The following is a 144,179-nucleotide window of genomic DNA, read 5'->3' on the forward strand; positions in this document are numbered from 1 at the left end:
GAATAAGGTATCTTATCCATTTCAACCTTTTGCTCATCTAAATTAACGATGTGCTCTTGGTTGAGTTTTGAATGGAGGCAATAAAATGCTCATATTCTTCCCCCTTTCCATATTGAAACGATCAAGTTTTTTCTTAAGGTATTTTTCCAATCTTCTTCCTTCTATGAGCAGATAAATAATTTTTTTGTATCTATCTTCCATAATCCTCATGTCAAGAATATGATTTGCATTACTCAAATCCTTCATATCGAAGTAACCTTATCTTCAGTGCATCCACATCCAATAAAAACTTCTTGACCATAAGCAAATCATCCATATAAAGAATCAAGATCCTAAGGCTACCATCCTAGCCTTATGTATGTAGAGACAATATTTTGTCACACTCCATTCATATCCTTAAGAGTGAGTTAAAGCATCAAACTTAGGGTACCACTTCCTTAGGGCTTACTTGAATCCATACAGAATTTTGTGGGACTTGCACACCAACTATTCTTTGCCCTACAAAACAAGCCTCTTTGGTTGTTGCATGCATGTATATGTCCTCATGTAAGTCATTATGCAAGAAAGCTAATTTAACATCCATCTAGAGAAGCTCCATATTCTCCTTAAAGACCAATGTAAGCACTACATGGAGAGGTCATGTTGACTACTAGTGAGAAGATCTCATCAAAATCTATCCCCTTCTCTTGCTTAAATCCCTTAGTTGCCAATCTTCCCTTATCCTTAGGAAATGCATTTTCAGCTTATAAACCCATTTTCATGGTAATGCATGCTTGCCTTTAAGCAAGGGAACCACCTTCCAAGTGATGTTTTTCAAAGAATCCATCTTTCATTGTGTAGCCTTATTCCACTTATGACTATCAACCCTAGACATAGAATCCTTATTATAACACGAAGGCTCTCCACATTCTATCACCATGACATAATCTAAAGATGGAGTATATCTCTTGAGGTTTAGAGACACTTGTGGATTGTACTCAACTTGAGCATTTTGATATCCCAAATGTCTATCCTATTGAATGCAAGGCTTTCACTTGAATGTGGTACATCTAGCTCAACATTTCTTGGTTGTTGTAGCTCTCTCTTAGCCCTGCATCATATGGAATGTCGTACATGCTACTCATATGATGGCTATCCATTTGTCTAAAATAACACTCTATGTATCTCAATGGTCTCAAAAGGTTGTCTATGCATCTTTAGTTCATTGGAGATGACATCATGGTTGCATACTATCTTTTTGGCTTGTGGATTCCATAATCATTATCCCATCTAAATAGCTTGGCCCAAAAACCATATGCAAGTCTTGCATTTGACAATATGCTTTGAATCCATTCTTTTGCGGTTCCATTAATATTCTTTCCAACCCTATTTTGAGTTGTGTCATTAGGGGTAGTCAACTCCCTCTTGATAACCACATTGCACAAAAGTTTTGAAAGACACAACAAGTATACTCCCACAATTATCAGTGCACAAGAATTTGAGTTACTTGTATGATTGATTCCTTATATAAGCTAATAACTTTTTCCATAGATCAAATGTATCACTTTTTTTGTGAGCAAGGTAAACCCATACCTTCCACATATCATCATCAATGAATGAAACAAAATATGATGGTCCTACCAATGATGCTATAGGCATAGGCGCACACACATCATTGTGAACTAATTCTAATGCTCATACATCTCAAAGTCTAAAATGTTAAAACAAAAAGCTATTGCAAATAAGAAAGAATGATCATTCCTATAATAAACATGTGACCCAAATAGTGATGCCAAAGAGATACAAATAGTTGCTCGGTCATCATAGCTACGATATGATCATTTACACCAAACACATACAAAGAGTACAAACTGCTAGACTCTGGCCCTTGTGCAACAATAAGGAACCCTTTGCAAATCTTCCAAGAGTGGCTACCAAAGACAACATGTTAGCCATAGTCATCCAATTGTCTAGTGCTAATAAATATTTCTTTAGGTCTTGTAATGCCATACATTTTTTAGCACAAAGAAAGGACCATTAGCAAATGATAGAGGCACATCGCCCACTTTAACAATTCTACATATAAGGTTGTTGCCCAAATGAACACATCATTTTGTCCATACACCATAAGCAGCAAACTAGTCCATGTGTAGAGTAACATGAAAGGATACCCATGAATCAATGATCCGATTCTATGACATACCATTGTTAGTACCAATAAGAAATGAGCCACCAAGAGTAGAGACATACAAGACATCATTATCATCACTTTTGCTACAAATAGTGTTTACTTCTTCCATCTTTGTCTTAGGTTTCTCTTCCTTTTTGCTATCATCATCACTCTTTTGCTTGCATTTCCTTTGTTGTTCCACTTGAAGCAATATTTTGTTATGTGACCATTCTTTCCATAGTAGAAATATTCTACTCCTTCCTTGTGGGAGACTTGCTTCTAGAGTTTCCTCTTTAGGAGATTTTCCCCTTGCAATTGATTTCTCTCTCTTGATAAGTGTACTATAACCTTTAATGCATGCATTTGCCTCTTCAATAAGGAAACTACTCTCAATATCTAATTTAGTCAAGCCCCTAGCAAGTGATGAGCTACTAATAGTAGTCCTAAAAGTATCCCAACTTCCAAGCAATATCACAAGAAAAACCATGGTTTTGAATAGATTTCACAAAAGCAATCTTTTGAGCTGACAACGAGCTAAAGATAGTGTTAAACTTATTCAAGTATTCAAGCGTAGATGCCCCCTCTTTCACCAGAAAATCAATGAGGTTCTTTAAGTAGTGATACATCAATTTGCTTTTCATAAATATTGCAAAGCTTCTACTCCATATGCACTACCACCTTTGTCAAATACAGAAAGTACATTGATTTATAAAGCATCAAAATGATAGTAGAGCACGCAAGCTCATCCATTTCATCCTAAACACCCCAATCCATGCCCAAATGGCCCATGCTTTCAAGCTTTACACCCATGGGCTTAACCTATTTATTTTGCACCAAAGTGTTATAAATCTATTCCTTGCAAAATAATTAATTAGTATCGTTCAACTTCTGAATGTTAAATACTGTATTTTTGGAATCAAACGATGAAGCCATGACCATTGCAATAGATGGAAATCAAGAAGCAACCATGCACCAAGATAAACAAAGCTACAAAACCAAGTACTCAAGATAATAGCCAACCAATGGCCAAAACAATGCTAAATTCTAATGCCCAGAAGTGGTCTAAGCACTCCTTAATACTTCCTTGTTTTTTGCAAATTTTCCAAGCAAAAAATAGGCCCTAAAAGATCGCATAGAAACAACCTTTTAAATCTTCTAAAAAATTGGTTATCTTCTCTAAAGTGTGAGAGTATATCAATTGAACCAATTCCCTAAATGACCACCTCAAAGGTTTCACATTATGAAAATATTTTTTTGTAAGTGGTCCAAAAATAACCAATTCAATATTTTATAACATGAACACAACTTCTTGCCTACGTTGTTTAAACTAAACTAGTTCATATACCTGGTAGTGTTAAGCTTACTTGCAACAAACTCATTCAAAGTCCTAGGTGTGAAGGCATCTTTAAAATATCCAATTCAAAATAGTTGCGAATGTGAAACCAGTTTTAGTTGAAGTAATTTACTTTGAACTAGTTCAAGCAAACCTAGTGCGAAAGGGGATATTGTTAGTAATGTTTAGCCATTGGATAAGGCTTTGTTAAGCCACATGAGTTGGATGAGGGCCACCTTCTTGTTTAAAAACAATGCAAATTGATGAGGATAAGAGTATGCATTTTTCAAGCTCAAATCGAATAGAGATACGATATTGATTATGAGGCGATTAGATGTGGGGCTTCAAGGCTATCTAATAAGCCATTTTCTCTTTGTCTAATAACAAGTAAGTCCTCTGCTCAATTCATAGGCAAGACCTGCACTAATTTTGGCAAATTTCCCTTGTGCTTATTGAATAAGTTGGCCCTTTTAATTTATCAACCCCCATGCTTGCACACATCAATACATAAACCAAATCTTTCTTTGTTGAGCAATCTAAAAATACACTAATTGGCCTTATTTCTAGCCTCTATTCGCCATCCAAATAGTTCAAATTTGGGCTATGATAGGCCGCAAACTAAGCTTCGATGGCTCACTTGGTTGAAGTACATGTTTGACTTAAATCAAAGGGCTTGATGATGAGATTTGTACCTTTTTCAGACTTGTGTTTGACTTAAAGTAGAGCTTGGTGCTAAAAGATGTTGTGGTAAACATTGACTCCTTACTTCAACCACAAGCTCCCACAAGTAATGCTTTGATATCAATCGGGAGGAAGTGTTAGGCGCTAGAGAGAGAGAGAGAGAGAGAGAGAGAGAGAGAGAGAGAGAGAGAGAGAGAGAGAGAGAGAGAGAGAGAGAGAGAGAGAGAGAGATCACGTAAAAAGTTTTAGGAGTACTTCATTCTACCCTTATTCTTCATTATCTTTAGATATATGAATATATAGTGTGTACACCACTTGGCCTTTGGCCTTTGGCCTTTACCTCAACATCTACTACATAAATTTACTCACTTACCAACTAGTCTACTAAAATAGATACTAATCTTCTAACCTACTAGCCTATTAATCCCTAGACCTATCACTAGTGACATATTTCAATAATACTCAAATAGTGGTAATATTTATATGACTATTAATATTATTATTGATTACCTGAATTACTCTTAACATAATTAATTAAGTAGTATCTTAATTAATTAATATATTGAGTACTAATCTAATTACTTTAATCACTATATTTTAATAACATTTTCAATTTATTTATTATTAATTATTTTGAACATACTAATATATGTAAGTGTTAACTATGTTAAATAATCTAAAGAACATCAACTATAATATTTAAAAAGAAGGAAATTAGAGAGCATACTTGGCTTAAGCTTGATCGATGCTCAAGCTTAAGGTGTGCATATATGCAACAACATCATTAGTGATTTCCTTTTGTACAACTCCTAAAAGGAACAACACAAAAACTTAATGATACTAATTAACACCATATAAAAGTAACTATCTACTAATTGACCACTAATTCTCTTTCTCTCTCTATATATATATATATATATATAATGAATTAAATGTTAATTAATTACTTTTTTATAAACATTATATGTAATTTAATCACAAGCACACACATTCACACACACACACACACACACTCTCTCTCTCTCTCTCTCTCTCTCTCTCTCTCTCTCTCTCTCTCTCTCTCTCTCTCTCTCTCTCTCTCTCTCTCTCTCTCTCTCTCTTCCCCTTTGAATAATGATTAATTAGCTCTCTCTAGGTTTTGCAAAAGGAAAGATAATTTCACATTGACTCATTTTTGTTTACAACCAATAAAAAGCATCACTATTATTGTCTCTAGGTAATACTAGTTTTTATGATACTCATATTAATGCTATTTGTACTAAATGTTTTGAAAAGTGTACTAAACATTTTCAAATCTAAAAAGTTTTTTTTTTAAGGTACTCCAAATTAAAGTTCATTTTATGATGCTTTTTTACTTCTTTTTTTGAATCACATTTTGTAGGTAAAGGGAGGAGCATTGGAAAGATTACCATCAATATCTCATCCACCTCTAGCAATAACTAATGAAAATCAATGTTCATTTAGTAGTTGAAAAGAATTAAGCATAAGTTAAAATCATGTGATGTATATAAATTTGGTAACCAAGATTTCAAAGCTCCTTAATAGTTCTAAAGGATGTAAAAAACATAAGTTATTCAAGTGGAAATTAGACTGTTTAGTAGTATTGTACTATTATGACAATGGCATGCAAGATATGTTTTGTTTTAAATGGGGCAAATCTAATTCCACATACAAGAGTAAGTTATGACATATTTATTTGAACATCTCCTCAAAAGTATGTAATAGAGTAGCTCTCACAATTTTATAGATAAATTAGGATATATTATGGCATGTTATAGGGTGTTGTTTCATTGGCATTTTTACCTTAGTAGCTCAATGATGCTTTGCAAAGATTTGTATACTAGAAGGTGTTAACCCTTAGAAGAACAAGGTGGAAAATTTGCAAAATCTAAAGCAGAAAACAAGGCTAAGGCAAAAGTGAAACGGAAGACGAAGGCGCACCGATAAAAATTTGGAAACACAAGAAGTGTAAAAAAGTCCTAAATCAAGGAGAGAGGCACACAAGAAAAGCACCACAGTCAATACTTTTGTAAAAGAGCGCAAGGCGCACCATGATTTATTTTGTAAAAGAGTGCTGTACTCTCACCCATGCATATTGTAAATGGTTAGAGGCACGGGTTGAGGCCATGCCAATAGGGAATGTGGGAGCCTTCGCTCAACCGCCAAGACCCACAGACCGCTTATTGTTTCAAGCATTCCAAGCGAGCTCTAATGGCTATCTCTCACCTAGTCGACGTGCCGTCGATCCTACGAGTGTAGTGAGCTTACCTTGATGCTCAATAGAGTACCCTCCTCTCTCTTGCACTCCGGTACCTCCACGATTCTTGATGCTAGCTCAAGCATCCTCAAGCCTCCTCCATCTCCAAGCTCCATCCTCCATTGCCGTGCGCGCAAGAGAAGAAAAGAGAAGAGAAGAGAAGAAGAGGAGAGGAGATGGTGAAGAGCTTCACCCTCTTGATCCCTCACTCTCACACACACTCACTCCCTCACACTCTCACACTCCCTCTCTCAAGAGCACACACAAGCAAGAAGGAGAGAAGAAGAGAGGAAGAAGAAGACTCTTTTTGCCACACACCAAAGAATGAGCTTCTCATTCACTTTTCAACTTAATATACAAAGCCCTAAATCCTTTTTGGGCGGTCATCCCCTTTTCCCTCTTTTACATGGCCGGCCATAGCCTAGGCCCTTTTTCCCATTTCCTACCATTCTAATTTATCCTATTCCCAACTAGTGCATAGACTTTGCATAGGAGTGAGCCTGGCACTCTTTTACAAAGATTCGGGGGCACTCCTACATTTTAATGGTGCGCCTTTTTTCTCTTTTGTTGTCTCGGGCCAACACCGAGGCTTTCTGAGGGTCGTGCTTGAACATTTAAATTTTTCAGGGACTAGTTACCAGTCAAGGTGCCTTTTTCTGCTTTTATCCTATGCCTTTTTTGCTATTTCCGTTTTTCCATTCTCTGCTCCTCTGTGCTGCGGGAAACACGATAGCATTACCCCCTCCTAGCCAAGTGCCAGTCCCATGGCACTACAGTGGGATGTAGTGGCTAGTTAGGTCGGTTGCTAGGTGGAGAAGGTAAGTGGCGGATACTGCTTCCAATGTGGTTGGGTAAATGATAAGTGATGGGGTTTAAGGACGATGACCAAGAAAGATTCCGACGTGCTTTAGGCTCCATGAAGATACTCGGCATCTTTCACACTGTTGTGGCGCCCGTTGTGTAGCTGGACGTCTTTTGAGTAACCAAAATGCTTGAAGCAATAAGCAATCCTTTAGGAGGGTGGTATTGGAGGGATTTATTCTGGAGAAACCCCCCGAACATTGTTTGCCTTGAAAACCCGTGGCCTTGATTGAAGATCCTTGTCTTTGAGTAGAAGGTCATCAGTTTTGAGTTGAAGGTCTTCAGGCTTGTGGAGTCAATAAGCGATTCGTAGATCTTGAGGCGTTGGGCATGGATCATTGGGCGATGAGGTTCCAAGATCTATGCCAATGGCAGTTCTATCTTGACTTGGTTTAATCAGGGTAGCCATCAGCAGGCAGATGGCCGGATGCTGATACAAGAAAAGAAGTTTTGATCATTAAAGGATGCCGTGGGTGATCCTCTTCTGCGGGTAGCCATGTCTTGAAGCGCGAACATAACCTACAAGAAAAGTTGTGCACTCCCTAAGGGGTGTATTTGTCCTGCCATGTAGTGTGTGGTGCTCGTGGCAGTGGAACTAGGAGATGGGTCTAACCTTGGGCAAGCCCTTGGTAACGTCCCACACTTGAGGACCCAGTTTGTGCTTTGTTGGAGGTGCGGTGCAAGTCTTAGGGTGACAGGTCTGAAAGTCCTGCCCTTGATGCGCCCTAAGTGTGAAGTGGGGAGGGGGGCTAGGGAGAACCCTAGGTGCGGTGATTGTGGTGCTTCTTTCTTCTTCTTATTCTTATTCTTCTTCTTCTTCTTCTTCTTTTCTCTTTTTTGCTTTTTTTTTTTGTTATAAAATATAATAGCATAAGGAGGCGTATACATGGAGACAAGCGATACAAGGGCATGACGGGAGTTTACTCCTCGTCATCTGAATGGCAGGTAGGGGATGGCGGAGGGCGGGGGGCCTTGTTAAGAAATCTTCGACTCAACAAGTAGCCCTTGAGGTTGAGGCAGGTTTTGAGGGTGGTGGTAGAATGGAAGGGGTGGTTGCACTGGGTGAATTTGCTGTCGCTCATATCTTCGAGCAGTGTAACACAGAAAGATGGCAAAAGATAAGCACGCATCATGAGGCGAGTCATGGTGCTGCTGTCTATGGCGTTGGGGTCAAAATAGAGGGGTGGGAGGTGGCGTTCTTGGGGTGCGGGCTCTTGGTGGACTAGGATCCTAATTAGCTTAAGATAATTACAAGTGGTAATGAATGCGGGGTCAGGATACGAGGTGAACTCGCTAAGAAATCTATCTATAAAGCTATACAAATCACGGAGGGTGAAGAGAAAGGCGTCCCTATGGGAGGTGCTATTGGTGTTATAGATAATGGGAAAGTCGAACCTGCCGTGGATGGACGGATTGAAGTCTACCCCTACCCTTCGAGGATATGGCATAAAAGTAGGGTCGTTTCTCTCAGAAGGGAGGGTGTTGCAAAATGCCATCCACGCGTCAAGGTTGACATAAAAAATGTGTCTCCTCCAAGTGGGTCGGCAATTATAGCCTTCCACTGATCTAGGCACTTGGAGGACTTTATCCTGCCAAAATTCGCGGTCCTTGGCTCCCCAAGCAGATGGATGGGCCTCACGCTCCGCTAACCACTTGGCTTTGAGCCTTGCACCCATAGCGATGACGTCCTCTACAAGTTGAATGGGCAGTACTCTGTTCAAGGTAATGGGAAACTCAAAGCGCAAGTCGAAGGGGTCGCGATTATATTCCTGTTGTTCCCAGATAATCAATTCGGCACGAAATTCAATAGGGGGATCTTGAGTGCGCGGTAAGAGAGGGGCAGGCTATCTTGGAATGGGTCTATTATTCAGCTTTCTCCTTGCCTTCTCTACCATCTCTTTCCTGTGGTTGGCTTGGGCTGCTCTTCTCTCCACAGATGTATCAGGGGGCTGCACTTCTGCTTGTTGTGGCTGAGGGGGTGGTGGGACGTATTCCTTCTCTTGAAGTCCCAGATCGAACTCCGGTTCACCCCCTTCTGCTTGCTTATCTTCTTGTGCTTTTGCCTCTGTGAAATTGAGGTCATCTATTTCCTGCGCTGTCAGGCCTACCTGTGCAAGATATCTTCTCTGCTCCTCTAGGCTCTGCGGCGGGCCTCCTAGCTGCAGCGGCACGTGCAGGCTTGCTGTGAGCGCTCTGTGTGCAATGGTTAGTTTCTTTTGTAGCTGATCATTGGCTTCATCTCCTTCCGGTCTGGTGGAGTGGAGCATCCTCTGTTAAGAGGGGATCAAGATAGGGATGCCCCATGATATGCTCGTCCATGGGTCGACCCCGAAGAGTGGTTAACATTCTATATGAGGTAGGCGCGATGTTGGTGGGATCATACTTTGCCATTTTGATGGCTCGGCGTTGTTCGGCATTGGTCATTATGCGACATCCGTCAACCTCCCATTGCAACCTAAGAGCATACCACTGCCTTTAGAAGGGTGATCAAGTATTAGCAAGGTGCGATAACCTTGCGATCTCTTGGTCAGTGATAGAAGACATTGTCTGTGGATCATATGATGTGATGAGGCATTGCTTAATGGCTTGCTCTTTGAAGACCTCGCTAGCGAGCAACTCAGCAGCAGAGCGAGAAGCCTGTGCAAAGGCGAATTCAAAAGTCTCCCAAGAGCAAGGCATATTGCGCACTTTTGTTGCAAAGGGTTCCGTTGATAGACCCAAGTCCAAGCGGTCATAGCTGAGGGCCAGCGATACAAAGGTGGCATCGAGCCGTTTGATACAGTCCACTACATCATCTCCGGTGTCCTTTGCAAGGTCAGCGACCAGCGCCAGAAATGACTTCCATTCATAGGAGGGCGTAAGGTTGACGGGTGGTTAAGGTTTGCTAGAACTAGAGGTCCTGACAGTACATAGTTGCGGTTGGGAGTCCCCTTGAGCCTGCAACCAGGCTGTTTGCAAGGGGGGTGGGTTAGGGTCGGTCACAGCAGTTGGGTTGCTGCAGTCAGCTTTGCTGCGAAGAGTCGGGTTGACTTGGTCGAATGATGCCACCTGTGGCGGTGGCCGTTGCTTGGGCCGATAGGTTTCTGTGACTCTCTTGGGCCGAAGCGTAGAGGATTCAGATGGCTGGGGCTCTGGAGAGCACTGCGGCCTATGGTCTTGAGGTGTTGGGGGACGTGGGCTGAGCAGGCTTGAGGGTGGCGTAGGACTAGTGCCTTTGGCTGTAGGGGCCTTAGGGATCCACAGTGAGGCATTTTCTTCATAGTAGCCTTGCACACGTGGGAGGGTTTTAGGGGCCCATATTTGCTTAATCACGTGGCGCTTCCGGTGATTGCATCTTGGTTTCCTAGATTTAGAGTTGTAGGTCTTATGCGGACAGGCGCATCTAGTCCTAGGCGGTTCTCGAGGCTGTTTAGGCACCCATTGGAAGCGAGGCTATTGGGCCCTTACTTTGGTTGCTGCGGTCTGCGGTTTATGGGAATCGGGGAGTGGCAGACGCGCACTACCCCCCTCCTTAGTCTTACCTACGGACATTTCTATCGGTGGCCCTGTGGACGGTGACGGTGTTACGCAGCCCTTGCTAAAGGCTGTGCCAATGCGCACATTGCCGATTGCTAGGTGGATGCGCTGCAACTCATAATCAACATTGCAGTGAGTCTGCTTTCTGAGGGTTCACTCAAGCAATGACTCCATGCCGGCGCCCGTAGCACTCGACAACAAGTAAAACAGCATTGGAATAGTCTCAGGCTCGATAGAAACGACAACTCTACACTTGCCGAGAAGTGTGTAAGATTGAGCCCCATATGGGCTTAATTTGGCAGTTGTGGGTTAAAGTAGTGGTTTGCCAAGTTGGATCCAATACTTGTGCGTTAAGACATTGAAATCTGCTCCCTCATCAATCAAGGCGTTGAAGAAGCATATTTGCTTGGCAGTGACCATGACACGGAGGTAGGCGGGTTCTATAGCTTCCTTCTCATTCTCATAGATTTGAGTGATTGTGGCTACTCGTATTTTGACCAACGGTTCTAACATTGGTGGCTCATGCAAAGGATGAGTGGGAGGGTAGTACTTCTTGACATAGCTGCCATTGAAGAAGCCTATTCCTTCATCGTCCAGGGTCTCAAGCTCGACATTACCGGTTCGGCTGATTGCCCGAACCTTGAAGAGTTCAAGACCTCTGAATTTCATCTTTTGTTTATGTCCTTTAACTGAGTAGAGGAGCACTAAGTCACCCTGCTCAAACTCGCACTGCTTGACATGCTTGTCAAACCAGCTCTTGCATCGGGCTTTCTCGTAGATAAGTGCATGGGTGGCTAGAAGACGAGTTTCTGACAGCAGGCGTTCTAGCTCGACCAAGTGTTACGTCAATGCTTCCTTCTCTTCCCATTGTTCTTGGAGTGCTATTCTCAGGCTAGAGACGAAGAATTCTACTGGTAGAATTGCTTTAGTTCCATAGGTCAGCCTAAAGGGGGTTTGGCCCGCCGATGACCGTTTTATAAGCTGTGCGGTAGGCCCACAAGGCTGCCATCAACTTGTTGTCCCACTCGCTTCGTGAGGCTGAGAATACTTTAGTCAAGACGTTGATGAGAATTTTGTTAGTTGATTCCGCCTGGCCATTAGCCTAAGGGTAGTATGGTGAGGATTTGCGATGGATGATAAGAAAGGTGGATAGGAGATGTGCTATCACTTCGTTGATGAAGTGTGTGCCTTGGTCGCTAACCAGTTCGATGAGGCAACCGAAGCGCGAGATCACTTGCTCCCATAAGAACTTGGCAGTCGTCCTAGCGTCGTTTTTTCGTGTGGCTCTCGCCTCTTCCCATTTCGTGAAGTAATCCATGGCCACCACGATGTACTTGGCTTGTGAGTACTATGCCGCGGGGCTGATGGGTCCTATAAAGTCAATTACCCATTTTTCGAAGGGTTGGCGATAACTGGGGTTAACTCCATTTGATCCTTACGAATTCGGACTTTTGTGCGTTGGCACTCGTCACAATGCTTGACGAATCGCTTAGCGTCGTGGAAAAGTGTGGGCCACCATAGTTGGGACTGCAGCACTTTCCGTGTTGTCGTGTCTCCGCTAAAGTGTCCTCATGCAATGCCATTGTGCGCCTTTGAGAGCACATCGTGCATCTCATGCTCACATACGCACCTACGCAGCAATCCGTCTTGCCCCAGCCTATAGAGTTGGCCTGCAATCAGCTGGTAGGGCTGGATCTTCAGGATCAAGCGCCTAAGTCGTGCCTTTTCCATTAGTCGCTCAAGTAGTCCGTGCTCGAGCACTTGGACTATGTCATCTACCCAGTATGGCGTCAAATCAGCCTTAAATAGATCTCTCTCGCTGGACAGGTGGAATAAGTGGGCGTCAGGTAACTTGTCAATGATGCCCTATCCAGCGGCTTCTCCTGTGGGTATACGGGATATGTGATCAGTCATGTAATGTTGTTATTCCTTTCGTACCACCACGGAGAAATAGAACTCTAGGAGCAGGAGGAGCCATTGAGCTATGCGTCCTGTAGCACAAGGTTTGTTCACTAAATAGAGCAGGGCTTGATGGTCCACGAAAAAGATGAAAGGGGTGGCCAACAAGTAATGTCGGAACTTCTTCACGACGAACACCATGGCTAATCCCTCTCTTTCTGTTGTCAAATAATTCATCTCCGTCTCAATGAGTTGCCTGCTAGCAAAGCTCATTGGGTAATCTAGGTTATGCTCACCAGGTTGGCACAATACTACCCCCACGGCAAACTTAGAAGCATCGATGTGTACGTGGAAGGTAATGGTCTAGTCTGGGGCTCGTAGAATCGGTGCTATTGTCAGAGCCTTTTTCAATTCTTCGTATGTCCGTTGGCATGCCTCGATCCACTCGAAGACAACCAGCAGCTTGTACAATGGCCTGACGATCAGTGCATAGTTCAGCACAAACCGCCGATAGTATCCTGTGTGACCTAAGAAGCATTGAACTCCCTTGTAATTAATTGGGGGTGGAAGGTCAACGATAACCCTGACCTTCGAGAAGTCAGTGGCAATGCCATTCTTCGACACCACGTGTCCTAAGATGCATCCGTGCTTCACCCAAAACTGACATTTCAAGGGGTTCAAGGAGAGACGGTACAAGCGGCACCGTTCAAAGACTGCGCGGAGTTTGTCTAGGTGTTCGATCCAGGTCGAATGGACACACAAATCATCGACAAAGACCTCTAACTCCTTACGAAGCATGTCTTTGAAGATAGTGCACATGAGGCATTGGAAGGTGGCAGGGGCATTGGTCAACCTGAAGGGCATGACTATGTATGCAAAGACACCCTACTTAGTGGCAAAGGCGGTCTTGTGCTTGTCTGCAGGATGCACCTACACCTGGTTGTACCTTGAGAAGCCATCCAGGAAGCTGTAGGCTTCCTTGCCTGCCACCCTCTCAAGCATGTGCTCGGTGTATGGCAAGGGATAGTTGTCTCTCTTTGTAGCAGCGTTCACCTTCTTGTAATTGATGCACACTCGAATTTTTCCGTTCTTCTTCATCACAATGACTATAGGTGATACCCAGTCTGCGTGCTCAATTTCATAAATGAATCCAACTCTCATCAACTTGTCAATTTCCTCTTTGACAGCATGAGCGTGTTTTGGATTCATGGGATACGCTCGCTGCTTGATCGGCATTGCATCTGACGTCATGGGTATGTTGTGAGTCACAACACTCGGATCTACCCCCCGTAGCTCTTCTAAGGACCAGGAAAATACATCTATGTACTCCCGCAAGAGAGCGATAAGACTCAACTCTTCTTCACCAGTCAAGTCATCGGCAATGAACACTAGTCAGGGTATCTCCCCTTCCAAGGCTAGGTTTACCTCCTTGACCTTGGCTGGTCCTTCGATTAGTTTGCTCATTTGCCCTTGACACTTGGCACCTAGTAGAACCACTACCCTATCCCCTTTTTTGAATTTAGTGAAGCGTTTAGGAAGGTCCTGCAGCTTTTGTTGTTCTTCTGATTGTGCATCCTTAGGGTGCTTTGCCCTATCGTGCCTTGACCATCTGTGTCTCAGGTGGATGGGTAAGTCCCCCTTGGTGTGTCTGGTCATGGGCAGCCTAGGGATCTCTAGGTCACTGTCCGAAGTAACTTCCAATTCAAAGTCAAACCCTCCATCTTCGCTAGAAGAGGTGGTCTCCCTTGGTGGCCGCAATTCGGATGGCGATTCAATCCTAACTATTGATGTCGTTCCTAATTGGGCTAGGCCTGCTTGCTCAAGGTCTATGGCCCCTATACATTCCAACCACGCACGATCACATTTCATGCGCATGACTCCTTGCTCCAGTCTAAGGGCCTGCTTTTTTTGCAGCTTGGCGTCTACTCGTATCTGCTCAATTTCTCGTAATTCAGTGTCGTACTCTATGGTATCCACTTCACCCTCGCTCTCATCACTGAAGGATTGGCAGTCTTCGTATTCATCGCAGGAATCTTTGTCATTTGACTGCCCATCGTCTCCTAGGGCTTGGTATGCCCCATGTCGTTGGTCTGAAACCAGGGCCCCAGTTATACATGAGGTTCAGCTTATGCACCCTGGTCCATTGCCACTTAGAATCCTCTAAGAGATCCTGGAGCGGTTTGAAGTTGGTAGTTGGGTTGCCCGCTAGCTGGTCCATTAGGTATTCTAATACCCCCTGGAGTTCCCTTTTGTTGGATGGCACTTGGAAGGTAACAGGCTTAGGCCTTCCATGGAGGCTTGCTGCCATCATGTAGACTGGTGTAGAGAGTGCTTCGTTTGTCTTGCCGATTGTTTTGATGGTCTGCTCAAATGCCTCATGGTCTGAGAATGGCAGGTCAATTATAGCGAGAACGTGCATCCAATCCCGCTCATCCTCTGGGCATGGGATATACTTAGTCAAGGACCCATAGGGCTCCCTGACCTAAGTGTTCCCTTTGAGCATAGCAGAGATGGCATCTAGGTTGACTGGTGAGGTCTTCCAAGTATCCATCTCTATTCTTACGACGTCAATTCTATTGCCAAGGAAGATCAAGCCGTTACCCCAATCTTCGATGACTCTAGTGTTGCACATCCAGGGTCGGCCTAATAGGACATCATAGTCCACTCCCTTCATGACTATAAAGTCGACAGAGAATTGGACACCTGCGATCTTCACTGGCCAATTCTTCAAGACCCCGAATGGCTTCACTCTCATACCGTTTGCTAGCGTGACGTTAAACCTAGCAGCTTCGACAAGCGGGTTTCCCCAAGTCTACAGCACTGCATGGCTAAGCACACTAACCCCGTCTCCCGTGTCTACGATTCCCTTCCTTGTTGTGTCACCTAGGGCTAGGACCGGCAGGACTGCGTGCATCTCAGAGCCTTCCCAAAAGGCGTTGACGTGCAAAGATTTAGACACGGAGTGCAGCGTCAAACTTGGCAATTGTGTTTCTGCATCCTGGTCTCGAGGGTCTGCCGTGACCTGCTCTTGTGATCCCTCGACCCACTGCTTAAGGTCTTGCCATAGGCCGGGGTGCTGCTTAAGCAGATCTCCCAGGCTAAGTGTTACAGGGTGGTCACTAGCATGGTCAAGAGATCATTGAATACTCGTCCTTCCTTTAGCCTCGACTGTCCAGGCCAATGGCTACGGCTGATTTACGGCTCTGTTACGTCTAGGCTTGGTCTCAGCGGCACTGTTTGTGGCACAGCGGCTTCGGCCAACTTAGGTTGAGGCAGTGACATCGGCGTGCTTATGCTGGAGAGATCATCGATCTCATCCTCTATGATGGGTTCAGCATCTTTGAGATGCTGTTGAGCCTCCCTCACCCATTCCTTCACCTTTTCTATGGCCTCTAATTGTCGCTTTGGATGCAGGTATTCCCCTATCTCAACGCTTCCCTTTTTGGCCGTCTTAGGGGCTGAAGTCTCTGCCTCCGTGTCTAAGACTTTCTTCCTATCAGGTAAGGTCATAGCACTCTCGGTCTTTAATGCGACCTTAGCTTCCGATCTCTTCTTTTTCCACCTGTGGCTTTTCTTTCCTATTGAGGTGGCGTCAAGATTGTAGGTCCTGGCAGAGAGATGTTGGCCTGCTTCGTTTGGGCTCGGGTCATAACTCGCAAGGGAATAGCTGTGGCCTCCCCATCGGGATTTTCGACACCAAACAACCCCAATGGGACGGATAGCAAATTAGCTGAGCTAGAGGACGGCTTCCGCTTTGGGCAGTCTATGAAAAGATGGGTGATTCCACACTCTGCGTACCTTTGGTCAGCCTTGTCCCTATTTTGCTGCTCTCTTTCAAGGCAGCCTGATGAGACATGGCCGGGGTGTCCGCAAGTCCAACAAGTGACCGGATCCTGTGGCTGCCCTCCTAGGCCTCTACCCCGTCCTCGTCCTAACGCCATCATCGGCACAAATCAATAATCCATGAGGACCGTGTTGCCCTCGTCGTCAAGCGAGACATAAGGGTATATGTAGGTCTCTTCGTCATTCGGCTCCTCCACATAGTGTACTGGAGCGTCGCTCGGTGGGTGGGTGGGTCACATAAGGACCAGGCAGTCTAGGAATGCCTGTAGGATTTATGTCCATTCTAGGGACAGCTGGTTTCATATCGTTAGGCGTGGGTAGAACCAATGGGGCTCCCCTTCAGAAGAATGGCTGCGGCCTGTTAGCTAGATAAGGCTGGCCGTAGGGTTGCGAGTATGGAAGTCTTCGTGGTAGTCTACAACGTGCGACATCGTGGCCGAACCTACCGCAGTTAGTGCAAGGTCTTGACCTAGGGTCTTGACACTCGGCCGGCAAGTGGTTTCCACCACAATACATGCATTGGATGTGCGGGCGCGTTGGTCGTCTCAACATGTCTTGTATCTTGGCTAATTCCATCTTCACCTTAGCCAAGCCTGTCTTGGTGGCCTTCCCCTTATCTTGGGATGACGGGTTTGACCGCTCACTAGAGGCTGATGTTCTCTCTAAGCTTCGTGGGTTGGCCTCTTCTAGAGTTGAGCTCCTAGAGCTTCGCTCTTTCAGTTGGTCATCGACTCTGATGGCTTCCTCAAAAACTCTAGCCACCACGTCCCGCTGCAAGCTTGAATTGCTTGCCAATGCCTTATATAACTCCTCGTCTCTAATTCCGCTGATGAATACAGTTGAAACTGCTCTGTCAATCGATAGCTCGCCTAGAGGGATTCTGTTAAAGAGACTTCTCACATGGGTCATGTAGTCACAGATGTCCTCCTTCTCTTTCTGCTTGACATTCATCAAGCGTACTAGCAGGTTATTGGAGTATCCGAGCTCGGCGAACCTCTTAATGAAGAGATCCTTGAGATTATTGAAGTTGGCTCGTTCCACGGCATCTAGGCTTGTGTACCACATCCTACCCATATCGCCTAAGCAAAGACCGAATGCTTGCAAATGTTGAGTCTGGTCGTTGAGGCCGTTGGCTTCGCAGACTTGCTCAAACTACTCAACAAAGCTGTATGGATCGTCATGCAATTGGTACTTATCGAGTTGCTTGGAAACAATCGGTATTTTGGCCTGGCTCTTCGAGCCCTGGTTTGCCCCTAATCCTGCAACAAGCAGAGACATCGCTAGTGCGGTAGCACTCTGCTCTACTGCGGTGTTATCGAGCAGCCGTTTCATGAGGAGCTCGCTCAATGTCAGGTCTCCTTCTAGCGCTCTCTCATGGTCTATTCAGTTTTGGCCAACCAAGTTCAGCACTTGCTACACCTCATGTAGCTCCATGCTTTGCCTTTGGCTCCTAGCCTGTTGATCCCTATTATAATCAGCTATGCCCTACAATGCCTTGCGGGCTAGCCTTCTCCCCTCCTCTAGGTCTGCAATGATTGCATCTGCTGTCCTACCGCGGTGCTCGTACCGGGCGTGCACATCGTAACTGCTCACCATCTGCTGTATAGCGTTTGGGAATACACTCAAATCGAGCTCCTCGTTAGACCGATGGTCTGAGCTTTCTTCCATCATGGTTGAATTCTTGCGCCTCGTTGCGCTGTCGATCAAGTTGACTAGTCGTGAGACAGATCCTCGTCGTTGGCACTCCTTGCTTGGTTCTACCTTGCGCTTCACTTGTTTGTCTATGTCTTGGGTCCTCTCCTATTGGTGGGTTCCTTGAGCGATTTATCTAGGTGAGTTCCTTTGATTATTGAATACAAACCTAAAGTTATGATCACTTGGTGAGTGTGTCGTTTCTCGTGCACTTGTGCCCAATCAGGCTTTCAGCTTTTTTAGGTGTGCTTCAAGTGCGGAAATTCCACATGAGTGTTGCAAGCAATTCCTCGGCGTCTCACTCACTCTCGCTCGTGTCGGGCCTAGTAGGCTTTGTCACTCAAGTCCTGGCCGTTCTAGTGGGTTCTAGGGTCTGCACTGATTCTTACCGTTTACTAGGGGGTAGGTCTGTGGGGAGTGCTCCAACACTGTCCCTTGGTCTTGACTCCTACGTTGGGAACTGCCTACAAGGCGTTTGTCATGTTGTCCAGGAACGGGTTGCGCTTATAGTCGCTCATGGGGGTCGAGTTTTGATGATTTTCCCCTTTTTTCTCTCTCTCTTTTTTTTGTGTCCGACTCTGGGAATCGAACATCCGATTTACCAGTGGTCCGATTCTAGTGATTCGATTCCAATGGTCCGATTCTAAGAATCGGACCAGGTGGGTCCGAGTTGAGTAGTCCAAGTCTCAGAATCAGACGGGGGTTAGATGTTCGATTTTAGAAAATTGGACAAGTGGTCCAATCGGACAGGGTTGGTCCGAGTGTCCGATTCTAGGTGGTCCGATTATGGGCTGGTCCGATTCTGGGAATCGGACCAGACAGGGTGGTTCGATTGCTGATGTGTCCTAATTCGTCCGATCGGACGGGGTTGGTCCGAGTCCGAGCGTCTGAGTCCGAGAGTCTGAGTTCGAGCGTTCGAGTCCAAGCGTCCGAGTCTGACGGGTTGCTTCGATCGGACGGTTGTCCGAGTGTCCGATTCTGGGAATCGGACATTGAGTCGGGTGTCCAATTCCGCCGACCCGACGAACTTTCGAGCACGGATTCGTCCAAAATCTCCAAATATCTATGACTATAGACCACAAAATTCACCAGTAATGATGTTGGAGTGGTGGGGGAGAGATCTATGTACCTGGGGATCGCCAAATGCAACGTCACTCTGTGCCCTGATCGATCGAACGGTCGCCCAAGCTCTCTCTCTCTCTCTCTCAGCTGGTTGCAAATGAGGATTCCCTTGCCCTTCCAGAACTTATAACCCTGCTGGTCATTTCCTAGATGCTATAGATCACTCTCCTAGAGATTCCTACACATTCAAATGTGCATTTCCTCCATTTTCCCCCTGTCTTCCCCGATTTTCTCCCTGTTCTACAGCAACAAGCCCTCTGCCTCTCAGATGTGATTTCCTACTGTTAACCTACTCTAAACACAACATAAATCAAAAGCAAAACACTGAACTAAATTCTCCATGTTTTTCAATCATCAAACAACCATAATATCCCAAAATGCTTACCTGTTTTGAAGATCAAAAACACCCAACTTCCTACCTATCTCAAGCTCCTTTTCGGGGATGAATACCCTACTTCGATGCTCGATAAGAGGCGCGCAAGTGCTCAAGCTTGAATCCGTTGGTCCCGACAAAACGGAACCAAAATGTGGGAGCCTTCGCTCAACCGCTAAGACCCACGGACCGCTTATTGTTTCAAGAGTTCCAAGCGAGCTCTAATGGCTATCTCTCACCTGGCCGACGTGCCGTCGATCCTACGAGTGTAGTGAGCTTACCTTGATGCTCGATAGAGCACCCTCCTCTCTCTTACACTCTAGTAGCTCCATGATTCTTGATGCTAGCTCAAGCATCCTCAAGCCTCCTCCATCTCCAAGCTCCATCCTCCATAGCCGCGCACGCAAGAGAAGAAAAGAGAAGAGAATAGAAGAAGAGGAGAGGAGATGGTGAAGAGCTTCACCCTCTTGATCCCTCACTCTCACACACACTCACTCCCTCACACTCTCACACTCCCTCTCTCAAGAGCACACACAAGCAAGAAGGAGAGAAGAAGAGAGGAAGAAGAAGACTCTTTTTGCCACACACCAAAGAATGAGCTTCTCATTCACTTTTCAACTTTATATACAAAGCCCTAAATCCTTTTTGGGTGGTCATCCCCTTTTCCCTCTTTTACATGGCTTGCTGTAGCCTAGGCCCTTTTTCCCATTTCCCACCATTCTAATTTATCATATTCCCAACTAGTGCGTACACTTTGCACAGGAGCGAGCCTGGCACTCTTTTACAAAGATTCGGGGGCACTCCCACATTTTAATAGTGCGCCTTTTTTCTCTTTTGTTGTCTCGGGCCAGCACCGAGGATTTTTGAGGGTCGTGCTTGAACATTTAAATTTTTCAGGGACTAGTTACCGGTCAAGGCGCCTTTTTCTACTTTTATCCTGCGCCTTTTTTGCTATTTCTATTTTTCCATTCTCTGCTCCTCTGTGCTGTGGGAAACACAGTAACAGGGAAGAGAAGGAGAAGGGTTGGAGGAATGGACCAAAAAGGGAATGACTGCCCAAAGAAGAATAGGGTTACGTTTTTGTATATAAAGTTGGAAAGTGAATGAGGAGCTCATTTTTGTGTGTGGCCAAAAGTAGCTCTCATCATCATCTTCTTCTTCTTCTTCTTGCTTGCTTGAGCTTGTGCTTGAGAGAGGAAGTGCGAGAGTGTGAGGGAGTGAGTATGTGAGGGTGAGGGACCATGGTGGAGAAGCTCTCCATCTTCTCCTCTCCTCTTCTCTTCTCTTCTCTTCTCTTTTCTTCTCTTCTCTTGCTTGTGGCAATGGAGCTTGAGGATCGAGCTTGCTTGAAGCTTGCACTTGGATCATGGAGCTATCGGAGTACTCATGAGAGGAGGCAATTTGATCGGCATGGAGATAAGCTCACTACACTCGTAGACAGAGATAGCGCGTATGCTATGTGAGAGGTAGCCATTAGTGCTCGGCTTGAAACGCTTGAAAGTATAAGTGGTCCATGGGTCTTGGCGGTTGAGCATGAGCTTGCCTCTACATTTTGATTCCATTGGTCGGGACCAACAGATTCAAGCCTTGAGTGCTTGCCCGCTCCAAATTGAGCATTGAAGTAGGGTTTTCCTCAAAGCGGTGCTTAAGGTAGATAGGTAGGAAGCAAGGGAGTTTGAAGAGGTATTTGATCTCCTTACAAGTTATTTTTTGGTTTTTTGGATTTGGAAAGGCAGGTTGGAGTAGTGTAGGTATTTGCTTTGTGATTTGGATGCATTAGGATAGGAAAAAACAAATTTTAAAAAAAAGAAAAACAAGCATTGGGATTTTGATGTGAAATAGGCCCAAACAGGGTACAAACAAGGAAAAAAATGGGAAAAAAGAGTGCTTAGAGGTGTTAGAATCATACAAGGAGTGATCAGGAAGAGTAAGGTTCAGCCCACAGCAAGGGTTTAAGACCTTGGGAAGCAAAGGGAGACCTTATTTTCAGGTTCTACAGTAGAGAGAGAGAGAGAGAGAGAGAGAGAGAGAGAGAGAGAGAGAGAGAGAGAGAGAGAGAGAGAGAGAGAGAGAGAGAGAGAGAGAGAGAGAGAGAGAGAGAGAGAGAGCTTGTGAAAGACTTGGAGCTTCCGACCGAATCAATCGGTGGCCACATGATTTTTTTGTTGGGATCAAGTGTATAGAAACATTTCTATGTATCTATCCTTGGATTCTGATGAATCTTACTTGTGTGCATGCAAAAAATTGTTGCCTTGAAGTGATTTTTGTTGCCATTCTTTGCATGCCGATGGAATTGGACACGGTCTACCATTGGACGCTCGGACGCCCTACACCCATCCGATTTCGAGAATCAAACAGCCAACACTTAGACCAACCCATCCGGTCCGTCCAATCAGACACACCCTATTAGATTCCTAGAATCAAACATCCCAAAATCGGATATCCCATAATTGGACACGAAAATCAGACCATCCAGAATCGGACACTCCAAATCAAACACCTGTCAAATCAGACTCCCAGAATTGGATGCACGAAAATTAGACACACAAAAATCAAACCAATCCATTAGACCTCCAGAATTGGACCAACCAAAATCGACGAACCACTTGGCTCGGAGCCATCCATTGGCCGATCGGATCAACCCAAAATCGGACGTCTGACTTTGATAATTGGACTCTCGAGAGAATCGGACCTCTGAGAATCGGATAGAAAACTATCGAAATCGGACAGGTGAACATAATACAAACACATCTAATCCCTAAAACCGACCGAGAGACCATATAGAGCCGAAAACACATCATAGATCTATCACTAGGTTGAAATCTAGAGCAAGTAGTTCAAAACTTGGCTACGAAAGATCCTTCAAATCGCACATGGTATTTAGCATAACGGGCCTGCAGGCCGGAGTGGACTGTCCCCCCCCTCTCAAGACCCCCGTAGAAGGGGCTCCTTCGCACCTCCCCCAAGTAGACTAGAGAGAAAATGCGCATCATGACAGATCCTCCAAATTAGATCCTAATGTAGTAATGGCTCTGCACAAGCATAGATTCTCACTTACACGTATATGTTGCATTTGAACTACATCTAGTCAAAGCAGAATGCAACAATTACAAGGATGACTAGACATGACAATCTTGATGACGATAGATGCACCTTGAATGACACTGCACAAATGACCTAAGAAATCAGTAGAGAATCCACATCTGGTTGTGCAATTGGGGACTCAGAGCCATGTATTAGAAAGCTTGAACTTATAAGCCAAGACCCATAAGATGAAGACATAGTACCACTTGCTTATCTTAGGGTCAAACTCACCCCAAAAAGAGAGCACAGTGTTGATGCTCTCATCGATGAAGGAGAAAAATTTAATATCTTGACTTATGAAGCATGAACTCAACTAGGCCAATTAGAGCTCGCACCGACTAATGTAACTCTTAATCCTTATGGGGAACACCCACAAGCACTTATAGGGAAGTGTAGAATCCTTGTAACTATTGAAACTAAAAGCTTGCCTATTGTATTCCATGTTCCTCCAAATAGTGCAAATTGTGGAAAGAAAATCCTCCTAGGAAGACCCTTCAAAAGGGCGACAAAGTGTGACGCGGATTATGTAGCACATAGAGTACACTTACTATTGGTGTGAGGATAATCACAACTTTAGTAAGGGTGACCTAATCAAACCTCGAGGGAAAGACAATGAATATTCTAACATACCATGCAAGCCTAGTATTGAGAGCAAGGACTTGTTGAAAGAGTTGATACAAGCACATGTTCAACAGAGAGAACCGGTGAGCGAGGCCATGCTTGAAACAAGAAAGTTAGGAGACAATGCCAAGGATAGGCTTTGAACTTACAAATATCATAGAAGACCACAAAAGAAGCCCAAGCCTTATAGATGAATGTATTGATGGAGAGCCAGCACAATGCCGTAATGGATATCCAAAGTGTTGCTACGTGCTCAAGGGTATTCCGTAGGTAACCGATGGATTTGGGCACCAAAACCCCCTGTTAAACCACCTCTGTTAGGTGAAGGCCAGATTGTATCAAAAGCAAAGAAGCATGGGAGGAAACCTAAACGAAAATAAAAGTCTTGAGTCAAAAACATTGGAGTGACTGAGCCCCTCATGATTGAAATCAAGAAACCAAACATGACTATTTGAAAGGTAGATCCTCAGCCTAGCGTGCTTAACAAGCAGATATCAGATGTAACCATTGAGTGTGTACAAAACTAGTGTCCTAGGAGCCTTTGACTTCCCAAGAGAACAATGAGCACCACATGCACAATGTTGCTCATGATAAGGCTGATTGCTCAACAAAGCAAATGGCAAAATCGTCTAACATCCCATGAGCAAATCTTCCAGCCAGTACCAAGTTCACATAGGAGTCCCAAATCTCTTACACCCTCTTTCCCTAAATGGACACATGAAGTACAATAGCAGTCGTCAAGTGCAGTTACTCGATCCCAATCTCTATCTCCATTCGAGCTTCCAAATGTCCAAGGTGCGGCACATGACACCACCCCTAATTCTTAGCCTAAGGATATGCATGTGCAGTCCACTGTGACTAGCTCAACTAATGCTCAATCTACACAAGTGAATGCACAAAGGGCAACAAAAGACATGACCACTTTTGATTTGCTTAAGGACTTGACACGCAGTCTACCAACAGTAGTAGCCAGTCCACTAAAGCAACTGCTACTACTTCCAATTAGGAATCACAACAGTCACAACCTTTGGTACATGACACCACCCCTAATTCTTAGCCTAAGGATATGCATGTGCAGTCCACTATGACTAGCTCAACTAATGCTCGATCTACACAAGTGAATGCGCAAAGGGCAACAAAAAACACGACCACTTTTGATTTGCTTAAGGACTTGACACACAGTCTACCAACAGTAGTAGCCAGTCCACTAAAGTAACCGCTACTACTTCCAATTAGGAATCACAACAGTCACAACCTTTGGTAATGATGATGCCCCTTGCAGAATGTGTCCTTAGTAATTCACCTGTAGAAGAGATGTCACAACCAACATCCTTGGCACCTCCAGCACTTCCAAAGCACCTAAAGCCTAGGCTTTAGGAGAAATCTCTTGAAGACTTGGCCAAAGAGATAGCGCATCTAATCAATGAACTAGAGATGAAGTGCATGATGAAGCTTGATCACAAGCTGATAGCCATCACACGTGTATACGTACGTCCATGTGAATATTGGAAGGCCAACACCAGAGCACACAAAGCTCATAGATGAACCCTTGACTTGGGACGAGCAACAACATATTTGCTCCCGCTATGTAGCTGTCTCGCTGAAGAAGTCATAAAGGACATCCCAAAAGCCACAACTCAAGAATTGTGCTTGTGTTAATACCCTCACTCTATATTGCTCAATGTGAGACAAACAAGGAAAATCTCGAAGCAATCAAACAAAAAGGGAAAGGACAAGGTAACTTTGTGCAGAAATGATACTCCAACCAAAGTTTGGCAGCCAAAATTGGCCTCCCACTAATGACACTCTCGCTAAGCAAAGAAAAGCCCTTTGGACATCAATACATGATCCCACGTACGTTGCCCCGACCTCATTAAGAGTGTTGGCAACGATCCATGAGGTCCAGCTTTCTGCTACCATTGTCCAAAAACATCCCTTGTAAGATAAACTGCTTCTAAAAGAAGATCTACACGTGGCTAGCAGGCTAGGAGTAGAGAGCATGATACTCGATGTTAGCGTATATGTCTTCTGCCTCACTCAAGGCCCTACAATCCTAGATCTCTATACTTCCCATCAATACAACCTTGACTTCTTTAGCTAGTTTCGTCCAAGCCTACATGACATGAATCCTAAACTATCTCTTGGTTCTACACTAGAGTTACCTAAACCTCCAGAGCAAGAGAAAAATGACTCTAAACACAACACCTGCCGTTGATAAGAAGCAATGGAGGCATGCTTCAATGGGTAAGGACAAGAGTCTAGAGCAAACGCCCGACCAGGAGCAACTTCCAATGCAATCGGACAAAGGACTAAATGGAGGGGGATTAGCTAAAGAGCTAGACTCTCCAAAAAGAGAGGCAGTTGTACCCTCACAACCTAGCAAGGTTGTTCAACAGGCCGAAGCTATGTCCCATGAAGACACACCAGAAAAAGAGAATGCTGAGGCCAAACCAAGCATATCAACGGGTTGACCTAGTTTAGGGTCCTAAGTCTTTAAAGGATGCACCTCGATTGCCCAAGAAAAATAGGAGAAAACAATGAAAAAAATGGTAGTTGCAAAGTGGCTATAGATGCCAAGAAGATTGAGACCAAGAGTTTTGAAGAGTTGAGGAATAAAGCATCGAGTCCACCCACGAATGAACCCATTGCCACCTCTCCTAATGGTGGTGAAACCTTAAATACATCCGTGTGTTCTGATAAATCAAAGCAACCATTACCATCAATGGTTGACTACACTCAATCCATTAACATCAGAACTTACCTTGACCAATCAAGAGTGGATACAACACTGTCAAGTAACAGGTTACAAGACCATACCAGTCACATCCGAAGAGAACCATGATACAATAGTAACAAAGCCTCAGAAGAAACATGAAAACCCCAAGGACATGAGCAATCCTAGCATTCACCAATCTTGCTCATCTAGGCCTGAGCCTCCAGCTATGCTAAAGCCTAGGAAAACTCCTAGAACCTTGCATGAGATAGCAATCGAGCAAGCCCGCATCGAACATAGAAGTGTCATAGAGTGCTTGACTGAGTTGGATGCTAAACTCAAATTATTCGCACATGCTTATGTCCTTGAAGACATGGGCACATTCCCTAGGGAGTAGCTTGAGGAACATTTGTCATATCCGCTATTCTGAGAAGAGCAAGAATATCTTAATGAGCACTAGGACAAGCTCCTACATGAACGCATGCAACTCATATTTGACGAGGAAGCCGACGAACTACGCTTAATGGTGACATTCAACGAAGTGCTTTGCCAACAAAATCTCTTAGAGATAGAGCAACCAAAGTGACAATCAGAGGGTCGAAGTCAATTTGAAAAATTTTGGTTTGAAACCACGCTACAATGGCTACGAACTTGGAGCCCAAATTATGACAGTCTCAGATGAGCGACTGGCCTAATGGTGGTCTCAAAGAGGCTTGACCTATGTGGTGCCAAATTCTTTTAAAGTACTAACTACCATTAGGGGTATGGACTTAGCTGGAACTAGCCAAGAGAACTCTTTGATTGATAAAATTCTCACTAAGGAGGAGCACCATGTTTCCAGTAGACTCAGACAAGGCACCATGCTACTCAATGTTGCAAAATATTTATTGTTACTGAGTAGGCTGCCACGATTGCTAGATATGTATGACACACTCCAATACAATCGTGAGTTCTACAATTGGTTTTTATCCTTACGAAGTGACATGGATTCATAAACATGCATATAAATAAACAATGTATTTTATGATTGTGTATAAATAATACCAAAAGAAGCAAAGCCAACACACACACAAGCAATGATAATCAAGTGTAGGTGATATGCATTGAAGTCAACACTATGGGATTTAGATAAGTGGTCTTTTTGAGTTGCACCTGTTCATCATGGTTGAAGCATATGACTTGCATGTACTCTCACGAGTTGCCAAGTGAATGCAGGACAACACATGTCTTTGTACGAAAGCATTCAATGTCCAAAAGTCACCACAAGACCACTAACCCCATAAAGAACCATTATGGAGAAAGCGACATGAATACCAAGAACAAAGAGCCATGACGGAAGCCCCACTACTAGAAGAGAAAATCACCCTGCAGAAAGCACACATTGCATTTGAGCATGGCCCAAAGCATAGTCATTGGCTACTCTCACTTTCTTGGCCAAACTCTACATCCGAGTAGGAGCCACGCTCTCAACAACAACAACCATTTCTTCATCAACCAGGATTCAATTTGCCAGATACTCTGTCCCTTGTCCATGCACAACTAGTTGCTACCTCAATTGGTTTGATATCTCACATGTTACAAATAGGTTCGCAAAATATCAAGTGTACCTCTTCATCTCAACAACTGTTCCTCTAGCATTGAGGCTAGTAACATAATCATCTTTGTAATATCCATTTTTCACAACCTTTGGATCTCGACATTTCCCAATCAATGTATTGCATTGATTGTATTCATTTTATCCAAAAAGAGAGAGAGAAAAAAAGAAAAAGAAAAGAAAATGAGAAAAAAAAATGCATCCACGATCACAGCACAATACCTGGGTGTCCTCAAATTAGGTACGTTCAGTGACCTTGGTTGGCTGGCTTCGTCCCTAGTTCCCTAGCGCTTTATACATCCCCCACAATTGTTCAGGGCACATCAAGGGCAGGACATACCTAGGGAGCTCATCTCGCGCCTATGGTTAGACTTGTCACCCTGAACCATTTGCACAATTATTTTTCACACTCCATCTTAGTACCATCGCAATCAATAGTGGTGAGCAAGGCACGACAGACCATGGAAAGTACACCATACTCTTCAAACACTGCAAGTAGCCCCCAGCTTACTGAAAGCTAAGGTGTCAATGAGCTCAATTATGCTACATTGTGTTGTCAAGTTCACAAATGATGTCTCAAGAAGCCTTCAAGTGTACTTCTCCTCAACATCAACAATTTTTTCCATCCCATCGAACCCTCGCTTCATCCACACATTGCTACAAGGAACCGGCCTAACAATCTTCTAACTATGTAATATCTAAGTATGCACGTGCACTCACATAATATTTGCACCACAATCTATACACAATTTGGGTCCTCAAGTGTATGACAATACTCTCAACTTACTTAGAGTTCGACCTGTCTCCCAAACTAATCAAACTATGTCTTGTGCATGATAAGAAAACTAGCACTAACCCCTAGGGAGAGACCATATGAGAGGTTTTCAATTGTAGGTATTAAAGAATCCAACAAAATTACCATAAGCTCTTTGTCAACACTCAACTCTGAACTCTTGACCTTTATCATCATGCAAGCCTACCAAAGAATCATCACGTGTAGAATCCTTAAAAAACCAACACCAGTGTTAGCCATGAGTGCAACTCTCAACAAAGAACATCCCTATCACAACTGCAACAACCCTATCACCAGCCAATCAGGCCAACAATGTGCCACCAATGACCTTCATCCGCACCACCACCAAAACTCGTCCAAGGCACACCACAACAGTCCCTTCCACCCACGTCTTCGGTGCATGCCAAAGCTTGCTACCTTACGACGGAGAGTGCCATGGGACTGGCACTCATCTAGGAGGGGGTAATATTAACCCTCAGATGAACAAGGTGGAAAATCTAAAACAAAAGACAAGGCCAAGGCAAAAGTGAAACAGAAGACGAAGGCGCACCAAGAAAAATTTGGAAACACAAGAAGTGCAAAAAAGTCCTAAATCAAGGAGAGAGGCACACAAGAAAAGAGCCACAATCAATACTTTTGTAAAAGAGTGCAAGGCGTACCATGATTTATTTTGTAAAACAATGTCGAGCTCTCACCCATAAATGGTTGGAGGCATGAGTTGAGGCCATGCCAATAGGGAAGAGGAGAAGAAGGGTTGAAGGAATGGGCCAAGCCCGCGGACCAAGAAGGAGATGATAGCCCAAAGGGAAACGGGGTTAGGGTTTTGTATATTAAGTTGAAAGTGAATGAGGAGCTCATTCTTGTGTGTGGCCAAAAGTAGCTCTCCTCCTCTTCTTTTTCTTCTTCTTCTTCTTGCTTGGTTGAGCTTGTGCTTGAGAGAGGGAGTGAGTGTGTGAGGATGGGGGACCATAGTGGAGAAGCTCTGCATCTTCTCCTCTTCTCTCCTCTCCTCTTCTCTTCTCTTCTCTTCTCTTCTCACGGCAATGGAGCTTGGTGCGTGGAGCTTGAGGATCGAGCTCGCTTGAAGCTTGCACTTGGATCGTGGAGCTACCACAGTGCTCGGGAGAGGAGGCAACTTGATCGGGCATGGAAGTAAGCTCACTACACTTATAGAGAGGGATAGCATGTCTGCTATGTGAGAGGTAGCCATTAGTGCTCGGCTTGAAACGCTTGAAAGAATAAGCGGTCCATGGGTCTTGGCAATTGAGCTGAGCTTGCCTCTATAGAAGAAAAGTGTACCAAACCCTCATTACATCTAGTGCCTTGCTAGTAATCTATGATCTTTATTTGAGTGTAATTGTAGGAAGCACTCTTGTACTTAAGCTTCAATATCTCATAGTTATGTTGTGGGTGAGGTAGCTTCCCATGGAAATACCAAATTGAGAGTTGACATAAAAGTGTCAATGATGCCACCAAATTTTGTTCACTCACAATTTCTGTTACAATTGAGAGAGAAGCGAGAATCCAGTGGGTTTCCTTGGTGAGTAATTTACATGTTACAATTGAAATAGAAGTGGGAATCCAATGGTCTTTGACTTGAAAAGCAACTAATTAGTTGGTAAAGGATCATGATGTGTAAGTCAATTTATTGACACCTTTAAGCTTGTGGGAATCTTTGGTTAGGGGAGTATGTAGCCCTTATATCCTCCTTTATAAAAAAAAAGGCCATACGAGAGTGCGCTTGAGCATTGCCTTAAAAGAATATTGATGAGAGAGAGAGAGAGAGAGAGAGAGAGAGAGAGAGAGAGAGAGAGAGAGAGAGAGAGAGAGAGAGAGAGAGAGAGAGAGAGAGAGAGAGAGAGAGAGAGAGAGAGAGAGAGAGAGAGAGAGAGAGAGAGAGAGCCTTTTGTCATTCTCTCATGCCTTCCGTCTCTTTCTCTCCATCGTCCTCAATACCAACTCCCCCAAAACAAATGCGCGCGTGCGCGCACACACACACACACACATGAAAGCACAAAGGAAATTAAAAAAAGAATTAACCCATGGCAATTCCATTGCTCTAATGTATGTTCATATTAACCATTACAATAGCACACGTTCATGTACGATGACCTTAACCATTACAAATAGCATAGCCTTACAAGAAACAAGTAAAAGTAAAAAGAGAGAATTAGGTGAATATCACTAAGGCCTACCTTTCAAAGTGCAACATAGCACTAAGGTCAATATCATACACCTTTCAAAATGTTTTCAATGTTGGTGAAATGAGACTAAGTTATGCATGAGATGACCACAATTCTCAAATTTTCTAGCTTTACATATCATAGGCATTCTCAAAGTGGCCTCTTATAATAAAAATTTCTACACTTTCGCTCATTTTTTTCATTCAAAGATTACAACATACGCTTCTTCACACATGACAATCTTTCAAAGGCTCTAGTAGAAACTCTTTGATGGATACATCAACACAATAGACTTAATCACGCACAAAATGTTGGGACACAAATATCACGTATTCAACATTTTTGACCCCTTTGTGGTGCTCAAATACATTACCTTTTGCACATACATATATATATATATATATATATATATATATATATTTGATATATTATGAGAAGCATCATCTACTTTCACTCATTGCATTTTTGTGGGTAGTAATAGTTTAGAAGCCCTAGTAGATCCTCTTCATTGAAGTGGAAATCCATTAAACCTCAAATTGCCTCAAAGATCTCATGATAGGTGTCCCATTGTAAGAGCTAGTTTAGAAAAATTTGGGTTGCTAATTATTAGAAGTATTATCCTCAAGTAGCACTTGACTTAGCACACAAGGCTTGCCAAGTGTGAAAGTAAACGAATGACTAAGTTCTAAGTTGTGCTATGGTAAAGAGGCCAATTGAGTATCATCTAATGGTCCCCCATTATATCTGTTTTTTAAAGGTGTTACATAAAATATTTAAAATAGTTGGACTATGGCACTCAAACATAACATTTCTGGGCATTTTGATATTTTTATCAAGTAGACCTTGTTATAAATCAATGGTTCACAAAAGAGTGGAAGCGAGGGGCCAATAGACTAACATTCAAGGATGGACTATTTTAAGGTTTTAAAAAGCCAAAGTACGAAAAAAATATACATGGCTCAAATTTTTGACTCACATTCACCTTATATGAAATACATAAAAATTTGCATCATAGCTTTAAGTACCTTTGTAATATGCATATTTTGTGCAAAATTGTCACCCTTTACCATATTTCTCTCCCAATGCACTTACAATTTAACAAATTCCATTGATAGGCAACCTTTTCATCGGCGTGAAATTTACACTTTTTTATTGGGCATGATAGTCATTAAATATGAATACTAACAAGGCTTACTTGATGATAAAACCTTATTCTTTTCAATAAAATTGATTAGGGGCTTGTGAAGGATCTTTTTAAAATCAAAATTGTTGCGTATTTTTGCCATGTAATAGTTGAATTTATGTTTTTGATTGATGAAGCCATATCTTGCATTCAAATTATCTTCATAAGCACTAACTTCCATCCACAATTAAACTATATGGATGATACAATTTTCTCAAGAGAAGCAAACTCAGTTGCAGTAAAATAAAGTATTCAAAGGTGATTTTGTATGATAGTTTGATAGAGGAGCTTTGGGGTATCCTTGGGAAATGGAACATGTGTTGTAGCTATAATTATCAAGAGCGAGCATGCATGGAGAGCTCTTTGTGTGCTAAAGATTTATAGGTATGTAGATTGCATGATTAACCATTATTCAATGATAATGTAAGACTAGTGCTTCTTGCACGCTTTTGTGCACACAGAACATTATACTTCTTAGTGACAGCTTCGCTTCCCTTTTGCATAGCAACTTCGCTTCCGTCACTTCTTTCTCACACGCGCACACACACACATACGAGCATTTCTTGTGAATAAGGGAAAACTAGGCGCTCCACGCCTAGACTCCGGCGTGATTTTTGCGGGCGCGGGCGGGTGCCGGACGCGTGGCACCCGCCCCTGCGTTCTCCTTTTCTTTTTGTGGGGGAGGTGCCCGGCTGCCACGTGGCACCCGTCCCCCACCTCTCCTTAACTAATAGTATAGATATGGAATTCTAAATTGTAGTTAACTTGGGGGTAATTTTTAAAAGGCTTACCCAAACATGTTCTTAGTAGAGGCAATGCTTAAAACATAAGCTTATGAAAAATCGACAACTATGAAACAAAAGCTAATGTGTGGGATGTGGGAGGGCGCCAGCAATTCAACCTAAGTGCAATGTTTTCAAAAGACTTTGGCAGGCGTGTTGAAAAGAGGAGACGGAGCACGCGACTCATAATCTGATCCCTTAGAAAATCGACGAGGCACATGGCGGGCGTAATGCGACCACCTATATTTTAGGCGAGGCTGCATGGAAAAGAGAGCTGGCATGTCGCGTTAGAAAAGGGGGGGTGTGGGACCGAAGCAGAACATACCCTTTACTGAAGAAGAGACTCAAGTCATCGGATCATATGCCCGCTCGCTCGATCGATCCGCCTACACACCGAGTCTAGTTGTTGCTCCTACCTCTGTGCTTGTTGAAAGGAAAAGCTCCCCCCTCTCTGTGTGCAGGGCGATGGCTCCTGATACCGTCACTGCTAAGCCTGCCGGTTTTGGCCGAGCGGAGTTCCTGCAGGTGTTCGAGAAGCTGAAGTCCCAGCTCCTCCAGGATTCAGACGCATTCAAGTACACCACTGATTCGCGTGAATGGATCGAAAAAGTAATTGTCTCTTCATCTGCTGGCTTGAGAGCATAGGTTTAAGCTTTCAACTTTCAAGTCACTGTAGTTATAACAACGCCGACAATCGAGAGTTTTTCAGAGTCTAAGGTTTGGTAAACATTCTTTTTCTGCACTCTAGTTTCTCAATGAGCTTCGATCTTGCAGAGCACGCACATGCTTGATTGTATATCAATGCGCTGCAACACATACGAAATGTGCTGAGGCATGCATCACAATCGGCTTCACAATGCAACACTTGCGGGAGGACCACAAAATATAAATGAATTCACATGTCCCCAGATCTACAAGCGTTGAAGCGGACTAATCAGCCTTTCTGGATATTCAACGGACATATCCAGCGGGGTCAAGTGCAAACAGCTCACATGAAGTCTGAATGGTCTCGAGTGACCATGACATCTAGAATTGGGAATAGGCAATGCTTATCATGATTGTACCACTAAGTTTCGTTTCACTGGCAGATATCATGTTACTAGAGTTGCCAGCAGAATGGTAGTATAATAATGTGCAGCATCGTTGTAGAGTTAGTTAATCTCCCAGCAAACTTCTTGGCCAGAATTTGCAAGGTGGGAATGTGCCTTAGAGTTGGATCTACTTGGCAGTTGTTAACCATCCAGGCCTACCCATGTATCTCATATCCATTTGGTCCAAACGTATGTCATTGCCCCGTGTTCATGGAATATTTCCCATCATCTAGCCCTTTGCATCACTGCTTTTGCATTGTCTGATAACTTGCAACTGCCCATGCACATGAAGTGATTAAAGAACGAATTCTGGCTGTATGTGATCTGAAAATGGGGTTTGGGCATTGCATTCAGAGAGGCTTTAATAACCAATCATGGAATTGCAGCATTTCTATGCATGGGAATTGTGCCAGCAAGGGGCATGGTGCCTCATTGTAACATTGTGCCAAATTCAAGGTCCAAAGAAATGCCTTATACCAGTACACAATTTTAAAGAAAATCACAAGTGTCATGAGCTAAGGGATCAGTCAACATAGACAAGACATCTGCATCCCATGTAAAAGTATGTAGTTGTGCATCATGCTTCAGTGCACCTTTTAATGCATTCATTTGCACCAATTTCAATTGTAAACATGCACAGTTAATGTGGATAGAACCGATCTCCATGGATAATTTGTTTGAGTGGGGCTCATTTTGCTCTGTTTTTTGTGTACCAGATGCTGGACTACAATGTACCAGGAGGTATGACTTGTCCTTCGTGTTGGACCAGAAAAAAAAGTGTTGAAACATTGTGTGCATTAAACATATACTTTTGCAGTCATCTGAATGTGGAGCAGCTATTGACAACAACTGAGAATTTTGGTTTCTCTTTTAGAGACAGCTTTTTGTGTGCTTTGCAGGAAAGCTGAACCGTGGATTGTCAGTCGTTGACAGCCTCAAGCATCTTAAAAGTGGGAAGGAGCTTACTGAAGAGGAGGCATTTTTGGCTTCTGTGCTGGGATGGTGTATAGAGTGGGTAAGTTTGACTTGTTTTGTAAGTCTTTGAGCCACACTCATGTCTGGTCTTTCCCTCTGGTTTCACATGTTAAAAATTTGAGGTGGCTTGGGTGCAGCTTCAGGCTTACTTTCTTGTTTTGGATGACATTATGGACAATTCAATAACTCGTCGCGGGCAGCCATGCTGGTACAGAGTACCCAAGGCAAGGCTTTGTATTGTAGTACTTCTTTTGAAGCCTATTGCAGTTCTTTAAAAGAAAATTTTAACTCGTAAGTTGTTCCTCTTCTGGATAGGTTGGTCTGATTGCTGTAAATGATGGGATACTGCTACGAAATCACATTCATAGAATGCTGAAATGGCACTTTGGAGACAAACCATACTACGTGGTCCTAGTAGACTTGTTCAATGAAGTAAGTCTCTTTGTTTAGTTTCTTGAAGTGAGGATCAAAGTCAAAGTTTCATCTACATAACTTTAGCAAGTTGATCTGGTTTGAAGACAGTAATGATCTTTTCAGGTAGAATTTCAAACAGCCTCTGGTCAGATGCTGGATCTGATCACTACTCCTGCAGGAGAGGTGGACCTTTCCAAATATGTGCTTCCAACGTAAATCATTTTGTTTTGTGAGAATACTAGTAGCTTTTAGCCCATCCCATATATTCCTGCATCTATCAAGGCATTAGGGTGTACCCAATGTGTGCTTTGCTTTATTTGCATGCTCTCTTTGGATAAGGACACTAGTACTTGTTTTGCTCTGCAGATACGTTCAGATTGTACAATGTAAGACTGCATATTATTCATTCTATTTACCGGTAAGCAAGAAGGTTATAATTCTGCAGAAACCATCTCAGTTCAGGCAGGCACTTAAAATGATTATACATTTAGCATACAATGTTTGATTCTAGCTCTAGTAACAGTTCTGAAGACTTCCTAACTCAGAAACCTTTTCCCTAGGTTGCCTGTGCTCTTGTAATGTCTGGGGAATGTCTAGAGAGGTTTGAGTCTGCTAAACAGATCTTAGTGTCAATGGGCACTTATTTTCAAATACAGGTATGACTTATCATTTTTTCTGTGTTTTATATTTCTCATTCTCAGAGCTTCAATTTCAGGCATCTGGGTAATGATCATCACTCAATATTTCTATAAGTTTATAACTAACAGAAGCATCTTTGGTTGCAGGATGACTTTCTAGATTGCTATGGTGATCCACAGTTCATAGGAAAGGTGAATGCTTTCTTTTACTGTAAATCATTGAAGGAACTACTCAATTCCCTGTCTAATCATGTTAGTGACAATGACCTCAGATTGGGACAGATATTGAAGACAGCAAATGCTCATGGTTGATTGTTCAAGCTCTCAAAAGAGCAGATGAAGGGCAGAAAAAACGCTTGCATGTAATGCTGAAACATTAAGTCAACTTCATTTTCTCCACTTCTCTCTACTAGCCTTTGAAGTTGTGCACTGAAAGTTAGACAGCATCAAAACTGACATATAGGTTCTCTATGGTGGACAGGAAAATTACGGGAAGGCAGATCCATCCTGTGTTGCAGAGGTCAAAAAGGTTTACAGTGAGCTTGACCTAAAGGTTTGATCTAGCACCGTAGTTCAAAACATATGGTAGATTTTTATAGGTGTGAACAATTTCAAATGTAGGCAGGACTGAGAATAGAAAATGATAAGTCTTTACACTTTTTAAAGAGTTTTCCTGCCTTTAGTGACTTTTGCTATTTTCTATACAACTCACTTAGTCACTATCCTCACTCTTGCTGATTTATGGGTTTAACTTTTTGCTGTGCAGTTCGTATTTTTGGAGTATGAAAGAGACGACTATGAGAAGCTGATTCATCAAATTGAGAATGAAGAAAACCATGCTCTCCAGGCATTATAACACTCTAAATTTTAACAGCTCTGTTTAATTGAATTTACTTTACTTTAATCTAGTTTAGTTCACTTTTTTTTTGGGGGGGGGGGTTGTGTGTGAATGTTTTTTGTGGGGCGGGTGGGTTTGTGCATGCACACTCACGTCTGCTAGCATGCGCAAAAGAGGAAAAAACGTTGTTCCACAGATTCTTGTCTCTCTCATTCAAACTCAGAAGTCAGTGTCAGATGCAAATTTTGCATACAACAGTTTCTGCAACAGATTTGTATCTCTTAAGGGATGGGAGACTGGGCTAGATAGAAGATCAGAAATTCAGCCTTTGTGCTATCAGTCTCTGATTTTTGCTGTCATATCTACTCGTGTTAGTCAGGAAGCCCTTAATTGATTCAATGCAGTATTTGAGAGACATCAGGTCTTTCAGAGTAGAGAATGGAAGATCCCAATTTGAGCCACTTTATCTAGAAAGAGTGGTCCTTTGTCTGTACATGATCCCATAGGATCGAGTCCCCTATAAATAGCGCAGGATGCACAAAACGGCTTTTTAGTGAGCCTATGTAGGAGTCTTCATAAAATAAGACAAGTATGTCATTACAAAGGAAATGTTTGGCCAAGTGTGAATAAACCAAATCAATGAACCAACTATGCACCTATAATGGGTAACATTTGGGAGGGGATCTTTGGTAGCTAGAAGCTTGGACTCTGGGTCCATGGGCAAGAAATAGGTTGACATTGGCCATACCAAACTCTGAAAGTAACTTGGAGGTGTATATGTCTTGGGATATAAGGATGCCGTATGCCATCTGATAGATCTCCAGGCCAAGGAAGAAGTATAGGATCCCTAGATCTGTCATGTCGAACTCCTAGCTCAAGATCTCGAGTCCAATCAACCTCCTGTGGGTCACTCCCTTTGATAATCAAGTCATCCATATACAAGATGATGAGCACACATCTGTTACCCTCAACCTTATAGTAAAGGTTGGATCATGATTTAATTGATGGAAGCTACTATGTAAGAAGAATCGATCAATCCTCTAGTACTTAGCCATAGGAGCTTGCTTCAAGCCATAGAGAGCCTTTCGCAATTTGTAAACATGGCCCTTTCCCTACATAAGAAAACCAGGAAGATGCGAGACATAAATCTTCTCCTCTAGGATGTCATTAGAAAGGCAGACTTCATACCCATCTAAAAGATAGGTAAGTGATGATGGGTTGCAAGGTCCAAGATACCTTGAATAATAGACATTTGAGCTGTAGATGCGAAAGTCTTGTAATAATCCAAATTGAGCTTCTCTTGCATAGCATGAGGCTAGACATCCAGTGTAAGAGCCTCATCAACCATAGTAGGCTCATGATCTTGAAGAATTTGTGACATAAGAGCATAGTTTACACGGAGTGAACTAACCATTGGGCCTATGACCTAGCTGATCTAAGTGGGCTTGAAGGGGTAGTAGAAAAGTGGATAATACTGGACTCGTGCTCAAGTTGTTGATACTACCTTGGAATGGTGATAGGCTTATTCTAGTGTGAAGTAGGTTAAGTAGTCTTCGGTACTTGCAATGCACTTGTTTGGGATAGGGACGTCCCCTCTCTAAGTGAAGGTGGATTCCCCTCATCCAAAGAGAAAAGCTCCCCTTTTGATGGTTCAACCCCAAGAAGAAACTTGAGGGGATGGGGAAGAACTAGGAATACTCGAAGGTGAAGTAGTAGAAGAAAAAGGAGTCGTCAAAGGAGGAAGGGAAGTAGATGGAGAGGGAGAAGGCATAGAAGAGGAAGGGGGGGAGTCATATGCAAAAGAGTGCAGATATGTAACTTGGAAGAAAGGGGAGGGATTTTGGGGCGGGGAGGGTTAGTCAATGAAGAAGAATGACTTGGATAGAAACTATCAAAAGGATCTTTGGAGGCCGAAGCCTCGTCACATCCTTGATCACCTCGATCTTTATTTTTAAAGGTCATAGAGTTGATAGGTTCCTCGCTTTTTCTTGTCCACACATTTAAAAGCATCACACCCAAAGATGCAATAATGGAAAATGGAAGGCTTTTTTCCAAAGAAAGCCTCGTAGGGAGTCATATCCTGTAATGTGGAGGTAGAAGACCAGTTGTGGATGTGAACCATAGTAGCCACTGCATCTCACCCCAAAGAGAGTGAGAAAGACCTCTATGCTCTAACATTGATCGGGCCATCTCCAGTATTGTTTAATTGGCACACTCCACCCCAACATTTTTAGATGGTGCGTTTAAATGGGAGAACTCCATCCAAATACCATAATCCTTGTAAAACTTAAAAAAGAGGTTAGAATAAAACTTGTGGTCGTGGTTTGCTCATACACCATGAATGGTGAAAGACGTTTGCGTTTCTGCAAACACCTTCCACTTGGAGAAGTTGAAGTATATATTGCTCTTATACTCCAAAAAATGAGGTCCATAACGGCTGAAATCATTGATAATCAACATCAGATACTTGGCCTTTCCAAGAGAGGCTGTGCCCATAAGACTGCATAGATCGGTGTGGACCAACTGGAGTGGTGCTTGCCTCGCAAGCACTTAGGGCATCGAGTATGAATGGGAGGGGAATCAGGAAGTCCTCCACCATCTTCTTTCGAGAAGCCCGCTTGTTAGCATCGAAGTTTAGGTGCATGTCAAAGCAGTCCTAGCTCATGGGAAGTCCTTGTGATAAGGGTTGTGAGCTTATAAAGCCCACCCTCTTGTATACTTGTTCAAAGAACCGCTCCTGTAGAAGCATTCCTTTAGAGTTATTGTATCCTGTGTAAAAATAATGTGGGTCCCTAGTGTGTAAGGCCATAAACAGATAGTAGGTTAAAACCCAAATCTGGTACATTAAGAACTTTGGTGGAAGAATGTTGCTGAGGATCTAGTAATAGGAGAATGGTCCCTACTCCATGAACGTGTATGAAAGAGTTGTCATGAATGGTGATGGATCTCCCTTAGGAATGTTTGTCTTGAAGCCAATTGTGATGATAGGATCTCCCTTAGGAATGCTTGTCTTGAAGCCAATTGTGATGATAGGCTATGTGGGAAGAGGCCCCACTTCCACTGTCCACGAGCCAAGGCTGCTTTGTGGTGGAAGAAGCTAGAGCTGAATTCTCCTCCTTTGACACTAAGTTAGTTCTCTTTGGGTAAAGAAGGGAGAACGAGCACTTGCACGGAGGGTGCCTATAATGTCGCCTTGAGAGGAGTGATGGGAAACCTCCTTGTCAAAGTCATCAAAGTCTTAGAATCGGTGGTAAGACATCTTTGCACAACTTGCAAACACTTAAAGGCTGCTGTGTTTTGCTGTAGGAGAGCCCGAATGGAGGGAAAATTAGCAACACGTGCAAGTAAACATTTCTAGATGTCCCACCTTTGTTGAAAGTATCTATCCATTGCAGAAAATTTACATTTGCAGTAGTGAACAGCAGGCCGAAATTTGAGTTTTCAGTAGTAGTGCGGACTCCTCTTTGGCTGGAAACTCTATGTTATTAGTTAAGCGATGATACCATGTAAGAGTGCACAACGGAAGAGAATCTCGAACATGGAGTCAAAGGGAAAGAGAGAAATATTAAGAAGAGAAGAGAGAGTGAATTGATAATCTATAACAAATCTTTTGTATATCAATTGTTACTAGACATTGGCTCAATGATTCCAAATTAATTTGATGCTCATGTACTTTGAAATGCGATTTGTATTAATGTGTTTTAAAATATGATTAAATATTCATCTTTCTAATTAAGGGTGACCAATGGCTAGAATGCCCTATAATTATACTTGGGTCATCATTGATGAGATATCCAAGAGAAATTAAAAGTTTAGTCGAGCGGTCAAATTGACCAGAAAGCTCAAATGACTAAGATTTTTATGCTCATATAGTCACATTGACTAAAAGCCTATATAATAAATGGTTTTAGAAAGTGAAACCAGATGGTCATGATTGAAGAAATAAACCATGAACCAGTGAACCTATATAATGAGCTCTCCAGAAGCTAAAATTGGCGAATACTAAAATTTAGGAGGTTACTATTTTTGAAAGTTGCTCAAATGGAAATTTTGTTTACGTCAAAGGTATTGGAATTTTGTAAGGAAAAATTTTATCTTCAGTAGCTATCTCAAATTCTTAACCATTTGAGAGATTTTTAGAGTAGAAGGTTTGGAAGTTTCTTTCTCTAGAAAAGTGACATGTGGCATCTAGAAGAGAACGTGTCATTTTGAAGAGACAAATGTCCCTACACTTGTCATTTTCAACAAACACTTGTCATTTGTATCCTTTACTTTTCACTTTTGAGTACCCAAGTCTCACACCTATATATTGGAGGTCTCTCTATTTATTTGAAACAAGCTCTCATGCTAAAATTTCAGCCGCATGCTTTGTCCTCTCCTATCTATCTCTCATCCAAGCACGACTTTCTAGCTGCATGCTTTGTACTCTCCTATCTATCTCTCATCCAAGCACCACTTTCTATTTAGCTTGATCTAATCCATGCACTAAAGAAGAGAATCAACTTGCTGCTTGGAGATTGCAGAAATGAGGGTTTCAAAACTCTAATTTTCAGAATTGCAGCAAATCAACCTTTTTGTATATAGTTTAGACACTTGGTGCCCGTGGTTTTGTTTCAATAAATTCCTGTCAAGGGGGAGAGGTTGGTTCTCCTCTCAATGTGGTGTCGACTCCTCTCTCTCTCCCCTAATTTTCATGGTGATAATTGATCAAGTTAGTTAAGTTCAAAGTATTGTCATTCTCACATTCTTCCCCCCGCTTGCATAATCTGCATTGAATATGAAATGAATGCAGAAGACAGCAAGAAGAGAATGATAATAGTCCTTGCACATAGCCCACACAGTGTCAGTGAGGGCATTGGATCAGGCTAAAGACTATGGCAGCACCGAAGATGGAGAGAGATGTCAATGTCGGAGTGCGCACTTGCAAGCAATAGAAGAGAATGACCTACCCGTGCCTTGGCACTTGCTATTAATAGCAGACGAGAGAGAAAATTGGCTGACTGCAATTAATACAGACCGATTGCATTAAATGGAGTTGAAATGATGATGTGGTAGGTATGGGGAAAATTGCATTAGTTTGAGGTTGGGCAGCATTTTGCAGGGCAGCAAAGGCTACGGAATGCTTGATAGACATTGGAAATGCACACTAAAATATGCCCAAGGGGAAGAAATGCATATAAAGTAGGCTTGCACCACACCCCTAGTTGCACACTTGATCTCTCATACATGTGGGGAACGTGAATGGGGCTAATGAGCCCTCAATTGTGTTGTCTAATCTGACCGTGGTCCTTGATGAGGAGGACTACAAATTATCAAGTAGCCATAAAAGCTTGTTGGTGGTTTGTTGCTGCATTGAAAGATCCATGTAATCTCTCCCGACATCCTTGAATTTATGCATAAGACCAAGTTACAAAATGTTTGCTAGTTGTATGGCTGATGATTGATGACAGCGTGGCTTTGAGTTGTACATGTGTGCTAGGATATTGGCATTATCTCCCATCTCTAGGGGGGATAATAATGAGAGAGTGCAAACTTTGGTGCATGAATGGGATGGACAATATAGAACTTTGTAGGGCCAAAGCTCTTCCATAGTTGCTTGCAAAATACCCATCAAATGTCACTCGTTGGGATTCATAGAAAAGATGAGATAGGATGATGCTGCTAAGTTCATGTATACCGACCATGATTTGAAAGAATCGATTGAGGGGATGGTCCAATATCACAATATCACTTGTGGTGGTCACAATCTTGATGAGCAAAGAAATGTGTCAATCAAAATTATCTTAGAAATGCCCAATAGATTTAATGTGCACATTTGAGATGACACAGTCATGTGAGCACATATAGGGATTGATGTCAAGCTCACCTTTAGAGCCAATATGAACTCTCCCCCAAGCCTAAGACCAACCACCTATCAAGTCAAGCTCCCACAAGGGCCAATGTCCCATTTCACAAGCCCATTCCAATTTCCTAGGTATTGGTTAGGTGGGTTTAGTTGAGATTGCATAATATTCTAGAATCCATGTATGGTGTTGATAAGAGACGTTAGAAGGTAGGTGAATGTTTACAGAAGGAATGACAACACAAAGATGCAGATGTTGATGATGTGGTGACTGCATAGCTGATGGGCTACAGCCTCTAGATGGTGGAGAACCTGAAAATATAGATGGGCAGTTTTCTAAGTGCTGGGCTGTAGCCTATCAGTGTGGGTGGCAGTGAGCAGGTATGATGAATTCTATGACTTGAAGCAGCTAGGATTATCCCTCGAAGCATATTTTCGAAGTTTGTTTCACTCCTAAAGTATGCACCCCCAATGGATATGACACAACAGGTGTCAAAATTCTGTGTTGGGTTGAATCCACCCATAAACACTCGATTGGAATCAATGCGCCCATTGGACCTACAAGACGCACCCATTCGAGCTGCTCCAATAATATAGGAGGTGCATCTAAGTGAGGCCACAGCTCTAGTAAGGGCAACATCCACTAGGTGTCAAGGGAATGGAGAGCTTTTGGGAATGATATGAGAGAATGTGAATGAACTATTGGGATGCATGTCCGTTTTATAGGGGATTTTTGGAAATTTGCCTTGCTGTGCACAAATGAAGTGTTTTAATCGAGAGAATACTTTTTGGGGTTATATTTAAGGAGCACATTATGTGTTAGTGTATGAAATTCAAATATTTATGCAAACCAAGCCTTGCTTTTGATGATTGAATAGTGAACACTTTCATGTCCAAAAAGGTGCCCAAGATATGAGAGAGAGAGAGGGGGGGTTGTACTCCTCCCTCTACTTAGACTTAAAAACACTCTCATGTCCAAAAAGGTAACCAAGATATGAGAGAGAGAGAGCCCGAATGGAGGGAAAATTAGCAACACGTGCAAGTAAACATTTGTAGATGTCCCACCTTTGTTGAAAGTATCTATCCATTGCAGAAAATTTACATTTGCAGTAGTGAACAGCAGGCCGAAATTTGAGTTTTCAGTAGTAGTGCGGACTCCTCTTTGGCTGGAAACTCTATGTTATTAGTTAAGCGATGATACCATGTAAGAGTGCACAACGGAAGAGAATCTCGAACATGGAGTCAAAGGGAAAGAGAGAAATGCAAATGACTAAGATTTTTATGCTCATATAGTCACATTGACTAAAAGCCTATATAATAAATGGTTTTAGAAAGTGAAACCAGATGGTCATGATTGAAGAAATAAACCATGAACCAGTGAACCTATATAATGAGCTCTCCAGAAGCTAAAATTGGCGAATACTAAAATTTAGGAGGTTACTATTTTTGAAAGTTGCTCAAATGGAAATTTTATTTACGTCAAAGGTATTGGAATTTTGTAAGGAAAAATTTTATCTTCAGTAGCTATCTCAAATTCTTAACCATTTGAGAGATTTTTAGAGTAGAAGGTTTGGAAGTTTCTTTCTCTAGAAAAGTGACATGTGGCATCTAGAAGAGGACGTGTCATTTTGAAGAGACAAATGTCCCTACACTTGTCATTTTCAACAAACACTTGTCATTTGTATCCTTTACTTTTCACTTTTGAGTACCCAAGTCTCACACCTATATATTGGAGGTCTCTCTATTTATTTGAAACAAGCTCTCATGCTAAAATTTCAGCCGTATGCTTTGTCCTCTCCTATCTATCTCTCATCCAAGCACGACTTTCTAGCTCCATGCTTTGTACTCTCCTATCTATCTCTCATCCAAGCACCACTTTCTATTTAGCTTGATTTAATCCATGCACTAAAGAAGAGGATCAACTTGCTGCTTGGAGATTGCAGAAATGAGGGTTTCAAAACTCTAATTTTCAGAATTGCAACAAATCAACCTTTTTGTATATAGTTTAGACACTTGGTGCCCGTGGTTTTGTTTCAATAAATTCCTGTCAAGGGGGAGAGGTTGGTTCTCCTCTCGATGTGGTGTCGACTCCTCTCTCTCTCCCCTAATTTTCATGGTGATAATTGATCAAGTTAGTTAAGTTTAAAGTATTGTCATTCTCACGTTCTTCCCCCCGCTTGCATAATCTGCATTGAATATGAAATGAATGTAGAAGACAGCAAGAAGAGAATGATAATAGTCCTTGTACATAGCCCACACAGTGTCAGTGAGGGCATTGGATCAGGCTAAAGACTATGGCAGCACCGAAGATGGAGAGAGATGTCAATGTCGGAGTGCGCACTTGCAAGCAATAGAAGAGAATGACCTGCCCGTGCCTTGGCACTTGCTATTAATAGCAGACGAGAGAGAAAATTGGCTGACTGCAATTAATACAGACCGATTGCATTAAATGGAGTTGAAATGATGATGTGGTAGGTATGGGGAAAATTGCATTAGTTTGAGGTTGGGCAGCATTTTGCAGGGCAGCAAAGGCTACGGAATGCTTGATAGACATTGGAAATGCACACTAAAATATGCCCAAGGGGAAGAAATGCATATAAAGTAGGCTTGCACCACACCCCTAGTTGCACACTTGATCTCTCATACATGTGGGGAACGTGAATGGGGCTAATGAGCCCTCAATTGTGTTGTCTAATCTGACCGTGGTCCTTGATGAGGAGGACTACAAATTATCAAGTAGCCATAAAAGCTTGTTGGTGGTTTGTTGCTGCATTGAAAGATCCATGTAATCTCTCCCGACATCCTTGAATTTATGCATAAGACCAAGTTACAAAATGTTTGCTAGTTGTATGGCTGATGATTGATGACAGCGTGGCTTTGAGTTGTACATGTGTGCTAGGATATTGGCATTATCTCCCATCTCTAGGGGGGATAATAATGAGAGAGTGCAAACTTTGGTGCATGAATGGGATGGACAATATAGAACTTTGTAGGGCCAAAGCTCTTCCATAGTTGCTTGCAAAATACCCATCAAATGTCACTCGTTGGGATTCATAGAAAAGATGAGATAGGATGATGCTGCTAAGTTCATGTATACCGACCATGATTTGAAAGAATCGATTGAGGGGATGGTCCAATATCACAATATCACTTGTGGTGGTCACAATCTTGATGAGCAAAGAAATGTGTCAATCAAAATTATCTTAGAAATGCCCAATAGATTTAATGTGCACATTTGAGATGACACAGTCATGTGAGCACATATAGGGATTGATGTCAAGCTCACCTTTAGAGCCAATATGAACTCTCCCCCAAGCCTAAGACCAACCACCTATCAAGTCAAGCTCCCACAAGGGCCAATGTCCCATTTCACAAGCCCATTCCAATTTCCTAGGTATTGGTTAGGTGGGTTTAGTTGAGATTGCATAATATTCTAGAATCCATGTATGGTGTTGATAAGAGACGTTAGAAGGTAGGTGAATGTTTACAGAAGGAATGACAACACAAAGATGCAGATGTTGATGATGTGGTGACTGCATAGCTGATGGGCTACAGCCTCTAGATGGTGGAGAACCTGAAAATATAGATGGGCAGTTTTCTAAGTGCTGGGCTGTAGCCTATCAGTGTGGGTGGCAGTGAGCAGGTATGATGAATTCTATGACTTGAAGCAGCTAGGATTATCCCTCGAAGCATATTTTCGAAGTTTGTTTCACTCCTAAAGTATGCACCCCCAATGGATATGACACAACAGGTGTCAAAATTCTGTGTTGGGTTGAATCCACCCATAAACACTCGATTGGAATCAATGCGCCCATTGGACCTACAAGACGCACCCATTCGAGCTGCTCCAATAATATAGGAGGTGCATCTAAGTGAGGCCACAGCTCTAGTAAGGGCAACATCCACTAGGTGTCAAGGGAATGGAGAGCTTTTGGGAATGATATGAGAGAATGTGAATGAACTATTGGGATGCATGTCCGTTTTATAGGGGATTTTTGGAAATTTGCCTTGCTGTGCACAAATGAAGTGTTTTAATCGAGAGAATACTTTTTGGGGTTATATTTAAGGAGCACATTATGTGTTAGTGTATGAAATTCAAATATTTATGCAAACCAAGCCTTGCTTTTGATGATTGAATAGTGAACACTTTCATGTCCAAAAAGGTGCCCAAGATATGAGAGAGAGAGAGGGGGGGTTGTACTCCTCCCTCTACTTAGACTTAAAACGGAAGGCAATAAAGAGAGAATATGATCCCCCATTAAGAATAGTTATGTGGCAAGGGCATCCTTGGCCACCCTAGCTGCCAGAGAGAGGAAGATTGAAATGGAAGCACTTGTAATCCAAGAATGTGACACTCCACTAAAGAGGAACATATGAGGAAGCACAATAGCTAGGGTGATAGCTGAAGGTAACCAAAACTTGACCTAGGGAGAGAAGCCACTAGCTTTGTCTCCATGTTGGTAAGGCTACACACCAAGTGATGGATACCCACTTTGCAAGTTGTAAACCAATCAAGTTTCTATTCGAGGGCTGCATGTCCACTCTCCTTTACAGATTGGAGAGGACATGACTTGTATACTTGCTAAACCACTAAACTCCCCATCCACTTTTGGATGGGGAGTCTTCCTTGCCCACTTTACAAGATGATGGAGAGGGTGCACTTTTTGCATGTGCAACCAATCAAAAAATTATGTCTATTATTTTTCACTTTTGTTCAAAATGTGTTCTTTTGGTGTGTAAAGGTGTTGTGTCCATGTTTGTGCCCACTTTCAAAAAGTACATGTGCATACTTTGGGAAGTGGTTGGGCGTTTGTCAATTTGTGTGTAACCACCCCAAGGATACGAAGGTGTGCTTGATTCTAGGCTTTGAGAGAGAGAACATTATCCTCGTCTCCTTGTTGGATGAGATTCAAAGATGTAGCCACCAAGGCATGGCTGAATATCCAAGGCTCTAGCCTAGGTAGAACACGTAGATCCTAGATATTGATGCATAAAAGAATTCTAGAAGATAACAGATGAATCTTAAGCTGTTGACCAAGTGCAATATATATGCATCAATGTTGAACCATAAAGATGTAGTCTTGGTCACCAATTTTTCAGTTAAGAGCTTCCCTGCTTGACAGTGACTATGCTGTCCAATGTAGACCTGCTGTAGCAACTCTACCATAACTTTTGGTAGGCTGATCCGATCAGGGTGTGCGATGGCTGCAATGAAGGCTCATTTCAAGTACTATCAGCCTATATGGGTCATAGTTCCCTGCAATTAATTCACAATTGAAACTGGTGCAAAACAGAAAGCTGTCTGTGAAGACTCAGTAGGGGAATGGTGCCAAGAAAATTGGGCCTAATTGACATAACCGGGCTGCTACTTTAGACCCTTGGTTTTCCTTTTTACCCTCATCAATTTTTTTTTCAGCACGATCTTTTTCCTCCTCTTCATCATAAGATTCTATTACCTATAGTATGTTTGCTTTCTTTGCCCTGCATTTTTCTTTTGATTGGAGGACATTGTTTTAGCACATTTATAGCGTAACCTGTGAGCATGCAATTCTCTTATCTTGTCACTAGTTAGTTTTCTAGCTTGAGTACCATTAGACAAAATTATCATCCAACTTGCCAATCACTATCTAGTTCAGCTATAGATTTAACATGCTGCTGTCCATGGTAATTGCTTTACAAATTTATCAATGATTGCATTAGGTCTTTTTGAATTGCTGCAATAACCATAGTAATCAGACCAACCCACATTTTCTTGTCTTCTACTTGAGCTAGGCCTTCTTGCAAAACAGCATTGTCATAAAGATTTGTGAGAGTCTCTATAATACATTGCTTTACCAACCGAGGAACATGGGGTGTTAATGTTGTACAAGTATCCATTATATCATAACTGCATCTACCATTTTTGTTGCCATCGTATCATAAAAAATCACGAGTGCCTATGTTGATATTATCAGCCATTTCAGCATTTGGCTTGTTGAAGTGAATTTCTTCTATGATACTTATGATTACAGCAAACATACCGTTAAAAAACATTTGCTAGAGCACCATTGCATTTGCTTGTAATGGTTGAGCTAGGTTTCCTTGCTAGGTGCTACTATGGCTCTTACCAAAAGAGAGATTGTACCAACATCATACAAAAACCACATTACTATGCGTGAAGTCAATGAGAGTGCTCTCAATGCACTAGCTGCCTCAGCTCCAAGAGATATATCATTATTAGGGCATATGAGTTTGAGTACTAATGAATCAATCGCCCAATCCCAAAAATTAGTGTAATATGTCTCCACATTTGCTTGTGAGGCCTTTCGTGAATTAATCTCTTTATATATGCATGGCACATGATAAGGAGCAAAACCATATGAGTGATGCTCTTATTGAGGCAACTGCTGTTTCGTATTTGAGGCCTCAGAATAGAGATGTGAAACCCATGTATAGAACTCTCAAGTATGGAAATATGTTTGCATGCTTGAGTAAGCTGGAAGTATTGGAGACAGAGAAATCACAAGCACAAGGTATGGATATTAATATGTCAACTATAACTAAGGAGATGACTGTTGATTCCGGCATATGATATCATCGTTATTATGATACAAGTCCTTCAGACATCCAACTTCTACAATTTGTAGCCAAAGATACAAGCCTAACGCCTGTCAAGTTAGAGCCGCAAGTAGATCCTACATCAAATTGTCCATGGTGAGATTGAATACTTTGTTGTTGCAATCCAGTTCTGTGCTAATATCCTCATTCTTATATGAATCAATTGCCAACTTATTTTGCTTTTGGTCAAGTGATCCATATTTTAATTTTGCTTCAGAGATTAGCTCAAACCTTGCTTCAATTTTCATTGCATGTTTCTTATGCCACTAGCATGTACTTCAGCTTGATGAGCAATAGCCTTTGACAATGGCAATGGCTGCAATGAAGATGCGAGATCCTCTACATTTACAATAAGATGCTGACAAAGTCTAGCCAGCCTTGGGTTTAGATGAGGCATCCGATTCTGGTTTTGACAAGCAAGATTACACTTTCCAAATCAATGCAATAACCTCAAAATAGTGCAATAGCTGCTAATTGCAATCATGTTGCTGAGGGGGGGTATCATTGAGGAGAGGGACTAGACCATTGGCTAGTGATAAAGATTATCAGTCTCTTGATCAGGCAGAGTCACAATACACTGTACATTGAAGAGCTTGCACTCTTTGTGGTGTTTGGAGGCCGGTGAGACATCATAGCATGAGGAATGGGGGGAAAGGCTTCGAAAATCATGTGGGGATCTTATGCCTGAGGAATGGGGTGTTAGAACTTTCAAATTTGAGGGCTGTACAATGTGAACCTTCGGCCAGGCATGGGGGGCTTGTGCCAGATGTCACATTTGGCAACACATAAATATTGTGTTGGCATTCTGAAAGCTCAACACGTTGCAGGAAATGATCTGGAGTTGTAAGCAGGGTAACCCCCTGTAAGGCAGGGGAGCTCTTTGAAGTTTTCGATAAGCGGATGATGGAATCCTCTCTCCAGAATGGTATCAAGTGATACCAACAAAGAAAGATTCTGTTTGTGAGGTTTGATTCCTCAAATACACACTGTAATGATGAGGAAGGATAGTGGATACTGTGATGATCCAAAACCATGGATTAATGGCATCACAAAATAGATGGTTGTATTGGACCCTATTGTGAAGTTCAGGAGTGAGTTGAGGAGGTAGTTATTAGTACTCAAATTACATAACTTCGTCTTTTTTTTGATAAGTAAATAAATAAACAAATGAAGTAGGTAGACACGTGCAACCACTCTTGTTAGGCTATGTAGTATGAACTAGTCTCTAGGTAGACATGTGCAACCACTCTTGTTAGGCTTAGTTGATGTTTGGTTTGAATGGATCTCAATATGCGAGAGGATGCATGAATGAAACTAGTGTGCATATTTTTGAGGTCTCCCAACTCATTGACATTAAAAAAACAAACTAGTGTACCTAAAATGTATGTTTTTAGAGCTGTTCCCCAAACTTGCCCAAGATCCCGATCATCCACCTATTGAGATAGGGGGCTGTTGCAAAACAGGCTCTTGCAATAACACTGCCAACATAGGCGCATGCAAGACATTGAGAACTGGGTAATGTTTAACAATGTGCCAACAGTACAGGCCCATGCAAGACCATGAGAAGTAATTTACATGGGGCTTGCTGGAAGTCAATTATATCATCATCATCATCATAGCCAAAGCGATCATAGTAAGAAGTATGTGACGTGCAGCTTGCTGGAAATCAGTTATTGGGATCATCATCATCAAAGCCGAAGTAATGATAGTAATTGTGATCTCTATCCATGTCCATCCATTCAATACTGCTAGAGCATTCCATGCTTCAAGATCATAGGGACTGATGCCCTTGCAAGGAGAGCTCACAAAAAACATGATTAGTGAGAAACCACTGTTCCTGAACCATTGTGACAGCACATCCTTGTTTTCCCCAAGGTGCTGTGAGAGGTGGATGAGTACTGATTGCATCATTGAAAAGATTGCTCATGGACATGCCCGATTTGGTATGGCTAGCGAAAAACGAAAGGCCATGTTGAGCACTGTTCTGTGCGGTGATAGGCTTGCAACAATTGGAGTGAGGTTTTGCTTTGGATGATGCTGGTGTCGAGGCTTTTTCTTTGGATGATGTTCATGATGGGTTTTTCCTTGTGATCAATATAGAACTCTATGAATAACTTTTAAGTACTTCTTCGAGACAAACCATGCCCAGAGCACCCACATGTAGGATGAAGGCATGATCAGTCGCCTAATCTCGCGTCTTGCGTGATCATCATGTGGATCATGATACAGTTGCATACCATTGCCTTGACCTAAGTTTAGAATGGCTGAAGTGACACGATTTCCCAAACGGCCGCGGTCTTGGAAGTAGTCCCATGGAACAGATGCAGATTTCTTCAATGGCCAATACATTCCTAATACTAATACAGCAACGCTCGCTTCTTTGGTCACAATCTCACCTCCTTTAATTGGTGTGCTTATTGTAGTCTCCTTCAGCTCTCCTCCAACTTCTTGTTCAAGTGGAGAGCCATTAATACTACTTCTACAGGCTTCGCAAATGCAGCAAATGGAAAAGCGCAATCGTTTTAGGAAAAAATCACATTTAGTGTTAGTTTAATTAAAAAAAATTATTCTAGAAAAAGAGGTAAAAGATAAATAGGAAGTTTCATTAAGCTGTAGTGTAATAAATATATATATATTCATTAAGCTGTAGTGTAATAAATAAATAAATAAATAAATAAATAAATAAATATATATATATAGAGAGAGAGAGAGAGAGAGAGAGAGAGAGAGAGAGAGAGAGAGAGAGATTTATCACGCACTTTGTAGTGCTGATTGTATTTCCAAAGTAAGTAGTATTTATGCATCATATTCATTTGGTTATAGGTGGTGTTGAAAGCTTTCCTGGCAAAAATCTACAAGAGACAGAAATGAAAGCAAAGAGAATGCAGTTTTGTATTCTCACCATTGAGGTTTTTTAAAAGACAAAAGGGACATCATTGGAAATCTACTGGTGGGCTTAGGATAAGATCTTTAGGTTGGAAACTTGATTAGTGATGTAATTCTTCCTATTCATTCTATATTTTAATTTCACTAATGATCTCTCTCTCTCTCTCTCTCTCTCTCTCTCTCTCTCTCTCTCTCTCTCATTTGCCGTAGGGATGGTAAATGGTCCCGAAGAAGTTTAAATAGTGTTTTTGATTAACCAGATTGTGTCTTGATTCTTGGACCAATGTTTTTGATCGAACAAATTATGCTCTGTTATAGAATCATTCTCCTTGAAAAAAATGCGTTTCGTCTGTCAGCCTTAGAATGTAGACATACTAAACTTAGTAAGAGAATGTGGTGTTATTTTCGTTGAATGTAGACACACCATGAATACATGAAGGACAATCATGTACTAAAAGTAATTAAACTCAAGTAGTTGGTGTAACAAAAACATATTGGTTTTGAAAGAAAAGGCTGCAAGTTAGAAGCAACAATTTCATGATTTTGAAGTCACCTAACTAAAAGATGTATTGAAAGAATAATGTTGCCCTCTATAGAGTGCTAAGATAGTTTGCATACCATGTCTCTTATGGTAATGTGGACTCAGCAAAATAGAGGAGCTCACTCTATGAAAGAGCACATTGAAAGGCTCCTTTGGCTTTTTGACATAAGGCTAGTTGCATCTAGAGTAGGCATTAATCGTTTAGGGATTCCTAGACCTTTAGTCCCTATTGTAACGGAACTCTTCTCTTGAGCCACACTTTGTAAATTACATGATGAATGTTGTAAGTCGATGAATTCATGAGGCATTGTCTCTTATGGCAAAGAAGGTAACACATTCTTTATGGATTGCAAGCCAATCCAATGATGTTAGGATGTGTGGTCAAGGCTAAGGATTGACTCAACCTACAATTGAATGCCACCATTTTGGTTAGCTGAGGCATGTCTCTTTTAATTGCCCTTAAAATGCAAGAACTAACCCATGAAAACAAGACCGATCAAAGGTGAATGAGTGGTATCAAATGAGTTTCAAGATTGTCATAAATGTAAGGCATTTTTGAATAATTGTTGAATCTACATGGTCTAATATTCACATAAGAAAAGTCAAGGTCATTAGATTGAACTTGATGATGAGATAGTACTACTTGCTTATTTAGGATCAAATTGATAGTAAAGAGAGAGCACAGCATGGTGCTTTGATCAATGAAGGCTTTGATTTTACTGTTATGACCCATGATGCATAGAGTGCGATTGGACAACCCATTGAAATTGAGCTAGCAAATGCAACGATCCACCTCTATGGGGGTGGTTCTTATCTTTGTTGGGGAATTGTAAGATCCAAAAGTTAGTAAAAACTAAAAGAATGCAACCAATGTTTTATGTACTTGTAACCATGAATATGTTGGGATAAAGATCTTGCTTGGAACAACTTTCAAGTGGGTAGCTAAGTAAAACATCGGCTTTGATGCACACAGTAATAGACATTAGTCTTCCCAATATGAAGGTTGTTACAACTTTTAATAAATGTGATCTTGTTGATTCTCTAAAGAGGAGCGAGAAATTGATAAAAGAAGGATGGAGGAATTAAATTATGATCAATTGTGACCTACAATAAGCATGTAAGATAGTGACAAGAAAACTCATGAAAATGCAATAGAAGAAGCAACAACCAATAAGTTAGTTCCAACTGATCGAGTAAATAAAATAGATTACTTAAAATAAGTGGATTCCCAAAATTGATATAATGGCGGCAACCAAAATCTAACCATCATTCTCACGATGAGGTTGTAAATGCAAAGAGAAAAAAACATATCAATAGACAATATAACCATAGACGTGATATTTTTTGTTAATATGTATGTACAAAGTACTATGAAAAGCATAGGGATATGAGGATACGGCTTCTTAAGTCCATTTAACAACCACAACATGTTGAGAAATGACAAATGATATATCCTACGGGAAGAGATGTCTTGAATCCCACATGCATAGTGAGGAGAGTTGAGAAAGGTCAGAGACTATATAATGATGTACTTGGTTCACTTTTCAATGCAATGTCACAGTACTTTTTGCCCTTCAATCAAGTGTTTTGTGATTGTCAAATCCACAAGATTGTGTTTATGAGTCCAAGTCTTAATCTTGGAACCTAATTCACTTGTGTGATAGTTGATATTATATGTGTTTATGTCTACATGAATCGTGTCCACGTCTTTCATCCTCCATAGATCATGGCATGCTCTAGATCCATATCTTTGGATATGGTATCAGAGCTCAGTTGAGCATGGCCTAGCTTAATCTAGCTCTACTCTTTGCTCTCTCAAGCTTTCTTAACTTCAGTCTAGCTCAATGCTAGCTTATGACCTCATTTTCACCTCTACCTTCATTTTAGCTTTCATGGCTGCCATAGCTAGAACAATACCTATCTTTCATGGAGCAGCTAGATCTCTCTCTACATGCCATATCTTCTAGTGCTTTATTTTGGGAAAGTGTTTCTTGACTTTCCAAAGCTTCTTTGTGGCATATCAAACACCAACATTGCCACAACCAGAGCCCAACATTGTCAAAATTTGAGCTCGTTGTTCATAACTACAACGATTCCAATCCATACGTCGATTTGCCTCCTGTGCTATGCGATTTTTCTTACAACTATAAGGCTTTCAAAGAGCCATACCTAAGCTCTCTCTAACTTAGAGGGTTCCCCAAACGATCACCTTTATGAGATGTAATCAGAAAAAATCAGGTCCCTGTTTGTAAAACCTAAAGGGTAGTCGTAGCCAAAGCTTCAATGCTTGATATTTTCATAGTTTCTTCTTTTCACTGAAGCTATCAACATTGATTTTAATCACTGAGCTATACTCTTTGGAGCTCACTTCATATCTGGAAGTGCTTGAGTAAGCTTAGAAGTCATCCACAAAGATTTAAGAGAAGACCAAGCCCACATACCCATTTTACCTCAAGCTTTCTTTTCACTTCATTTTCACACCTCTCTTAGCTTAAGGGAGTTCCTGCAATTCTGATTTGGTGATTCACTCAGTTTTCAGCAAGTTATTTTCCATCAAATCAGAAATAAGGGGAGAAATCACCGGCAACATCAAACTCCACATAAAGATATTTAAATCTTCAAGCATAGTATCTATTGATATTCAACTAGTGTTATTTGGTACTAATCTAATTGTGTTCTTAGGCAAGCCACTTTCTGGTATTATATCAGCTATTTGAAGCTAATCAACATGGCAAAACTTGAGCAAATAGCCAAGTTCAATGGAGAAGGCTTTCATGCATGGAAGGAGAAGACCATGTATCATCTTATGTGGAAGGACTTGTGGGATCTATTTGAGGATGATGCAAGAGATGTAGATAGCAAGAAGGAAGATGATGAAGATGGGTTCCTTGAAGAAGACTAGCTCAAGACAAAAGAGTGGAAAAATATGAACAACAAGGCTCTAGGCATCATTGCTTCGGGACTATATGATGATGTATCGCACCATATCTCTGGCATTAGAGATGCTAAAAAGGCTTGGGACGACCTTGACAGGATCTTTGGAAGTCAAGCAAAAAACTCTAAGGTCAAGTTGTTAATGTAGTTCTATAAGCTTGACATAAAAAACAACACTTTAATGACTATGCATATTAACAAAGTCAAAAGTCTAAAAACTCAACTTGCCACTTCGAAGAAAACTATAGATGAAGATGAAGCCATTGATGCACTCCTTGCTAGTGTAAACCAGGATCCTTATGAAAATCTTGTCTCTACTCTCAGCAATGTACTTAATTTGTCACAGAAAGATATTGAGCACTCTCTTCTTGATGATGAAGAGAATAAATAGGAGAACAAGAATGCAAAAGATGGTGTCTTAGCATATAGGGAAAATCTCTTATACACCAAAGGAGTTGCTAGGACAAAAGGCCGAGGCCGAGGATTCAACTTCGAAAACAAAGATCGGATGACATGTCATTATTGTGGTAAGACTGGCCATATAGCTAGTGAATGTTTCCACTGTAAAAGAGCATAATAGGTGCAGAATGGTAACCATCATAATTAGTTCATGAATGAAAGAGAAGAAGAAGAAGATGCTTCTACCATCAACAACTTTGATAGATTGTTTTGAAGAAATTATCTTTCCCATAGTGGATCTTATATTTTCCCATAGTGGATTTTGTTTCCCTTAGTGGATTTGCTTTGTAAAACAAACCCTTACCAAAGATGTAAAGTTTCAAGCTTTAACTTGATTAGGTTGCCTATGAGTTAGTCTCTCAGGTCATGTCATCATGTAGGGGGGGGGCAAAAGCCAGCAAGTGTAGGAACTCATCATTTGAGGGGGGGGGGGGGGGGTGTTGAGAAATGACAAATGATGTATGCTCCAAGAAGAGATGTTTTGAATCCCACATGCATAGTGAGGAGAGTGGAGAAAGGTTAGAGATTATATAATGATATACTTGGTTCACTTTTCAATGCAATATCATAGTACTTTTTGTCCTTCAATCAAGTGTCTGTAACATTGTCAAACACACAAGATTGTGTTTATGAGTCCAAGTCGCAATCTTGGAACCTAATTCACTTGTGTGACAATTGATCTTGTTTGTGTTTGTGTCTACATGAGTCTTGTCTACATCTTCCATCCTCCATAGCTCATGCCATGCTCTAGATCCACATCTTTTGACACAACAAACTATGCAATTTGAGGCAAAACCAAGCATGTTCATTAGGAAAAGCCTAAGAACTCCACAACAACCCAAGCAATAGGAAAAAAACTATAGTTGATTGATCTTAATAAATTTATAGTTATGTTTAAGTGTAACCACGTGTCAAGCAAGAGTGTAGACTATCAATAGCTTTGATCTATTGTTAGAAATATGAAGCCCCAATCTATGCCATCGACAAATAAAGCTGCCAATTCTACAACCTAGAATCTAGAATAGTAGAAGCTCCTTTGTGCTGTGAAGTGCTCCTTTGTGAAGTAAAACTAAATATTCCAAAGCCAAAGAAATCACACCATCTTCAATTGAAGTTTCTGAACAATATCATCCCTTGATTGCTATGAAACCTACTGTTGAACTCTAACAAAAGGAGCAGGGTAAGGTAGCAAAAATACATCACAACTTGATAAGTATTTGGAGATAGGGACTAGGAATATCAATAGTGAGTCTCTCCAAAGCCAAACCCCTATTGATGAAAAGCCTAATTAGACTTGAGGAATCATCTACAAAATGGCTAAAGGCTTAGTAGTAAGATGAAGCATGACCATAACAAAATGCTTCACTTAGCTTGACACAACTTTTAGTGCCCTATCTAGAGTGTAGGAGATGATAGGCATGCGTATGGCAAGAGATTATATTGTTGAGATTATGTCCTTATGATTTACACCCAATGAGATGCTTAACATGTCTCCCTTATAAGTAGTTTGATTCAAGATGAGTTTTTAAAGATTTGGCTCTAAATAAAGAAGATAGAGCATTGCATCTAGTCTCCCCTTTGTTGAGAAACACAGATCTGGAGCTATGCTAGATATGGTGGACGGAGGTTATAAACATAAAACATGATTGAGATAAATAATTGTAACTCAAGCAAATTAGGTTCTAAGATAGATTAACTTGCACTAATAAAAACAATCTTGAGTGACACAGAATGATAGTACTATATTTTTGAAATGAGTGTCAAGTACATGCTTACATAGCTTTGGATAGTATCATTGTACCTCATTGTGCTTGTGGGATTCTATCATCTCTTCCTAGAGCATACATCATATGTCTATCTTCCATATAAAGCCACTTATGGGCAAGCCTATTTTGGGTACACATATCAAGCAACATTTTCTATTCTCAACACCCCCCCTCAAATGATGAGTTCCTACACTTGCTGACTTTTGCCCCCCCTACATGATGACATGGCATGCGAGACTAGCTCATAGGTAACCTAGTCAAGTTAAATCTTGAAACTTTACATCTTTGGCAAGTGTTTTGTTTTACAAAGCAAATCCACTATGGGAAAATATAAGATCTACTATGGGAAAGAAATTTTTTTCAAAACAATCTGTCAGAGTTGTTGTGATAGCAGAAGCATCTTCTTCATCTTCTTCATTCATGAACTGATTTTGATGATGGTTACCATTCTGCACTTGTTCTGCTCTTTTATGGTGGAAACATTCATTGGCTATATGTCCAGTCTTCCCACAATAATGACATGTCATTCAATGTTTGTTGTCAGAGTTGAATCCTCGGCCTCGGTCATTTGCTCCAATCTTCATTGGTCTTCATGATATTCTTCCTCTTCTTGTTGTACTAGATCTTCTTGGACTTCTTTGTCTTCATGCTCCTTATCTTTATTTTGTTCTTCATTCTTGAAGCTCTTTGCTTCTTTGATAAGATACTTGGGATACATAGATTTTGGAATCCCATTTGGTCTTGTGAGGTCATTACATAGCTTTGGGCATACAAGATGGATACATTTTTCTTGTGGATATTTTTTTGGCTTGCTAAAATACATGACTTGATAGCACATCATTATATTAACCTTGGATACATGGAATTTTGGGATTTCATGTGACTTTGGCTCATGGCTTGACATTATTGGCATTGGATTTTTATCAAGGGAATGCTTATGAAGATCTGCACAATGAACTCAGCTTTGGAAATTAAACCAGTTTGAGTAAAATAGGTGTGAAAGGGTTTATAAGATAGAGAAGCAATGTGAAAGGGGATATTTTAGTAGAGGCTTATTAAAACCTTAGTAATAAGGCTTATTAATTAACTAATTGTGAGCTTGTTGTTACCGTCGATGCGCCGTTTTTTTGTCTTCTCCTCTTGATCTGATTTCGCAGGTATCAACAGTGGTAGCATAGCCTCTTGTAGTAGATGGATAGTTTTGGAGCTTGGAGCTTTGAGCTCTTCTTGTATTCTTTCTATACCAGGGGAGAGGAGACTCTTCTTCCTTCCCTTTGTTCTATGCCTCCTTCTGATGATGATGTTGAAGAAACACCCCCAGCTTCTTTGAACAAGTAGGCCCCCTGCTTCATGAGCCAAGCTGCCTTTTGCCAAACTTGAAGGACACACTATCAAAAACCTTGAATCGACCTTCAATGGCTACACCCTTCTTCTAGTCCTTTTCAAATGATAACGTGGGAAAATAAAAATGACAAGAAATTCCAATAAGGTGAAGACCAAACCAAGCTTCTTGATTGCCTTGAGTAGCACCTTCTTCCTTGAGCTCTTCTAGTAGTACCTCCTTCCTTGAGCTTCTTCGCCTTGTACACACACCTGATGTTGGATGGCTTGAGAGAGATTGGAATGGAAATGGACTTGTACAAGGAGAAGAATGAAAGGGGGCCAAATTGTAGAGGTTTCAAAGAAGGAGGAATCACACCACTAGCTACCTAGCTTAGCCATGGCTCAGATACCATGTTGAGAAACACAGATCCAGAGCTATGTTAGCTATGGCAGATGAAGGTTATAAACATAAAACATGATTGGGATAAAAATTTATAACTCAAGTGAATTAGGTTTCAAGATAGATTAACTTGGACTCATAAACACAATCTTGAGTGACACAAAATGATAGTACTATATTTTTGAAGTGAGTGTCAAGTACATGCTTATGTGCTTTTGGATAGTACCACTGTACCTTATTGTGCTTATGGGATTTTGTCATCTCTTCCTAGAGTATACATCATATGTGTATCTTCCATACAAAGCCACTTATGGGCAAGCCTATTTTGGGCACACATATCAAGCATCATTTGCTATTCTCAACACCCTTACACTATATCACCTACATAGATAACTGTCTTATGACTAATGTCAAGTAGTGCAAGTGAGTAAAAGGATACCAATACTGAAAAATTTGTGCGCTGCATATCTTACAACCATCATTCTTGTGTTAGAACTAGATTTTCCACTAGAATTATATTATCCTTCTCTACTAAATATCCTGCTAGAAGAAAAGCTACACATAGAAAGTCACATTAAGAATGCCTAACTTGTTGTCAAACATCATCACATATGTCACTCTCTTAGCATTTTGACAAATTGATTGACACTTTAGCTAACCTCCAGTATAATCCTAAATTCTATAATTGGCGGTTGCAAAAAGGCCTAGGTTTCTTCAATCTTATACATGAATAATCAATCCAATTCACTTTTATATCAACATTCTCAAAAAATCGCAATAGAAAGCATGCACACAAGTTAAAAAGTACCACAATCCGCCAAGCAAGCACCATACTCTTGTGCATTAGGAGGAATTTCACATCTTTTGCATAGGGAGAGGTGCAATGCAAGGTAAAGTAAAGATGACAAAGGTAAATGTAAAATGACCTTTATGAATGCCAATTTGGATTCCTATTTGTATGCTATAATCTAAGTTTGATTTAGCAACTACAAATACTAAGGACATCAAACATGTTGCAAGAGGAAAAGTTTGAAGTCTCCTACAGAAGACTTAGAAAGACATTGATTACTTCAATCCGTAATCAAAGATGGAAGAGGGCAAGCTAAACTTGACCATGCTACAACTTTGGAAGAAGAAGCCATAGCACTAGTTTGGCAAACTTGTAATGGAGGGTGGGAGGGAGAAAAATGCAATCCTCTTGAATGTCACAGAGAATCAAATGAAGGAATTTGAGTTGATAATGGTCTTGTGACTCCTTTCAAATTGTGTTTTTCATGGAGAATAAGGATGTAGCTCTAGGAGCACCACTACTATGATAAGAAGTACTTGTTGTAGAACTATGTAACCACACATAACCACTCTATGAACTAGGTGGACACATGCAACCATTCTTGTTAGGCTATGAACTAGGTAGACATGTGCAACCTCTCTTGTTAGGCTTAGTTGATGTTTGGTCAGACTGGATCTCAACATCCAAAGAAGTTGCAAGAATGAAACTAGTGCACATATTTCTGAGGTTTGCTAGCTCATTGGCATTTAAAAAAAAACTAGTGAACATAAATGAATTTTTTTTAGGTTCGTCCCAAACTTACAAAAGATTATGATCATCCATCATCTAAGATCCCAATCATCAACCTATTGAGATAAGGGATTGCTACAAAAGGGACTACTTCAACAATAGTATTGCCAACATATACACATGCAAGACAAAGAGAAGTAGGTCACCGTGCAACAATGTGCCAACATAACAATTGCATGCAAATCAATGAGAAGTAATTTATGTGTGACCTGGTAGAACTAAATTATATCGTCATCATTATAGTTATGGAGCTCCAAGAGGAACACAAAGAAAATGGGGAATCTATTGTAAGAAAATCTATATTGTATCATTAACAAGCATGTTCTTCATATTTTAATCAAGCACAACAAGAAAAACAACACCAATCTTATCAAATCTTCATGCAACATCATATAACAATTCTCCCACGGATTTATCACAACAAAACTTTAATACATTCTTCATAATTTTTATCAAAAGGTCAAGAGAACACAAAGGAATGCTCCATTTTGAATGGAAAAATCATCACATAGTATTCATTTTCAATAGTTTCATAGTCTCTCTCATGATCTCTCACTTATAGATACATTATTTTGCATGGAGAATTGACTATCTCTCACTCTTTATCTCTCTTACACATACTCTCTCTATAGTACATTGAAATAATCAAGAATAATAATCCATAACCCCTCTTTGGTCATGGATACCCCTCCCAAGAGGCATGTCTGATATGAAGGGTCACCAGAGCCACTACAGTGTCCTCAACAGTGTCACTGTCACTTCAGTCTTTACTTGAGTGTTTAGAAGCTACTACTTTCACTTCTTTGAGCTATTTTTAACTTGTATTAATATCTTCCCAAGGTTAGAAAACTTCCCTAGCTGCACATCCATCTTACAAAACACATACAGAGGCATACAAAACAAAAACAGAATAGAGACAGGCTCTACAGAAGCTCATTAGAGGGTCTACAATATCATACATAAGGTCATCAAAAAGCATTTAGCTAAACTAAAATGATTCAAAACCATCAATAATCATTTAATAAGCTTCCAAACACTCTCAAACTCCATCAATCTTCATTCCAACCTCTCATATAGAAAGAAAATAGAACAAAATAGAATCTCAATAGAACCAATCAAAACCTATTAGACATCATCACGACATCATGTTAGAACACCATATCTTCTCTAGAAACTATCATGAGCTTCTCAAACCTAATCAACCTTATCCAAAAAACTCTCAAACACTTCAAAATCAACCAAGAAACATACAAAATCAATCAACAATCAACCATTCAATCAACAAAAACAACAAAAATCAGCCAAAAAATCAAGTCATTTTAGTAGTCAACAAGTCAAAGTAATCATAGTAAATCTCATCACTATCCTTGCCCTATCCATTCAGTAGACAAGCACATTGAAGACAAAATGAGAGTAGGTGACGTGCATCTTGCTAGAAATCAATCATCATCATCAAAGCTAAAGTAATCATACTAATTGTCATCTCTATCCACGTCCATCCATTCAATGGTACAAGAGCATTCCAAACTTTAGGATCATAGGGAGTGATGCCTTGCAAGGAGAGCTCATATAAAACATAATTAGTGAGAAATCATTATTCCTGAACCATCCTTGTTTTCGCCAAGGTGTTGGGAGAGTGGATTGAGTACTGCATCATTGAAAGGACTGCTCATGAACTTGCTCTATCATTATGGCTAGCCTTAGACAAAAGGCCATCTTGAGCACTATTGTGTGTAGTGATAGGCTTACAAATGGAGTGAGGTGTTGCTTTGGATGATGTTAGTAGTGTTGAGGCTTTTTCTTTGGATAATACTAATGATGGGTGTTTCCTTGTTGTGAGCAATATAAAACTCTATGAAAAATTTTGAGGACTACTTCAAGATGAACCATGCCTAGAGCACCCACATGTAGCATGAGGGCATGATCCACCACCTAATCTCACATCTTACATGATCATTAGCTTGAACTTGATACAGTTGTGCACCATTGCCTTGCTCTAAGATTAGAGTGGCTGAAGCAATAGGATTCCCCAAAAACGACTGCATTCTTGAAAATAGTGGCAGGAGAGATGCACATTTCTTCAATGTTTGTTACATTCTTAGTACAACAACACTCTCATCTTTGGTCACAATCTCACTTTCTTTTATAGTCTTGTTCATCTTTGATCCATCTTTTTATTAGTGTGCTTTGTTCACTTCTCCATTGAGTTGGGATATTTCTCACTATTGACTCCACCACTGTGAACATGGTGAGGTGGTTACCCTCTGTAGGGATGGTAAAGAGTTGCCAAGAAGTTAAGAATACAACTAAAAAAAGTGGTGCTTTTGATTGGCCAGATTGTGCCTTGATTCTTGGACAAGTATTTTGATTAAATGAATTATGATCAGATATATAATTATCTTAGAATCATTCTCCTTGAAAAAAATGAGTTTCTCCGTCAAGCTCAAAACGGGACAAAAAAGCACATTGAAGCTAGAAAGTGAACCTACCTAATATTTCTATTGAATGCACATGCACTAAGGTAGGTTATAGAATGAAAAAATGAAGGACAACCATGTACTAAACAATAATTAGAGTGGGGTGATTGGAGGTGTAATACAAGCATATTGGCTTCGAAAGAAAAAGTTGCAAGTTAAAAGCAACACTTGAGATATCCATTATGCACTATAGTTTTTGTTTCATAGAAACACTTTGATAATGAATCGAAAAGATTACGAAAAGAACAAGTAGTACTTGTCATCAATTCTTGCTCAAGAGTATTGCAAGTTATGCAAATATTATCTCTTTCAATGGCACCATCCCTTTTGATCTTAAGACCTCCATGCAAAGTAGTTTAAGGGCTATAACTATTATTGGTGTTGTGTAGCAAAACTAGTTGCCAAAGTAATATTTTGCAAGGCTTTTAACTCTATGGTTTTTTTCTTTTTTTTTGGGGGGGGGGGGGGATGGGGGTTTAAAAATGTATTTCAATTTTTGGTAGTGATTTGACATTTTAGTTTCCATTAATGGCTGCTACTATATTATGTAAATTTCATAAATGTGAAGCCATCTAACTAAAACTTGTATTCAAAGGATGATGTTGCTATCTATAGAGCCCTTAGATGGTTCACATACCATGTCCCTTGTGTGAATGCCCATTATTAGCAAAATAGATGACCTCACTACAAAAGACCACATTGATATGCTCTTTTGGATCCATGACCAAAGACCAATTGCACCTAGACTAGCCATTAATTCATGTTTGGATCCATCAACATTAGTCTTCCCAATATCAAGATCATTACAAATTTTAGTAAAGGTGATCTTGTTGATCCTCCAAAGAAGGGTGAGAAATTGATAAAATAAGGGTGAGAGAATTAGATTAGCATCAACCATGACCTACAATAAGGGGGTAAGAAAGTGTTGAAAAATATTATCAAAGTGCAATAGAAGAAGTAACAACCAATACGTTAGTCCCAACCAATCAAGAAAATAAAAAAGATCGTTAAAACAAGTGGATTCCCAAGACCAATATAATGGCAACAACCAAAATCTTAAGTGCCAATCTCATGAGGTTGCAAACCCAAAGTACAAAAAGCATATCAAGAGACAATAGAACCATAGATGTGATATTCCTCACTAAAATGCATGCCCAAAGCACTCCTCAAGGCATAGGCATGTGAGGTTGTGGCTTCCTAAACCCATCCAACAACCATAACCAACTATACAAAATGAGGTGAAGAGCAAGTGCATTCATTAGGAAAAGCCTAAGAACTCTAGGACAACTCAAGCAACAACAAAAAAGCTACACCTTGAAAGAGAGTTGATCTCAAGAAATTTGCAGTTATCTTTAAGTGCAACCACTTGTCAATCGTGAAGCCCCAATCCATACTACCAAAAAAAATGAAGTTGCCAATCCTACAACCTAGGATCCAAAATAGTATAGTCTCTTTTTGTTGCAAGTGCTCCTTTGTCAAGTGTAAGCTTCCAAAGCCAAAGAAATCACACCATCTTAAATTGAAGTTCCTCAACAATGTCATCCCTTGACTACTATAAAACCTATGATTGAAGAACTCCAACAAAAGCAGGAGGGCAAGGGAGAAAAAGTACATCACAACTTGATAAGTATTTGGAGGTAAAGGATTGTACATATCACCAAGTGAGACCCTCTAAACTAAAACCCCTTGTCGGCTAAAATCCTAGTTGTACTTGAGAGACCGTCTATAGAATGGCTGAAGACTTAGCAATAGATTAAGAATGACCATAAAAAAATGCTTCACTAAGCTTGACACAACTTTTAGTACCCTAGCTAAAGTGTATGAGATAGTAGACATGGGTATTGCATGATATAATATTGTTGAGATTATGTCCCTATGGTCTACAAATTAGGAGATCATTAACATGTCTCCCTTAATAGCATCCTCATTGAAGATGAGCTTTTGAAGATTGTGGCTAAAAATAAAGAAGCTAGAGCCTTGCATCTAGTCTCCCCTTTTAGTACTATCACAATGATGAGTTTTTAAAGATTGTGATTGAAAATAAAGATGCTAGAGCTTTGCATCTAGTCTCCCCTTTTAGTACTATCAAAATGATGTCAAATGAGAAATCAAGGAGCTCAAGAAAAAATCACAGTTTAGAAATTCTTCTTAAGAGAATCATATAAGCACAGGGAAAAAATTGCCTGCATAGACAAGTGTCTTAGGACGAATGTCAAAGCAGTGCTGCAAGGTAGTACAAATACACCGATATGACTCATAAAATTGTGCTCCACATATATTATAGCCATCATTCTTGCATGAGAACTAGATTTTTCACTAGAATTACAGCATTGTCCCATATTGGATATCCTTCTAGAAGAAAAGCTTCACATTGCAAGTCACCTTAAGAATGCCTAACTTGCTCTCAAACATAATCACATATGTGATTCTCTTAGAATGCTGACCAATTGATTGACACTTTAGTTGACCTCCATTATAATCATTCTATAATTGGGGGGGGGGTTGCAAAAAGGACTAGTTCAATCCAATTTTATACATAGATAATCAATATGATTCACTTGTATATCAACATTCTCAAAAAATCACAATAAAAAGCATACACACAAGTGGAAAACTACCATAGTCCACCAAGTGAGCACCATACCCTTATGACTTTAGGATGCATTTCACATTTATTGTGGAGTGAGAGGTGAAATGTAAGGTAAAGTAAAGATGGTATAGGTAAATGTAAAATGACCTTTACAAATCTCAATTTTGATTCATAATTGCATGCTGCAATTTTGGTTTGATGTAGTAACTACAAATACCTCAAGGACAACTTACAAGTTGCAAGAGGAAAGCTTGAAGTCTCCTAAAGAAGAACTAAGAAAAGGCATATTGATTGCTTCAATCCCTAATGAAGAGTGGGAGAGGTCAAGCCCACATCCACTGCAAAACCTAATAATCATGATAGTTATGGAGGAAGCTTTCATGGCTCATGAGCTCAACCCGACCCACATTTTGGCAAAGTGCACATTGATCAACCATCTCATGCATGGAACACTACACTGGATTGTACCAAATGTTCATACAATACAATACCACATGGAACATTCAATGCATGCACGGAATGAAACCTTGCTCCAGATGCAAGTTAACATAGGTGATAGCAAGTTGTCAAGTTGATGGCAACTAATGGAGAGCCTCCGGATGCAACAAATTCAAAGAAGAGGATGATGTCGGCCAGTAGAGATTGACTCTTAATGAGGGAAGATGACGCTAGGCTGACTAAAAGAAGGACACGAACTGTGATGTGTCCTTAGATAGGGGTATGGGCAGCGACATGAGGAGAGAAGAGTGTCAGTGATGAAAGAAGAGAGGTGAAGAATGACCGAAGTGGTGTAAGAATGAAAGAAGTGGATTTTTGAATGCTTGGTTCTTCTTTATCAATGATATCATCATCAAGCCTCTCTATTTACATTATTAAAACCTTGGCTTGTATGATCTTGTACACACTCATATGCATGCATTTTAGTCAAGAGCCATCAAATTAACCCTTATTGGCTTTTGTACTCCAAAATGCCTGCATGCATTTTAGTCAAGAGCCATCAAATTAACCCTTATTGGCTTTTGTACTCCAAAATGCCATACGAATAAAGCTAAAAACCTAATGAAATGATATCATACAATACCTTTGAAATATGCATCCATTTATCCTTCACCACACCTAGGGATTCTCAAGCTAGAGATGCCAAGTAGCCTTGATTTTTCGATTCCATCTCTAAGCCCCTAGCCCTTGTTCTCTACCCCTACACATGCACATGGCCCATCAAGGGTAGTATATACCTAGGAAGCTCTTGCTTGCCTAGTGTTAGACTTGACTCCCTAAGCCACTTGCATCTTTGTTTCCCAAACTCCACTCACCATGTAGTTCAAAAGAAGGAGCTTGTTGATAATAAGGAAGAAAAGACACTTTAATCAAACATAATTACTTGTACATGAACTACCATTTCAATTGGTGCTGTGATTGTGTTAGGGATCTACATACCAAATATACCCCTCAAATTAAACTTGCAAGTTTACCTATTTGACATTTTTTCTCCCTATCCTCTTCTTTGCAATCATTTTTCCAAACTATGATAATATTTCATATCCCTAGGCTGACTTAATTCCACACCTTCACTATTGGAAGTGGTAAGAAGAGACTAAGACAAGGCCAAGAAAGATAGTAGAGTAATTTAAAGAGATATTGAAGGTCTCAATAGTAAGAAGAGACTAAGACAAGGACTACAAAATAGTAGAGTAATATTTAATATGTTTTTAGACCACCTCTTCTCTTAAAGTTATATCTCTATTCATATTCCAAGTTGAAGTCTAGTCCACTATATTTGAGAGTAATTGTGAGGCTCAATTTGGTGAAAATTGTATAAAAAAATGTGTAAAACTAAATGCTCAACATGCATACACACACTAAATATCTCATAAGAATAATAGAAAACCTCAGTGTATGCATTTCAATATTTTATGTAATGTGCTCGAGGATAGAGGAGCTCTTTATGGCATGACTTAGTGGTCCATCAAGGGTCTTTTCCTCGGCGAGGTTTCTCGGTACTACTTAGAATAATACATGGCTTTTTTCCTATGCTCTCTTGAGTCCACTTCACAACAGATGGTTTTGACCATAAGTCGTAAGGATAGACCTGAATTTGGTTCCTAATTTGGCTGTAAGATCACCTGACAGCTTATCTAGCATTGGTCCTTGAGCCATTACATTCACAATTCAACTTAATTCAAATTAAATCAATTCCACACTTGGTTCATAGTGAGTGAGAAATGAGGGGGAGCAATACACGTCGACACCTCTACTCATAGGATATAGGCTTGACTCTGTTTCCCTAAAACAACATTGAACTGAATCTAAGACAACACACTAGACAATCATGCATTCGGCTCTTTTCTAATTTCATCACCTTAAAGGAAAAATCCTGACAAGACCACCCATCCATAGGATAGATTCGTCAAGGACCTCATCCTCCTGCTTTCCTCAGGGGTGTGTTTTAGTTATCTAATTATCCTAGCACATTTATATTTGACATGCAAAGAAAGCTTCTTTAATTAACAATTAGACACTAGTTTCTTCATGTAAATTACAATCACAATGTCAAAAAATCCTTTAAAAGTAGTTGCAAAAACAATTTATTCATCTTGTACCTTTTCCAAGGTATAATGCCAATCTGGCATTTCATCTCTTAATATAGGACTTGTGTCCTATATCAGGCACATGACCCACCAATTTGCCCTTATCTAGCATTAGGGCTCTCAAGAAATCAATCCTGAGTCACACATGGGTTGGGTAGTTCCTAGGAGCACAAGGGGTTTACTAGCTAGGCCCCCCTTGGCACCCTCACCTCCCCCTATCCAAGGGTTCCCTATAGAGAGACCTCTCATATCTAAGGTCGGTCCTAACCTCTAGTGAGGTCAAATAGCCCCTTGGTGAAGGGCTCTTGCCACTATCTTCCACCTTGATCACTAAAATTTTCTATAACATGAAGAATTTAAATATTATCTAGCAATATGAGTTGGCATTTCAACCCCATGAACAACCTTTATTTCCATGCAATAGCAAAGGAGTTTAGATAACACAATGATTTAGATTGGAACCATATGACAATCATAACCTCAACTCAGTTTTATAACCAAAAGCAATGAAATATGGGGGGAAGGGGGCATGTAGGTCCTTTGCAAGTTGTGGACTTGATGTGTTTCCATGCCCGTAGGAATAGCATGATCAAGGTGGGGTTGAGGGACCACTCATTAGCTTGGTTCTACTTGACTTCGTGTTGTTGCCACTTGCCCTTGATTCAATAGTTGGACCAACTAATTCACAAGGAGTGGATTGATGGAAGAACTCACAATTGATGAACTTTCAATTGAGTGTTTGAATAAGAGATCCCTCCTCCTCCTCTTCTTTCTATCTTCCCTTCTCTTACTTTCTTTCTATCTCTCTCTCCTTCTACCTACCTCTTTCTCTCTTTCTCCCCCTTTTCCCTTCTATCTCTACTATTTCTCTTCTTCTCCTCTATCCTCTTCTCTTTCTCTCTTTCTCTCTTTCTCTCCCTATTACTATCTCTCTCTCTTCTTCCCTTCTCCTTCCCTATCTTCCTTCTCTCTCTCTCTCTCTCTCTATCCATCTCCTATTCTTCTATATCTTCCTCTCTCTCTTCTTCTCCTCCTTTCCCACTTCCCTCTCCTTCTTCTCACTATCTTCTCCTCTCTATCTCCATCACTCTTTCTCTCCATCCCTCTTCTTCATCTCAATAGTACATTGACTAGTCAAACAAACACCATCCCCTATTCCTTATAACACTAAGGCTATCATATAGCCTTTCACTTTCACACACACACACACACACACACACACACACACACACACACACACACACACACACACACACACACACACACACACGCACGCGCATGCGCATGCGCACACGCACACACACACAACGGGTGTAAATCAGCAACAACTGGGCACTTGATTAGATTTATAGCTAAGCCTTTAAGTAAGGCTTATATAGCCTTATGAGAGGCTATCAACCTCTCTCACACACTCTCTTGTTAATGTCGCCCATTCAAGCTCTCACTCATTGTCATTGATGTTTTCTCTTGATATGTGTGTGGGATCATGTTGTTTTGATGTGACTAAGGTAGTTGTGATGATTTCGACATACATTGATTTTGAGGAGTGATGACTGCTCAACGTATCAATTGAATTCATCCTTTGTTCTTTTCTTTCATTAAACAAAAAATTCATATAGCCTTTGTTAATCCCCCCCTCCCCCCCAACAAGCCCCCCTTTAAGTCCCCCTCAAGCATGAGGATGGGCCAAAAGAGCCGAGATGTTACACCCGCAAGCGAGGCATGAAGGTCTAGTCTAAAGACAAGACATTGTAGGTGGATAAGAGAGGGATCAAGATGTTGAGGGTGCTCATCCAAAAGGAAACCCTATGTATATAATGCTTGAACATAAATATAGATCTCCTTCTTATTTGTGCAAACCTTGAGTCCTTTCTTCTTTATCTTCTCTTGTACTAGTCAAACTATATCAATAAAGAGCTAAGTGTGGTGATCCTATTATAGCTCATTGATACCTTTACTTTCTTTTGTTTCATAGCAATGGAGTTGATGAAGCATAGTAGCTCAGAGCTAGAGTATGGGCTAGCTACGTGAGATATAGCTTGGAGTTTGAGTGGGTTGAACTCATGAAAGAATACGAGCTCCATCAATGTCCCATTTTCTCACACAAACAAAAGGTTGGTAAATACCATTTACATTTTATATAAAACCATACTAATAAGAAATAAAAAATGTATGCATTGTGTATAATAATATATACAGCACGTTATCCTTGTAATTAGCTTGGTCATGTAGCATCCCCATGTCCTAAGAAACAAGACCTGAACACAGAGAGGAAGGCAGAACAACAATGCTTTGAGCACTATGAGCTCGTGCATCTATTTGTCTATTTTCAAAAATGAAGCATCAACTAGTAATGCAATTATTTCATTTGTGGCCAAGAGGCTATTTGGAGTCAACTACATAGACATGGATACAATTCCAATATCCTTGAATCTTATGGATAGAGCACAAAGTAAAAAGGGAGGCCTAAGTCTTGCTAGACCTTCAATAATTCACAAACACCATATACGATAGAAGAGAGCAAAGAAAAGAGCAAAGAGTTGCAATCAAAATCCTTCTCCAAAGTGTCACACTAACATGTTACCACCAAGAAAAACCATCTCAAATGCTAGAGTACATCCTCAATATCTAAGATTAAAAAAATCTTGATATACATCAAGGTAATAGAATATCTTGACATAGATTATCATTTCAAACTAATTGATAAGCTAAAAGACTATATTAAGGAGGCTCGATTAGAACTTTAAAAGTAAGGAGTAGAGTTTGACGAAAATGCTTTAGAAATCTCTAGCACTATGCCATCAAAAACCCTCATAGGATCATGAATATTTGGGTAGAGGCTCATGTCTGACGACCCACTTTCTTTTATAGAAGAATTTGCAACAATTCTCCATGAGGGGTAAGGCCATGTTTCAAGGAGAGTTAGATTCAATAGATATGAGAAAATGGATTCGAGTGTTATAGAAACATTAGCCTCCTAGTGTATACCTTGGGAATTCTTCTAAGATGTAGTACAACTTTATCGAGGACCTTTAAGGCATGGATAGAAGGACCTTAAGTAAGATCAATAGTAGTCAACCTTCATGAACCACATCCTAGTAGGATAACTTTTAGCATGATACCTAGTAGAAATATTTGGAGCCTTAAGGGGAAATACCCTCAAGGAAGGAGCCAAGAGAAACACTACCTTACCGATCAATGTTAATCTTAGGTGATACCACTAGAAAGGCAATCATAGAGATATAGGGGAAAGTTTTAGCATAGTGCAATCAATATTACTCCAAGCTCAGGAAAGTATTCCCATAGAAATCATACATTTTAACTTGACTATGGTGGGTGTGTTGGGGATTAAAGGCCACTTGTGCTTGGCCACCTATATTTACTTGTACTTACAACCCACACACTTGCACACTACAGGTGGCAACTGCCCCTCATTTGTCACTTTATTCTTTATTCTCACTATGACAATAGAATAAGGGAAGGCAAGTCACACATTGTGATTACTTGAGTTTCCACACACCAATCTCTCTCCTCTTTGCTTGAATCTCCATAGCTCTTGCCTTGTTCTTGCTCCTGCTCATGCATATGCTTTTGCTCCACTTTTCAATTGGTATTAGAGTGGACATTTGAGGATATTCATTGGCATTTTGCTTCAGCCCATGAAGAAGCTTCATTTTGTGTTTTCATGGCAACCATTTTCTTATCCCTTTGAGGTATGTATCAGTTTTATTGAGCTTTCCTCTTCTCCACGCTTGTTCATGGTCTACTTCGAGTCTTCCTAGGGATTGGTTGAGCCTTTTCAAGTTCTCCTCAAGCTAGATATCAACCATTGCAAGCTCCTGAACTGGTCATGTAGGGTGTATATGATTATAGCCCCCTATACTTTGATGAGTCTAATGTCTATATGCTATTCGGGTCTTCTATATATATGTGTTGATGCTTGGAATTGATGTATATGCTTGTATATGCTTATGATGAGCTTAGAGTTTTGTATTTGAGCTTGATTGAATGCATTTTGATAGTTTCTCACTGACACAATGATTCTTCACTCGTGGATTGAAGGTCTATAGTCGGTATATGCTCATTGATGATACAATGATTCTTCACTTGCAAGTTGAAGGCTTGTTGTTCTTGATGTACAGTCTTAGATATATTGATTCATGTCTTTAGGCATATGGATGCTATCAACTTGATGTATTGAACTTTGTTATGCTCTTGGATATTTCATATATTTGCTTCTAGTGGGAGCAACTTGTATTGACATTGTAGAGTTTGGTTCTATTGAGTTAGTGTGCAAGACTCTCTCACACTTATATGATTTAAGTAGACATTGTTAACTGCAGAGATTCATGATTGTGTGCTAATTTTATTTTGAGATTGGATACCCTATACCTATCAATGTTAGTGGGTTTTTAGTGGTGGATACATGCTTGATATAGATTGCTATATACATCTATGTAATTGACACCTTGTATGTATTGAAAATTCTTGGTACTTGGTTGTTAGACTACTAGTTGTATTTTACATCCTCGTTGCTACTCGGACCTCCTTAGCAGTGGGAGCTTATTCCTTTGGTCATTTTCCTACACATATATAGTCATTTATTGTAGTTTTATGGACAATCATGCTAAATATTGTTTCTGAGCAGTTTCTTTGAGAGGAGATACTTTGTTTGAGCACTCTAATGCCTACTATTTGTGGATATTACAATAGTTTGTATTCTATTTTTTTTCAAGACATAATGGCATGTACTTTAAAGGCTTCCAATGGCAATGCTATCTTCATCAACATAGAGAAGTTGGATGGCAATAAATTTCGATATTGGAAGATTGAAATTTGGCAAGTATTGGTACAAATAAAGAAAGTTATAGAAGATGAGAGGAAGATATAAAGAAGAGAGAGAAAGAGAAGGCATCTATGAAAGCTAAGTAAGAACTAATTGCAAATACTAGACAACTTGCTATCTATTATAGATCCTACCATATTAAATCTAGTATAACTTTCTATAGAGAGAAAGAGAAGGCATCCATGAAAGTTGAGTAAGAACTAGTTGTCAACATTAGAAAACTTGCTATCTACTATAGATCCTATAGTACAAAATCTATAATAACTTTCTTTAGGTTGCTTCAAATCAGGTGTGCTACAAATTAGAACTAACCTCATTCCATGTATCTTTAGCACATAAGTTTCACTTTGTTGTCATTAATACAATGTAAAAAATGTTCTAAAATAATATTTTTTGTGGACCATTTGTAGCAAAACAAGGGCCAAATTTAGCTAATCTTCAGTGAAAATAGTATCTCAAAGATAAGGAAACTCCTCAAAAATATATGTTGGTCTCTAAGAAGCTTCTTCAAGAGGTAGACCCCATGATTTGATCAAATAATGTAATATTTATTGAGATTTAAGCTTTTCTCAATCTATCTTATGACTTCCTTGGGAATGTACTGAATAATGGCCTCTTCATCCATGGGTGGTAACCGTTCCATATAATAAACCTGAGTCCCAATAAAAGACTTGGGCTCACAACTCACTCATAATCTACGATTAAAGTAGGGCCTACATATGATTCAATTCCTCTTTTCCTTGAGGATTTATATTCTTATCAAACATGACCATAGGAAGGGGTGCCTTATATCAATACAAGACCTCCAAGGGAGAGACTTCTATGCTAGAATGAGTGGAGTTGTTGTAGGAAAACTCAGTTAAATGGATCCATGAATGCCACACATGCTACACATCATGGTAGAAGTGTCTCAAGTAAGTCTTAATCCATTTATTCATCCTCTCTATTTGGCTATCACTTTGGAGATGATATGCTGTAAATGGAGCTAATTTTGTGCCCATTGAGCTAAAAACTTCTTGCCAAAAAATTACTCATAAACTTGGTATCCCTATCATAAACTATGACTTTTGATAGCCCATGCAACTCAAACACATGCTTTTAAAATTGATTGGATACTTAAGATGCTACAAATTGAGTCTTGACTCTTCATGGGAATAAAATGGGTTGCTTTGGTGGATCTATCCACTACCAAACAAATGCTATTTCATGCCTTCTTGATTGTAGGTAAGCATGTGATAAAATCCATCGTTGTATGCATCAATTTTCCCTAGGGGATAGGTAATGGTTATAATAAACCTATTGGCTTAAGGGCACTATTCTTATTTTATTGACATGACGACATCAAGAAACAAAGTCCTTGTAATCCTTTCATAGGCATTTCTAATGAAAACTTTTGGAGATTTTATGGGTTTTGATGACACTTAGATGACTAGATGTAGGCAAAGAATGCATCTCCTCCATTATTTTCTGCTTGAAGTAAGAAGTATAGGGGATTACAATCTTGCTAGGAAACCAAATAAGACAATTTAAAAGCTAAAATTGAGAGCTCTTCTTCATTAATCCTTACTATATTTTCTAGAATATATGGCTAAATTCTTCATCTATGAAATAGGCCTCTTGGAGCTCCTCAATCCAATTGCTATGAAGATCCATTATAAATAAAATCTTTGATGCCCACATTCTTGAAAGAGAATCGGTCACAATATTATCCTTGCTCCTAGTATGAGTGATATCAAAGTCATAGTTTTGCAAGGTAGCTACCCATCTTCATTGCTCAAGAGTGAGTTTAGACTGTGAGAGGATATATTTAAGAACTCTATAATCACTCTTCACTCTAAACCGGATACCATAAAGATAGTGGTACCATAGATTTATTTGAGAGTCAAGTAGGAAAAATGGATATGAAAATAAGAGAAATTGGATCACAAGCCTAAAACTTTAATACCACTTGTCAAGAAGAGAACTAGAGGAGAAGGAAAAGGAGAGAGGATAGTAAAAAAGAGAGAAATATGAGAGAGGAAGATAAGAAGAAGAGAGAGAAAGAGAAGGCTGCCATGAAAGCCAAGCAAGAGGGTGAACATGAAAGAGACTTTGTTTATTACTTAATCATGAAAAAAAAAGTCTCTCACCTTTCATACCGAGCTAATGTAGCTAACACTTTCCTTATTTTCCCCTACAAATACTATGTCTTTCCACTATTTACATTCCAACCCCATCCAAAGGTTTTTGCCTTCATAAACAAACAAGGGACTTACTACAATGATTTGAACTGTAGAGATGACAAAGTACTACTCTGTTTCAACATTACAAGGTATAAAGAATATTAGAGAATTTGATTAGATTTAAAGCCTAAGAGAAAGCCTCTCATGTGTACAACATCTAGAAATCTTGAAGTTGGAAACTTGGCCACCAAGTCTTCATGAAATAACTCTTGCAAACAATAGACAACTTGCTATCTATTGCAACCTTACTAAATATAGAATAACTTTATGTAGGCTAATCCTAATTGGGTGTGCTATAAATCAAAGCTAAGCTCATTCATGTACTTTCAACCCATAGAAGATTCGATTTACTGTCATTAATGTAGGATAGAAACTATTCTAAAACAGAGTGCTCTCTTGGGGTTATTTCTAGCAAAATAAGGGTAAAATTTAGCTAATCTTTAGCCAAAACAAATCTCAAAGATAAGGAAAATACTCCAAAATAGATGCTTCCCTCCAAGAAGCTTCTTCAAGAGGTAGAACTTGCCATTTGATCAAATACTCCAAGATTAATCAAGATCTATTATCCAACAACCCACAAATGTTCCCCGTACCATAGCACGTATTTGTTACCAGAAAAAAAATCCAATGGAACATATGTGGATGCCTTATGATGCCATATAACTTATCTTTCAATCATGAACAAGGAAGATTAAGTGCCTTCTCTTGTGGAAACACTCTTCTTCTTCTCTACCCTCCTTTTGATGTTTTTGAGAATAGCTTCTTTCATGACCTTGTGGCAAAATAAAAGTGATCCTCCTACAAAAGAAAGTGAACAAAAAATTGAGAGAAAAGCACACAAATTCTATGTGTGTGGTTGTGTTGTTGATCCCAAAAGTTGCAACGGTTTGTCATGCAACATATGATGAATGCTATTATAGGAAAGGAGACACTTGATGCTGTATAGTATGTTGATTGTGCAGATGGGTGATGATTCATGACATCCAATTGCATACAATCTTGTACGACCCATAAAGCTTGTGTGCCAACTTATTGCTAGAGCCTTCCTTGAGAGTGGAATATCATGACTTAGGCACCTTCAAAAGTATCGACTCTCCTTCTTGAAACTCCATAGGAGGTCACCTTTTCCCATCACTATAAAGCTTTATTCGATCTTGGGCTTTCTTAAGATTCACCTTCAATGGCTAAAGTAGGGCCTACATGCAATCTAATTTCTTTTTTCCTTGAGGTTTGATCTTCCCGTTAAACATGACTATAGGAAGGGGCACCTTATGCCCATATAAGGTGAGAGGGCTGATCAAATTCAAACATTGTATTGGGGAGGGGGTTTGGCAGTTGACATGAAATTGTGGAGGGAACCTAATGGGTCCTTTTGCATAGTAGCAATTTAAGGTTGACCACATCCAAAAAAACCATCTTCTCCTATTTGAAGATAGATGGGAAGGATCTATTTAGTTCACTCAAATCTAGGGGCATCAAGTCAAAGTTGCTCAAGAATGTAGATAGAGTCCACAATGTATTGTATGAATCATGGGGCATTATGCTCCCAGTAGATAAGAATAAGAGAATGTTTTGGGAACACATGGGCATTGAGATTCCCACTAAAGGGCCGATTGTTCCTTTGGAACAAAATGGTAGGTTCTTTGTTTTATGGCTCCAAGTTGAAAAAGAGGGGCATGTCTAATGGCCTTTGCATCTGCGGAAATGAGGAATCTCTCCAACTTGTTTTTTGGGATGGTTGCCTCTCTATTAAAATTTGGGCACTTTCTCTTAATCACTTTCCATAGGTCAAAGAGGGAGAAAAAGACTCACATGTCTGGGTGCTGGGCCTCATTAACCCCATAGAGAAGCACATATATCTTACTATCCAATCGGTCAAATTGGTGGTGTTAAGCTCTATATGGATTGCCAAAAACTAGGTGATTTTTTAGGGCTCCATATGGATTGGTGGTGTTAAGCTCCATATGGATTGCCGAAAACCAGGAAATCTTTTAGGGTTCCATCCATTCGCCCTCCTAGACCGAGATAGTCTCCAAAGTTTGTAGTTTTTGGAATCAAGTGGGTAATCTCACATTATTGGATAGTCATGATGCGGCCAATATATTATCCTTTATTAGGCCCTAAGGTTTTGTAACAAAGGTTACTCCTTTATTATTAATACAAAATATTTTAGTGTGCAAATAGTATGAGAAGTTTGTATAATTATCTCCCAATAATAGCATACTTTAAAACAAATTGCTTATTATATGTAGCACGGTCGAGAAAGCATTGAACTCCCTTAGCATTTGTTGATGGTGGAAGATTGACCATAACCTTTACTTTGGAGAAATCCACAATTCCATTCTTAAATAGCACATTCCCTAGAATATATCCATGTTTAATTGAAACTGATATTTCAAGGGTTTCAAATAGAGATGATAATGGTTACATCTATCAAAGAATTACCTTAGTTTTTTGAGGTGCTTGCCCCACTTATGATTTACTCAAAGGTCATTAACAAACACTTCATGAAACTTCCTTAGAATATTCTTCATTACTATTGACAACAATGTCTTAGAGGTTGTTGGGCAATTGATCAAGCCAAAGGCTATATCAATGAACATAAATATCCCCTATTCTATGTGAGACATATCAATGGGTGCAAATTCCATTATTAAGCCTCACACTGGACTTGATTTTTTTTAAAAAGCACACAAACTATTCTACAACAAAGGCAATTTTGTGTCTATCATTCAAATCGGTCGTATTTTGAAAATCCATTTAGGAATTTGCAGGCCTCCTTGCCTATTTTGTATTCAAGCATAGTTTTATGTGTATGGCAATGGATAATTGTCCCTCTTAGTAGCAACATTGTCTTTTTTGTAATTGACATACACTCAAAATTTTCCATTCTTCTTTAGCACCACAAAAATTTGTGATACCCATTTCATATCTTCAATTTGATACATGAATCTGATACCCATTTCATATGTTCAATCTCATACATGAATCTGATTTTGAGAAGCTTGTCTAGCTCCTCCTAGATTGCATGCGTATATTTCAGGTTCATGGGGTATGGTTGTTGCTTGACATGTTTAGTATCAAATGCCATTGGAATAGTATGTGTAATAATGTTAAGGGGTAATCATTTCACATCCTTGTATGACCAAGTGAATGCATTTGAGTATTCACTTAGAATATTTGATAATTTTGTTTCATCTTCCTTGATCAAGCCATCAACAATAATGAACATGGTCCAACGTTTTTAACCCTCTCTAGTAAGGCTCACTACTTTCACCTGAGGGATCCTTCATTTGGTTCATTGGTATCTCCTTTGCACTTACCCCGTAGTATTATTATAAGTCGATCTTCTTTTTTTGAACTTCCTAAAGCATTTTACACCATGGAGTTTCTTTTGTTTTGCATTAGAGTATTTTGGTGTTCCTCAATTGCTTCTATTTTTGTCATCTTAAGTGAAAAGTTATGTCTCTTTTACGTATGCTTAGATTTACTGGATTGAGAGATCTTTGGGTCACTATTTGTGCTTGTCTTTCACTTTGAGTTACACTCCAAAGGCTACTTGGTGTCTCTTCTTGATTAGAGGGAAAAGTTGCTTCGTGTGCTCCTACATGGATAGGGTGGCTTGGTCTAGTAGTTCTCATTTGGCTTTCTTGTATTCTTGGATGAATTGCAACCACTCCTTGTCATTGTTGAGCTCAACAAGTACTCCATTGTGGGCCAATAAACAAATTATACTCGCATTGAAGCACGGTTAGGCTCTATAGTTTGTCCATCCTATCACGATCAATCATTTTGTGTTTGTCATCTTAGGCTTCATCTGTAATTGGTCATCTAACTCCTCTTCTTCCAAACTACATTTCGAAGAATTCATATGATAGTCCTAATTTTTCATGGTCTTGAGTGGCTAACATTACACAATTGTACATGAAGTTTAGATTATGCACCCTAGTCCAACTCTAAGTTACAGCTTCCAAGGGCTCCTCCAATGGTCTTTTATTTGCTAGAGGGTTATGCATAAGCCTTCACCTTAGGGAGTCCAATGCCCTAATTAGCTTGGACTTAATCCTTGGTGTCTTGTAAGTCATCTTCAATATTCTATGGGTTTGCAATAAGATGAGTATCATCTAGAGACTGGTGCAAAAGGTAGGTCATCATCCTCATCTTGATTTTCCATTACTAGCTTCTTCATGAAATTCAACCTCACATTTTCCTACCTTTGATCTTCCAATTTCATCTTCAAGGTACGAGATGTACTTTTTAATGAGCTAAGGGCCAACAAAGAATTGTGTGTCATCTATGAACATGCCATATATACGGTCAATGTTGACTTTGAAAGCCTTCTAGGTTTCCATCTCCACTTTCCCAATCTTTTACAAGTCTTGGATTTCGCATCCATGATCTTCCTAGCAAGAGATTGTAAACCACATCATGACAACAAAGTTAACTGGTAATATCTACCTCCAATCTTTAGTAGCTAGTCCTATAAGGACTCCAAAAGGTTTTTCCTTTGATTCCTCCACCACAGTCAAGTTGAAATGCACATGCTTAATTGGAGAGTACCTCATATTTGGAGTATTGAAGACATAAGAATATTCTTGTCAATGTTCATATCAATTATTCCCTCAATTGTACGTTACCTAAGGCAACAACTAATACTATAATTGTGTTATCTAAGGCAACAAAACTAATAGTATGATGCCTCTTAAGTCCTTCCCAAAATATATTAAATTGAGAGTTTTTGAATTTGTTGGACATAGTGCTCAAAATGTATCTGGCTTAAGCTCTTAGAAATGTATGTTTGTAAGAATACGTTTAGTGGAACTTTCTATGCAAGATTTGAAGGCCCCCAAATCAATGGATTCTAGTTGCCAATTAGCAATGACACGTAAATGAAGGCCAAAGATGTGATCATCCCAAGATCCACATCCTCACCTATTAATTTTTTAATTTTTAAGTTAGTTGCCTTTGAACTTGGGAAGACACTCTTGATAACCCATCTTTATTCTCTAGGTTGGACACAGACTTTCCAAAGATACTAGGACCTATGGGAGCCAATTGTGGCATGGTGCTTGTGGGTACTTGCATCAAACTTTTCCACTTGGCCTTAAAGCTATTCTTGAGCTTCCTTGACCCAATCGACTTTTCCAATGACCTTGCGTTGATCCTTTGGGAAGAGTAACCTCCCACTTTTTTGCTTTCTATTTTCTCCATTTCTAGTGCGTTGTGATACCAATTTGTATTTCACTAACACACTTGCCAATTAATAATGTTGTTATGCCTTCATTCTTAACAATTAACTTGGAAATATATCTCTTGAATATACGATTCTTTCACCTAATGAATGATCCATCTAGCACTAAGGATCCTAAAATGTTGATTTTGGCCTTCTTGGTTTGAGCCATGACGATTGTGAGACCCAATGGTATGGATCCATAGTCCTCATCCAATGATTATTACCAAATAGGATCAAAAGCATAGAGAGCATGATTGCCTTACTAGTTGAAGCTTTCTATTTAGCAAAATTCGTGAAAACATGGGTCATGCCATTCATGGCAGTGGCTCTAGCTTCTTTACTTTGTTAAGTTTATACTTTTGGGGCATCAAGACAATACATGTGCAAGTCGATTGCAATGCTAGCAATAAATTTCCTCTTTGATTTGTAACATTGCAGAGCTTTGACCCATCCGAGTACCATCAGTAGGATTAGCCATTAGGGAGCTTGGTCTTGAAATAGGCTTGTAAGAAATCCTAGAGAGAGAAAACATTTAGGGAAAAAAATATATTTTTGTGGATTTTTAAAAAGTTTAATTTTGATTTAAAAAGTATATAACCATGAGATTCTCATGGCTTACATCAAATCTAGAAATCAATGCATCCATAAAGAGGTGACAATGATTGGCTCAACAAAGATTCTGCCTTGTTATTAAAAAATTGACAATGAATATTCACCTTGATTTTTTTTTCAGCTTTTGATTGCCTCCCTCCATCCTCATTGCATTCATGCTTTCTGGTTAGGTTCTATAATATGTTTATTTGGTTCTAATAGGGTCTGTTTTGCCTTTGATTTGATTTGTTTTCTTTTTTTTTTGTGAGATTGAGATTGTGAATAAGTCTTTTGAGGAATGATTGAGAGTGTATTGAATGGTTTTGGATGGTTTGAAGTGGTTTTGATTTGATCTGTATGGTTTCTATGCCTTCAATTGATCCTTTGTAGTGTTCTATAGAGCCTATGTCTCTGTTTTGTAAGCCTCTGTTTGCTTCTGTATCTATTTTGATAGATGGATATTTAGCTTGAGAAAAAAATTTCAATCATGGAAAAGGAAGAATGCAAGCCCAAAATAGCTCGAAGAAGCAAAAAGAAGTAGCTGAAGAAGACTTGGAGTGAAAACTACAGTGATAGTGATAGTAGTGAGCTCTCAAGGGACACTATAGTGGCTCATGTGACTCTTCATATTAGGCATACCTCTTGGGAAGGGTATCCACGACCAAGAGAGGGACATTGAGGATTATTCATTGTAATTCCAATGTACTATTGAGTGAGGATATGTGTGAGAGAGATCAAGGATGAGAGAGAGTCATTCCTATGCTGAAAAATGTTGTATCTACATGAGAGATTGAGAGAAGACTATGCAGACATTAAAGATGAATACTATGTGATGAAATTGCATTCAAAGTGGAGCATTCTTTTGCATTTTTGTGGTTCTTTGATGGATTATAAGAATAATATGAAGAATGTGATCAATTTTGTTAAAGATAAAACTGTAGGAGATTCTTTCTATGATGCTATGTGAAGATTTGTTGTGCTTGGTGTTCTTTTTCTTGTTGTGGTTACATAAAGTATCAAAACAATATTGAATATGTAATAGATTTTCTTGCAGTAAGATCCTTGTTTTCTTGGTGTTCCTCTTGGAGCTCCATTTTTTTGTGGTGCACAGCCGGGGAAAACTACCATCAACAAGAGGTGGCATTGTTGAAGAGGAAGAAAAGCAACATAAGATTGTAGAATTCTTATTACGGTTGAAGAATTGGAGATCTTCATTGCCAAAGCCACTTTCTAAAAGAAGTGCATTGCTTAATGGCAAAAGTATGTCACTATCTTAATGCAGGCTCTATGTAATAGACTCATCCTATTGTTTTTTCAAGTTACAGAAAGTTGTATCACAATAGCCAATAATTTTCCACGAAATTGAAGAGCGAAGAAGAAACAAAGAGATTGACCATCTATAGGATATTTGGCCTTCATTGAAGAATTTCTAGATATCATAAAGTGGGAGATTTTGAAGAAGCTTCAGGAGTCATGGTCAGTAGAAATTCATAACAATAAGAAGGAAAAGAGTTGAAATTTGTTTGTGGATGCTCAACAACAAGATACATGGGCTACCTGGTGCATTGACAACCTTCTATTCATCCAATTGGCAACCTACTGGAAGCTAGTAGACAGAGTGTTTTTCACAACCTATGCTATTGAAACCCTCTGAAGTTGGTATTATCAAGACAATGACACTATGACGATCCTCGAAGAATGAGTTTTGATACCTTTAGAACTGAATATCTTCCCCTTTGCTGTGGAATGAAAGCCAAATTTAGAGACATTGAAAAGAAAGAAGTAGAAGAAATATTGGCAAGAGAGTTCTCCAAAGACTGAAGCCCTTCTTATTTTGTTCTATTGAGTACAGAAAAACTAGGTGGAGCTAACTCCTAAATGAATGATGTAATCAAGAGGCAAGCACTAGAACAAATCCAAAAGTACGTGACAAGAGAGAAAGTAAAAATTAAATCCAAGAATAAGCTAGCAGTAGAAGCTTCCTTTGACACCCTTGTGGCACTCTTTAAGAAGTCCCAATGGTGAATCATGGTCCCCTTCCTAGCTAGATCCATCCTGGAAATATTGATGACAAGACATTGAATGTAGTCCTGTTGCCCATCTTTAAGAGAGTATACAATGAAGACCCTAAACTTTATGTAGTTGAGTTCATGGTAGCGTGTGAAGCCAACAATGCCAGAATCCTTGAGCATCGGTTGGTGATATTCCCCACCACTTTCAAAGGTGCGGTGTTGTAGTGGTATGAGAGACAAGCAACACGAAATTTTGGCACATGGGACAACTTAAAGGTGGCCTTCCTCACTAAATTCAGGCATGAAGGTTTTGAAGAGTGGATGGAGAGGAGTTCATGAACTTAAGTCAATCCTCTGGTGAATGGGTGGCAGCATATGTCTCTAGAATGGAGTCCATACCAAAGAGATGGACCAACCATTACTTGGATGAAGGAATCCACCAAAAGAGAGTTTTTCTTAGAGACCTACAGTTAGAAGTTCATAAGTTTGTGGAGTTGAGGAGACCAATCAACATGCAAGCTATAGTGCAAGGTGCGAGACTGTATGATGAAGTTGAAGCAATGCTGTCGATGACCTCGGGAAGAGGAGTCTTACCTCCTCTCATTCCAAGAATGGTATACCCACCAAATGTAGTCCCAAGGACCGTTCCCTACCCCTACCCTCAAATGCAAATAGTGCCGCAGTACAATGCACCAAATCTACAATAACTGCAGACATCAGTACCTCAAATGATGGTTCAACCACAACAACAGTCGTCTCAAATAGTTCTCCCAATGGCGACTCAACAATAACAATGGAACCCTACCAACTAGAACCAAAATAACCATGAGTCTCAATAGAAGCTTTGAATTAGAATCAGAATATAGGACCCTCTGACAAACTAGTCTATGTAGTGATTACACAGACTTTGCAAAACCCTACTGCGAGTACTCTAAGAGGAGAAAATTTGGACTATTTATCCAATTTAGTTGCAAGCATCAAGAAGGAGTTCATATATGTGATTACAAAATAGTTGCAGACACTAAAGGTGAATATCACCAACATATCCAATCCTATAAGAGGTGGAAGAGATGTGATGTGATCTAATGTTTGTACTATTTAAGGAAGAACCATATAGAAAATATTTGCTCTCTGAAGGAGATGCATGAAAGAAGGAATAAAGATGAGGAAGCAAGATAAAACTTGTTGAAATCCAAGATGACTACCCAAGATATAGAACCAAAGCCTAGAGAGTTTGGTCCTAATTTTGGCCCAAGGAGGTTTCTCTCTAAGAGTTACAAAGGATGACAATCTGGTGGTTTCTAGAGATAAGAAGTGGAGTGTTACAAATGTGGAGAAAATGGACATATCTCACCAAATTGTCCAAATCCTAGAAGGTCCATGGATTACAAGCCCTTATGCAGTTGATACAAAGGTGAAGGCTAGACTACAAAAGACTGTCCCAATCTAGCTCCGGTTAATGCCAACACTACTGATAACCAATAAAGAACCAAGAACCTGCCTCCAATTTGGTGATATTGAAAATTGCCACAATAATGTGTGCCAAGAAAAGAGAATCCATAGCTCCAAAAAAGAATGTTTCTTTTGTCAAAACTGTGAAGTTCAACCTAGCAAAAGAGAAACAAAATAATACAAGACAGAACAATGCAGTACAGAGTAGTCCAATGTTATATAAGGATACATGGATAGTTAGAAAAGCAAGACCAGAGGTTCAAGAGAGAGAGGATGCAAAAATACCCCCAATGATAGAAGAAGTGCGGATATTGCTACTGCAAGAAGAAAGATGAAATATGAAAGTGGATGTTGTCCCATTCCCTTAGCCAACTAGAGAAGTGGATCTTATGAAAGAGTATGACTTGGGGTCAAAGACCTAAATACCTTCAAACCAAACCTAACATTCTGGTAGTTGTTTGCTGATGTTGTCCCCCAGCTTCCAAAATAAATTTAAAAGCATATTAACAAGAATTCCAATCAGGGATCATAGCAATCACAGCCCTTGGCCGTGACAATGCCCCTTGCAGAACCCGTCCTTAGCAATTCACCTTGGGAGGAGGTGCCGCAACCAGTGTCCTTGACAACTCCAGCACTTTCAAAGCACCTAAAGCCTAGGCTTGAGGAGAGATCTCTCAAAGATGTGGCCAAGGAGACAGTGCATCTGACCAATCAACCTAGCAAGGCTGTCCAACTAGTCGCAGCTATGTCCCATGAGGACACACCAGAGAAGGGGAAGGCTGAGGCCCATCAACCAAGCACATCAACGGCTGACCTAGTTCAGGGTCCTGAGTCATTAAGTTACGCACCTTCACTGACCAAGAAAAAGATGAGAAAATAGTGAAAACAATAGCAACTACAGGTGGTTGTGGACCCCAAGAGCATTGAGACCAAGAGCACTGGAGAGTTGGGGATTAAAGCATCGAGTCCATCCACCAATGAACCCATTGATGTCTCTCCTAATAGCGGTGAAACCTCAGACACATCCGTGTGCTCTGAAAAATCAAAGTAGTCGTTACCATCAATGGTTGCTTGCAACACTCAATCCACTGACAATAGAACTCGCATTGACCAATCAAGAGTGGATTCAACGCTGTCACAATAGGGTGACAAATTTATACCAGACACATCCAAGGAGAACCATGACGCAATAACAAAGCCTCAAGAGAAACATGGAAACCCCGAGAGCATGAGCAATCCTTGTGTTGACCAATCTTGCTCATCTAGGCGTGAGCTCCCAACTATGCTAAAGCCTAGGCAAACTCCTAGAACCTTGCATGAGATAGCAACCAAGCAAGCCCTCGTTGAACATAGAAGTGTCACAGAATGCTTAACTGAGTTGGATGCTAAGCTCAAGGTGTTCACACATGTCTACGTCCTTGCGGATATGGGCGCATTCCCTAAGGAACAGCTTGGAGAATACTTGCCATTTTCCCTATCCTGGGAAGAGCAAGAACATCTTAACGAGCAATATGACAGGCTCTTGCATGAACGCATGCAGTCATCTCTGACAAGGAGCCGATGAACTACGCTTAACTGTAACATTCAATGATGTGCTATGCCAACCAAATATCTTAGAGATAGAGCAGTTAAAGCGACAATCAGAGGGTCGAAGTCAATTTCAAAAAACGTTGGTTTGAAAGCTGTGTTGCAATGGCTGAACTAGGAGCCCAGATTATGACAGTCTTCTCAGAGGAGTGATTGGCCAAATGGCGGTCTCAAAGAGACCCAACCTATGTGGCGCCAACTTCCTTTCGAGTGCTAACTGCCATTCGAGGTGCGGACTTGGCTGGAATTAGCCAAGAGAACTCTTTGGCTGATAAGGTTCTCACCGAGGAGGAGTTACATGTTGCTAGTAGACTCGGACAAGGTTCCATGCTACTCGATGTTGCAAAATATCTATCGGTATTGAGTAAGCTGCCATGAGTACTAGATGCCTGTTCCACACTTCAGTACAATCCGGAGTTCTAGAATTGGCTTTTATCCTCATGAAGTGACAGGGATTCGTAAATATGTATATAAATAAACAATGACTTTTGTGACCCTATATAGACAATATCAACACACACAAGCAATGATAGTCAAGCGCAGGGAGAAGAGTTGGGTTTGACATGCTAAGCTCCTCAGGTCCTCTCATCACACATTTAGAAGTTGTGTGACCATTCCCACCTCCAAGTGGAGGGCATGCAACCCTCATTACCACCATAGGAAGCCTTGACCAACAACTCTGATGGTGTAGATGGGGTACCGTCCCTTTCTATACACCTTTCCCCCTTTTCGGTCTATCCTTCCGAGGATGAGCCCTACCCCACTCCATGACAACCAGTCCACACAACTTAGCATGATCCAAGATCTTCTAATGGCTAGAGGCAAAACAAACATCATCATGGGGGTCATCCCTCTACAACAAACACTGCATGCCTCACCTCTCCCCTCCTCATCATATACGCTTGATAACCCACTGTATAAACCCTTCCATGCGAATAGTTTTATCCTGCCTCAAGGCCTAATCCTTGGTTCTCATTTTGTAGGTCCCCCTACGGTAGCCGACATGGAGCACCCAATGCAGCTGGCTTGCAAGGACACTATCCGCCGCCGAAGGGAGCATGTAGCACAAGCTCCTCCGCCGGAATGCTACGTATCTACCCTTAAAAGGTATGCAAAGAAACAAGGCCCCAAGAAACACCGCCTCGGACGTAGGCCAAAAAATCCCCAGGCCAAGGGAATAGAAGCTCAAGGGAGCACATGGGGCATGGCAACACCGGTTGTGCAAGCTCCCACCAGACGCTCGGGCACCAGGTGCTCAAAAGAGGAGAGGGCAGCTTAAGACAAGTAGAAATTTGACGCATTGTTTAAAAGCATTTTGGAAACAGTTGCGGCCAGGGACTACACCATTCAGGTCCCGACTGACATTTTCCCTGCCCAGCCTCACAGGAGCCCCTCACCAGCACAGCCTCAATCGCCCGACCACCCAGACTTGCCCCGCCTCGTACAAATAGAGTAGCCCCATGTTGTATAAAAGGCTTATTAAATGCTACCTGGCCATGACTTTTTGTCTTTAAAGGGTTAAGTGCTGACATGTTCCCCAATTGTACAAACTTTTCATATTTGTGTTTAATATATTTCACATCTTTAGCAAAAGAAAAAGCTAATCAAGCGCAGGTCATAAGTATCTAAGCCAACACCATGGAATTCAGATAAGTGATGTCTCCTTGCATTACACTGGTTTATTATAGTCGCGGCATATGATGTGCATGTACTCTCATGAAGTGAGAAGTGGATGAAAGATGACATAGGTCTTTGTGCAAAAGTGCTCAATGCCCAAGTCACCGCAAGACCACTGACCCCACAGAGAGCCGCGACAAAGCTACGCTACTGAAAGCGAAAATCACCCTTGCAATTACCCACATCGCATAGCCCAAAGCATGATCTTAACCACTTTCTCTTTCTGGGTTACACTCTATGCCGGGCACTCACGGCAACTGGTACCTCAATTGTACCCACATTGTATGTTCCAAAAGAGGGTTGCAATATCTCAAGTGTATCTCCCCATCTCAACAACTGCTTCTCTAACAACGAGGCTAGGGCACAATCATCACTGTAATATCCTTTTCCTGAGCCTTCGAAGCTTGACATTTCCCAACCCATTGAAAGGTTGATAGCCTTAATATATTGCAATGGTTGTACTCAAGCAAGTCCAAAAAAAAAAAGAGAGAAAGAAAGAAAGAAAGAAAGAAAGAACAAGTGGTCTAAGGATTGCTCCCATAGCTATCACTAAGTCTAATAAAGCCCCAAAGCTTGTGAAAGAAGTGGATGTAGCTAACACCTTCTTGGATCATGCTACCCCAAAGATTGGATTTTGGATTAAAGGATTTTTTATTGCGAATGCATTGATTGATGGAGGCTCATCAGTGAACATAATGATGGATGTGATAATGAAGGATCTAGGCCTGTAAGACATGCAGCCTACACAATGGCTTATTAGAATAGCACACCAAAGCACAATTAAGCCTTTGGGCATTCTCCCATATGTGAAGATAACTCTCATAGAGGAAGAGGCTATTGACCAACCTATCTGGTGGTAAAACCAAATTTCTACGTGACCTTGTATCCTTAATTGCTAGGAAGATCATGGCTTTTTGAAGTAAGAGCACAAACAGATTGGTTCAAGGGAAGCATTACCATAAGCAATGGATCCAATTGGTGGTAGTAAAATTGTATGGCTTGGAAAAAGGTAATGGATTCACCTCCATCAAAGTCTTAGCAGACTCCTCCAACGAAGTCATGAATGGATATCAATAAAGGAAGAAGCTATCAAATAGATATTTTCTAAGAAAACAAAGGCATAGTCCTTGACAATGGGCATTGTAAGTACTCGTCATAAGATCCGTTTCGACATGTGGTATGCCCTATTTGGAGTAGCCTATCAAAAGTTATGACCGATTTACTTCAATAGGCCTGCGGTCTTGGACAACATGCTATCCCCACTCTTTACCTACCCAATTTTCATTGTAAAAGGGCCCAGAGTAGTCCTCTGTAACCCTCCATTAGCCCACCCATCACTCCCCTCTACTTCTCCTTGTTTTTTAGGGCAAAAACCTTTAGGGTGGGGATGGATTGTAACAAGCGGGATACACACCGACTAGGGTTTAGACACCTAGTCACACTAATTGGGGTATATAAGGTGTAAGAGTCCTAGATTAGGGCAACTAGTTATTATCAAAAACATACTCTTCACCTTCATCTCAGCTTCCATGGCTTCCTTATTCCTTCTCTCCTCTTTTCTGTCTTTCTCTCTCCTCTTCTAGTCTTCTTTTCTCTTCTTCTTGCTCTCTTTCTCTCTCTTCAACTCTTCTTCTCTCTCCTCTCAATTCCATTCATTACATTTACTAATACAAATGATACTAGAGTCATTATGTCCCACATGATGGGATCTTCAGCTTCTAAGGGCTCAAAGATGTTCTCATTCCTATCCTCTTCCAATTGGATAGCTTCTTCCACCTCGATTCTATTATCTTCAACATGATTTTCATCATCGTCCTCTTCAAAGTTTGGCTCTATCTCTGTAAGGACTTTATAGGAGAAAAAAAAACTCTCTATTGTATCTTCTGCTTCTGTTCTTGCCTCTAGCTCTATTTCTGTCTCTATCCCTGCTTCTATCTTTAGCTCTGCTATGGTCATGTAACATAGAGAATAGTACATACATGCCTCTATCTCATTATCAGAGGTAATTTCAAAAGTTATTCTTGGGTCAATAGGTATTCACCCATTTTCAGAGACTTTGCTTCTTTTGGGAGTTTCAGCTATGTAGGATGCACATGTTCAAGATTTGAATAAGCACAAAACTCTTTTAAAACAATGTGCAGTCTGTAGGCAGAGGGTGATCACATGGGGCATGACCGGCTAGTCTTCCAGCCGTGGGGCCACTTGGAGGTAGGGGAATTCATTGACAATGGTTGCTAGGTGCCAAGAGGCTTCTTCCAAGGGTAGGCATTGCCATTTGATGAGATATTCTTTAATGGATTGAGATTGTAAGTGCTTATCTCACTGTCCAATGATTGCCTCAGGGATATATTGACTGATGCCTTCTTCATCTATGGGGGGAAATTCTTCCACATAGTCCACTAAGGAGCCCATGAAGGGTTTCAGATGGATACATGAAACACATTGTGGATTTTGGTGGTAGGGGGAATTTCTAAGCGGTAGGCCAAGTTACAAACTCTCTTCAGAATCTGATATGGGCCATAGAAGCGATTGGCTAGCTTGTTATTGCTGCCCTCTTTGAGAGTTGAGTAGCGGGACTTAGGCACTTTCAAACAGACCGATTCCCCTTCTTGGAATTCCGAATGCCTTCTTTTCTCAGCATAGAGTTTCATGTGTGTTTGGGCCTTTTGAAGGTTCATTTTACATTGTTGAAGTAAGGCTTGCATGCGATCCAACTCAGCATGACTCTAAGGATTGATCTTATCATTAAAAAAGACTGTGGGGAGGGGAACCTTATACCCATATAAGGCCTCAAAAGGGGAAAGTCCAATTCTAGAGTGTGTGGAGTTATTATATGAAAACTCAGCCAAGTGGAGCCACGTATCCCAATTGTGTTGTACATCATGGCAAAAGTATCTCAGATATGACTCAAGCCATTTGTTCACTCTTTTAGTCTGGCCATCAGTTTGAGGATGGTATGCAGTGGATGGAGCAAGCTTGGTTCCCATGGAGGTGAAACTATCTACCAGAAGTTGCTCATAAACTTTGCATCCCAATCATGTACTATGACTTGTGGTAAGCCATGCAACTTGAAGACATTTTCCATAAACTGAGTGGCCACTTGAGAGGAAGTATATTGGGTCTTATTGGGGATAAAGTGGGCAGCTTTGGTGAGGTGATCAACTACCACATAGATACTGTTCCACCCTTTCTTGGTCCCGGGAAGACTAGCGATAAAGTCCTTTGTGATGTAAGTCCATTTCCCTTCAGGGATAGGGAGAGGCTGCAAGAGGCCAACGGGCATGAGTGTACTGTCCTTGTTCTATTTGGCATGGAACACATTTGGTCACAAAGTCCTTGACATCCTTCCATAAGCCTTTCCAATGAAAGCTCTTGGAAATTCTGTCATATGTTTTGAAAACACCCAAGTGACTAGTAGTGGGGCAATAATGCATCTCTTCCATGATCTTCTGTGTGAAGGGGGAAGTGTGGGGGATGAAAATCTTGCCATGGGACCAAATGAGGCCATGCTTGAGCTGATATTGGAAGTTTTCAGCCATGATCCCATGCTATAATTTTTAAATATGTGGCTGAAGTGATCATCTATCAAGTAAGCCTCTTAAAGCTTTTCAACCCAATCACTGTGCAATTCAGAGATAGAGGATACTTTGCATTCCCACATTCGAGAGAGTGAATCAGCCACAATATTATCCTTGCTCTGAGTGTGCAAAATGTCAAAGTCATAGTTTTGTAAGGTTGCCACCCATCGCCTTTGCTTAGAAGTTAAAGTGGATTGAGTCAAGAAGTACTGGAGGACTCGGTGGTCACGTTTTACTTGGAAGCGACTGCCATAAAAATAGCGGTTCTATTTCTTGATGGCATGGAGGATGGCCAACATCTCCTAGTCATATACATTCATTTGCATCTCCTTCTCATCAAGCTTGCATCTCTCAAATACAATCACACCATGCTCTTGCAATAATACTACACCAATACTTGTGCCATTGGCATCACAATGAATGGTAAATAGCTTAGAGAAGTCAGGTAGACAAGGATGGGGGCTGAAGTAAGCACGTCCTTTAACTGTTTGAAGCTATGATCATCAGTGGTATCCCAAAAGAATGAATCCTTTTTTAAGCGATCAGTCAAAGGTGCTGCAATGGTGGCATAGTGCTTAATGAAGCATCTATAGAATGAAGAGAGACCAAGGAAGCCATGTAAAGAAGTGGTGATGGAAGGAGTGGGCCAGTCTCTAACACATTGTACTTTCTTTGGGTCAACATGTATGCCATTTTTTCTCACAATGTGTCCCAAGTACTCCACAGATGTCTCATGAAGGTGCATTTGCTCTCCTTAGCAAAGAGTCGATGCTCTCTCAATATGTCAAACACCTTTCTAACATGTATCAAGTGCTCCTTGAACTTGTTGTAAATGAGGATGTCATCAAAGAAAACGAGCACAAACTTGAACAGAAAAGGTTGTAGGATTTTGTTCATGAGGCTTTGAAATGTGGCAGGGGCATTAGTAAACCCAAAAGGCATCACTAGAAAATGATAAAGTCCACGATCAATCTTGAAGGCCATTTTGACCTCATCTCCCTCCCTCATATGAATTTGATGGTAGCTAGAGTGCAAGCCAATCTTAGTGAAAAAGCATGCCCCTTTCAAATCGTCAATCCGTGGGATGGGGTAGCTGTTCTTCACTGTGATTTTGTTCAAGTCTGTGTAGTAGTCAATTCACATGCGAAAGGAGCCATCTTTCTTCTTGACTAACATGATAGGGGATACATAGGGGGAAGAACTATGTTCAATGAGACCCATCTCTAACAACTCCTTGACTTGCTTTGCAACCTCTTCATGCTCACACTTGGAGAGTCTGTAAGGGGGATTGTTTTTACTGGCTTGGAATGGGGCTCTAAATCAAGTGGGTGGTCCACTTGTCTCTTAGGAGAGGAAGGGCTGTAGGCAGCTGAAATAGGTCATTGTATTTCTCAAGTAAGGCCTACAAGGCTGAATCATTAGATATTGCAGGGGGTCTGATTGGAAATTTCCTTATTCAATTGCAAAACGAAGATTTGTGAGTATTTTTTAAACTCTCTTTTGAGTTTCTTTGTTGCAATGAATTGAAAATTAGCATGATCTTGAACTCCCTCTAGGTGGATAGGCTGTCCATGCATCATAAACTTTGGTCATTGGTACCATATTGTCTGTAATGGTACTGATTCATAGAGGGTGCGTGGAGGTTGCTAGGGAGAGCAGGGGAATTTTGACCAAGGGTGTAGGAGGGCCTTAGTGGGATGTTGGCTACATGGTTGATGGGGGAATTCAACAGGGGCTCATCTTGTGCATGAGAGGGTTCACCAATCTCATAGATAGAGGGGTAAATTCCCTTAGCACCAAGTATACATTGTGGACCATGCAATGGCTCCTGATGTGGAGGATGTCTAGACTCATGCCTAGAGTCATTGACCTTCTCTTGGGCTGAAGCGGTAGCTAATTGAGCAACAAGAGTAGTGAGCTACTCCAAGGTCTATTGAGTCTTCGAGTTCGAGAGGGCCATGTGCTCGATGGCTTCATCAAACTTAGACATCATCTGGTGGTGGTTGGTAACCATGTCATTATGCCGTTCCATGTGATGAAGCTCATGCTGACATAGGGTGTGATTGAGTAGGGTGTACAGGTTTGTTTCGGGCATTTCCTCCTGTACATCACCATGATAATCTTGTGACTAGCTCGGTTCCTCATTCATGGAGGTCCAGGAGTCTCTAATATCCCTCTGGAGGTCCTCTTGGGCCTTGCTTTTGCCTTTCTAACCAACCATCTAGATGTAGTCCATAGCACCTGCGGGTTAGTGAATGGGGTGTAACTTTTTGTAGGAAACTTTGATTGTGAGATTTTTGGTTCAGGTCGGAGGGGAAAAAGTCCTCTTCGAGATGAGCTATTAACCTTTGTGATAGAAAATGATTATAATTTTTTATAATGGAATTACTATGCCTGTCCTGGTCTGTACCTTGTCCACAATGTTCCTAGAGAACACAAATGGGCATAACTTCCAAACCATAGCTCCAATTGCAGAGGTTTTTGATTCAAACCAAAGATGACAAGGCCCTCTTTGAGGTGAGCTATAGGGTTCACTCGTAGATTCAAAACACAAATTTATGCAAGAGGATTTTCTTGATTGTCCTGCAGGAATGTGACAAAAAACATAGCCTAGCTCTTATTGCAAAAGCCTTATATGGATGGAGCATAGTTAGAGAGGCCTGATCAGCAACATAAATAGCATCCTAAGCATACTGAGCATTATCCAAAGCATCATTGCATGCCCATCTTCTTTGCCATCAATTCATAAGTAAATTCATTGCCATACATCTCTTCTGACTCGTGCACTTCAAGTGTCATATATGGATGCCATTAGCATTGAGGAGGTGTCCAAGGGGGATCATTGCATCAAGGAAAGTGGAGATCATGGGGAATCACTTGCACCTGTATACAAGTATTGAGCTCCGGATCACTGGGAGGTGGGCAAAGTTCTCCCTGGGCTAGGTTGTGTACCCCTTCAAGGTCTTAAATGGTAAGGCAAGGTCACCTCTCTTTTGTCTTACCACCTCGCTTGGCATCAACCTTTTTTCTTAGCCGAAGTATACATGGTAGACATTTTTATTAAGCAATTAGCATGAGATGCATTGGAAAGGAGACATTGGGCCTTTTCATGAAATGCAAGGAATGAATAAGGGTTGGGGTAGGGGTTACCTTGGCAGTCCAGTGACTCACTGGCTGCTACTTACCCAATTTACAAAGGCTATTAGTCACTTTGAGGCATATCCAAAGTCACAAGACAAAATGGGGGTTAATGTTAGCCAATACAATGAATTTTCAGGATTAGATATGGTGCATGCATGCATGCAAAGGGGATTGAGCTACTAAGTCTATTCAAATGTTAATCTCTCCAGCAAGGGGATTAGGCTCAGCAAGTGGCTAAATTTGAGAGATTAAGATCAGATTGACATACCTCTTCAATGCTTGGGGAGACCATTGAAGCATAGCTCATCATGATGCCCATTTGCTTCATCAATCAAGCCCGGTCGGTTGGGGCATTCCCATGGAAGAAGACTTCAGCATTCGAATGCTCCCAATGATGATGATGACTCCCGTGCTTGTTTTTTAGCTTGAGCTTCAAAGGGGAAAAGCTTCAAGTGTAGCTTTTATGGCTACCCACAAAGCTCCTATGCATGCTGAGCTCCATGTCTTCAATCTGGGTAGGGAAGAGGCAAAAGGGGTTGAGAGGTCTCCTGATGGCTGAGATCTAGAGGTTGTGGACTGGGTCAAGAGCTTGGACTGAGCAATAATGGCTGCCCATAGGCAGTGTATAGCAGGGGATTCAATCAAGGGCTCAATGTTTGGGGGGGGGGAGGTCAAATTTTGTTGAAGAGGGTTTAGCCCTTGCCCAAGGAGGCCAAGATGCCAAGGGGAGGGCTAGGAGCATAGGAGGCAGGAAGAAGCCAGGGGCAACAACGTAATTTGCACCGCAAAATTACAGGTTGCTTCTTGTTGCCTCTGGTAGGGATTCTCTGGCCACTTAGGTATTCAAATTGAAGTTGGAGATGTTGGGGATCAGCCTCTGGGGTTGGTTGATGGTTTGGAGATGGCTGAAGAAATCTTGGAGGGGTTGTGTTGGTTGGCAAGAGTGGTAGCTTGCAGGAAGTAGAGAGAAGAAGGGTTGAGGTTAATAGTAACTAGGAATTTTGCCCTCTTCCAACTCCTAGAACTCCAAACTTGGCATGGGACCCCTAAAATTTGCATGAAAAGAAGTGACGACTTGCTATTTTAACTATTTTACCTCCATATATGTCTGAGTCTCCAGCCATAGCTCCTACTTGCTCCAAAAAACTGAGGTTAACTGCAATCCTTCTTGTTGTACATGTACCTATAAGCTAAGTAACTAGGGTTTTTGGGATTTAAAAAGAAAGAAAGGGAAAAGGAGAAAAGGACCAAAGCTTGAAGCTCTGATGCCACTTGTAATGAATGGAATTGAGGAGAGAGAAGAAGAGCTAAAGAGAGAGAAAGATAGCAAGAAGAAGAGAGAAGAAGACTAGAAGAGAAGAGATAAAGACATAAAAGAGGAGAGAAGGAAGAAGGAAGCCATGGAAGTTGAGATGAAGATGAACAGTATGTTCTTGATAATAACTGGTTGCCCTAATTTGGGACTCTTACACCTTAAATAGCCCGATTAATGTAACGTGCCCGCCCCTCAAATTGTGGGACACGTCTTAGCAGCCCATCGAGAGATCAATCTAGAGGATGCTGCCCGGTACTCCGAAGGAATGACATGGGGTTTGCCAAATAGGGTCTCTCGAGTTTGCCTCGCAATAGAACTTATCCGGCCATTCCCACTAGGATTGACCTGAAGTTTGGGTTCCTAGCAGTCGAGTCTTCCTAACAGCCTTCCAATGTTGGTCGACAGCCACTCCACTTTGCATAGATACAACTGGACCCAAGCAGACTCATATCGCACTTGGTTCAAAGAGAATGAAAAACGAGAGGGAGTTATCACTCGACCTCTCTGCCTGTACGACATAGTCCCATTCTAGTCCCCTAAAACGGTATGAATCATGGTTTCAACTTACAAGTTCTAGGGTCATTGTCTAACTAATGTTCGCATCAAATAAATTCCATTGAGGAAAGCTCTCGGCTAACCGAGACCACCCTTCCGTAGGATAGACCCATTGGTCACATCCACCATGCTTTCCTCGGGGGTTGTTTTAGTTATCTAAATACCTATCACATTATGTTTTACACATAAAAGTAGCTTCCTTAATTAACACGTTAATCATAGGTTCCTTTATGCAATTTAGGGAACTGACACAAAAACAAGATAAAACAAGATCAAACACTTCCTTAACTTATCTTTAGATTAATGTTTGTCTCCCACCCATATAGGAGAATTAAGTGTTCCTTTCTACCTCCACAGAAAAATCCTTCCGTCTTCTAGCAAAACAAACCCTGAAGGTTTATCCTACCAAGATTCCGCCTTGTAACTAGTATCAAGGCCTTGAGATCCCATTTCGAGTCACGTAGAACACTTGTTTAGGGGCCGGAGGCATTGGATTTACGGCTAGAGCCCCCATTGGCACCTAAGCATCCTCCTATACCAAGTAATTTCCACGGAGAGACCTTTTGCGGTGGGTTCAGTCCACATTCCCGGCGTGGATTCACAACCCCCTTGGTTAGGGTTTGGTAGTTCGCGGGGGGGTAGCTAGCACCATCCTTCCTTAATTATCCCTTTAGGAAATCGACCATAGCTGAAGCAACCAGCTAAAAAACAATTACTAGGGAAAACATCCCTTTGGTTTCCATGGCAACCAGTCATCTCAGACCCAGCCATGCAATCATAAATCACACCCCACTTGGGTTAGCATCCAAAACCACATTAACAAACAGTGGAACGCACAACCACTTGCTTCAAGGCATCGCAATCCCATTGCATGCACAACCAGAATTTAACTTGGATGTATCAAAACACTTTTACAACCTTTTCAAACAATCAAACATTACTTGGGTCAACAATCAATCTTTAACAAGATCAACCTTCGTTAAAACCATTTCAACACTTCCAACTAACATGCTTAGCATGAATCAACTACCCTAAAGTTTGCTCTCCCCCTTGGGTTAGGGCTTCGCAAGGTCGATTTAACAAGTTCCTTCCAGAACATTTAAATGAACTAAGTGATTTCATCTTGACCTTTATTAATCCTGGCTACCTATTTAGGGTAGAAGATCAACCCAATTCCTAGAGTAGCTATCTATTATCATAGGTCACCAAGCGCTAACCCATATTGCTAGCACATCACTAAGAGTACATTAACGAGATTCCAACCTGATTAACCATAGGTTATCCAATCCTCATCTATCGGCTAGAGTTTGGACAAGGATCTCTCAAGTTAACATATATTGACATGTGCATGATCTAGCTATTACTTTAATGTAATCTATCATCCTTGCGCATCAAAAACTAGTTTGCAATCTTGGGATGCTACTGCATTTTATTGATAAGGGCGTATTTTTATATTTTTCGATGTGAGGCTCCAATCCTTTTCATGAAAATAATGCAAGATTCCATATGACAATATTTCATGTACTAGGCTAGTCAATATTTCATGCAACTCACGCATTTGAGTTTTCATAATCATGCACTTTAGTATAGAAGAGAAACCATGAACAAAAAGCAATAAGTATAGCGGGAGGGTTCCAGGACATTTTGGGGGGGGTGGTCAATGTTGTCTTCTGATGTTCCTTGAAGTTCTCTTCTTTCTCACCTTCTTCTTCTTCTCTCCTCTCTCCCTTCCTCTTCTTCTTCTCTCTTCTCCTTCTCTCTCTTGTTGTTTTTCTCTTCTTCTTCTCCTTCTCCCTTCTCTCCCTCCTTCCCTTCTTCTCTCTCTTCCCTCTTCTTCTCCTTCTTCCTCTCCTTCTCTCTTCTCTCTCTTCTTACCCCTTCTTCTTCTCCTTCTCTCTTCTCTCTCTTCTCTCTCTTCTCTCCCTCTTCTCTCTCTTCCCTCTTCTCTCTCTTCTTACCCCTTCTTCCTCTCCTCTCTTCTCTCTCATCCCTCTTCTCTCTCTTCTTCTTTCGCTTTCCTCCTTCTCTCCTTCCTCTTCTCTCCTCCTTCTCTCCCTGTTCTTCTCTTCTTCTCTTCTTCTCTTCTTCTCTTCTTCTCTGCCTTCTCTCTTCTCTCTCTTCTCTCTCTTCTCTCCCTCTTCTCTCTCTTCCCTCTTCTTCTCCTTCTTCTCCTTCTTCTTCTCCTTTTCTCTTCTCTCTCTCCTTACCCCCTTCTTCTTCTCCTTCTCTCCTTCTCTCCCTCTTCTTCTCCTTCTCTTCCCCTTCTCTCTCTTCCCCTTCTTCTCTTTAACGATGGCGATGGGCCGGTGCTGAAGTCCCTGGACCAGGGCCTGCGCCTATGATCACGGGAGGGGGGGGGGTGGGGAGCCGCTGCATACCGTCGAGGGAGGAGGGGGAGCCTCTGGCGGACGTCGAGGGGGGCATCGTCTCGACACGAGGGGGGGATGATGGAGCAGGTTGAGGGGGGCGCTCTGACAGTCCGCAGGGATGGGGGGGAGCTTCTCCCCCCTTGACGACGAGCCCCCACGGGGGGGGTTAGAGAGGAGGTGGTATGGGGGAGAGACGGCGTCCTCCCGCCACCTGGGGGAGTTGTATGCCCCCCTCTCTTTATTACTTTCACTCTCTCTCTCTCTCTCCCTGCCATGCAGTCGGTAGGGGGAGAGAGAGGGGGTAAAAAAAAGTTTAAAAAAATTTAAAAATTTTCTCTTTGGGGGGGGGTTCCTATGGGGAGCACAGGAATATTACATCCTCTCCCCTTAGAGGAATCGAGATGTCCTCATCTCGAATGCACTTAGGGTTAACAAGTTATCATTGGGTTCTAAAATCTATGGGTTAGGACCCATCACGATTCCGCTGCGCAACTCTAATGATGTAGCACAGTCCTTAGCTTAAGCAGTTTTGCTCTGATACCAACTGTCACGTGCTCACCCCTCAAATTGTGGGCACGTCTTAGCAGCCCATTGAGAGATCAATCTAGAGGATGCTATTTTCCCGGCACTCCCAAGGAATGACACGGGGTTTGCCAACTAGCGTCTCTCGAGTCTACCTCACAACGGAACTTATCCTGCCGTTCCCACTAGGATCGACCTGAAGTCCCAGTTCCTAGCAGTTGAGTCTTCCTAATAGTCTTCCAGCATTGGTTGACAGCCGCTTCACTTTGCGTAGATACAATTGGACCCAAGCAGACTCATATCGCACTTGGTTCAAAGAGAATGGGAAACGAGAGGGAGGTATCGTTTGACCTCTCTGCCCGTAGGGCATAGTCCCATTTCGATCCCCTAAAACGGTATGAATCATGGTTTCAACTTACAAGTTCTAGTGTCATTGTCTAAATAACCTTTGCATCAAATAAATTCCATTGAGGAAAGATCCCGGCTAATCGAGACCACCCTTCCGTAGGATAGACCCATTGGTCACATCCACCATGCTTTCCTTGGGGGTTGTTTTAGTTATCTAATTACCTATCACATTATGTTTGTTTTACACATAAAAGCAGCTTCTTTCCCGTTAATCACAGGTTCCTTTACGCAATTTAGGGCACTGACACAAAAATAGGATAAAACAAGATCAAACACTTCCTTAACTTATCTTTAGATTAATGTTTGTCTACCACCCATATAGGAGAATTAAGTGTTCCTTTCTGCCTCCGCAGAAAAATCCTTCCGTCTTCCGGCAACAAACCCCGAAGGTTTATCCTACCAAGATTCCACCTTGTAACTAGTATCAAGGCCTGGAGATCCCATCTTGAGTCATGTAGAACACTTGTGTAGGGCCCGAAGGCATTGGAATTTACTGGCCAGAGCCCCCATTGGCACCCGAGCGTCCTCCTACACCAAGTTTCCACGGAGAGACCTCTCACAGCGGGTTTGGTCCACATTCCCGGAGTGGATTCACAACCCCCTTGGTTAGGGTTTGGCGGTTCACGAGGGGGGGTAGCTAGCACCATCCTTCCTTAATTATCCCTTTAGGAAATCAACCACAGCTGATGCAACCAGCTAAAAAACAATTACTAGGGAAAACATCCCTTTGGTTTCCATGGCAATCAGTCATCTCAGACCCGGCCATGCAATTATCAATCACACCCCACTTGGGTTAACATCCAAAACCACATTAACAAACAGTGGAACACACAACCACTTGCTTCAAGCCATCGCAATCCCATTGCATGCACAACCAGAATTTAACTTGGATGTATCAAAACACTTTTACAACCTTTTCAAACAACCAAGCATTACTTGGGTCAACAATCCATTTTTAACAAGATCAACCTTCGTTAAAACCATTTCAACACTTCCAAGCAACATGCTTAGCATGAATCAACTACTCTAAAGTTTGCTCTGCCCCTTGGGTTAGGGCTTCGCAAGGTCGATTTAACAAGTTCCTTCCAGAACCTTTAAATGAACTAAGTGATTTTATCTTGACCTTTATTAATCCTGGCTACCTATTTAGGGTAGAATATCAACCCAATTCCTAGAGTAGCTATCTAACATCACAGGTCACCAAGTGCTAACCCATATTGCTAGCACATCACCAAGAGTACATTAACGAGATTCCAACCTGATTAACCATAGGTTATCCAATCCTCATCTATCGGCTAGAGTTCGAACAAGGATATCTCAAGTTAACATATATCGACATGTGCATGATCTAGCTGTTACTTTAATGTACTCTATCATCCTTGCGCATGAAAAACCGGTTTGCAATCTTAGAATGCTATTGCATTTTTTTGATAAAGGCGTATTTTTATCTATTTTGATGCGAGGCTCCAATCCTTTTCATGAAAATAATGCAAGATTCCGTATGACAATATTTCATGTACTAGGTTAGTTAATATTTCATGCAACTCATGCACTTGAGTTTTCATAATCATGCACTTTAGTATAGAAGAGAAACCATGAACAAAAAGCAATAAGTATAGCGGGAGGGTTCGAGACACCATTCTTGAGGGGGGGATGGTCAATGTCATCTTCTGATGTTCCTTCAAGTTCTCTTCTTTCTCACCTTCTTCTTCTTCTCCTCTCTCTCCCTTCCTCTTCTTCTTCTCTCTTCTCCTTCTCTCTCTTGTTCTTTTTCTCTTCTTCTTCTCCTTCTCCCTTCTCTCTCTCCTTCCCTTCTTCTCTCTCTTCCCTCTTCTTCTGCTTCTTCTTCTCCTTCTCTCTTCTCTCTCTTCTTACCCCTTCTTCATCTCGTTCTCTTCTCCTTCTCTCTTCTCTCTCTTCTGTCCCTCTTCTCTCTCTTTCCTCTTCTGTCTCTTCTTCTTATTTCCCTTTCCTTCTTCTCTCCTTCCTCCTCTCCTTCTCCTTCTCTCCCTCTTCTTCTCTTCTTCTTCGCCTTCTCTCTTCTCTGTATTCTCTCCCTGTTCTCTCTCTTCCCTCTTCTTCTCCTTCTCTCTTCTCTCTTCTCTCTCTCCTTACCCCCTTCTTCTTGTCCTTCTCTCCCTCTCCCTCTTCTTCTCCTTCTCTTCCCCTTCTCTCTCTTCTCCTTCTTCTCCTTGATGATGGTGATGGGCCAATGCTGAAGTCCCTGGACCAGGGCCTGCACTTGTGATCACGAGGGGGAGAGCCACTACATACTGTCGAGGGAGGAGGGGGAGCCTCTGGCGGACGTGTAGGGGGGCAACGTCTTGACACGAGGGGGGATGACGTAGCACGGAGAGGGGGGCACTTTGATAGTCCACAGGCAGGGGGGGGAGCTTCGCCCCCTTGACGACGAGCCCCCACCCAGGGGGGCGAGTTTATAGAGGAGGTGGTATGGGGGGAGAGATGGCCACCTGGGGGAGCTGCATGCCCCCTGTCTTTATTACATTCACTCACTCACTCTCTCCCCGCCATGCAGTCGGCAGGGGGGAGAGAGGGGGTAAATTTTTTTTAAAAAAAATTGAAAATTTTCTCTTAGGGGGGTTCCTATGGGGAGCACGGGAATATTACATCCTCTCCCCTTTAGAGGAATCGAGATGTCTTCATCTCGAATGTGCTTAGGGTTCATTGATAACAAGTTATCATTGGGTTCTAAAACTTGTGGGTTAGGACCCATCACACTTTCGCTACGCAACTCTGATGATGTAGCACAGCCCTTAGCTTAAGCAGTTTTGCTTTGATACCAACTGTAACGTGCTTGCCCCTCAAATTGCGAGACACGTCTTAGCAGCCCATCGAGAGATCAATCTAGAGGACGCTACTCGACACTCCCAAGGAATGACACAGGGTTTGCCAACTAGGGTCTCTTGAGTCTGCCTCGCAATGGAACTTATCTAGCCGTTCCCACTAGGATCGACCTGAAGTCCGGGCTCCTAGCAATCGAGTTTTCCTAATAGCCTTCCAGCGTTGGTCGACAGCCGCTCCAGTTTGCGTAGATACAACTGGACCCAAGCAGACTCATATCACACTTGGTTCAAAGAGAATGGGAAACGAGAGGGAGGTATCGCTCGACCTATCTACCCGTACGGCATAGTCCCATTCCGGTCCCCTAAAACGGTATAAATCAGGGTTTCAACTTACAAGTTCTAAGGTCCTTCTCTAACTAGCGTTCGCATCAAAGAAATTCCATTGAGGAAAGCTCTCGGCTAACCGAGACCACCCTTTCGTAAGATAGACCCATTGGTCACATCCACCAAGCTTTCCTCGGGGGTTGTTTTAGTTATCTAATTACCTATCACATTATGTTTTACACATAAAAGTAGCTTCCTTAATTAACCCGTTAATCATAGGTTCCTTTATGCAATTTAGGGCACTGACATGAAAACAGGATAAAGCAAGATCAAACACTTCCTTAACTTATCTTCAGATTAATGTTTGTCCCACCCATACAGGAGAATTAAGTGTTCCTTTCTGCCTCCATAGAAAAATCCTTCCGTCTTCTGGCAACAAACCTCGAAGGTTTATCCTACCAAGATTCCGCCTTGTAACTAGTATCAAGGCCTCGAGATCCCATCTGGAGTCACATAGAACACTTGTGTAGGGCCCGAAGGCATTGGAATTTACTTGCAAAAGCCCCCACTGGCACCTAAGCATCCTCCTACACCAAGTAATTTCAACGGAGAGTCCTCTTGCAGTGGGTTCCGTCCACCTTCTCAACACGGATTCACAACCCCCTTGGTTAGGGTTTGGCAGTTCGCGGGAAGTAGCTAGCACTATCCTTCCTTAATTATCCCTTTACGAAATCAACCACAACTGAACCGACCAGCTAAAAAACAATTACTAGGGAAAACATCCCTTTGGTTCCCATGGCAATCAGTCATCTCAGACCCGGCCATGCAATCATCAATCACACCCCAGTTGGGTTAACATCCAAAACCACATTAATAAACAATGGAAGGCACAACCACTTGCTTCAAGGCATCACAATCCCATTGCATGCACAACCAGAGTTTAAGTTGGATGTATCAAAACACTTTTACAACCTTTTCAAACAATGAAGCATTACTTGGGTCAACAATCCATCTTTAACAAGATCAACCTTCGTTAAAACCATTTCAACACTTCTAAGCAACATGCTTAGCATGAATCAACTACTCTAAAGTTTGCTCTCCCCCTTGGGTTAGGGCTTTGCAAGGTCGATTTAACAAGTTTCTTCCAGAATCTTTAAATGAACTTAGCGATTTCATCTTGACCTTTATTAATCCTGGCTACCTATTTAGGGTAGAAGATCAACCCAATTCCTAGAGTAGCTATCTAATATCACAGGTCACCAAGTGCTAACCCATATTGCTAGCACATCACCAAGAGTACATTAACAAGATTCCAACCTGATTAACCATAGGTTATCCAATCCTCATCTATCAGCAAGAGTTCCTTCGGACAAGGATCTCTCAAGTTAACATATATCGACATGTGCATGATCTAGTTGTTACTTTAATGTGCTCTATCATACTTGCGCATGAAAAACTGGTTTGCAATCTTAGGATGCTATTGCATTTTTTTGATAAGGGCATATTTTTATCTCTTTCGATGCAAGGATCCAATCCTTTTCATGAAAATAATGCAAGATTCCGTATGACAATATTTCAGGTACTAGACTAGTCAATATTTCATGCAACTCACGCACTTGAGTTTTCATAATCATGCACTTTAGTATAGAAGAGAAACCATGAACGAAAAGCAATAAGTATAGCGGGAGGGTTTGAGGACACCATTTTTGAGGGGGGGTGGTCAATGTCGTCTTCTGATGTTCCTTCAAGTTCTCTTCCTTCTCACCTTCTTCTTCTTCTCCTCTCTCTCCCTTCCTCTTCTTTTTCTCTCTTCTCCTTCTCTCTCCTTCCCTTCTTCTCTCTCTTCCCTCTACTTCTCCTTCTTCTTCTCCTTCTCTCTTCTCTCTCTTCTTACCCCTTCTTCTTCTCCTTCTCTTCTTCTCTCTCTTCCCTCTTCTCTCTCTTCTCTCCCTCTTCTCTCTCTTCTTACCCCTTCTTCTTCTCCGTTACTTCTTCTTCTCCTTCTCTCTTCTCTCTCTTCTCTCTCTTCTCTCCCTCTTCTCTCTCTTCTTCTTTCTCTTCTTCTTCTTTCCCTTTCCTCCTTCTCTCCTTCCTCTTCTCTCCTTCTCCTTCTCTCCCTCTTCTTCTCTTCTTCTTCGCCTTCTCTCTTCCCTCTTCTTCTCCTTCTTCTTCTCCTTCTCTCTTCTCTCTCTACTTACCCCCTTCTTCTTCTCCTTCTCTCCTTCTCTCCCTCTTCTTCTCCTTCTCTTCCCCTTCTCTCTCTTCTCCTTGTTCTCCTTGATGATGGCGATGGGCCGGTGCTGAAGTCCTTGGACTAGGGCCTGCGCCGGTGATCACAGGGGGGGAGGGCCGCTACATACCGTTGAGGGAGGAGGGGGAGCCTCTGGTGGAGGTCTAGGGGGCAGCGTCTCGACAGGAGGGGGGATGATGGAGTAGGGAGAGGGGGGGGCGCTCTGACAGTCCGCAGGGAGGGGGGGAGCTTCTCCCCCCTTGACAAAGAGCCCCCACGGGGGGGGGGGGGGGAGGGGGCTTTATAGAGGTGGTGGTATGGGGGGAGAGATGGCATCCTCCCTCCACTTGGGAGAGCTGCATGCCCCCCTCTCTTTAGTACTTTCACTCTCTCTCTCTCTCCCTGCCATGCAATCGGCAGGGAGAGAGAAAGGGGGTATTTAAAAAAAAAAATTTGAAAATTTTCTCTTGGGGGGGGGGGCTTCTATGGGGAGCACGGGAATATTACATCCTCTCCCCCTTAAAGGAATCGAGATGTCCTCATCTGGAATGCGCTTAGGGTTCATTGATAACAAGTTATCATTGGGTTCTAAAACCTGTGGGCTAGGACCCATCACACTTCTGCTGTGCAACTCTGATGATGTAGCACAGCCCTTAGTTTAAACAGTTTTGCTCTAATACCAACTGTAACGTGCCTGCCCCTCAAATTGTGGGACACGTCTTAGCAGCCCATCGAGAAATCAATCTAAAGGACGCTCCCGACACTCCCCAGGAATGACACGAGGTTTGACAACTAGGGTCTCTCGAGTCTGACTCATATCGCACTTGGTTCAAAGAGAATGGGAAATGAGAGGGAAGTATTGCTCGACCTCTTTGCCCGTAGGGCATAGACCAATTCCAGTCCCCTAAAAAGGTATGAATCATGGTTACAACTTACAAGTTCTAAGGTCCTTCTCTAACTAACGTTCTCATCAAATAAATTCCATTGAGGAAAGCTCTCGGCTAGCTGAGATCACTCTTTCGTAGGATAGACCTATTGGTCACATCCACCACGCTTTCCTCGGGGGTTGTTTTAGTTATCTAATTACCTATCACATTATGTTTTACACATAAAAGCAGCTTCCTTAATTAACCCGTTAATCATAGGTTCCTTTACGCAATTTAGGGCACTGACACGAAAATAGGATAACAAGATCAAACACTTCCTTAACTTATCTTTAGATTAATGTTTGTCTCCCGCCCATACAGGAGAATTAAGTGTTCCTTTCTACCTCCACAGAAAAATCCTTCCGTCTTTCGGCAACAAACCCTGAAGGTTTATCCTACCAAGATTCCGCCTTGTAACTAGTATCAATGCCTTGAGATCCCATCTTGAGTCACGTAGAACACTTGTGTAGGGCCCGAAGGCATTGGAATTTATTGGCCAGAGCTCTGACTCGCACCCAAGCGTCCTTCTACACCAAGTAATTTCAACGGAGAGACCTCTCGCGGTGGGTTCAGTCCACATTCCTGGCGTGGATTCACAACCCCCTTGCTTAGGGTTTGGCGGTTCGCGGGGGGTAGCTAGCACAATCCTTCCTTAATTATCCCTTTAGGAAATCGACCACAGCTGAAGCGACCAACTAAAAAACAATTACTAGGGAAAATATCCCTTTGGTTTCCATGGCAATCAGTCATCTCAGACCCGGCCATGCAATCATCAATCACACCCCACTTGGGTTAACATCCAAAACAACATTAACAAATAGTGGAACGCACAACCACTTGCTTCAAGGCATCACAACCCCATTGCATGCACAACCAGAATTTAACTTGGATGTATCAAAACACTTTTACAACCTTTTCAAACAACGAAGCATTACTTGGGTCAACAATCCATCTTTAACAAGATCAACCTTCGTTAAGACCATTTCAACACTTCTAAGTAACATGCTAAGCATGAATCAACTACCCTAAAGTTCGCTCTCCCCCTTAGGTTAGGGCTTCGCAAGGTCAATTTAACAAGTTCCTTCTAGAACCTTTAAATGAACTAAGTGATTTCATCTTGACCTTTATTAATCCTGGCTACCTATTTAGGGTAGAAGATCAACCCAATTCCTAGAGTAGCTATCTAATATCACAGGTCACCAAGGGCTAACCCATATTGCTAGCACATCACCAAGAGTACATTAACGAGATTCCAACCTGATTAACCATAGGTTATCCAATCCTCATCTATCGGCTAGAGTTTGGACAAGGATCTCTCAAGTTAACATATATCGACATGTGCATGATCTAGCTATTACTTTAATGTACTCTATCATCCTTGCGCATCAAAAACTGGTTTGCAATCTTCAAATGTTATTGCATTTTTTGATAAGGGCGTATTTTTATCTCTTTCGATGTGAGGCTCCAATCCTTTTCATGAAAATAATGCAAGATTCCATATGACAATATTTCATATACTAGGCTAGTCAATATTTCATGCGACTCATGCACTTGAGTTTTCAGAATCATGCACTTTAGTATAGAAGAGAAACCATGAACAAAAAGCAATAAGTATAGTGGGAGGATTCGAGGACACCATTTTTGAGGGGAGGTGGTCAATGTCGTCTTCTGATGTTCCTTCAAGTTCTCTTCTTTCTCACCTTCTTCTTCTTCTCCTCTCTCTCCCTTCCTCTTCTCTCTTCTCCTTCTCTCTTTTCTTCTTTTTCTCCTTCTCCCTTCTCTCTCTCCTTCCCTTCTTCTCTCTCTTCCTTCTTCTTCTCCTTCTCTCTTCTCTCTCTTCTTACCCCTTCTTCTTCTCCTTCTCTCTTCTCTCTCTTCTCTCCCCCTTCTCTCTCTTCCCTCTTCTCTCTCTTCTTACCCCTTCTTCTTCTCCTTCTCTCTTCTCTCCCCCTTCTCTCTCTTCCCTCTTCTCTCTCTTCGTACCCCTTCTTCTTCTCCTTCTCTCTTCTCTCTCTTCTCTCCCTCTTCTCTCTCTTCTTTCGCTTCTTCTTCTTTCCCTTTCCTCCTTCTCTCCTTCCTCTTCTCTCCTTCTCCTTCTCTCCCTCTTCTTCTCTTCTTCTTCGCCTTCTCTCTTCTATCTCTTCTCTCCCTCTTCTCCCTCTTCTCTCTTCTTCTCCTTATCTCTTCTCTCTCTTCTCTCTTCTTCTCCTTATCTCTTCTCTCTCTCCTTACCCCCTTCTTCTTCTCCTTCTCTCCTTCTCTCCCTCTTCTTCTCCTTCTTTTCCCCTTCTCTCTCTTCTCCTTCTTCTCCTTGACGATGGCATTGGGCCGGTGCTGAAGTACCTGGACCAGGGCCTCTGCCTGTGATCACGCCGGGGGGGGGGGGGGAGGAGGGGAAGCCTCTTGCGGACGTCCAGGGGGGCAGCATCTTGATACGCGGGGGGGGGGGGGGGGGGGGATGATGCAGCAGGGAGAGGGGAGGCGCTCTGACAGTCCACAGGGAGGGGGGGAGCTTCTCCTCCCTTGACGATTAGCCCTCACGGGGGGGGGGGGGGGGGGGGGGGATGATGCAGAGGGAGAGGGGAGGCGCTCTGATAGTCCACAGGGAGGGGGGGAGCTTCTCCCCCCTTGACGATGAGCCCTCACGGGGGGGGGGGGGGGGGGGCTTTATAGAGGAGGTGGTATGGGGGGAGAGACGGTGTCCTCCTGCCACCTGGGGGAGCTGCATGCCCCCTTCTCTTTATTACTTTCACTCTCTCTCTCTCTCTCCCCGCCATATAGTTGGTAGGGGGAGAGAGAGGGGGTAAATTTTCTTTTTAAATTTGAAAATTTTCTCTTAGGGGGGGTTCCTATGGGGAGCACGGGAATATTACATCCTCTCCCCCTTAAAGGAATCGAGATGTCCTCATCTCGAATGCGCTTAGGGTTCATTGATAACAAGTTATCATTGGGTTCTAAAACCTGTGGTTTAGGACCCATCACACTTCCGCTGCGCAACTCTGATGATGTAGCATAGCCCTTAGCTTAAGCAGTTTTGCTCTGATACCAACTGTAACATGCCCGCACATCAAATTGCGGGACACGTCTTAGTAGCCCATTGAGGAATCAATCTAGAGGATGCTGCCCAGCACTCCCAAGGAATGACACGGGGTTTGCCAACTAGGGTCTCTCGAGTCTGCCTCGCAACGGAACTTATCCAACCGTTCTCACTAGGATCAACCTGAAGTCCGGGTTCCTAGCAGACGAGTCATCCTAACAGCCTTCTAGCGTTGGTCGACAGCCGCTCCACTTTACTAGATACAACTGGACCCAAGCATACTCATATCGCACTTGGTTCAAAGAGAATGGGAAACGAGAGGGAGGTATCGCTCGACCTCTCTGCCCGTACGGCATAGTCCCATTTCGGTCCCTTAAAACTATATGAATCAGGGTTTCAACTTACAAGTTCTAAGGTCCTTATCTAACTAACATTCGCATTAAAAATTTCCATTAAGGAAAGCTCTCGGCTAACCGAGACCACCCTTCCATAGGATAGACCCGTTGGTCACATCCACCACGCTTTCCTCGAGGGTTATTTTAGTTATCTAATTATCTATCACATTATGTTTTACACATAAAAGCAGCTGTCTTAATTAACCCATTAATCAGAGGTTCCTTTATGCAATTTAGGGCACTGACACGAAAACATGATAAAACAAGATCAAACACTTAACTTATCTTCAGATTAATGTTTGTCTCCCGCCCATACAGGAGAATTAAGTGTTCCTTTCTGCCTCCGCAAAAAAATCCTTCCGTCTTCTGGCAACAAGCCCCGAAAGTTTATCCTACAAAGATTCCCCCTTGTAACTGGTATCAAGGCCTCGAGATCCCATTTCAAGTCACGTAGAACACTAGTGTAGGGCCTGGAGGCATTGGGATTTACGGCCAAAGCCCCCAATGGCACCCAAGCGTCCTCCTGCGCCAAGTAATTTCCACAGAGAGAACTCTCGCGGCGAGTTCCGTCCACATTTCTGGTGCAGATTCACAACCCCCTTGATTAGGGTCTGGTAGTTCACAGGGGGTAGCTAGCGCCATCCATCCTTAATTATCCTTTTAGGAAATCAACCACAGCTCAAGCAACCAGCTAAAAAACAATTAAACATCCCTTTGGTTTCCATGGCAATCAGTCATCTCAGACCCGGCCATGGAATCATCAATCACACCCCACTTGGGTTAACATCCAAAACAACATTAACAAATAGTGGAACGCACAACCACTTGCTTCAAGGCATTGCAATCTCATTGCATGCACAACCAGAACTTAACTTGGATGTATCAAAACACTTTTACAACCTTTTTAAAAAACTAAGCATTACTTGGGTCAACAATCCATCTTTAACAAGATCAACCTTCGTTAAAACCATTTCAACACTTCCAAGCAACATGCTTAGCATGAATCAATTACCCTAAAGTTCGCTCTCTCCCTTGGATTAGGGCTTCGCAAGGTCGATTTAACAACTTCCTTCCAAACCTTTAAATGAACTTAGCGATTTCATCTTGACCTTTATTAATCCTGGCTACCTATTTAGGATAGAAGATCAACCCAATTCCTAGAGTAGCGATCTAATATCGCATGCCACCAAGTGCTAACCCATATTGCTAGCACATCACCAAGAGTACATTAACAAGATTCCAACCTGATTAACCATAGGTTATCCAATCCTCATCTATCGGCTAGAGTTCGGACAAGGATCTCTCAAGTTAACATATATCGACATGTGCATGATCTAGCTGTTACTTTAATGTACTCTATCATCCTTGCGCATGAAAAACTGGTTTGCAATCTTAGGATGCTATTGCATTTTTTTGATAAGGGCGTATTTTTATCTCTTTCGATGCGAGGCTCCAATCCTTTTCATGAAAATAATGCAAAATTTCATATGACCATATTTCATGTACTAGGCTAGTCAATATTTCATGCAACTCACGAACTTGAGTTTTCATAATCATGCACTTTAGTATAGAAGAGAAACCATGAACAAAAAGCAATAAGTATAGCGGGAGGGTTCGAGGAAACCATTTTTGAGGGGGGGTGGTCAATGTCGTCTTCTGATGTTCCTTCAAGTTCTCTTCTTTCTCATCTTCTTCTTCTTCTCCTCTCTCTCCCTTCCTCTTCTTGTTCTCTCTTCTCCTTCTCTCTCTTCTTCTTTTTCTCTTCTTCTTCTTCTTCTCCCTTTTCTCTCTCCTTCCCTTCTTCTCTCTCTTCCCTCTTCTTCTCCTTCTCTCTTCTCTCTCTTCTCTCCGTCTTCTCTCTCTTCTTACCCCTTCTTTTTCTCCTTCTCTTCTTCTTCTCCTTCTCTCTTCTCTCTCTTCTCTCCCTCTTCTTTCTCTTCTTCTTTCCCTTTCCTCCTTCTCTCCTTCCTCTTCTCTCCTTCTCCTTCTCCTTCCTCTTCTCTCCTTCTTCTTGTTTCCCTCTTCTTCTCTTCTTCTTCTCCTTCTCTCTTCTCTCTCTTCTCTCTCTCTTCTCTCTCTCCTTACCCCCTTCTTCTTCTCCTTCTCTCCCTCTTCTTCTCTGTAATATTTCCGCACACTGCGTACCGTAAATATTGACTTCCCGCACGTCGTGTAAATCCTGTGCAAGGTTATCCCCTACATCGTATTATTGGTAGCTTAATCCATACCATGCACGCTCAAAAATGAGGCCTCCACAGTGTAAATTAGAGGCTGGGGTTGAAGACCGCAAAAGCCGCGAGGGAACACCCTTTTTTGAAGGGGCAATTGGATAAATTTTAGGCAAATTTTTTTATCCCTTCCCCCAGCCGATGCATGGCTGGAGGAGAGGGAGTGTGGGGAGGAATGGCCAAGGAAGAGTGAATCGGGAATGCATGAGGAGGGAATGGCATGAGTCCTCCACGTGGTGGAGCTTCCCTTCCCTCCCCCCTTGCCTATATGAACTCCCGTTAGGGAGAGAAGAAAAAAGAAGAGAGGACGGGCTGTAAGAGGAAGGAGAGGACCCTGCTGCTGCCGTTCGGGGAAAGGAGGAGACCAGGCTGCCGTCGTCGCCACGCAGAGGGAGGCCGCCGCGCTGCCGCCCCAGTCCGCCAGCCGCTAGCCGCCATAGCCGCCGCCACGGCCGCCAGACTGCCACGGTCCGCCATCCCCGCCCTCTTCATGATGAACCCCCCCCCCCCCCCCCCCCCCCCCCCCCGACGTTGCCGCAGGCCAGAAGCTTCTTAGAAGCTTCTTAAGAAGCTTCTAAGGATTAAGGCCATAGGCCTTGATCCTACGCGACTCCGCGGTTTTGAATCCGGTTAGGGAAATACCTATTCCCACGCAAGGAGAAGATAGCGATCCCCTAGCCGTCTCGAAAAGCGAGGGTAAAGGAGTCCGTAACCACGACTACAATGGCTCCCAAGAAGTTGCAAGGCGCGACTGCGGGAGGTTCATCTCCGAGCATACAAGTGGACATCTCCCCGAGCCCACAAGTCCAGGTTTTTTCGAGTTTATTCTCGCATAAAGAAATGTTTAGGCGCGCTTAATTCCATAAGGAAGAACGCATTTTACGCATTGTGGCAGCGTTAAAAATACATTTGATAAATTATCTCTTTAAACATTAGATAAGGTTGATGCATGTCATGAAATTGAAACGGTTGCATTTCGAGAGTTTTCCGCCTTAGAAGACTAGCTGCATGTTGCTATTTTGGAACATTATCAAAGTAATGAGTCTAAACATATATTACTTAGGGCAAAGAAATGAAGTTGATAAGTGCATTTGGTTACTAGACATGGTAGGAATAAGCGTGTGCCGCATTTTAGGCAACATCTTCCTTGTAATGATTCGTGAGAAAGAGTTAACACCCATAAGATATTACCCGAAAAGAAATAGAACAGTACGATAATGATCTTATGGACTTGCAAGTAGCATGTAACATGGAATAAGTTAACACTAGCTTTAGTTTGGTATGAACTTCATTAACTACATTGTAGCTAGGGGAAAGTTGCGTGTTGCATAGTCATCATGCAGAAATTTCATTCATCAGGAGCCGTATTTAGGAAAGGTCGCATGGTTTATCAAAGCACGAGATTCTAAAGTGTAGACAACAAGGTTGTAGGCATGATTAATTGATGTAAGTCCTAGTAGGTCCTAGGAAAGTTAGTACCCAGATTATCATGCATTTTTACGATACAAGGAAAGATAGAGTCATTGTGAACCATGTGATGCGTAGAGGCGATGAATCACATGTTTACATGTATTGTGGTAGTTGCAACTATTTTTCCTCTTTTAGATCTAGTTTATTGTCTCTAGGAAGGATTCATCCTTGTCGCAAGACAAGCATAATGAATTACCCAAATCACCTAGCCACAAAGGATTTCATATGAGCATGGTTCAGTCAAGATGTTAGATACCCCAAACACTAACTAGGGGTTGGCGCGCTAAGGATTCAGCCAAGTTTTCCCATTGTCGCTAAGTCAGAACCTTCAAACCCAATAGTCCTGACCATATTCCCAAAAATGTTGGGCTAATTGGATGCTCATGTAAACAATAATCTAGGATTCCTACCTTATGGACCAAGCGTTCAAGATGATGAAACTCGATTTGAGTTGGACTAAACGCTGTCGATTTAGTGAAATTAAGGATGGGTGGGTAAAAAGACACCCTAAACCCTCCTTCTCGTCTGAAGTTAATTCCGTGACCTGAATACGCCATTCATTAGGAGAAATGATCTCTTAGAATGGAGGCGACACTTGTGCAATACATTGCAATGTCACTTAGCTTTGCGGTTTGATCGTAAGAAGTTTTGCCATTCCGTGGATTAAGGTTGGCAGGTTCTTGCGCCAGTTTAAACTCGCAAGGGGAAAAGGGTAGTCGTCCTTTTACTCTATCTTCATTAGGGAAACTTTGTCAAGTTAAGGGAAGCTAGGCATTTGCTTGGACGCAAATGATTAATCAATAAACTAAAGCGACATGGTCGCCGAAATTTACCATAAACCAAACCTAAAGTATTGACAGGGTATGACCCTAGCCCAAGGACGATAGGAATCTTGCCAAGTTGCAATTGATTCCTGATCGAATGCGGGTTGCGTTCGGAGAAAAGGAGTCACTCCTTAACAGTTTGCCAGCTAAAACGACCACTGGAATTGATTGTGCTTGTAACAGTTTAGAAAGCACTGTTTGCATTGTTTGCTCAATGAACTAAAGGATGAAACGATATCTAAATACTTCAGGTTGAAGGCCTGAAGGGAGAGGCAGCTTCAGTTACCGCCGACTGCCTGCCTGACCCTAACCAAGGGGGTTGTTAACCGCGCCGGGGACGTGGACCAAACCCGCCGTGAGAGGTCTCTCCGTTGAGTTCTACTTGGAGCAAGAGGACGCTTGGGTGCCAGAGGGGGCTCTGGCCGTAAATCCCTCGCCTTCCGGGCCCTGCACAAGAGGCTAACGTGACTCGGGATTGGATCTCGAGGCCCGCATACTAGTCTACGGGCAGAAGCTTGGATTAGTGATCCCTGGTGGATTATTGGATAGCCTTCGGGCGGATTATGAACAAGCCTACGGGCGGAACTCCTTGTATTTCAAAGATAAAAAGATAAAATGATAATAAAGAAGTTGTTTGACATTGTTTTCTTTATGTCCTGTGATAAGATTACGTGAAGGAACCAGTGCTTAACAGGGTTAATCAAAGAAGCTGTTTGTTATATGTCAAATTAATGTGGTAGGTAATTACATAACTAAAACAAACCGAGGAAAGTGCGGAGGATGGACCATGGGTCCGTCCTATGGATGGGTGGTCCCGGTTAGCCGGGAACTTTTCTTAAAAATCTTCAACGAACAGAGGAATGATCATCATCGCCAAAGCAAATAACGAGAACGATGACTTAGATTTACCTGTTACCCGATTCACGTTGTTTTAGGGGAACGGAATGGGACTATGCCTTATGGCAGAGAGGTTGAGCATTGCATCCCTCTCGTTTCCCATTCTCCTTGAACCAAGTGCAGTGTGAATCCGCTTCGGACCTGGCGTTTTGCGTAAAGCAGTTCGCTCGGGTCTGACGCTAGTTGCTGCTAGCTAATGACCAAACAGGAAAACCTTAATTCCGGTCGATCCTAAGTGGGAAACGGCCAGGACACTTCCGCTACGTGGTAGACGCGGAAAGACCTAGATTGCAAAACCCGTAACATTCCATGGGAGTGCCGGGCGGAGTTCTCTAGATAGCCTTTCGGATGGACTGCCAAGACGTGTCCTAGAGGATTCTAGCGGACACGTTACAGTTGGTATCAGAGCCGACCAACAATGGAATTGTTTTCATGAGATTTCATTAAAAATGAAGTAAAGAAATTGTTCCTGTCCAAACATTTCCTCACCTTCAATACTGTCTTGCAGAATTACGAGGCGTGGAACAAGTTTTTGGTGTTCCGGATCATGTTTATGACTGCAATGCATTCTCCGCATTATAGGCAGAGAATTGAAATGATGAACATCCTGGAGCAGATTTATAATCCATCACCGCTATATATAGAGCGAAGATGGACGGGGTCTTCAGGAATCTACTACATAGCTGCCCACCGGTTCGCTTATCTACAGACCAACCTGAAGAGGATCAAGTGGTTGGAAGATTTGAAAATCGTGAAGCTGTTCATTTTTGTGGAAGCTCACGTAAATTCGACTTTGCATATTCAAGGTCGGAGAGTTTAATTGAACTCATATGTATATGAGGAAGTAACCCGTGTAATTCCAGCTGATAGGATTAAGGTATTGGGCCACCATGGGAAGTATGGATTCCAGAGGAAAGGATATCCTGAGCTTCCGATGAGTTATCGATTCCTAAAGATTCATGACCCAAAACCCTACTATTACATAGTTCCTGTAGACAAATCCAATACAATGTTGTTCTCCCCAAACTAAATGTAATGATTGGATTATCATCACACGAGATGTTGTATAAGGCTACGCCATATAAATATAAATAAGGACTTCTTTTTATCACTATCCGATTGTGCATCAGGGTTGTTGCAAAAAGTTAAGTAGCTTCATGATTTACGAGATAGCTGAACTAAAGATAAGCTAATGTCAATTATCATACAATAATGTTAAGAAAACTTTTACTCAGGCACAACCCCAGGTACAGGTTCCAAATTTGCCCCCTACATCAAGTACTACTATGATCCAGGAGAAGAAGTTCCTCCTCAAACAGATAAAGCCACCCGAGTTTGACGGGAGAGGCAGATTCGCCCAGTCGGATGCTGAGATTTGGATTGAATCTATGGAGGACTACTTCGAAGCAGCTGGCACTGCACCTACCAATCAGGCCATGCTCGCCAAATTAAAACTCACCGGTGAAGCCAGACTATGGTGGAAACAATGGTGCAGGGATCAAGGGATTTCAGAGGGGTCCGTTACCAGGGAGAAGTTAAAGCAAGTCGTGCAAGGGAGATATTTGCCGCCTGCATATCGTACACAGAAAATGAATGAGTTCTATGAGCTAAAACAGTTAGGACTCACTCTTGACGCATACTACTCTAAATTTGTCTCACTCTTAAAGTATGCGCCACAAATGGACACGACACAGCAGGTGTCCAAATTTTGCGCGGGCTTAAATCCACCTGTAAATAACCGTCTCGAATCTATGCGTCCATCAGATCTTCAGGATGCACTCATTCGAGCGGCACCTATAATTCAGGAAGTGCAAGCTAAACCAAGGGGTATTAAGAATTGGTCTTATAGCGACCCGAACAGAGGAGCATTCAGACCCCAGGTTAAGAGAGTTCAAGGCCACAATCAGGGACAAAGGAAGAAAGCAAGGACAAATAACGTCAACAACTTTGTTCCTACTCACGGTAATGGCCGAAACATCCGATGTTTCCACTGCAATGAACTCGGTCACTTCAAAAGGCAATGTCCCAAGCTTAGCGAAGGACTCCATCAAGGTGCAGGGTGCGGTCAGGGAGTCGCCGCCCGTGGAAGGGGAAGAGCTGCCTGCATTACCAATAGGCAAAGATGTGAAGCAGAAGAAGGGGAAGATCCGAATATGGAAGCGGAATTCGAAAGAGCGATAGTCCATGCCGCTCTACATAAGAAGGGCCCGAATCGCCAATTCTCGGTGATTCAAACACCGTCGGACTATCGAGGTAAAGGTTTCAAAACCTTGATTGACTGTGGTAGTACTCATTCCTTTATCTCACCAGCGTGTGCTAAGAGATTAGGAATAGCCACAGTAGAAGCACCTACCCTACTTGTGGAATTGGCAAACGGTCGTGAGGTAACTTGTGCTAGGCAAACTGCTAAGGAGGAGTTCTATCTGGGAGGAAAGAAAACCTCAGTCAAATTCAGAGTCATGAATTTAGGTATCCATGAGTGCCTACTCGGGATGGATTGGCTTAAGCCTAATGACGCTCACATCCACTGTGGAAAGGGTCAAGTTTCTTTCCGAAACTCTGAAAGGGAGTTTGTTAGGACTCAAGGTGAAGCGGGAGTGCCAAGAATCCAGTTAGCCAAAGTATCGCGGATCATAAAAGGGGTTAGGAAAGGATTACCTGTTTATTTGATCAAACTCAACAAGTTAGATCAAAAGCAAGAGTCTCATGAGGGACCCTCTTGGCTAAAAGAATACGCTGACATATTCCCTGAGGAATTAACTGAACTTCCACCTCCAAGGGAAGTTGACCATGAAATAAGGCTATTACCTGGAGCTGCGCCAATTGCAAAGAGACCTTATAGAATGTCCATTCCGAAAGCTATTGAGTTGAAGGAACAACTCAAGCAACTGTTAAACCAGGGTTACATCCGGCCCAGCAACTCACCATGGGGAGCTCCAGTTCTATTCCAGAAAAAGAAAGATGGGACACTTCGACTATGTATTGATTACCGTGGGTTGAATCAATCAACAGTCAAGAACAAGTATCCTATTCCTAGAATAGATGAGCTTCTTGATCGCCTTCAAGGTGCAAAGATCTTCTCCAAAATTGATCTCAGGTCAGGTTACTATCAAATCAGGATCAAGGATGAAGATATTCCAAAAACGGCCTTCAATACAAGATATGGGCACTTTGAATTCTTGGTTATGTCATTCGGGCTTACAAATGCACCTGCCACCTTCAATAGATTAATGCAGGATATTTTTAGACCATATCTTGATGATTTCGTGCTTGTCTTCTTCGATGATACTTTAGTCTATTCTAAACAGGAAGAAGATCATGAATCTCAACTACGGATTGTCCTTGAGACAATGAGGTCTCATAAGCTATATGCAAAAATGAAGAAGTGTGCATTCTTCAAACGTCAGATTGAGTATCTAGGATTCATAGTATCATCAGAAGGAATATCAGTAGATCCAGCCAAGGTCAGAGATGTGCTTGAATGGCCAGTACCAGTATCCGTCAAAGAAATACGCAGTTTTCTTGGCTTGACGGGATGGTATAGGGTCTTTATCAAAAACTATGCTTTGATTGCAGCACCTCTTACCGACTTACTAAAGAAGCAGACTTCTATTACATGGTCAACTCCCGAGCAAAATAGCTTCGACCAATTGAAGCAATGTTTGGTATCAGCACCTATTCTGAAACTTCCCGACCTCAATAAGGAGTTTGAGGTAGTAACTGATGCCAGCATTCTTGCCTTGGGGTGTGTACTCATGCAGGAAGGTCATCCCGTAGCATATTCTTCAAGGAAATTGAAGAGTCATGAAAAGAATTATGCCACGCATGATCTGGAGTTATTAGCTGTCATCCATGCTCTAAAGCTTTGGAGACACTACCTGTTGGGTAACAAGTTTACTCTAGTAACCGATCATAAGAGTCTCAAATGGATTTTTACCCAGAACGAGCTCAACATGAGGCAACGTCGATGGATTGAAGTATTGGAGGAGTATGATTTTGAAATCAAGTATCGACCAGGGAAAGAGAATGTAGTTGCCGATGCACTCAGTCGCAAGGCATTCCTAAACTCCCTAATCTTGCAGAATCCATCAACGGCCAGATCTCTGGCTACAAAGGTATCTATGCCAAGCAACCCTATACTCGAACTAGCTAGAGAGGAGGCATGCCATGATTTGGCCTACCAAACCATGATAAAAGAAATAGCTACCAAAGAGCAGAATCTGAAGTCACAAGCTAAGTATCGGGAATTTTCCACTGATAATGGACTTGTTTATTACAGAACAAGGTTATGTATACCAACAAGCCAGTCACTTAAGCAAAAGATATTATGGGAAGCTCATGATTCCCCTTTCGCAGGACATCCTGGCTATGCAAAAACTCTTAATGCAGTTAGGAAGAGCTATCATTGGGAGAGGCTCAAGGGTGACGTTCTCAAATATGTCACTGAATGTTTGTCTTGCCAACGTATCAAGGCTGAACATGTCATGATGCCAGGAAAATTGCAACCACTTGACATTCCCCAAATGAAATAGGAATTCATCAGTATGGATTTTGTGGTGGGCTTACCCCAAGTCCAAGGAGGATACAACTCCATTATGGTTGTAGTTGACATGCTTACTAAGGTTGCACACCTAATTCCAGTAAAGACAAACTATAAAGCCTCCGACATTGCTAGAGTGTTTATCAAAGAAATATTCAAGCTACATGGGTTACCTAGAAGGATCATTAGCGATCGAGACTCTCTTTTCACTTCACACTTCTGGAGAGCTATCTTTGAAGCTATTGGGACTCAACTCTGTTTTAGCACTGCCTACCATCCCCAAACGGATGGACAAACAGAGCGAGTAAATCAAATCATTGAGGATATGCTTAGGGCTTACTGCTGTCGGGAGCCGAAGAGGTGGATTCAATACTTGCCGTTAGTAGAATTTGCTTACAATGCTTCTTACCAGCAGAGCATTCAAATGACCCCTTTCCAGGCATTGTATGGTCATGATTGTCGAAGTCCCCTAAACTTTTCTGATCCTACCCTAAGGGTGGAAGCTTCAAGACAAATGTTGGAGGACATGGATGACCAAATAAAGTCAATAAGACAAGACATACAAGCAGCCAAAGATAGACAAAAGGCATATGCGGATTTGAAACGCCAAGAGAGGGTCTTCGGAGAAGGAGACATGGTTTTCATTCGTGTACGCCCCAAGAGGAGCTCTTTATCTCTAGGTGAATGCAAGAAGCTAAGTCCAAGGTATTGTGGTCCGTATAAAATCCTCAAATGCCTAGGACCCAATGCTTATAAATTGCAACTTCCGGATAACCTAAAAGTTCACAATGTATTCCATATTAGTCTCTTAAAAAAATATATACCCAACCCAAATCATGTACTTGATGACCAACAAATTGTAATGCCTAGTCAAGGAGTCCTTGAACTAAGACCGGAAAAGATTTTAGATGTCAGAGAGAGACAGTTAAGATCTAGAACCTTGAAAGAATGCCTCGTCCAGTGGAAAGATTATCCTGAAGAGGATGCTACCTGGATGGATGAAAGCTCTCTCAATCTTCAATATCCCCAGTTTATCTCGAGATGAGGACATCTCGATTCTTCCAAGGGGGAGAGAATGTAATATTTCCGCACACTGCGTACCGTAAATATTGACTTCCCGCACGTCGTGTAAATCCTGTGCAAGGTTATCCCCTACATCGTATTATTGGTAGCTTAATCCATACCATGCACGCTCAAAAATGAGGCCTCCACAGTGTAAATTAGAGGCTGGGGTTGAAGACCGCAAAAGCCGCGAGGGAACACCCTTTTTTGAAGGGGCAATTGGATAAATTTTAGGCAAATTTTTTTATCCCTTCCCCCAGCCGATGCATGGCTGGAGGAGAGGGAGTGTGGGGAGGAATGGCCAAGGAAGAGTGAATCGGGAATGCATGAGGAGGGAATGGCATGAGTCCTCCACGTGGTGGAGCTTCCCTTCCCTTCCCCCTTGCCTATATGAACTCCCGTTAGGGAGAGAAGAAAAAAGAATAGAGGACGGGCTGTGAGAGGAAGGAGAGGACCCTGTTGCTGCCGTTCGGGGAAAGGAGGAGACCATGCTGCCGTCGTCGCCACGCAGAGGGAGGCCGCCGCGCTGCCGCCCCAGTCCGCCAGCCGCCAGCCGCCATAGCCGCCGCCACGGCCGCCAGACTGCCATGGTCCGCCATCCCCGCCCTCTTCACGACGAACCCCCCCCCCCCCCCCCCCCCCCCCCCGACGTTGCCGCAGGCCAGAAGCTTCTTAAGAAGCTTCTAAGGATCAAGGCCATAGGCCTTGATCCTACGCGACTCCGCGGTTTTGAATCCGGTTAGGGAAATACCTATTCCCACGCAAGGAGAAGATAGCGATCCCCTAGCCGTCTCGAAAAGCGAGGGTAAAGGAGTCCGTAACCACGACTACAATGGCTCCCAAGAAGTTGCAAGGCACGACTGCGGGAGGTTCATCTCCGAGCATACAAGTGGACATCTCCCCGAGCCCACAAGTCCAGGTTTTTTCGAGTTTATTCTCGCATAAAGAAATGTTTAGGCGCGCTTAATTCCATAAGTAAGAACGCATTTTACGCATTGTGGCAGCGTTAAAAATACATTTGATAAATTATCTCTTTAAACATTAGATAAGGTTGATGCATGTCATGAAATTGAAACGGTTGCATTTCGAGAGTTGTCCGCCTTAGAAGACTAGCTGCATGTTGCTATTTTGGAACATTATCAAAGTAATGAGTCCAAACATATATTACTTAGGGCAAAGAAATGAAGTTGATAAGTGCATTTGGTTACTAGACATGGTAGGAATAAGCGTGTGCCGCATTTTAGGCAACATCTTCCTTGTAATGATTCGTGAGAAAGAGTTAACACCCATAAGATATTACCCGAAAAGAAATAGAACAGTACGATAATGATCTTATGGACTTGCAAGTAGCATGTAACATGGAATAAGTTAACACTAGCTTTAGTTTGGTATGAACTTCATTAACTACATTGTAGCTAGGGGAAAGTTGCGTGTTGCATAGTCATCATGCAGAAATTTCATTCATCAGGAGCCGTATTTAGGAAAGGTCGCATGGTTTATCAAAGCACGAGATTCTAAAGTGTAGACAACAAGGTTGTAGGCATGATTAATTGATGTAAGTCCTAGTAGGTCCTAGGAAAGTTAGTACCCAGATTATCATGCATTTTTACGATACAAGGAAAGATAGAGTCATTGTGAACCATGTGATGCGTAGAGGCGATGAATCACATGTTTACATGTATTGTGGTAGTTGCAACTATTTTTCCTCTTTTAGATCTAATTTATTGTCTCTAGGAAGGATTCATCCTTGTCGCAAGACAAGCATAATGAATTACCCAAATCACCTAGCCACAAAGGATTTCATATGAGCATGGTTTAGTCAAGACGTTAGATACCCCAAACACTAACTAGGGGTTGGCGCGCTAAGGATTCGGCCAAGTTTTCCCATTGTCGCTAAGTCAGAACCTTCAAACCCAATAGTCCTGACCATATTCCCAAAAATGTTGGGCTAATTGGATGCTCATGTAAACAATAATCTAGGATTCCTACCTTATGGACCAAGCGTTCAAGATGATGAAACTCGATTTGAGTTGGACTAAACGCTGTCGATTTAGTGAAATTAAGGATGGGTGGGTAAAAAGACACCCTAAACCCTCCTTCTCGTCTGAAGTTAATTCCGTGACCTGAATACGCCATTCATTAGGAGAAATGATCTCTTAGAATGGAGGCGACACTTGTGCAATACATTGCAATGTCACTTAGCTTTGCGGTTTGATCGTAAGAAGTTTTGCCATTCCGTGGATTAAGGTTGGCAGGTTCTTGCGCCAGTTTAAACTCGCAAGGGGAAAAGGGTAGTCGTCCTTTTACTCTATCTTCATTAGGGAAACTTTGTCAAGTTAAGGGAAGCTAGGCATTTGCTTGGACGCAAATGATTAATCAATAAACTAAAGCGACATGGTCGCCGAAATTTACCATAAACCAAACCTAAAGTATTGACAGGGTATGACCCTAGCCCAAGGACGATAGGAATCTTGCCAAGTTGCAATTGATTCCGGATCGAATGCGGGTTGCGTTCGGAGAAAAGGAGTCACTCCTTAACAGTTTGCCAGCTAAAACGACCACTGGAATTGATTGTGCTTGTAACAGTTTAGAAAGCACTGTTTGCATTGTTTGCTCAATGAACTAAAGGATGAAACGATATCTAAATACTTCAGGTTGAAGGCCTGAAGGGAGAGGCAGCTTCAGTTACCGCCGACTGCCTGCCTGACCCTAACCAAGGGGATTGTTAACCGCACCGGGGACGTGGACCAAACCCGCCGTGAGAGGTCTCTCCGTTGAGTTCTACTTGGAGCAGGAGGACGCTTGGGTGCCAGAGGGGGCTCTGGCCGTAAATCCCTCGCCTTCCGGGCCCTGCACAAGAGGCTAACGTGACTCGGGATTGGATCTCGAGGCCCGCATACTAGTCTACGGGCAGAAGCTTGGATTAGTGATCCCTGGTGGATTACTGGATAGCCTTCGGGCGGATTATGAACAAGCCTACGGGCGGAACTCCTTGTATTTCAAAGATAAAAAGATAAAATGATAATAAAGAAGTTGTTTGACATTGTTTTCTTTATGTCCTGTGATAAGATTACGTGAAGGAACCAGTGCTTAACAGGGTTAATCAAAGAAGCTGTTTGTTATATGTCAAATTAATGTGGTAGGTAATTACATAACTAAAACAAACCGAGGAAAGTGCGGAGGATGGACCATGGGTCCGTCCTATGGATGGGTGGTCCCGGTTAGCCGGGAACTTTTCTCAAAAATCTTCAACGAACAGAGGAATGATCATCATCGCCAAAGCAAATAACGAGAACGATGACTTAGATTTACCTGTTACCCGATTCACGTTGTTTTAGGGGAACGGAATGGGACTATGCCTTATGGCAGAGAGGTTGAGCATTGCATCCCTCTCGTTTCCCATTCTCCTTGAACCAAGTGCAGCGTGAATCCACTTCGGACCTGGCGTTTTGCGTAAAGCAGTTCGCTCGGGTCTGACGCTAGTTGCTGCTAGCTAATGACCAAACAGGAAAACCTTAATTCCGGTCGATCCTAAGTGGGAAACGGCCAGGACACTTCCGCTACGTGGTAGACGCGGAAAGACCTAGATTGCAAAACCCGTAACATTCCATGGGAGTGCCGGGCGGAGTTCTCTAGATAGCCTTTCGGATGGACTGCCAAGACGTGTCCTAGAGGATTCTAGCGGACACGTTACAGTTGGTATCAGAGCCGACCAACAATGGAATTGTTTTCATGAGATTTCATTAAAAATGAAGTAAAGAAATTGTTCCTGTCCAAACATTTCCTCACCTTCAATACTGTCTTGCAGAATTACGAGGCGTGGAACAAGTTTTTGGTGTTCCGGATCATGTTTATGACTGCAATGCATTCTCCGCATTATAGACAGAGAATTGAAATGATGAACATCCTGGAGCAGATTTATAATCCATCACCGCTATATATAGAGCGAAGATGGACGGGGTCTTCAGGAATCTACTACATAGCTGCCCACCGGTTCGCTTATCTACAGACCAACCTGAAGAGGATCAAGTGGTTGGAAGATTTGAAAATCGTGAAGCTGTTCATTTTTGTGGAAGCTCACGTAAATTCGACTTTGCATATTCAAGGTCGGAGAGTTTAATTGAACTCATATGTATATGAGGAAGTAACCCGTGTAATTCCAGCTGATAGGATTAAGGTATTGGGCCACCATGGGAAGTATGGATTCCAGAGGAAAGGATATCCTGAGCTTCCGATGAGTTATCGATTCCTAAAGATTCATGACCCAAAACCCTACTATTACATAGTTCCTGTAGACAAATCCAATACAATGTTGTTCTCCCCAAACTAAATGTAATGATTGGATTATCATCACACGAGATGTTGTATAAGGCTACGCCATATAAATATAAATAAGGACTTCTTTTTATCACTATCCGATTGTGCATCAGGGTTGTTGCAAAAAGTTAAGTAGCTTCATGATTTACGAGATAGCTGAACTAAAGATAAGCTAATGTCAATTATCATACAATAATGTTAAGAAAACTTTTACTCAGGCACAACCCCAGGTACAGGTTCCAAATTTGCCCCCTACATCAAGTACTACTATGATCCAGGAGAAGAAGTTCCTCCTCAAACAGATAAAGCCACCCGAGTTTGACGGGAGAGGCAGATTCGCCCAGTCGGATGCTGAGATTTGGATTGAATCTATGGAGGACTACTTCGAAGCAGCTGGCACTGCACCTACCAATCAGGCCATGCTCGCCAAATTAAAACTCACCGGTGAAGCCAGACTATGGTGGAAACAATGGTGCAGGGATCAAGGGATTTCAGAGGGGTCCGTTACCAGGGAGAAGTTAAAGCAAGTCGTGCAAGGGAGATATTTGCCGCCTGCATATCGTACACAGAAAATGAATGAGTTCTATGAGCTAAAACAGTTAGGACTCACTCTTGACGCATACTACTCTAAATTTGTCTCACTCTTAAAGTATGCGCCACAAATGGACACGACACAGCAGGTGTCCAAATTTTGCGCGGGCTTAAATCCACCTGTAAATAACCGTCTCGAATCTATGCGTCCATCAGATCTTCAGGATGCACTCATTCGAGCGGCACCTATAATTCAGGAAGTGCAAGCTAAACCAAGGGGTATTAAGAATTGGTCTTATAGCGACCCGAACAGAGGAGCATTCAGACCCCAGGTTAAGAGAGTTCAAGGCCACAATCAGGGACAAAGGAAGAAAGCAAGGACAAATAACGTCAACAACTTTGTTCCTACTCACGGTAATGGCCGAAACATCCGATGTTTCCACTGCAATGAACTCGGTCACTTCAAAAGGCAATGTCCCAAGCTTAGCGAAGGACTCCATCAAGGTGCAGGGTGCGGTCAGGGAGTCGCCGCCCGTGGAAGGGGAAGAGCTGCCTGCATTACCAATAGGCAAAGATGTGAAGCAGAAGAAGGGGAAGATCCGAATATGGAAGCGGAATTCGAAAGAGCGATAGTCCATGCCGCTCTACATAAGAAGGGCCCGAATCGCCAATTCTCGGTGATTCAAACACCGTCGGACTATCGAGGTAAAGGTTTCAAAACCTTGATTGACTGTGGTAGTACTCATTCCTTTATCTCACCAGCGTGTGCTAAGAGATTAGGAATAGCCACAGTAGAAGCACCTACCCTACTTGTGGAATTGGCAAACGGTCGTGAGGTAACTTGTGCTAGGCAAACTGCTAAGGAGGAGTTCTATCTGGGAGGAAAGAAAACCTCAGTCAAATTCAGAGTCATGAATTTAGGTATCCATGAGTGCCTACTCGGGATGGATTGGCTTAAGCCTAATGACGCTCACATCCACTGTGGAAAGGGTCAAGTTTCTTTCCGAAACTCTGAAAGGGAGTTTGTTAGGACTCAAGGTGAAGCGGGAGTGCCAAGAATCCAGTTAGCCAAAGTATCGCGGATCATAAAAGGGGTTAGGAAAGGATTACCTGTTTATTTGATCAAACTCAACAAGTTAGATCAAAAGCAAGAGTCTCATGAGGGACCCTCTTGGCTAAAAGAATACGCTGACATATTCCCTGAGGAATTAACTGAACTTCCACCTCCAAGGGAAGTTGACCATGAAATAAGGCTATTACCTGGAGCTGCGCCAATTGCAAAGAGACCTTATAGAATGTCCATTCCGAAAGCTATTGAGTTGAAGGAACAACTCAAGCAACTGTTAAACCAGGGTTACATCCGGCCCAGCAACTCACCATGGGGAGCTCCAGTTCTATTCCAGAAAAAGAAAGATGGGACACTTCGACTATGTATTGATTACCGTGGGTTGAATCAATCAACAGTCAAGAACAAGTATCCTATTCCTAGAATAGATGAGCTTCTTGATCGCCTTCAAGGTGCAAAGATCTTCTCCAAAATTGATCTCAGGTCAGGTTACTATCAAATCAGGATCAAGGATGAAGATATTCCAAAAACGGCCTTCAATACAAGATATGGGCACTTTGAATTCTTGGTTATGTCATTCGGGCTTACAAATGCACCTGCCACCTTCAATAGATTAATGCAGGATATTTTTAGACCATATCTTGATGATTTCGTGCTTGTCTTCTTCGATGATACTTTAGTCTATTCTAAACAGGAAGAAGATCATGAATCTCAACTACGGATTGTCCTTGAGACAATGAGGTCTCATAAGCTATATGCAAAAATGAAGAAGTGTGCATTCTTCAAACGTCAGATTGAGTATCTAGGATTCATAGTATCATCAGAAGGAATATCAGTAGATCCAGCCAAGGTCAGAGATGTGCTTGAATGGCCAGTACCAGTATCCGTCAAAGAAATACGCAGTTTTCTTGGCTTGACGGGATGGTATAGGGTCTTTATCAAAAACTATGCTTTGATTGCAGCACCTCTTACCGACTTACTAAAGAAGCAGACTTCTATTACATGGTCAACTCCCGAGCAAAATAGCTTCGACCAATTGAAGCAATGTTTGGTATCAGCACCTATTCTGAAACTTCCCGACCTCAATAAGGAGTTTGAGGTAGTAACTGATGCCAGCATTCTTGCCTTGGGGTGTGTACTCATGCAGGAAGGTCATCCCGTAGCATATTCTTCAAGGAAATTGAAGAGTCATGAAAAGAATTATGCCACGCATGATCTGGAGTTATTAGCTGTCATCCATGCTCTAAAGCTTTGGAGACACTACCTGTTGGGTAACAAGTTTACTCTAGTAACCGATCATAAGAGTCTCAAATGGATTTTTACCCAGAACGAGCTCAACATGAGGCAACGTCGATGGATTGAAGTATTGGAGGAGTATGATTTTGAAATCAAGTATCGACCAGGGAAAGAGAATGTAGTTGCCGATGCACTCAGTCGCAAGGCATTCCTAAACTCCCTAATCTTGCAGAATCCATCAACGGCCAGATCTCTGGCTACAAAGGTATCTATGCCAAGCAACCCTATACTCGAACTAGCTAGAGAGGAGGCATGCCATGATTTGGCCTACCAAACCATGATAAAAGAAATAGCTACCAAAGAGCAGAATCTGAAGTCACAAGCTAAGTATCGGGAATTTTCCACTGATAATGGACTTGTTTATTACAGAACAAGGTTATGTATACCAACAAGCCAGTCACTTAAGCAAAAGATATTATGGGAAGCTCATGATTCCCCTTTCGCAGGACATCCTGGCTATGCAAAAACTCTTAATGCAGTTAGGAAGAGCTATCATTGGGAGAGGCTCAAGGGTGACGTTCTCAAATATGTCACTGAATGTTTGTCTTGCCAACGTATCAAGGCTGAACATGTCATGATGCCAGGAAAATTGCAACCACTTGACATTCCCCAAATGAAATAGGAATTCATCAGTATGGATTTTGTGGTGGGCTTACCCCAAGTCCAAGGAGGATACAACTCCATTATGGTTGTAGTTGACATGCTTACTAAGGTTGCACACCTAATTCCAGTAAAGACAAACTATAAAGCCTCCGACATTGCTAGAGTGTTTATCAAAGAAATATTCAAGCTACATGGGTTACCTAGAAGGATCATTAGCGATCGAGACTCTCTTTTCACTTCACACTTCTGGAGAGCTATCTTTGAAGCTATTGGGACTCAACTCTGTTTTAGCACTGCCTACCATCCCCAAACGGATGGACAAACAGAGCGAGTAAATCAAATCATTGAGGATATGCTTAGGGCTTACTGCTGTCGGGAGCCGAAGAGGTGGATTCAATACTTGCCGTTAGTAGAATTTGCTTACAATGCTTCTTACCAGCAGAGCATTCAAATGACCCCTTTCCAGGCATTGTATGGTCATGATTGTCGAAGTCCCCTAAACTTTTCTGATCCTACCCTAAGGGTGGAAGCTTCAAGACAAATGTTGGAGGACATGGATGACCAAATAAAGTCAATAAGACAAGACATACAAGCAGCCAAAGATAGACAAAAGGCATATGCGGATTTGAAACGCCAAGAGAGGGTCTTCGGAGAAGGAGACATGGTTTTCATTCGTGTACGCCCCAAGAGGAGCTCTTTATCTCTAGGTGAATGCAAGAAGCTAAGTCCAAGGTATTGTGGTCCGTATAAAATCCTCAAATGCCTAGGACCCAATGCTTATAAATTGCAACTTCCGGATAACCTAAAAGTTCACAATGTATTCCATATTAGTCTCTTAAAAAAATATATACCCAACCCAAATCATGTACTTGATGACCAACAAATTGTAATGCCTAGTCAAGGAGTCCTTGAACTAAGACCGGAAAAGATTTTAGATGTCAGAGAGAGACAGTTAAGATCTAGAACCTTGAAAGAATGCCTCGTCCAGTGGAAAGATTATCCTGAAGAGGATGCTACCTGGATGGATGAAAGCTCTCTCAATCTTCAATATCCCCAGTTTATCTCGAGATGAGGACATCTCGATTCTTCCAAGGGGGAGAGAATGTAATATTTCCGCACACTGCGTACCGTAAATATTGACTTCCCGCACGTCGTGTAAATCCTGTGCAAGGTTATCCCCTACATCGTATTATTGGTAGCTTAATCCATACCATGCACGCTCAAAAATGAGGCCTCCACAGTGTAAATTAGAGGCTGGGGTTGAAGACCGCAAAAGCCGCGAGGGAACACCCTTTTTTGAAGGGGCAATTGGATAAATTTTAGGCAAATTTTTTTATCCCTTCCCCCAGCCGATGCATGGCTGGAGGAGAGGGAGTGTGGGGAGGAATGGCCAAGGAAGAGTGAATCGGGAATGCATGAGGAGGGAATGGCATGAGTCCTCCACGTGGTGGAGCTTCCCTTCCCTTCCCCCTTGCCTATATGAACTCCCGTTAGGGAGAGAAGAAAAAAGAATAGAGGACGGGCTGTGAGAGGAAGGAGAGGACCCTGTTGCTGCCGTTCGGGGAAAGGAGGAGACCATGCTGCCGTCGTCGCCACGCAGAGGGAGGCCGCCGCGCTGCCGCCCCAGTCCGCCAGCCGCCAGCCGCCATAGCCGCCGCCACGGCCGCCAGACTGCCATGGTCCGCCATCCCCGCCCTCTTCACGACGAACCCCCCCCCCCCCCCCCCCCCCCCCCGACGTTGCCGCAGGCCAGAAGCTTCTTAAGAAGCTTCTAAGGATCAAGGCCATAGGCCTTGATCCTACGCGACTCCGCGGTTTTGAATCCGGTTAGGGAAATACCTATTCCCACGCAAGGAGAAGATAGCGATCCCCTAGCCGTCTCGAAAAGCGAGGGTAAAGGAGTCCGTAACCACGACTACAATGGCTCCCAAGAAGTTGCAAGGCACGACTGCGGGAGGTTCATCTCCGAGCATACAAGTGGACATCTCCCCGAGCCCACAAGTCCAGGTTTTTTCGAGTTTATTCTCGCATAAAGAAATGTTTAGGCGCGCTTAATTCCATAAGTAAGAACGCATTTTACGCATTGTGGCAGCGTTAAAAATACATTTGATAAATTATCTCTTTAAACATTAGATAAGGTTGATGCATGTCATGAAATTGAAACGGTTGCATTTCGAGAGTTGTCCGCCTCTTAGAAGACTAGCTGCATGTTGCTATTTTGGAACATTATCAAAGTAATGAGTCCAAACATATATTACTTAGGGCAAAGAAATGAAGTTGATAAGTGCATTTGGTTACTAGACATGGTAGGAATAAGCGTGTGCCGCATTTTAGGCAACATCTTCCTTGTAATGATTCGTGAGAAAGAGTTAACACCCATAAGATATTACCCGAAAAGAAATAGAACAGTACGATAATGATCTTATGGACTTGCAAGTAGCATGTAACATGGAATAAGTTAACACTAGCTTTAGTTTGGTATGAACTTCATTAACTACATTGTAGCTAGGGGAAAGTTGCGTGTTGCATAGTCATCATGCAGAAATTTCATTCATCAGGAGCCGTATTTAGGAAAGGTCGCATGGTTTATCAAAGCACGAGATTCTAAAGTGTAGACAACAAGGTTGTAGGCATGATTAATTGATGTAAGTCCTAGTAGGTCCTAGGAAAGTTAGTACCCAGATTATCATGCATTTTTACGATACAAGGAAAGATAGAGTCATTGTGAACCATGTGATGCGTAGAGGCGATGAATCACATGTTTACATGTATTGTGGTAGTTGCAACTATTTTTCCTCTTTTAGATCTAATTTATTGTCTCTAGGAAGGATTCATCCTTGTCGCAAGACAAGCATAATGAATTACCCAAATCACCTAGCCACAAAGGATTTCATATGAGCATGGTTTAGTCAAGACGTTAGATACCCCAAACACTAACTAGGGGTTGGCGCGCTAAGGATTCGGCCAAGTTTTCCCATTGTCGCTAAGTCAGAACCTTCAAACCCAATAGTCCTGACCATATTCCCAAAAATGTTGGGCTAATTGGATGCTCATGTAAACAATAATCTAGGATTCCTACCTTATGGACCAAGCGTTCAAGATGATGAAACTCGATTTGAGTTGGACTAAACGCTGTCGATTTAGTGAAATTAAGGATGGGTGGGTAAAAAGACACCCTAAACCCTCCTTCTCGTCTGAAGTTAATTCCGTGACCTGAATACGCCATTCATTAGGAGAAATGATCTCTTAGAATGGAGGCGACACTTGTGCAATACATTGCAATGTCACTTAGCTTTGCGGTTTGATCGTAAGAAGTTTTGCCATTCCGTGGATTAAGGTTGGCAGGTTCTTGCGCCAGTTTAAACTCGCAAGGGGAAAAGGGTAGTCGTCCTTTTACTCTATCTTCATTAGGGAAACTTTGTCAAGTTAAGGGAAGCTAGGCATTTGCTTGGACGCAAATGATTAATCAATAAACTAAAGCGACATGGTCGCCGAAATTTACCATAAACCAAACCTAAAGTATTGACAGGGTATGACCCTAGCCCAAGGACGATAGGAATCTTGCCAAGTTGCAATTGATTCCGGATCGAATGCGGGTTGCGTTCGGAGAAAAGGAGTCACTCCTTAACAGTTTGCCAGCTAAAACGACCACTGGAATTGATTGTGCTTGTAACAGTTTAGAAAGCACTGTTTGCATTGTTTGCTCAATGAACTAAAGGATGAAACGATATCTAAATACTTCAGGTTGAAGGCCTGAAGGGAGAGGCAGCTTCAGTTACCGCCGACTGCCTGCCTGACCCTAACCAAGGGGATTGTTAACCGCGCCGGGGACGTGGACCAAACCCGCCGTGAGAGGTCTCTCCGTTGAGTTCTACTTGGAGCAGGAGGACGCTTGGGTGCCAGAGGGGGCTCTGGCCGTAAATCCCTCGCCTTCCGGGCCCTGCACAAGAGGCTAACGTGACTCGGGATTGGATCTCGAGGCCCGCATACTAGTCTACGGGCAGAAGCTTGGATTAGTGATCCCTGGTGGATTACTGGATAGCCTTCGGGCGGATTATGAACAAGCCTACGGGCGGAACTCCTTGTATTTCAAAGATAAAAAGATAAAATGATAATAAAGAAGTTGTTTGACATTGTTTTCTTTATGTCCTGTGATAAGATTACGTGAAGGAACCAGTGCTTAACAGGGTTAATCAAAGAAGCTGTTTATTATATGTCAAATTAATGTGGTAGGTAATTACATAACTAAAACAAACCGAGGAAAGTGCGGAGGATGGACCATGGGTCCGTCCTATGGATGGGTGGTCCCGGTTAGCCGGGAACTTTTCTCAAAAATCTTCAACGAACAGAGGAATGATCATCATCGCCAAAGCAAATAACGAGAACGATGACTTAGATTTACCTGTTACCCGATTCACGTTGTTTTAGGGGAACGGAATGGGACTATGCCTTATGGCAGAGAGGTTGAGCATTGCATCCCTCTCGTTTCCCATTCTCCTTGAACCAAGTGCAGCGTGAATCCGCTTCGGACCTGGCGTTTTGCGTAAAGCAGTTCGCTCGGGTCTGACGCTAGTTGCTGCTAGCTAATGACCAAACAGGAAAACCTTAATTCCGGTCGATCCTAAGTGGGAAACGGCCAGGACACTTCCGCTACGTGGTAGACGCGGAAAGACCTAGATTGCAAAACCCGTAACATTCCATGGGAGTGCCGGGCGGAGTTCTCTAGATAGCCTTTCGGATGGACTGCCAAGACGTGTCCTAGAGGATTCTAGCGGACACGTTACAGTTGGTATCAGAGCCGACCAACAATGGAATTGTTTTCATGAGATTTCATTAAAAATGAAGTAAAGAAATTGTTCCTGTCCAAACATTTCCTCACCTTCAATACTGTCTTGCAGAATTACGAGGCGTGGAACAAGTTTTTGGTGTTCCGGATCATGTTTATGACTGCAATGCATTCTCCGCATTATAGGCAGAGAATTGAAATGATGAACATCCTGGAGCAGATTTATAATCCATCACCGCTATATATAGAGCGAAGATGGACGGGGTCTTCAGGAATCTACTACATAGCTGCCCACCGGTTCGCTTATCTACAGACCAACCTGAAGAGGATCAAGTGGTTGGAAGATTTGAAAATCGTGAAGCTGTTCATTTTTGTGGAAGCTCACGTAAATTCGACTTTGCATATTCAAGGTCGGAGAGTTTAATTGAACTCATATGTATATGAGGAAGTAACCCGTGTAATTCCAGCTGATAGGATTAAGGTATTGGGCCACCATGGGAAGTATGGATTCCAGAGGAAAGGATATCCTGAGCTTCCGATGAGTTATCGATTCCTAAAGATTCATGACCCAAAACCCTACTATTACATAGTTCCTGTAGACAAATCCAATACAATGTTGTTCTCCCCAAACTAAATGTAATGATTGGATTATCATCACACGAGATGTTGTATAAGGCTACGCCATATAAATATAAATAAGGACTTCTTTTTATCACTATCCGATTGTGCATCAGGGTTGTTGCAAAAAGTTAAGTAGCTTCATGATTTACGAGATAGCTGAACTAAAGATAAGCTAATGTCAATTATCATACAATAATGTTAAGAAAACTTTTACTCAGGCACAACCCCAGGTACAGGTTCCAAATTTGCCCCCTACATCAAGTACTACTATGATCCAGGAGAAGAAGTTCCTCCTCAAACAGATAAAGCCACCCGAGTTTGACGGGAGAGGCAGATTCGCCCAGTCGGATGCTGAGATTTGGATTGAATCTATGGAGGACTACTTCGAAGCAGCTGGCACTGCACCTACCAATCAGGCCATGCTCGCCAAATTAAAACTCACCGGTGAAGCCAGACTATGGTGGAAACAATGGTGCAGGGATCAAGGGATTTCAGAGGGGTCCGTTACCAGGGAGAAGTTAAAGCAAGTCGTGCAAGGGAGATATTTGCCGCCTGCATATCGTACACAGAAAATGAATGAGTTCTATGAGCTAAAACAGTTAGGACTCACTCTTGACGCATACTACTCTAAATTTGTCTCACTCTTAAAGTATGCGCCACAAATGGACACGACACAGCAGGTGTCCAAATTTTGCGCGGGCTTAAATCCACCTGTAAATAACCGTCTCGAATCTATGCGTCCATCAGATCTTCAGGATGCACTCATTCGAGCGGCACCTATAATTCAGGAAGTGCAAGCTAAACCAAGGGGTATTAAGAATTGGTCTTATAGCGACCCGAACAGAGGAGCATTCAGACCCCAGGTTAAGAGAGTTCAAGGCCACAATCAGGGACAAAGGAAGAAAGCAAGGACAAATAACGTCAACAACTTTGTTCCTACTCACGGTAATGGCCGAAACATCCGATGTTTCCACTGCAATGAACTCGGTCACTTCAAAAGGCAATGTCCCAAGCTTAGCGAAGGACTCCATCAAGGTGCAGGGTGCGGTCAGGGAGTCGCCGCCCGTGGAAGGGGAAGAGCTGCCTGCATTACCAATAGGCAAAGATGTGAAGCAGAAGAAGGGGAAGATCTGAATATGGAAGCGGAATTCGAAAGAGCGATAGTCCATGCCGCTCTACATAAGAAGGGCCCGAATCGCCAATTCTCGGTGATTCAAACACCGTCGGACTATCGAGGTAAAGGTTTCAAAACCTTGATTGACTGTGGTAGTACTCATTCCTTTATCTCACCAGCGTGTGCTAAGAGATTAGGAATAGCCACAGTAGAAGCACCTACCCTACTTGTGGAATTGGCAAACGGTCGTGAGGTAACTTGTGCTAGGCAAACTGCTAAGGAGGAGTTCTATCTGGGAGGAAAGAAAACCTCAGTCAAATTCAGAGTCATGAATTTAGGTATCCATGAGTGCCTACTCGGGATGGATTGGCTTAAGCCTAATGACGCTCACATCCACTGTGGAAAGGGTCAAGTTTCTTTCCGAAACTCTGAAAGGGAGTTTGTTAGGACTCAAGGTGAAGCGGGAGTGCCAAGAATCCAGTTAGCCAAAGTATCGCGGATCATAAAAGGGGTTAGGAAAGGATTACCTGTTTATTTGATCAAACTCAACAAGTTAGATCAAAAGCAAGAGTCTCATGAGGGACCCTCTTGGCTAAAAGAATACGCTGACATATTCCCTGAGGAATTAACTGAACTTCCACCTCCAAGGGAAGTTGACCATGAAATAAGGCTATTACCTGGAGCTGCGCCAATTGCAAAGAGACCTTATAGAATGTCCATTCCGAAAGCTATTGAGTTGAAGGAACAACTCAAGCAACTGTTAAACCAGGGTTACATCCGGCCCAGCAACTCACCATGGGGAGCTCCAGTTCTATTCCAGAAAAAGAAAGATGGGACACTTCGACTATGTATTGATTACCGTGGGTTGAATCAATCAACAGTCAAGAACAAGTATCCTATTCCTAGAATAGATGAGCTTCTTGATCGCCTTCAAGGTGCAAAGATCTTCTCCAAAATTGATCTCAGGTCAGGTTACTATCAAATCAGGATCAAGGATGAAGATATTCCAAAAACGGCCTTCAATACAAGATATGGGCACTTTGAATTCTTGGTTATGTCATTCGGGCTTACAAATGCACCTGCCACCTTCAATAGATTAATGCAGGATATTTTTAGACCATATCTTGATGATTTCGTGCTTGTCTTCTTCGATGATACTTTAGTCTATTCTAAACAGGAAGAAGATCATGAATCTCAACTACGGATTGTCCTTGAGACAATGAGGTCTCATAAGCTATATGCAAAAATGAAGAAGTGTGCATTCTTCAAACGTCAGATTGAGTATCTAGGATTCATAGTATCATCAGAAGGAATATCAGTAGATCCAGCCAAGGTCAGAGATGTGCTTGAATGGCCAGTACCAGTATCCGTCAAAGAAATACGCAGTTTTCTTGGCTTGACGGGATGGTATAGGGTCTTTATCAAAAACTATGCTTTGATTGCAGCACCTCTTACCGACTTACTAAAGAAGCAGACTTCTATTACATGGTCAACTCCCGAGCAAAATAGCTTCGACCAATTGAAGCAATGTTTGGTATCAGCACCTATTCTGAAACTTCCCGACCTCAATAAGGAGTTTGAGGTAGTAACTGATGCCAGCATTCTTGCCTTGGGGTGTGTACTCATGCAGGAAGGTCATCCCGTAGCATATTCTTCAAGGAAATTGAAGAGTCATGAAAAGAATTATGCCACGCATGATCTGGAGTTATTAGCTGTCATCCATGCTCTAAAGCTTTGGAGACACTACCTGTTGGGTAACAAGTTTACTCTAGTAACCGATCATAAGAGTCTCAAATGGATTTTTACCCAGAACGAGCTCAACATGAGGCAACGTCGATGGATTGAAGTATTGGAGGAGTATGATTTTGAAATCAAGTATCGACCAGGGAAAGAGAATGTAGTTGCCGATGCACTCAGTCGCAAGGCATTCCTAAACTCCCTAATCTTGCAGAATCCATCAACGGCCAGATCTCTGGCTACAAAGGTATCTATGCCAAGCAACCCTATACTCGAACTAGCTAGAGAGGAGGCATGCCATGATTTGGCCTACCAAACCATGATAAAAGAAATAGCTACCAAAGAGCAGAATCTGAAGTCACAAGCTAAGTATCGGGAATTTTCCACTGATAATGGACTTGTTTATTACAGAACAAGGTTATGTATACCAACAAGCCAGTCACTTAAGCAAAAGATATTATGGGAAGCTCATGATTCCCCTTTCGCAGGACATCCTGGCTATGCAAAAACTCTTAATGCAGTTAGGAAGAGCTATCATTGGGAGAGGCTCAAGGGTGACGTTCTCAAATATGTCACTGAATGTTTGTCTTGCCAACGTATCAAGGCTGAACATGTCATGATGCCAGGAAAATTGCAACCACTTGACATTCCCCAAATGAAATAGGAATTCATCAGTATGGATTTTGTGGTGGGCTTACCCCAAGTCCAAGGAGGATACAACTCCATTATGGTTGTAGTTGACATGCTTACTAAGGTTGCACACCTAATTCCAGTAAAGACAAACTATAAAGCCTCCGACATTGCTAGAGTGTTTATCAAAGAAATATTCAAGCTACATGGGTTACCTAGAAGGATCATTAGCGATCGAGACTCTCTTTTCACTTCACACTTCTGGAGAGCTATCTTTGAAGCTATTGGGACTCAACTCTGTTTTAGCACTGCCTACCATCCCCAAACGGATGGACAAACAGAGCGAGTAAATCAAATCATTGAGGATATGCTTAGGGCTTACTGCTGTCGGGAGCCGAAGAGGTGGATTCAATACTTGCCGTTAGTAGAATTTGCTTACAATGCTTCTTACCAGCAGAGCATTCAAATGACCCCTTTCCAGGCATTGTATGGTCATGATTGTCGAAGTCCCCTAAACTTTTCTGATCCTACCCTAAGGGTGGAAGCTTCAAGACAAATGTTGGAGGACATGGATGACCAAATAAAGTCAATAAGACAAGACATACAAGCAGCCAAAGATAGACAAAAGGCATATGCGGATTTGAAACGCCAAGAGAGGGTCTTCGGAGAAGGAGACATGGTTTTCATTCGTGTACGCCCCAAGAGGAGCTCTTTATCTCTAGGTGAATGCAAGAAGCTAAGTCCAAGGTATTGTGGTCCGTATAAAATCCTCAAATGCCTAGGACCCAATGCTTATAAATTGCAACTTCCGGATAACCTAAAAGTTCACAATGTATTCCATATTAGTCTCTTAAAAAAATATATACCCAACCCAAATCATGTACTTGATGACCAACAAATTGTAATGCCTAGTCAAGGAGTCCTTGAACTAAGACCGGAAAAGATTTTAGATGTCAGAGAGAGACAGTTAAGATCTAGAACCTTGAAAGAATGCCTCGTCCAGTGGAAAGATTATCCTGAAGAGGATGCTACCTGGATGGATGAAAGCTCTCTCAATCTTCAATATCCCCAGTTTATCTCGAGATGAGGACATCTCGATTCTTCCAAGGGGGAGAGAATGTAATATTTCCGCACACTGCGTACCGTAAATATTGACTTCCCGCACGTCGTGTAAATCCTGTGCAAGGTTATCCCCTACATCGTATTATTGGTAGCTTAATCCATACCATGCACGCTCAAAAATGAGGCCTCCACAGTGTAAATTAGAGGCTGGGGTTGAAGACCGCAAAAGCCGCGAGGGAACACCCTTTTTTGAAGGGGCAATTGGATAAATTTTAGGCAAATTTTTTTATCCCTTCCCCCAGCCGATGCATGGCTGGAGGAGAGGGAGTGTGGGGAGGAATGGCCAAGGAAGAGTGAATCGGGAATGCATGAGGAGGGAATGGCATGAGTCCTCCACGTGGTGGAGCTTCCCTTCCCTTCCCCCTTGCCTATATGAACTCCCGTTAGGGAGAGAAGAAAAAAGAATAGAGGACGGGCTGTGAGAGGAAGGAGAGGACCCTGTTGCTGCCGTTCGGGGAAAGGAGGAGACCATGCTGCCGTCGTCGCCACGCAGAGGGAGGCCGCCGCGCTGCCGCCCCAGTCCGCCAGCCGCCAGCCGCCATAGCCGCCGCCACGGCCGCCAGACTGCCATGGTCCGCCATCCCCGCCCTCTTCACGACGAACCCCCCCCCCCCCCCCCCCCCCCCCCGACGTTGCCGCAGGCCAGAAGCTTCTTAAGAAGCTTCTAAGGATCAAGGCCATAGGCCTTGATCCTACGCGACTCCGCGGTTTTGAATCCGGTTAGGGAAATACCTATTCCCACGCAAGGAGAAGATAGCGATCCCCTAGCCGTCTCGAAAAGCGAGGGTAAAGGAGTCCGTAACCACGACTACAATGGCTCCCAAGAAGTTGCAAGGCACGACTGCGGGAGGTTCATCTCCGAGCATACAAGTGGACATCTCCCCGAGCCCACAAGTCCAGGTTTTTTCGAGTTTATTCTCGCATAAAGAAATGTTTAGGCGCGCTTAATTCCATAAGTAAGAACGCATTTTACGCATTGTGGCAGCGTTAAAAATACATTTGATAAATTATCTCTTTAAACATTAGATAAGGTTGATGCATGTCATGAAATTGAAACGGTTGCATTTCGAGAGTTGTCCGCCTTAGAAGACTAGCTGCATGTTGCTATTTTGGAACATTATCAAAGTAATGAGTCCAAACATATATTACTTAGGGCAAAGAAATGAAGTTGATAAGTGCATTTGGTTACTAGACATGGTAGGAATAAGCGTGTGCCGCATTTTAGGCAACATCTTCCTTGTAATGATTCGTGAGAAAGAGTTAACACCCATAAGATATTACCCGAAAAGAAATAGAACAGTACGATAATGATCTTATGGACTTGCAAGTAGCATGTAACATGGAATAAGTTAACACTAGCTTTAGTTTGGTATGAACTTCATTAACTACATTGTAGCTAGGGGAAAGTTGCGTGTTGCATAGTCATCATGCAGAAATTTCATTCATCAGGAGCCGTATTTAGGAAAGGTCGCATGGTTTATCAAAGCACGAGATTCTAAAGTGTAGACAACAAGGTTGTAGGCATGATTAATTGATGTAAGTCCTAGTAGGTCCTAGGAAAGTTAGTACCCAGATTATCATGCATTTTTACGATACAAGGAAAGATAGAGTCATTGTGAACCATGTGATGCGTAGAGGCGATGAATCACATGTTTACATGTATTGTGGTAGTTGCAACTATGTTTCCTCTTTTAGATCTAATTTATTGTCTCTAGGAAGGATTCATCCTTGTCGCAAGACAAGCGTAATGAATTACCCAAATCACCTAGCCACAAAGGATTTCATATGAGCATGGTTTAGTCAAGACGTTAGATACCCCAAACACTAACTAGGGGTTGGCGCGCTAAGGATTCGGCCAAGTTTTCCCATTGTCGCTAAGTCAGAACCTTCAAACCCAATAGTCCTGACCATATTCCCAAAAATGTTGGGCTAATTGGATGCTCATGTAAACAATAATCTAGGATTCCTACCTTATGGACCAAGCGTTCAAGATGATGAAACTCGATTTGAGTTGGACTAAACGCTGTCGATTTAGTGAAATTAAGGATGGGTGGGTAAAAAGACACCCTAAACCCTCCTTCTCGTCTGAAGTTAATTCCGTGACCTGAATACGCCATTCATTAGGAGAAATGATCTCTTAGAATGGAGGCGACACTTGTGCAATACATTGCAACGTCACTTAGCTTTGCGGTTTGATCGTAAGAAGTTTTGCCATTCCGTGGATTAAGGTTGGCAGGTTCTTGCGCCAGTTTAAACTCGCAAGGGGAAAAGGGTAGTCGTCCTTTTACTCTATCTTCATTAGGGAAACTTTGTCAAGTTAAGGGAAGCTAGGCATTTGCTTGGACGCAAATGATTAATCAATAAACTAAAGCGACATGGTCGCCGAAATTTACCATAAACCAAACCTAAAGTATTGACAGGGTATGACCCTAGCCCAAGGACGATAGGAATCTTGCCAAGTTGCAATTGATTCCGGATCGAATGCGGGTTGCGTTCGGAGAAAAGGAGTCACTCCTTAACAGTTTGCCAGCTAAAACGACCACTGGAATTGATTGTGCTTGTAACAGTTTAGAAAGCACTGTTTGCATTGTTTGCTCAATGAACTAAAGGATGAAACGATATCTAAATACTTCAGGTTGAAGGCCTGAAGGGAGAGGCAGCTTCAGTTACCGCCGACTGCCTGCCTGACCCTAACCAAGGGGGTTGTTAACCGCGCCGGGGACGTGGACCAAACCCGCCGTGAGAGGTCTCTCCGTTGAGTTCTACTTGGAGCAGGAGGACGCTTGGGTGCCAGAGGGGGCTCTGGCCGTAAATCCCTCGCCTTCCGGGCCCTGCACAAGAGGCTAACGTGACTCGGGATTGGATCTCGAGGCCCGCATACTAGTCTACGGGCAGAAGCTTGGATTAGTGATCCCTGGTGGATTACTGGATAGCCTTCGGGCGGATTATGAACAAGCCTACGGGCGGAACTCCTTGTATTTCAAAGATAAAAAGATAAAATGATAATAAAGAAGTTGTTTGACATTGTTTTCTTTATGTCCTGTGATAAGATTACGTGAAGGAACCAGTGCTTAACAGGGTTAATCAAAGAAGCTGTTTGTTATATGTCAAATTAATGTGGTAGGTAATTACATAACTAAAACAAACCGAGGAAAGTGCGGAGGATGGACCATGGGTCCGTCCTATGGATGGGTGGTCCCGGTTAGCCGGGAACTTTTCTCAAAAATCTTCAACGAACAGAGGAATGATCATCATCGCCAAAGCAAATAACGAGAACGATGACTTAGATTTACCTGTTACCCGATTCACGTTGTTTTAGGGGAACGGAATGGGACTATGCCTTATGGCAGAGAGGTTGAGCATTGCATCCCTCTCGTTTCCCATTCTCCTTGAACCAAGTGCAGCGTGAATCCGCTTCGGACCTGGCGTTTTGCGTAAAGCAGTTCGCTCGGGTCTGACGCTAGTTGCTGCTAGCTAATGACCAAACAGGAAAACCTTAATTCCGGTCGATCCTAAGTGGGAAACGGCCAGGACACTTCCGCTACGTGGTAGACGCGGAAAGACCTAGATTGCAAAACCCGTAACATTCCATGGGAGTGCCGGGCGGAGTTCTCTAGATAGCCTTTCGGATGGACTGCCAAGACGTGTCCTAGAGGATTCTAGCGGACACGTTACATTCTCCTTCTCTTCCCCTTCTCTCTCTTCTTGTTCTTCTTTTCCTTGACGATGGCGATGGGCCGGTGCTGAAGTACTTGGACCAGGGCCTGCACCTGTGATCATGAGGGGGGAGAGCTGCTGCATATCGTCGAGGGAGGAGGGGGAGCCTCTGGCAGACGTCCAGGGGGGCAGCATCTCGACATGAGGGGGGATGATACAACAGGGAGGGGGGGAGCTTCTCCCCTTAATGACGAGTCCCCCACGAGGGGGGGGGGGGGGGGGCGCTTTATAGAGGAGGTGGTATGGGGGGAGAGACGTTGTCCTCCCGCCACCTAGGGGGTTGCATGCCCCCCTCTATTTATTACTTTCACACACTGTCTCTCTTGTCGCCATGCAGTCGGCAGGGGGACAGAGAGGGGCAAAAAAAAATTTAAACATATTTGAAATTTTTCTCTTAGGGGAGGTGGGGGTTCCTATGGGGAGTATGGGAATATTACAATTAGTGTGACTGGGTGTCTAAACGCTAGTCGGTATGTATCCTACTTGTTACAGTAAATGAATCACATCATATACCAAAGCTTTATAAGAAATGGATTAAGTAGAATAAGCCTTCTTTTAGTAGTGGCTTTTGTTATCCTCATTTACCCTTCTCAAGAAAGGATGATAATGATGTACCTTGCCAACAAACTCTCATCCTCCAGCCCAAATAGGACTCAGATAGTTCTTATGATGTGACATTCTTGGTAGCATCCTCAAAAGATGAGTTTCCCAAGTCAAAAAGTAATGAAATTTTCCAAAAAATATGAAATAGCAATGGCATCAGTTCACTATCCCAAAGAGCTAGCCAAGTCCCATTGGAAAGAAGAAGTCACTTCTAGTGGAGTATTAGATGAGGAGGCTGCTCCAATTGGATCTATACCCAAAAGTAATTTGGGGAACCTTTATCTACGAAGTGGAAGGTGAAAAGTAGTTAACTTTTATGGATACAGATGGCATTGAATGTCACTTGAAGGTGGGTAACACTCTTCCAAAAGAGGAGCCATCGGTCTTGCATGACCTATTGAAGGAAAACTTGGAGGTGTTTGCATGGTCGTATAAAGATCTAAAGGGGATTGATCCCATGGTGTGTCAATATCACATCTACCTCAAGCCTGATGCAAAACCTATAAGGCAATGATAGAGGTGAACGAATCCAAATTATTCAACCCTCGTGAAAGCCAAGTTGTTGAAGCTTCTTAAAGCTGAGTTTACTATCCAGTGGCCAATAGTGAATGGGTTTCGCCCACTGTGAATGGGAAGCTGCAAATATTTGTGGACTTCTGCAAGAAGTTGAATCCCAAGACAAAGAAGGATAATTTCCCTATTCCTTTCACATACCAACTGTTAGACATAGTGGCAAGACATGAGCTCTATTCCCTCTTGGATGGATTTAGTGGGTACAACCAAGTTTAGATATAGCAGAAGAAGATCAATCTAAAACAACCTTCACAACAGAATGGGAACCCATGCTTACAAAGTGATGTTGTTTGGGCTTTGTATGCTCCTACTACCTTTCAAAGAGTGATGATGGCTACATTTCAAAATCACCTGCATGATTTCATTGAGGTATACCTAGATGACTTTTGTGTCTATAGCCTAATCCGTGATCATTGGGGACAATTGGAGCATTTCAAAATCACTTGCATGATTTCATTGAGGTATACCTAGATGACTTCCTTGTTTATAGCCTAATCCGTGAGCATTGAAGACAATTGGAGCAATGCTTTGATCGACACCGGGAGTATGGAATCCCTCTCAACCCTAATGAATGTGTCTTCAAAGTCTCTTTAGGAGTTCT

General features: G+C 42.1%; 1 protein-coding gene across 3 annotated transcripts; it reads left to right on the forward strand.

Moving 5' to 3' along the window:
• The first annotated feature begins 32,907 nt into the window (after positions 1–32,907).
• Positions 32,908–82,282, forward strand: LOC148025325 (farnesyl pyrophosphate synthase-like). 3 transcript variants are annotated; one of them, XM_087692361.1, is made up of 13 exons: positions 32,908–33,288; positions 34,487–34,511; positions 34,670–34,785; positions 34,883–34,969; positions 35,061–35,177; positions 35,283–35,371; positions 35,526–35,577; positions 35,720–35,815; positions 35,945–35,989; positions 36,070–36,159; positions 36,279–36,350; positions 36,564–36,644; positions 72,680–72,829. In XM_087692361.1, the coding sequence occupies exons 1-13, from the start codon at positions 33,145–33,147 to the stop codon at positions 72,785–72,787; spliced, it is 1,122 nt and encodes a 373-aa protein (XP_087548487.1). In that variant the 5' UTR covers positions 32,908–33,144; the 3' UTR covers positions 72,788–72,829. The 3 variants fall into 3 exon arrangements, with proteins under 3 accessions (XP_087548487.1, XP_087548489.1, XP_087548488.1); XM_087692363.1 differs by lacking the exon at positions 72,680–72,829 and adding an exon at positions 81,964–82,282 and having other exon boundaries at positions 32,913–33,288; XM_087692362.1 differs by lacking the exon at positions 72,680–72,829 and adding an exon at positions 51,898–52,108 and having other exon boundaries at positions 32,919–33,288.
• The last annotated feature ends 61,897 nt before the right edge of the window (positions 82,283–144,179 follow it).

The sequence above is a fragment of the Lygodium microphyllum genome, chromosome 14 (genome assembly GCF_053477565.2).
Source record: "Lygodium microphyllum isolate KBCC chromosome 14, Lygodium_microphyllum_v1.1.10, whole genome shotgun sequence".
Classification (NCBI taxonomy): Eukaryota; Viridiplantae; Streptophyta; class Polypodiopsida; order Schizaeales; family Lygodiaceae; genus Lygodium; species Lygodium microphyllum.

Coding starts and splice junctions, on each gene's coding strand:
- LOC148025325 (XM_087692361.1), top strand. CDS start 33,145: ATGGCTCCTGATACCGTCACTGCTAAGCCTGCCGGTTTTGGCCGAGCG. Junction 35,578..35,719: donor ATTATTCATTCTATTTACCG/GTAAGCAAGAAG, acceptor CCTTTTCCCTAG/GTTGCCTGTGCTCTTGTAAT. Junction 35,990..36,069: donor ATCCACAGTTCATAGGAAAG/GTGAATGCTTTC, acceptor CAATGACCTCAG/ATTGGGACAGATATTGAAGA.